Source organism: Oryzias latipes, chromosome 1, assembly GCF_002234675.1.
Source record: "Oryzias latipes chromosome 1, ASM223467v1".
Taxonomy (NCBI): Eukaryota; Metazoa; Chordata; class Actinopteri; order Beloniformes; family Adrianichthyidae; genus Oryzias; species Oryzias latipes.
This window is the reverse complement of record NC_019859.2, coordinates 29099254-29217949: the sequence shown is the minus strand read 5'-3', so window position 1 is coordinate 29217949 and position 118696 is coordinate 29099254. Positions and strand designations below refer to the sequence as shown.

At 44.6% G+C, this 118696-nt stretch overlaps 5 protein-coding genes and 3 long non-coding RNA genes across 11 annotated transcripts; 4 read left to right on the top strand and 4 right to left on the bottom strand.

Annotated features, from left to right (window-relative positions):
* The first annotated feature begins 9936 nt into the window (after nucleotides 1–9936).
* LOC110015511 lies at nucleotides 9937–12566 on the top strand. The gene is made up of 4 exons (XR_002290722.2): nucleotides 9937–10733; nucleotides 10833–10921; nucleotides 11112–11172; nucleotides 11265–12566. It is a non-coding gene; the product is annotated as an uncharacterized LOC110015511 (long non-coding RNA).
* Nucleotides 12567–15458: 2892 nt separating this feature from the next.
* Nucleotides 15459–32073, top strand: LOC101173369 (junction plakoglobin). The gene is made up of 17 exons (XM_023959977.1): nucleotides 15459–15558; nucleotides 15667–15771; nucleotides 21777–21826; nucleotides 22537–22698; nucleotides 22773–23026; nucleotides 23141–23379; nucleotides 23505–23706; nucleotides 23994–24138; nucleotides 24233–24336; nucleotides 24410–24748; nucleotides 24855–25007; nucleotides 25087–25206; nucleotides 25331–25481; nucleotides 27920–28041; nucleotides 28158–28197; nucleotides 29069–29231; nucleotides 31584–32073. Exons 3-16 carry the CDS (start codon nucleotides 21817–21819, stop codon nucleotides 29227–29229), a joined length of 2202 nt encoding a protein of 733 aa, XP_023815745.1. The 5' UTR covers nucleotides 15459–15558; nucleotides 15667–15771; nucleotides 21777–21816; the 3' UTR covers nucleotides 29230–29231; nucleotides 31584–32073.
* An 881-nt stretch (nucleotides 32074–32954) lies between these two features.
* Nucleotides 32955–42724, bottom strand: LOC101158830 (Kv channel-interacting protein 2). Its single transcript, XM_004066177.3, has 9 exons — nucleotides 42436–42724; nucleotides 35001–35099; nucleotides 34769–34893; nucleotides 34604–34673; nucleotides 34171–34241; nucleotides 33943–34050; nucleotides 33769–33873; nucleotides 33390–33452; nucleotides 32955–33313 (listed from the first exon to the last, which is right to left on the bottom strand). Exons 1-9 carry the CDS (start codon nucleotides 42506–42508, stop codon nucleotides 33266–33268), a joined length of 762 nt encoding a protein of 253 aa, XP_004066225.2. The 5' UTR covers nucleotides 42509–42724; the 3' UTR covers nucleotides 32955–33265.
* A 591-nt stretch (nucleotides 42725–43315) lies between these two features.
* armh3 (armadillo-like helical domain containing 3) lies at nucleotides 43316–70654 on the bottom strand. Its single transcript, XM_004066175.4, has 26 exons — nucleotides 70499–70654; nucleotides 68224–68336; nucleotides 68080–68136; nucleotides 67858–68004; nucleotides 67552–67659; nucleotides 67387–67479; nucleotides 66185–66259; nucleotides 66008–66094; nucleotides 58751–58807; nucleotides 58632–58675; nucleotides 58401–58461; nucleotides 58262–58308; nucleotides 56909–56984; nucleotides 55988–56081; nucleotides 53000–53101; nucleotides 52820–52878; nucleotides 52677–52742; nucleotides 51851–51920; nucleotides 50460–50520; nucleotides 50290–50378; nucleotides 49794–49876; nucleotides 48224–48350; nucleotides 48041–48116; nucleotides 46600–46678; nucleotides 45041–45157; nucleotides 43316–44387 (listed from the first exon to the last, which is right to left on the bottom strand). Exons 2-26 carry the CDS (start codon nucleotides 68323–68325, stop codon nucleotides 44295–44297), a joined length of 2070 nt encoding a protein of 689 aa, XP_004066223.1. The 5' UTR covers nucleotides 68326–68336; nucleotides 70499–70654; the 3' UTR covers nucleotides 43316–44294.
* A 6422-nt stretch (nucleotides 70655–77076) lies between these two features.
* tk2 (thymidine kinase 2, mitochondrial) lies at nucleotides 77077–82546 on the top strand. Its single transcript, XM_023959970.1, has 10 exons — nucleotides 77077–77356; nucleotides 79812–79849; nucleotides 79948–80022; nucleotides 80278–80331; nucleotides 80549–80638; nucleotides 80722–80795; nucleotides 80882–80970; nucleotides 81045–81124; nucleotides 81266–81334; nucleotides 81427–82546. Exons 1-10 carry the CDS (start codon nucleotides 77227–77229, stop codon nucleotides 81514–81516), a joined length of 789 nt encoding a protein of 262 aa, XP_023815738.1. The 5' UTR covers nucleotides 77077–77226; the 3' UTR covers nucleotides 81517–82546.
* Nucleotides 82547–84171: 1625 nt separating this feature from the next.
* On the bottom strand, nucleotides 84172–106843 carry LOC101158085 (LIM domain-binding protein 1). Of its 4 annotated transcripts, none has more exons than XM_023959943.1 (11): nucleotides 98829–98929; nucleotides 92752–92854; nucleotides 90656–90700; nucleotides 90490–90565; nucleotides 90298–90400; nucleotides 89731–89903; nucleotides 89520–89642; nucleotides 89363–89446; nucleotides 87535–87658; nucleotides 87313–87461; nucleotides 84172–85918 (listed from the first exon to the last, which is right to left on the bottom strand). In XM_023959943.1, the coding sequence occupies exons 1-11, from the start codon at nucleotides 98860–98862 to the stop codon at nucleotides 85688–85690; spliced, it is 1245 nt and encodes a 414-aa protein (XP_023815711.1). In that variant the 5' UTR covers nucleotides 98863–98929; the 3' UTR covers nucleotides 84172–85687. The 4 variants fall into 4 exon arrangements, with proteins under 4 accessions (XP_023815711.1, XP_023815713.1, XP_023815714.1 ...); XM_023959945.1 differs by lacking the exon at nucleotides 98829–98929 and adding an exon at nucleotides 106596–106843 and having other exon boundaries at nucleotides 85688–85918; XM_023959946.1 differs by lacking the exon at nucleotides 98829–98929 and adding an exon at nucleotides 94372–94703 and having other exon boundaries at nucleotides 85688–85918.
* On the top strand, nucleotides 94709–102069 carry LOC111948199. Its single transcript, XR_002874157.1, has 3 exons — nucleotides 94709–94781; nucleotides 99084–99187; nucleotides 99262–102069. It is a non-coding gene; the product is annotated as an uncharacterized LOC111948199 (long non-coding RNA).
* A 4803-nt stretch (nucleotides 106844–111646) lies between the features above and the next one.
* On the bottom strand, nucleotides 111647–115082 carry LOC110015497. Its single transcript, XR_002290705.2, has 2 exons — nucleotides 113087–115082; nucleotides 111647–112985 (listed from the first exon to the last, which is right to left on the bottom strand). It is a non-coding gene; the product is annotated as an uncharacterized LOC110015497 (long non-coding RNA).
* Between the last annotated feature and the right edge of the window lie 3614 nt (nucleotides 115083–118696).

The following is a 118696-nucleotide window of genomic DNA, read 5'->3' as shown; positions in this document are numbered from 1 at the left end:
CATCCAAAACCAGAATGTTTTACCGGTCGGTTTCTGTCCTGCCGGGAAGAGACGAAGCCACAGTGAGCCAGCAGGGTGGAGGTGGGGCTGCCCGAGCGGGAGGAGGGGCGTCCAGAGAAAAGGCGTGCCGCTTTATCACAGTGCTTACTGAAGACACAATGGGCTGAAGCCTGTGGCTCCACTCCCAAACCCACAGAGATTTCCCAAACAAAATATTCAAATGTGTCTCTGTAGCCAAGCCGGTCTTCCACACTGCAGACCATTGATTTACAGACAGTCATAAGTCATGTCTGACAGTCTGACTCAGACTTTGAAATGTGAACTTTTAAGCTTTGTAAGTAGTGCTGGGCGATATTTTTTTATAAAAATAAAATCTCAGATTTTATTTTTTTTAATTCGATTTCCGATTTTCCGAATTCCGATATTAATTAAATTAATAAACCCTGTCTTCTCCACGGTATATATGGGTACCATGTCTTTGGCTATATGCAAAGCGACCGCTTCGGTGATTGTTCTCCACCGTGCCCCTTTCCCAGGGATGGGTACCTAGCCCGGTATTGAACGAGCCCCGGGGCTACATTCTTCAAGACCGCAGTATCCGTAAGATCTGACCTCAACGGTTCTGCTATCGGTACTGGAGAAGTCGCCTTTTTTTGTGTCCCACAAGATATAAACTAGAGCTCTGACGGTGTCAGATTTGTGATCACCGGTCCGCGGTGATGAAGCAACAGGAGTAGCGGTCAAGCGCACCCCGGACTTAAACACTGTCAATATAACCTAACCTGTCAGAATCAAATGTAAAATGAATTATGCTGGAGTAACAAGCAAACATGCGTTTTTTTTCTGCAACTGTAATTGTCCCTTTAAAAAGTCATAATAAATAAATAATGAGTTATTTAACATTAAGGAGTAGTTGCATTTATTTTTCATTACATTTAGTTACATGTATAAGTTATATCTGGCCCTTTGAGGACATCCGCTATGCTGATGTGGCCCTCGGTGAAAATGAGTTTGACACCCCGGATTTACTGTAAAGTGGAAAGAGGAGGTAGAGCAAGCTGAACAGACTAAAGTGCGAAGAAGACTAAAGCGCGAAGAAGACTAAAGCGCAGCCGCATCCTCGGTCCTCACGGTTTCAAAATGGGCATTACTGTTCAATCCCCATCGAGTAGACTCGAATACACATAGAAAGGTCCCAAAAGAATCCATTGACCACGTCCACATTGAAGACCATATATGGCAAGTTGTGTGTTTTAAGCAACAACAGCTGCTATGATGCCAAAAACACTAAGACAGTGGTTACCAACCCCACGTAGTACAGTGCTTTTCCACTTTGATCAGGGCCCAAAGTGCTTTGCATTCATAGTGCCAGTCAAACAACGACGGCCGCTCCACTGCAAGGCGCTGAACCACCATGTGGGGTTCAATGTCTCACCCAAAAACACAGACAAGGCAGGAACCGAATCTGCAACTTTTCGATTAGAGGTCAACCGCTCGACCTCTGCACCCCAGCCACCAAAATGTATCATTTACATTATTTCCGTTTTTATGATCTGATTCTGAAGAAAGTTTTATTTTGTAAAACTACTAGATACTCTCCACAACATCCGTCTGTGACTCTCTTGAACATTCTCGTCAGTCACATGTCTTACTTTCATCAGCTTCCTTCTTTAAATGTCTGCCCCAACTGCTACATCAAAACCCTCAAACTTGCAAAGTTAACAAAAACAAACGTCTTTGTAAATTTTCATCCTGCAGAAAAGAGTCAGGGGGAAAACTAAAAAAGCAAAAAATCCACATTTAACAGTCAAAACCAGGAGTTCCAATAAAAATTTGGATTTATTGTAGGTCACAGCACCCTCCCTGTTTGTTGAATACAGAATAAATAAATAAAAAACTGAATTACTTTAGTGGTTCATAAAAAAGTCAATAAAGGCAGCTGCAATAAGTCTCGTTAAGATGAAAAACACCAATGAGGCCTTCAGTTCAAGGAACAAATAAAAAGCCTGATGACTAAAAAATGACCAGAACACTCAGAATAAACCAGTAAAACACTGCCTGATGTCATGAAACACTAAGACTGAAACCTGTGGAAAACAAGGCCGTCCTGGTTTTACTTGTAGAAGATTAAACTAAACATCAGGGTGTGAGTAAAGTTCACACCTGATTTATTTCAATTTAAGCCATGGTCTGGTTGAATACTCGATTCTGATTGGCTGCTTGGTGTATTAAAAAGTGATAATGGACAGGGATTATATACCACAAAAAATAAGTTTTGGTCACATAGCCCAAGCGTTCTGTGAAACAAACTTTTGCTTCATCATCTGGACACAAACAAGCGGTAAGAGGGGAACTTTCTCTCTGAACTGATGCTTTATTTAACCCATCAGCATATGTAGCGCTTTCTTTTGCTGCTGCATTCCAGGTTGGTGATGGCTCAGACGATACCATGACACCACGCGGATCCACATATTAAATAGTCCGCTTTTTCTGACAAAACAATTCAAACCAAGAAAATAACAAGAATAAAGTACTAAAATTTGATTGAATATTTATTTCTTTTGTAAGTAACCATGTCATAAGCGGGATAATGCCCTTTGAAGTGTCCGTTATCAGAAAAACCCACTTCGTGCAGGATGGTTCAGGCTTCTGTGTCATCCAATTATCTCTGAAAATTGGCACTTTGTCAGGCATTATCCCTTAGGCAAGTTCAAACTGAAAGTATCACAGATACTATTTATGATTCTGTGTACTCAACTCAACAGCTGGAGTACAAAAAATTGTTAACAATACTTAAAAATACATTTTTCACAAGAAGTTAGGGAGATTGTGAAAAAAATCAGAGGATGTCATTTACATGATATTTGTTTCACTTCACAGATTTTCAGGATAGGGAGGTTATTGTATTGGGGCGATAGACAGACCTCATTTTGTGTTTTCCACATAATGGTCACACTCTACAGTGTCTTACTAAATGGGAAGAAAACAAAACAAAAATTCTAAAAGAAAAACCTTTTCAATCTGGCATCGATTTGACTATTCTGTGGCCACAGAAAGTTGATTTTGCCAGTAAGTCATTCCAAGTTCATCATTTCAACACAGCCACCAGGTCACAGCATGTCTTCAGGTTAGTAGTAGGCATTCAGATGTTGCACATGGACTTGGTGAGTCTCAAAGTGTCATCAATAGACTCGCATCAAGACACAGAACTACTGGCAGACCCAGGAGTGGAGCCCTGTGAGTGACAGAACCCAAATGATGACCAGAACCTAAGGACCTATGCACTCAGAGAGATTTTTGCAAATTTGTGGTTGACGATGTGATTCATTGTCGATATTGGTTCATTTCGACTTGAATACAGCGAACTGTGTCCTGGTGATGGGATTTGCAATGAATGTATCACTCGGGATAGTTTGCTAATACTTTATCCTTGTTAGCTATGATGCTAGCGTCCTTTTAGCACTCAGACACCGGTTCCCTTCGGTCTGGATCATGAGAATGTGGAGGAGAAAAATCTTCAACTTCCACAGAAAGTTCTGTGGAGAAACTGGCATCACTTTGTACCACTCTCCATATTAAAGACGCAGCGTGGCTACATTACCTCAAGCCAACATCCCTGTCAATCACAGATCAATATACCCCCCCCCCCCCCCATTCTTCAAATCTGGGCTGAGAGTGGAGTCAGCCTCCAAATCAAATCAAACTTTATTTATAAAATAGCGCTTCTCATGCATTTTGTGCAGCTCGAAGCGCTTTAACATTATAAACAGAAAACAGTTGTAGATTTGAGATCGACTTTTTGGGTAAACCAGAGAGCAGGGCTTTACAATAATCTAAACGACTGAAAATAAAAGCACGCATCAGCACCTCTGTGCTGGCAAGAGAGAGGAAAGGGCGGACTGTGGCAATGTTTTTGAGATGATAAAATCCTGTCTTAACGACATTTTTGATGTGTGGAATAAAATTTAGCTCAGAGTCAAAAAGTACGCCCAGGTTTCTCACACATTCAGAAGGTTTAAAATTATGAAGATGTGGTAAAATCGTCTCTCTCTTGTCTTCAGAACCGATGATTAGAACTTCAGTTTTGTCCTGGTTGAGCTGTAAGAAGTTTTCTGCCATCCATGACTTTATATCTAAAATACAGTTTAAAGGAGTGTTAACAGGTTCAAGGTCATCAGCAGACACGGCGATGTAAAGCTGTGTATCATCAGCATAGCTGTAAAAGTCAACGCCATGTCTCCTGATGACCTCCCCAAGAGGCAACATATAAAAATTAAACAGTATTGGCCCTAAAATTGACCCTTGGGGAACCCCACAACTTATTTCATGGATTCCTGAAGAGCACATATCCATACTCACATAAAAGTGTTGATCTGTAAGGTAAGAGTAAAATCACTTAAGAACATTTCCAGAGAGGCCCACCAGACTCCCAAGTCTGTCTAATAAAATCTGGTGATGTATTGTATCAAAAGCGGCACTAAGATCCAGCAGCACCAGAACAGAAAGTTTCTGTGAGTCATATTTTAATCTAAGATCATCAACAATCTTTAAAAAAGCCGTCTCTGTACTATGGTTTGTCCTAAAACCAGACTGATATTTTTCTAAAATGTTTTGGGCATTTAAAAACTCATGCAGTTGAGTAGCGACACTTTTTTCTATTATAATTTTACTTAAAAATGGTAAGCTGGATACGGGTCTATAGTTATCCAGATTTTTTTGATCTAATTGACTCTTCTTCAGAAAGGGCCTCACCACTGCCGTCTTACAGGCAGAGGGGAAGACCCCCGTCTGAAGAGAGCAGTTAACTATGTTTAAAAGCTCTGACTCAAAGAATCCATAAAATGTTTTAAAAAGTGAAGTGGGAATGGGATCTAAAAGGCAGGTTGTGGTGTTTACTTGAGATAGAACTCGACCAAGCATCTCCGCATCAACCAGGACAAAACTCCCCAGTGTTTCTTCTGGTAAAAACAATGCTGGTGGTCTGTTAAGATCAGTGTATTGCACAGATGAAATGTTTGATCTTATAGCATTGATTTTACCCATAAAGTGGTCTGCGAAGTCCTCACATGCAGCATCAGACGATGGCATGGAGGACTTGTTGAAGTCTTTGTTCATTAAAATATCAACCGTTTTAAAAATACATTTGGAGGTTGTTTTTATTTTCTGAAATTATTTTTGAAAAATAAGAGGTTCTGGCCCGTTTAACTGTCCTGTTAAATGTAATTACCCCAAAAGTTAGAACAGAGTTGCAACACTGACTTTAATGAAAAAGGAGGATTTTGTTACTCCTAACTAGGGGGCTTTGCATCTCCTGGACTTTAAAACTTTTCCACCATGCTTGTGTGCTGTGCACCTTCAGTTCTGACATCAGTGTGAAAGCTGGAGAGAGTCTAAGGGGCCATTCGATCGGCTGAAAGCGAGCACGCCTGCTTTGCTGATGAGTTTGATTGACAGATTCATTAGCCAATGGTGACATTAGTTGACCTGCAGCATGAAGGGAGTCTCAATATTCAACACAGAGAAATCTCTCACAAATGTGAGGAGATTCACAAATGAAAGCGGGTTTGTGAATGCACATTCTGAATCTTACTTTATTTATTTATTTTTATTTATTTTTAAATCATCAATGCTTGTTTTTATATTTGTTGTGTTTTAATGTAAAGCACTTTGTGTTATATTTTTATATGAAAAGTGCTTTATAAATAAAGTTTGATTTGATTTGATTTGATTTGATTTGATTACAAGTGTACCTAAAAATGATGTTTCAGAAGCATCTTTTGTGCATTTCTGAAAAATGTATTGTGAATTTCTGAAAAATGTATTGTGTTTTTGTGAAACACAGCGTGCACATTTGTGAGACACACTTATTTTGCATGTGTGAAACATTTTGTGTGCATTTGTGAAACACAAGGTGTGTGTTTGTGAAACACAGAGTGTGCATTTGTGAAACACGACGTGTGCATTTCCAAAATTGATATTGCACCTTTGCGTAAAATTCCAGTTGTGAATCAGAGCGAGTGTATTTGTGAAACAGGTTGTGTGCATTTCTGATTATTGAGACTGAATCAACTCCATACAATCACGGTGTTAATTAAATACATGTACAAACGGGTAAACAAATTTCATTCACATTTTTGTTTCAAATAGTTGTTTTTCCTCAGGAAAATAATACAGACGGAACATTATTAGAACATTCTACCACACTCTATAATCATGTGATTTTGCGAAATTCAATGTGTTTCCACACATTGGGCTGGAATGATTTTTTTCTGTTTTTAACTTAAAGTAAAATGAACCTACCATGTCTCAATCCAAAGAATATCTTCCAACTTTTTAATTGCACAAGTCGATTTGATTGGATTAACAACTCGCCTCAGATAGATCGATCTGGTTGGATCATAGAAATGGATTCATTGACTAATTGATATGGGGTATGCTAGTAGCGTACCATTTGCAACAGACTCCACCACTTTGATTTGAATGACAGTTGACCATTGCAGGTGACTCCACTGACACCAATACATTATTGTGAATGTCTGCAGTGGGCACAAGACCATTTCACCTGGACAATGCAGCTATGGTCTTCCATCCTACCATGGTGTCGGGTCACTTTGCACAGAAATGACGGTTGTCTGCGTTGTTGGAGAAGGTGAAGCAAGCAATATTCCGAGGTCAACGTGGTTCCCAGGGTTTGCTTTGGTGGAGGAGGTGGACTAGTCTGGGCAGGCATCACCAGTTGGTGCAAAACTGATTAGGTTATTTTAGATGGCCCAGTCACGGCACGTTCCTACCTCAGAGACATCATAGAACCCATCCTCATCCCCCAATTCTACCAGCACACCCCCAACTTTCTGTTCATGGTTGATATTGCTCCACTAACAATGTTCCCTGAGCTGAACCCCATGCAGACAAACACCTTTGTGTTTGTATACATGTATTTGTGTGTGTGTTTGTATGTCTTTGTGTGTGTTTGTGTAGTTGTTTGTATGCATGTGTTTGTGCGTCTTCCTGTGTGCATATTTGTTTGTATGGTTATATTTGTGTATGTCTGCATGTATGCATGTGTTTGTGTATGTGTGTTTCTTCGTGTCTGTGCTTGTTATCTTGTATATGTTTATGTTTGTGTGTATAGATATTTATATGCTTGTTTGTAGGCGTGTGCGTGTGTGTGTGTGTTTCTGCGAGACCTTGAGCGTGTATGCTTGTCTGTGTGCGCGGGTGTCTTTTTGAGTGTGTAAGTGTTTTTTTATGTGTATTAGTATGTTTGTGTAGAAGTATGTTTACATGTATCGACATGGTTTCTGTTCCACCTGTCCTTATTTGACTTCCTGAACTCGTCTACATTAAACTTTTGGTCTAAATGATTTTCTTCTGTAAATGAGGGGGCAGCTCATTTAAACTCTGTTTTTGTTTATTCTTATCTGCCTTGAGTGTGACAGACTAGACAAACACAACTGCAACAGTGATGGAAAGGTTTTCTCCTTTTGGTTTCGTGTCTTTGAGATCACATCTCACTGCTTTGTGAGAAGCTGCAGCACCTTGAACTAAGTCAAAGGAAAACACCTTTTGTACCAACAAAACAAAAATGTTCACAAACCAGCAGTGAACTGCAGCTGAGGAACCCAGGTTTGTTTTTTCTGCATCCAGATCAGCTGTAAACTGCTGAGAAGCTGTGTCTGTCTGAACACCAGCATGCATGTGGACTATAGGTCCATATGTGATGGATGAAGGTTGTACATTTGAGATGTTAGAGTGTTTTCTTTATTCCACTTATCGGGCTTGTTGGTGGTGGCTCTGATCAGATGTTGGACGGGTTGTCCTAAAGTTCTCCTCTGAACTGTAGGCTTTCATCTAACCTTGTTTGTCCTGGGTTCTGCTTGAGCCATATTGGTAGAAAGGATCAGACAGGCAGAACAGAACTGTGAAAACATCCTCCATAAAGCGGTTTCTATGAACTATTATGAATGAACGAGGATGGGTTATTCTTAACTTGTTCCGTTTTTCCTGTTCTTGACTTCAGAGCCAGCGAACAGGTCTCCTTAAGGCATTTTTAATTTCTACCAGAACTTCTGAACGCTTCGTCCAGATGCTTCAGTTGTGGTGATTTTCCTGAACGAATCGCTTCGTTTAAGATAATTCCGCCTAAATCGGGGACCATGACAATCCACCATCAACACCTCGTCCCTCCTCCCTCGCGGCGGTGTGGAAAATTTCCCCGTCCACCTCCCGAACACCGAGGTTCCGGCGGGACGGCGGCGGCGCGCGGGTCCCGCAGCGGAAGCACCGGGAAGCGGCTCAGGACTTACATGTTCCCGACATTCGCCGCTCTTCAAGGTCGTCCTCCCCTCAGAAGTTTCGCTCAGCAAACTTGGAGCTCAGCTGTCACAACGGCTGCTCTGTCCGGAGCTGGAATTGGTCAACGTGAGAGCGGGGCATCATGGGAAGTGTAGTTACAGGCGACCACGTTTAGTCCCAGAAACAGTAAAGGGGGAAAAAAGTAAACAGCTAAAATAGAAACAAATAAATTATAAATAGCTCAAATATAATTTTTAAAACCGAAGGACTAATTCTGTCAGATAGATTGTCAGATATAATCGTTTGTAACAGAATTAGGTACACAAACAACTATAGGATACGTTAAAAAATGTTTACGTAGTTTAAAAAAAAACTTACTGGGAAAACAAATGAACTAGAGTTGCTTCTAGCAAGGGCCCTTAATAATTTGTGCAGATCGGTCTCTATATGTTAGAGACTTCATTGATAAATACTATGTGACTTTATCTGGAGAAATCGCACACATCATATCAGGAAATCTGTTCTAATGAATGACTACAGTAATGCTGGTCTGAACATTTTCTGATTTCAGTATTTACATATGAATATTAAAACTATTTGGATCAGAAACAAACTCATTTAGGAATTTTATCCCCAACTGGTGGGTGGCCTCGACCTTCAACTGCACCTAGAAGGCTGACAAAGTGCTCATCAACCTTTTGATAAACAGATGTTGATCCAAATTTTCTCCTCACATGTTTTACATCTGGAATAATAATTAAAAAAGTAAAACTGTCTTCATGCATCAGTGGTTTAATAACAATATCAGATTATTCAGCCAGTTTATCAACTAACAGCGTCAGCTCTGCACCTGTACTGAATTCATCCAACACAATAAGATCCCCATCTCTGTGAAGGGCTTTTCAGTCGTCTCTGATGATAGCCCTCTTCTTCTCACCAATGTGCATCCGACCACTAGCAGCAGCTTCAAGTAACGAACACAGCTGTAGACAAATCTGCTTTTCTACAGTAAAAAATCAAAACAAAGCCATTAAAAGATTGTTTCAACAGGAGCTCCAAACTGAATCTCCAGCAATAACCTTTTGAATTTTAATTCATGGAACAGATTTGTTGGAAAAAATGCGGCTTCCGCTAAACAGATTTATTTTAAATAACAAGGTCAAAGAAGTATTATTTAAAATCTTACATGATTCAACGAATCAGTTCATGCAAAAACTGAAAAACGATCTCAATAACGTTCATTCTGTAAACAAAATGAAGAAATATTATTACATGTGTTTTCGACCTGTAAGCACTCTAAACTAGGAATCCATTGTAAACTCGTCATGACTCTACTTTGTCTTCATTTCTTTTTGACTTGGAAGAACATTATATTTATGTAATCTATCTTCACAATTCTATTTGATAAATCTCTTGATTTCATTAACAAAATCTTATATTCTTAAAACTAAATGTAGTTATAAAACCAAAGAAATCTTTGAATTGATTGCTCAAATAAGACATTATTTAGAGACCGTTTCTTACCCACAGAAAAGCAATTAAAACCGATCCTCTGTATCAGCTTTACAGAATAACACAATGTTACTTTTTTTACTTTTGTAACCCCTCCTGGCAGTTTTTTTTTTTTTTTTGATGAACAGTTTAATGTTTCTTTACTGTATGTCATGTGATTGTCCTGAAAAAAGTTGTAAAAAAAATGAAAAATAAAGAAAATAATAGATTTGCTTCCTGGTTTAAAGTTGAGCTTTAAAAGGCAAAAGTTAGATTGATCACTGCCCTGTGAGGATCCTGGTGAACCTCTGCACACTCACCAGGGCCCGGCTGGATCGTGTCATCTGCTCTGCAAGCCTCTCCTCACAGCAGCTGCACATCTGCAGGGCCCAGAGACAAGCCGCCGGGATCGCAGCTGGCCCCTCCCACCACGCACAGCCACTCCCACTCTGGCAGGAGGCTCTGGTCCATTGGAACAAAGATCTGCTGCTTCAGAACTTTAATTGTTTCAGAAATGAAGAATACTGTAGATTAAAAAACCACAAGTTCTTTTGAACTTTAACCAAACGCGTCCAGAAAACGATCAAGTAAATGAAAAAGTGAAGGCTGCCGCGTTCCGTTAACATTTTCAAACACTCACATTGACTTTACAGCTGAAACAGATTCATAAGACATTAATCTTTAATGTTTCCAGCTTTAGTGCTGACAGAACAGAACACATCAGGAATGTTCAATCAGAGAATTCTTTGTCCAAATATGACATTTTTCTGTTGCTTTTGATGACTAACCAGTCCTGTGTAGCGTTCCCCAAACCAGACAAACCTCAGAAGAGGATATTTATAGCTGCTCTACTTTTCTCTGCAGGAGATCAACAAGTCACAGACTTTCTGCTCCAAAGAGTATCAACATTACAAGCAGCTGCTCGGGATCAACTAATAAAAGTAGATGTGCGGATCGTTTTTTAAGTATTTCAATGTTTCCGTCTGCCTTTGGAATGTGATAGAAGCCTCTATGTGGATGTGAATCAGCAGCTGCTGCTCTTGCAGGCCTCCAACCTTCAAGGTCTCCCACGTGTCGGCAGCTATTTTAACCAGGGAGCCAAGAAACAGGACGAAAGCAGCTTCAGGCGTGACGGGTCCGTCAGTCATAAAGCAGAATCTATGCTCAAACATTTCTATTGCTCCACCGTATTTAGAGGCTGAAACGAATGATTTGTGAATGTCTAATTTCTTTGTTTTGATCTTATTTTTTTGGATTCTAAATTGTGTTATTTAAGTGAAACTGCTTTTCTTTGTGTTTTGATTTGTTACCATACCACCTTAAAGAAGAGGATGGTGGCTTGACAAAGAAACATACGGGTTACTTGAAGGGAGCTTGGCTGAAATGGTCAGAGAACAGTCATTTCTTAAACCACTTTTACAAACAAAAATCTAATTTTTCCAAATAACTCACTAAACTTTATTTAACCTTTTTTCTAGCCTTTTCCTCTAGAGGGCGCACCAGGCCTGACCGAGTAAGGAAGTGATACCAACTACCCATTAATGATCACGGCAGGGGGGTACAGGCTTTACCCCAATGGCTTTCATCAGGATCCGTGTCAGCTTAACGCGTGAGCGGGGAATTAAGCTGAATGAAAACATCGACACCCCACCCGTTTCATTCTGAGGAAGAACACCGCCATAACCCTAACACACTCACACGTTCAGTGCAGCCGTTACAGTTTTAATCAGTGGACATTCAGCAGAAATCATACTTTGTCATCATCATTTACAACTGGGGTAGAACAGTGGAACAGTGGACAGCACTTTCTCCTCACAGTGATGGAGTTGGAATCCCGGTTGAGACCTTTCTGTGTGGAGTTTGCATGCTCTCCTGGTTCATGTGTGGCTTTTTCTTCGTCTTCCTTGCACAGTCCAACCAGATGCTTCATGTCTCTGTGTGGTCCTGCGACGACTGGATAACTGTAGAGTGACCCCCCCCCTCCTCCTCCTCCTCTATTCACCCATCAGCAGCTGTGTAGGCTCCAGTGACCCCATGACCCCCAACAATAGGCAGGTATCAAAAATAAATTACTTTAAAAACCACAAAAAAACATTTGAAAGCAGCTCATTTAGAAAATGAAAATATTCCAGTTTAAACTGAAGTAAAAGTTTCTTTTTTCATATTATTCAAACTTATGAAACATCTCAACTTTTCCAGGATTCATCTGTACTTTCTTTATTTTTGGCGATGATAAACTGATTCAGTGTTTTAATTCTAATGTTTATCAGATCATCGAAGAAGCGAAAATTCAAGCTCAGACACATAGAACCCAGAATTTAATCAAAACCCCAAAATAAAAAATGTCTGCAGACGAGGTAAAACGGTACAGAAAAAACATTTACACTACGGCTGTGTTAAATGTAACCACAAGGGGCGCAATCCAGTGATTATGTGTGCCAGTCCCAAGTCTGAGTAAACGCAGACAGTTGTGTCACGAAGGACGTCATGTGGGAAACATAATGAGGAACTCAAGTGGAATAATGAGGTTACAGGGGGCGGAGGTGAGGAAGGTGGAGGACTTTAAGCACTGGGGGTCACAAGTCCAGATCAACAGAGTGTGGGAAAGAAGTGGAGATGTACGCAACCGGTTGGAACGGGTGGAGGAAGGTTTCAGGTGTAATGTGTGACTAAAAAAATGTCAGCTAAATGAAGGGAAATGTGTAGAAGACTGTGAGGGAAGCAGCCATTAGAGAGTGAGAAAGAGACAAGAGGCAGATCAGGAGGTAGCAGAGATGAAGATGTTGGGGGGGGGGGGGGGGGGGGGGAGACCAGGAGCGATCAGATCAGGAACGAATTCAGGGGAACAGATCATGGTAGATATTTTGGGGATAAACGCAGGGAAGCAGATCGAGATGTGTGGACACGTTGAGAGGAGGAACAGTGATGATGTTGGCAAAAGGATGCAGAGGTTGGAGCTACCAGGGGGGAGGAAGTTCAAAGGAGGTTCATGGATGTAGAAAAGGGGGAGACATGAAGGTGATTGGTGTAAGCGGGGAGGTTGGAGCAGAGAGGGTTAAAAGGAAGCAGATGATTCCCTGTGGCGCTCGGTTAAGGAAGCAGAAAGATAAAGAGGAAGTAACTGTAATGTTTTGTTTTCACACAGAGCCGTTTGCTTCTCAAATAGCAATCAGAAGCCATCTTCTTCATCAGAAATGTGAGGACGATGGGTATCTTTTTTTGTTTGTTTGTTTGTTTTCATCGTCAAATAAAAATAGGGACACGGCTCATGACAGTTCTGAATTATTAACTACATTCTCATTAAAACAGAGATTCTGTTCCGGTTCTCTCGTTTTCCTGCCTCTGTGATGACACAGGTGGCGGCTGCAGCTGGACCTCTGTCTATTGTTCCACAGCATCTCTGAGATGATGCCCAGCACTGTGCTGTCCTTTTGTCAGGGGTGCTTAATAATTTACCACCGTCTCCATCAATCCAGGGAGCCTGCCGTCTGCTCCGGGCCACTTCCTCTCCCTGGGAACGCTGCGGCCATTTCCTGTGGGGCAGCAGAGCCTGTCACCATGAAGCCCCATGTCATGTTTCTGAACTGAAAGGCAGACTGAGCTATGCAGGGAGAGTCACTGCCTGGTTATGAAACAGGTGAGTGGATGCACTCCCCTCCACTCACCTTTTCCTCCATATTTCACCCGATTCAGACAAGATGCAGCCACATCTTTCAGACAAGAAACAGACATTAGAAGCTCGACATTTCCTCACTGCACACACTTAAAAATGTCCCCCTCCCCTTTTAATTCTTGGCCAATTTTCCAAACAAAGAGGCTGCTGTGCTGAAACAATGGCAGCATTTATGTCCCTGCAACCCCGCTGTCCACTGCGCAGACATATCCAAGGAAGCAAAAGTCACAGCCGGACTGCTCTGGCAGAAGATCTGCCCCGTCAGACACTGCTGTTCAGCACCAGGAACCACCGTTCCACTCAGTGAACAGTCTAATGGACATCAAACCCCCCCCCCTAAGCAACACATGAAGACTCCAGAGTGTCAATTAAGCCCGGAGCTATTTTTAAGGAGCGCGCACATTCACTGTGACAAACATGATGGCCTACATAACCAGCAGTGACCCAGCATGCCTTGTGCCTCTCCGCCACTGTCTCTTTCATTTGCAGAGCCGCAGATGAGGACTGTCACAAAAGAGGGAGAGGATGCAGCCTGAGGCGGGGAGCGCAGCCCGACCTATCCGCCTCCATCACCAGCTCACGCCGTCATGCAGGCCGCTCTGCACGCCGGCATCCTCTGCAAGTCTATTAAAACAATTCCTGTCAATCTGAGGCGTTGTTCTCCTTCTGAGGTGGACGGGGGTCAGTGTTCATCACAGCCCTCATCTGCCCCCACCCAACATGAGATGACCTCAGAGCGTTCAACAGGAATTCATGATATCTGGGAGAAATAATTACTTTTACTGTTCTGTTTTTTTTACTTGTTTTTCAATGAGAAACTATTACTGATTGATCAAATAGCAAAAAGAAAAGCTCTGGCAGAACTGACAGCCTTTTGTCCAGACACAACGTGACCTAACACACAGGGAGCTGATCCCTCCTCATTTATGGCGGTGAAGGTTCTTATTCATGCAGGTGATGTTGAGTTGAGTCATGGCGTGTGGACTTAAAATCGTCTTTCTTAAAACATTACCAAGTGGCTTCATCAGTCCTCATTCTTATTAATACTTAGAATATACAGGAAAAAATATACAAGATTCAGAGGCATTATTTCCTAAAACTGCATTTCCTGTAGAGATGTCTGTGTGAGAGCTGAGATCCAGGCTTGAAAGATCTTTTGATGATCAAAGTGGGTTTCCATTTTTTATTTTTTCAAAATCCTTTTTCAAAAGTTTAATCTTTAAAAGTTTGCAGAAGTTCCTCACTTTAGAAAATGTAAGGAGTTTCTATCTCCTTAGAGTCTCCACGAGGAGAATTCTGAGCTGGAACAGCGGAAAAGTTTCCCGGAAACAGCCTGACTTATGGACACAGGGTAGAACAGACGGATGCTGGAAAATGTCAAGTTTCTGTGAAGAAAGAAGTCTGATCATGTCATTTAAAGATCTTTCATCTTTAAATAATGATGATGTGACAGGAGCTGCAGCTCATCCAGAGAGATTATATCTGGGTGGAGAATATAAACTGTTGTGGAAAACTCGGATGATTCAGAGATGTTTGGATTTTGAGGGTGACTCAAACAAAGCTGTGACACTGAATAGGAGGCATAGTCGTCCAGACACGCCTGCCCCTGCCGGTGAGGCTAGCTGACCCCCGTGACCTTTGCAGAGAAGGTCCTGTCACAGCTTCACCGCGTCATTAACCGTGCAGATCTGTGTATCTGCACAGGTAAATATCCTTCACTGTTCTCTTGGTTTATAAGTTCTCTCTCGTTTTCACATATCGTGAGAACACACAGTCATCCGTGTCTTTCTCCCTCCTTTCCACGTGATGATGAAATGTCCCCGTACCCCCCACCCCCGCGGCTGTGTCTCACCTGGTTTCGCTGTAATCAAGGTGTGGTCGAGCGTCACGCAGGTGCGCTGAGAACAAACGCTCGGCCTTGTTGTTACCCAGCAGAGCCCCTCCCCCACCAGCTGTCTGAAAGAGTGCTTTAACCGTGTTTGGCTGTGGTTTGGGGTTTCACCCCCGATGTGGGGCTCTTCGGAATAGAGGATCTTTGTGCAAGTTTCGGCGCTCTGCAGCGGGAGGGAGTGAATGTTTACGGGCAGCAGGTCCGGACGGTGAGGTCGGCTCGCGGCTGGGGAACCGGGCCGGGTGGGGCCGCGCTGGGAGGTGGGCGGGGCCTGCGCGGAGGTGACGCTCCTTTGACTCATTTGTTTCACCGTCAGCGACGGCAGCAACGGCTGGGAGAGGAGCGACGAAACCGAAGGACTCGCACCGCAGAAAACACACACAGCCGGAATTTTCTGGAGAGCCTTCCGCCTTTAGCTCAGGTAGGAGTCACGACGCGATACATTTTCCGCGCTAATAATGCGGCCTCTGCCGTTTGGATCATCGATGTTTTTCTCTCGTTTTGGTGACAGAAAAAAAATAAGTGTTTTCGAAATGGTCTATTTGTGGCTGCATAGTGGCTCGCTTGTGTGCTGTGACCGCCCGGCGCCTTTCATTCTGCCCTCATTTCCGCGTGCCTCAAAACTCTGCCCGCTTCTGCTCCGGAGTTCAGCGCGTGCTCGAACTACCACAGGTTGTCTCTGTCCGCGTGAACGCGCGTCCTGGCTTTTAGTTTTAACATGGCAACTTGGACCTGGTACCGAACGTTGACACGGGCCGGTTCTGTCGTAAGACCCTGTTTCCATGGCGCCGTGCGCGCGCGCGTGCGGCAGGTAAAAAGGAAAGTGGGTCTGTGTTTCCCTGCGGCGCGAATATCAAAGAGGCCTCAGAAAGAAAATTCCGTGGTGTCATTGAAGCCTCACCACTGACAGAATGCTTCGATCCTTGATATTAAAGTCAGTTTATGGACTCCAGAGCCTTTTCCCGGATCAACTTTGGTCTGGTTTAATCCGTACCAGGGTTAAGTCAGACCTCTGGTAGTTCACTTTCTTTGGCAGGTGTGATAGAGCTCCAGCATAGATTAAAAAAAACAAAAACAAAAGGTTCCTGTTTACATGACAGGGAAACCTGTTCAAAAAGGTTTCTGTGGTTGTTGAGGCCCCTCCCACTCACGCACACACTGGAAACCGCTCCTGGGGAGGGCGGGTGGGTTGGAGGAATTACAGTTGATTCCACAGCTGTGGTGACATGACTAATCCAACCCCCAAATTCTCTGATACTGGCCTACATTAGCAGAAGCAGGACCCAGGAGGCCCCTCGGTTTACAGGTTTGCTTGCTTCCGAGGGATTACAGACCCCAGCCTCATCTTTTCCTCCCTGGATTAAACTCCGGCCCTCATCTTTCTCCTGGTCCTCGAGGCGCCGCGGCTCCAGGAGGAACTCTCCGTTCTCTTTGTTTTCTCTGCGCTCGTCTTTGTTTTCCTTTTTTCTCATGTGAAGGGAATGCAGAGAGATAAGAGTTCCCATCAGCCTCTCTGGGATCTGCGCCTCGCTGAGGCTATGCGACAGCCTCCGATCCAGCAGACAAGATCCGATTTATTCCACTTGAAGTTTGTTTTCATCACATCAAAGCAGCAGGAAGTCGACGCTGTCATTTCTGTTTAGAATGCAAAGAGTCGGACTGATGTACTACAAGAGCAGCAAACAAATCCCACCGTCAGGTCGCATTCCTGCTGTCAGGGCCTTTATGCTAGGGAAGTACAGTTACCCCAAGGTTGATCAGTGACCCCCGAGACTAAGACGAGGTCAGATGACACCCTCTCTTTAGAAACCATGTCAGACCTGTTTGAGCCCCCCCACCCCATTCCTGTTGGGGAAGAATGTCCTTCATTACCACATGTTACCACTGCATTCAGAGTCTGAGTCAAAAGAGAAACTTTTCACACTTGGATGATCGGCCAGAGTTGCGATCTGAGGAGTGGGGTGGGGGGTGGGGGGTTGAAACAGAAAGCAAATAAGCAGGAGGTGTTTTTTTTTTAAAGATTTCGATCCGTCTCCGCTGCTGTTTAGAGGAGCGCTGCTGTGGATAACAACACATTCTCATGACCCGGTTCTGGTTCTGGCAGCATCTCTGGACCGGTTCCTACACAGCCTGCAGACAGCAGCTCAACCTTCCTGTGGGGTGTCAGCAGCACCCCCCCCCCCCCCCCCCCCGTGCCCTCTCCTTAAAAAATTAATCTTGTGTCACAGCGCACACTGATGCATAGCAGCTCGCCACCCCCACCCCCCACGCCGTTTTCAGCCTCTTACACCAACTTAGGCTCATCGGCGTGCCGTCCCATCTAGCCGCGCTTCGTCCTCTTTGGGGTTCAGAGATCCCAACATTTACCCAACGGGCTCCTCGGTCTTCTGGAGAGTCCAAAAAGGAGCTCGTCAGCGTGAAGGCGGGCATGACCTCGGCTAGAATCAGGGAGTCTGTGACTCCTCCCCCCTCCGGCTGTGTCATATTTATGCCGGCGTGTTTGGTGAACTTTGTGCAGTACTCCTGGCAAATGAGCGGTTATTGCTGCTTGGCTGCACCCCGCTCCACGCCTCCTCCTCCTCCTCCTCCTCTTTTATCAGTTGTGTGTAATGCGATCCCTGGCTGCTCCCGGGCGCCTCCTCTGAGACGGCTCACGTTTCCTTTAATTCACAGCGAGGGCCCAGAGGGGGATCTCCACTGCGCTGCAGTTTGCAGCCGCTGGCCTACTTCCACTCGTGAAAGTCACGGCTGTGACTCAGCTGACAGGACAGGAGCTTCCGGCCTTTCTGCTGCTCGCTTTATTCACTGGAGTCTGGACCGGATCCAGATCCAGGACCTGGACCCGTCGGGTCCAGACAGGTGCAGCGTTGCACAAAAGCACTCTGGTAACGCGCTCTCGTTAGCTGCCTCTCCTTGTAGTGACGTCACTTTGGTCATCTGGCATTTCTCAAGCGATTCCTGGTGGACCCGGGCCTCCCGTGGGTTGGTGCCGTGGTCCGCGGGCCGCTCTCAGCTGTTGGGTGATCGGCGGCGGTGAGCAGCACTTCCCGTCATCCGTTAGCATAAACTCATCAGCTGTGCATCACTTCACATCCTCCCTTATTGATTTATAGCAAACTGCAATCCAGTTGTCCCCCCCGCCAGCGCACAGCCAGACAAGCTTCAGTCGGGGGGGGCTCACAGAGAGTGTCTCCCCACCAGAGCGGTTGTGCTGGGAGGGGGGGGGCTGACCTAAATGTCAAACGATTCCTCATCCAGATGGTACAAGAAGCTTTACAGATGTGGACAAGCATAATCTGCTTTATTTGCTTGTCAGCCTCCATATGAGAGCAGCGAGGCTGCTGGGAGTCGGAGGAGCCCCCCCTGCATGTGAAGAGGTCTCCTCCAGGACGCACATGAGCATGTGCGACAGCGTCCTGGCTGACCTGGGGGGCTTCCTGCTGAGGGAGCTCTCGCTTTGGTGACGCTCGGCTGGTCGTGATGTTTGGATGTTTTCTAACGCCTCCACACCGTGCTGCTGCTGGCACTTAATTACTGGAGGAGATTATTCCCATTTTCCATGATGACCATGAACACATCATCTGAAATAGAGGTGTGATACTGTGTCCATAAAGAAGAAAACCGTTGGATTACTGGATTTGTGTGTTATTGTCCCATTATGGATCTGCAGACATTCACCATGGTGGTTTGGAGCCATGATAAATTGCCCCCCCCCCCCCCCCCCCCCCCCCCCCCCCCAGCCTGAAAACAGCTGAGATTTTGCTTAATACCCTCCAACAAGCGTGTTAAAGTCTAACAAGGCGAGGAGCAAATCTGTTACTTTCAAGCTGCCAAACAGGAACGTCCTCCATAACGAACATCACTGGGGGCTCTGCGTGTTAGGAGTCTGTGGCCATACTTTGACCCCAGGGGCCCCTCCCTGACTGGACTCATTCCTGCTGTGACACCGAGAACAGCTCAGGCCCGCAGCTCCGTTTGTTCCGGCCAAACTTATTAATGATTGGAGAATTCTGAACTGGATCTCCTCCAGGACTCTTCTGCCGCTCCCTCCCTGAGAGCCCTTCACTGCTGGGGAGGCGCTCGCCGTCAGGCGTGCCTGTGGTGTGGGGTGGGGCGGGGCCGAGCCATTCCTCTTCTCCTCGCTGACCCCTCTGACCTTAGTTTGGACCATCGGTGCTGCGGTTAACGTGAGCTTGGAGCTCAGCGCCGCCTTCAGCAGCAGGTCGGGTTGAACTCCACCTTCAGGAGGAGCTGGAACGCTTCCACCGCTGCTTTTTGTTGCAGCTTGCTCTCTGGCAGCTTCTACTGACACGCATTCCTGCGTTTACTGCGCTGGCTGCTCTGTTGAAGACGCCTCCTGAAGTCATCCAGAGAAACTGTTGCCTAACAAGACTGTGTGAGGGAGGGAGGGAGGGGTGTGAACTGTTTTTCCAAACCGTGGCCTCAGCTTTACAGTTAATGTGTGTGGGAGGATGAGTGGTGGTGACAGAGCGAGAGGAGGAGGAGGAGGAAGAGGAGTCACTCATTAACTGGAAGAGAGCAAAGTCCCATCTGAACAACAAGCAGGACCTTCTGAAGCTCAAGAGGCTTCAGGTTCTCCAGAAATGGCTTCAAGTTTTGCCCCATTCTCTGGTTTTCCGTGATCTCATCAGTGACGGCAACAAGCTCATGTTTGTGGTTTCACCTTCTGATCGGTAGAAGCTGAGCACCGCCTGGTGATGAGTAGGGCGTGACGCAGCAGTTAACTGAGGCCGCCGCGCCCTAGAAACCAGATTTACGGTTGTCTGCTGTAGAACGTGTGTTTGCGCCGTGATTCACCTGGTTGCATTTTTCACAGACCTGACGGTGTACAGGTGTGAGGAAAACATGCAGCTGCAGGTACAGACAGTCCTGTGGGGCCCGCAGGAACGCTCTGCAAGCTTTCCACAGCTCACATTCATGAGATGAGGCAAAGGGGTGTGTTCAAACATTATGGGATGTCGAGGAAAGGTGAGAGATTTAAAAGGTACTGATCTGACAAAGGAACAGAAGTGGGCATGTACAGACGAAGGTAAAAAAGGACAAAGTCAGTCACTCCTTCCTACCAGACCCGGTGCTTTAAGCAGCCACCACAGCAGAAAAACAAAACGTAACGACGAATATTTGAGGTTTTTAAATTTTCTCTAAGGTTTAACGGCTGATATTTATAGCTGCAGAGCAACATCTGGATCCTAGTGTTAGCTGAATGCATTAAAGTCATTATTCATTATTGAGGGATCAGCTGATCCCTCAATAATGAAGTAAAAAAATCCAAACATCCATCATTGATTCATTTTCTCCCTTATTCTGGATCAAGCAGAGAATCTTTAGTACAGAAATATATAAATACAAAAAACTTCAGTCGTGGTGCAGAGGTAGAGTGGGCGACCCCCCCCCCCCCCCCCCCCCCCTATAAATCCTGGTGGTTATAGGTTGGCACCAGTGTGTAATTGTTTAACGCACACACACACGTGCAAATGCTCCTATGCACGTCTACACGCATGCCCACACACAATGCTCGTGCATGCGCACCCAAACATGCGTGTGTGTGTGTGTGTGTGTGTGTGCATGAAGGCGTGTATTTGATGATGTGCATGAAATTAACCGCAGACGTCTATTTCACCTTCACACATACAAAGTACTGTGTTACAACAGGTGTGTTTTTATTAATTGGATGTTCGGTTGGCAGATTAAAGTTCTTTTTTCTCACGGTGGAACAGGTTACATGCCGGTTGTGGAGGTTATCAGTGATATGTTGCAGAAGTGCTTTTAGGTTCATTCCGCCAGAACTTTGATAGACGTCTGCGTTTCTGCAGTTTCAGCAGAGATTCAGCTTCTGTCGTTCAGATTCCTCAGGGGGCAGATTTTGGTCAACATTGCAGATTCTGTTTTTTTTTTTTTTTTTTTGGGGGGGGGGGGGGGGGGGGCTTTCTGTGGGTTTGTGGGGTCTCCTTAAAGCTGAGAACGGTTTGTGCTTGATCTTTGCGTGCGCGTAAAAACAAATTTTCTGTGCGGCGGCGTGTTAAACCGGTCGGGTGATTTGACGGCAAACATGCACCGTCATGTCATGAGGAGGTTTCAGAGGAGGTGCTGCTTCAGCAAAAGTCCAGCGGAGTGCAGTGGGAGCAGGCGTCTGCTCAGGCCTTGCGTCATGACTGAGACCCCCCACCCCCCACTGGAATCCAAACTGACAGGCTGGCTCCTGATGGCTGTTTATCAGCACCGGGCAGCTCCCATGGGCCTAGCAGCTGTCTGACCCCCACCCCCTCTGCTGCCTCTGTTGGCAGAGGTGGAGTGGCTGCAGGGTTTTATGTGTGTGTGTGTGTGGGGGGGGGGGTTAATAAGTTCAGTAGTTCATGGAAAGCCGTATGTTTGACAGTGAAGCTGACATGTTCTCTTCTGCTCCAGGTTTGCTCCGGCGCCGTTCCTTTGACCGCAGACGTCAAAGATGGCGATGAGTAAGTCCCGTCTGATCGTTGCTCTGGATTTCCAGATGTCATTAATTCAGTTTTCAACCCGTTTTTGATGCTTGATGGCTTTAATAAAAACGTATAAAAGCATGAACTTGCTTGAAACGGTTCGCATTCAAGTGTCCCCCCCCCCCAAACATTTCTATCATGTGCAATTCTGTATGCAAATCCTGACGCACGCTGGAGAGGGAAGGAAGTCGAGGAGATGGAAGGAAGCAATTTGAATGTTGTTTTAGTGTCGGCGTCTTCAAACGCCATTAGGTTCTGCAGAGATCTCATTAAACATTCAGTGGTCCAAAGCAATGTTCCAGAAACATATTTGGTGTTACAGCCGCGGTCCATCTCACTTACTTCACATTCAGAGTCTTTGTTTGATTCAAGTCAGTCATTTTCCTAATTCCATGTGAGAAATGATTCTGTTTGGTAAGAAGGGACTTTTCACAGAACTATTGATCAGAGCGTACTGCCTAAAACAGTTGTGTTTCTGTAATCCCACATCTGTGGAGATGTGGGATTACAGGGAAAGGATCTGCTCTTCTGAAAGCGATGCTGAGCTTTCTGACTTCCTGCTTTTGTTACCATGTTGATGTCACTTCCTGAACGTGAAAAAGGAAGCTCCGGTTATCATGCAGAGCGGTCCCAGAAAGGCCTCCGTCTGTGGTTTTGTTGGAGCTAACTGCTGTCTGTCTGCCCGGCAGTGGGGGAAATGGAAAGCGGCGCGAGGAAGGTGACAGAGTGGCAGCAGACGATGTATCACATGGACTCAGGAATCCAGTCTGGAGCCACCACGGTCAGAGAAGACGACGGCGAGTTCATCAGGCATCACACCATGACCGCCACCGTCACCCATGGGGAGCCTGGTAAGGCAGCTTCACCCAGGACTCAAACTGGGGGTGTGCCGTCAGTCCCCCTCACCTCCGTCTCCTCCTTCCAGACCTGGACGCTCAGTACTCCATGACCAGAGCCCAGCGTGTGCGTGCGGCTATGTTCCCTGAGACCTTGGAGTCCGGCACCGCCATCCTGTCCACTCAGACGGACGCCTCCCAGATGACCAACGTCCAGCGGCTGGCCGAGCCGTCTCAGATGCTCAAGGCGGCCATCGTCCACCTGATCAACTACCAGGACGACGCCGAGCTCGCCACTCGAGCCGTACCCGAGCTCACAAAGCTGCTCAACGACGAAGACCAGGTGATGAGGAGAAAGATGCTCTGGCTGCTGCACGCAGCAGGAGCAGCCTGAGGGGCTCTGATTCTGCATCAGTTAGACCCTAAAATGTACCCCCCCCCCCTCCCCCCTCCTCAGTTCGTGGTCAGCAGGGCCGCACAGATCGTCAACCAGCTGAGCCGGAAGGAGGCGTCGCGGCAAGCGCTCATGCAGTCGCCACAGATGGTGGCGGCGGTGGTGCGAGCCATGCAGAACACAAGTGACATGGAGACGACCAGAGCCACCGCCAGCATCATGCACAACTTGTCCCACAAGAGGGAGGGGCTGCTCGCCATCTTCAAATCCAGCGGGATTCCTGCACTTGTGCGCATGCTCAGGTACAACGGCAGCTTCATCTTCTGTCAGGGGTCCAACGCTTCCTTTGATGCGCATCTGAAATAGTCACAATCTTCAGAAGCTGTGATCATCGAAGCTGGCATTAAACGAAGCGCTTTGTCTTCAGCTCACCCATGGAGTCCGTGCTCTTCTACGCCATCACCACACTCCACAACCTCCTGCTTCACCAGGACGGCGCCAAGATGGCCGTGCGTTTGGCCGACGGCCTGCAGAGGATGGTTCCTCTGCTGAAAAAGAGCAACCCCAAGTTCCTGGCCATCACCACAGACTGTCTGCAGCTGCTGTCATTTGGAAACCAGGAGAGCAAGGTGTGTGGAACCACGATCAGAACTCGCCTGTCCGACATCCACAGCAGGCCCGTCAACCAGACTCTGACATTTTTTTATGACTTAGTTGCAAGATAAATCCTGATCATCCTTAAAAGTCCTAAATCACAACATGTAGAGGCCGAAATGTGATGAAGGCTTTTAGAATCCCGTCTCTCAGGTTCAACCAGGTCCATCTGATTATTACAGTAATCTGACTACTTGAGTTCATGTAAATGTTTGATGTGATTGTTAAAGCCGCTCAAACATTCTTGCCGTGTGTTTCCCAGCTGATCATCCTCGCCAACGGCGGCCCCGAGGGTCTGGTTCACATCATGAGAAACTACACCTACGAGAAGCTGCTGTGGACCACGAGCCGCGTGCTCAAAGTGCTGTCCGTGTGCCCCAGCAACAAACCGGCCATCGTGGCAGCCGGTACGCCTTTCCTGCTGGCGTCTCCGCCTCTCGCGTTAAAGCGCTGCAGCAAGGCGGGCTCTGGTCTCTGACATGTTTGCTTCTGTCCCTGCAGGTGGGATGCAGGCTCTGGGGAAACACCTGAACAGCTCCAGCCAGCGTCTGATGCAGAACTGCCTGTGGACTCTTCGAAACCTGTCTGATGCTGCCACCAAGGAGGTTTGTCCTCACCGTGAAACGTCAGAAATGTGTTGTTCTGCTGCGGCCTGCTCAGAGATGTCTTCTCCTCCAGGATGGATTGGACAGCCTGCTGCAGATGCTGGTGCGTCTGCTCAGCTCCGACGACATCAACATGCTCACCTGTGCCACCGGCATCCTGTCCAACCTCACCTGCAACAACGGCCACAACAAGTCTCTGGTCACCCAGAACAACGGCATCGAGGCGCTGATCCACGCCATTCTGCGCGCCGCGCAAAGGGAGGATATCATCGAGCCTGCGGTCTGCGCTCTGCGGCATCTGACCTCCCGCCACCCGCAGGCCGAGCTGGCGCAAAACGCAGTGAGGAATCACTACGGCATTCCCGCCATCATCAAGCTGGTGGACCAGCCCTACTACTGGCCTGTCGTGAAGGTGGGGGGAGTGGAGACAGTGGGGAGGGGGAGGGGGGGTCATTAGCAGGGAAAAGGAGTGTGGGGCAGTGTTGCATGACAGCGTCCTGTGGCTTCCCCTCCTGTAGGCTGCGGTGGGTCTGATCCGGAACCTGGCCCTGTGCCAGGAAAACCAGGACGCCCTGAGAGCGGCGGGAGTCCTGCCCCGCCTGGTCAACCTGCTCATCAAAGCACACCAGGACACGCAGAAACACGACTCGTCCAACCAGCAGACGTTCCAGGTGCGTGTCTCGGGGTGCAGCTGCAGGGCTTTGTTGACATCAGAAAGTAGCAGAGTAACGCTTGTCCCTGTGACCTCAGGCTGGAGTGAGGATGGAGGAGATCGTGGAGGGATGCACCGGAGCGCTGCACATCCTGGCCAGAGATCCCACCAACAGAGCGGAAATCGCCCTCCTGAACATCATTCCTCTCTTTGTCCAGGTAACCAACCAGGAAGCTGAAAGTCTCGGTATTCCTGTCATTTGTAGCCAAACGGACTCATTCCACCTCAGCTGGTAACATCACACCATTGCACGATTTCTTTGACCGCCCTTCTTCTCCGCAGCTTCTCTACTCATCAGTGGACAACGTGAAGCGCGTGGCCGCCGGCGTTCTCTGCGAGCTGGCGATTGACAAACAGTCAGCTATTAAGATTGAAGCCGAGGGCGCCTCGCCTCCTCTGATGGAGCTGCTGCACTCCAACAACGAGGGCATCGGTAGGACTGCTGCGATAAGGCTGCACTAATGCAGCACTTAGTCATAGACGGAAGCCAGTTGGACGTGCAGCTGTGCGTCGTTTAAGTGCCGTTTTCACGCTCTCCCTCTGTGGTCCATTATGAGAGAGCACATGTTTCTGCTGATGTGTGAAGGCTGGATCCTGCTGCCTTCCCCCGAAACTCCATGTTTCTTTCATTTCCAGAGCTCGTTGTGCGTCTTTCATCTGCAAAGAAATCCTAAACGTCTTCTCGAATTTAGCAAAAGGGGAAAGTTAGTGTCTGAAATCTTTGTTTCCTCTGGGGTCAGGGAGAACAGCTGGTCTGCTTAAGAAGGTAAAAACCAAAGCACTTATTCAAACTCTCCCCAAATCTCTTCAACAAAAGCATTAATGAGCTTGAAATGACAGGAAAGAGACCGAAAAATATCCAAATGTATCTTTTTATTTGGTGGAACTTCGAAAAAATCTTTGAAACATACCAACGGTTGTTACTGTGCTTTGATATTTTCAAAATAAAAGCAGACCCCGAAGCTCTAAAGCAGGGGTCGGGAACCTTTTTGGCCAAGAGAGCCATAAACGCCACATATTTTTAAATGTAATTTTGAAAGAGCCATACAATAATGTAGTGTCTCTTTCCCACACTGAGGCACGGAGACTTAACCTCATTTAAGGTTCTTTGTTCTTGTTATTGCAGACCGCAACAAACGCCGTTCAATTAATTCAGCAACTCCTGAATCTCTCCCGCCGAGACGAGAGCGCTTCTCCCAACTTTATATTCCCCTGCTCCCGCTCCAGCCCTCCCATTTCCCTTATTCGGCCCATAGCTGAACCCCATTGGTCCAAACTACCTAACAACAGGCTGAGCGACAGAACTGAGGGCCAATCAGATCTCTGCTTGACGCGTTCAATGAACTCCAGAACTTTTAACGCGGCCCAACAGCCACCCAGTCCAACTCAGACCGCAACAATATGTTTAAAACTAAATATACAAGTGAATGTGTGCATTTGATTTAATTTCAACATTTTTAAAGTACAATAAGTCTGTGGATTCTTTTTAATAACATTGTTATGCTGTTGCTAATAAATGATGAGTATTTCTCGTATTAGTTTTGCTGATGGTCTAGTCTGGTTGATACGTGGTGAGTTTCTGCTTCATGCAGGTGTTGAGACTTTAAACGTGATCTTAGGTTGGTCTGAATGTTCTGTAGATGTGAGAAAGACTGCTCACATGCAGACGGGGAGCCAAACACACACTCACACGCCGCAGTGAGTGACGGGCAGCGGGTTTTACGTTTTTACAATCCCAGCGCGATTCACCTGCTGCCTGTCCCCACAACACCTCAGCCCCACCCTCTGTTTTCTCCCTCACACATCCCGTCTCCGCAACTGCACGCTCTTTCTCAGAGACGGGAGCGCGCAGTTTTAGGCACGGCAATTCACAGGTTTCCGGCTGGTACAAACTCTGTGAAATAATAGATAATAGTAAAGTGATAGTTCTGGCAGAGATTTTGTTCTCCAAGCATCAATACTACTGCGCGCCTCTGGCATCGCATCGCGCCCGAGAAGGAATGGTCTAATGAATAAAAAACTATAATTAAAGATTTGTCTGCGAGCCACACGTGACCATCAAAAGAGCCATATATGGCTCGCGAGCCATAGGTTCCCGACCCCTGCTCTAAAGGCTAACCTTGAGCTCATCCAGCCACTGATCACATCATTGTTTGTCTTCAGTCAAGGAAATATTCCTAAAGATGTACTTCGTCCAGAGTCTTGTTCCCAATGTTCCTGATGCTGATGTCAGCAGTGGCATCTTCCTCTGACATTGCAGAGAATCTCATCTATGTGAGATTCAGCATCCATGATTTGGATCAGGAGTAAACAGGATGAACTGGACTCAAATGCTTCCCTCCGTCTGTCAGAGGACGGTTTACGCTTGCCGATGTCAAAAAGGACAAAGATGTGATTTTGACACAGGCGCTCACATAAAACACGGAGACACTTTCTGTCTCGAGGAAGAAGTTGTCTTTCTGTTTTTTTGGTGCATCTGCCTTGTCCTGCTGGATGAAGGAGCCGTGCCTCCTGCATGAACTCTCTGCGCTGCAGGAACTGAGCGTACTTTCCGAGCAGCATAAAAGCACTAACAGCCGCAGACAGCTCGCGCACAGATGTGCTCACAGCTGATTCTCCAGAAGGAGGTGGAGGTCAGGATCTGGACTAATGATGTGAGAGACGACGGATGAGTCAGAACTATGCAGGATGAGCACGTCAGCTTCAGGAATGAGGCCCAAGGTCAGGCGGAGTCTTTCTGTTAGTCACGTGGACGTCTTACAGGAGACCCTGTCAGCCTGCGGTGGTCGGGGCTGCTCCAGATCTCTGCGGATGTTTGAGATGTTTGTCTTTTTTTCTTTCTCTGATTGTTCTCTGATCTTCTCCCTGCAGCCACGTATGCCGCTGCCGTGCTTTTCCGCATCTCCGAGGACAAAAGCCTGGAACACAAGAAGCGCGTGTCCATGGAGCTCACCCACTCCCTGTTCAAACACGACCCAGTCGCCTGGGAGATGGTGAGTGTGCGGCGCCCCCTGCTGTCAGGAAGCCATGATGTGAAAGAAGACGTGTCACTCAGAGGAGTGCGAAGATGAACGTTGAAGCACTAATGTTCCTCTGTGACTGTCCGCAGGCCCGCAACAACATCTCCATGGAGCCTCCATACCAAGATGGTGAGCAGCCAAATGTGCACACACAGCACATACCTTAGCAAGGGGGGGGGGGGGGGGGGTCAACAGCCCGCTGCCACACAGCTGGAGGGAGGGGGGGGCAAAAAAAGAAAAAAAAGCATGACCATTCATTTTTGAATCCCACATTTGTCCAAAAGCAATCAAGTTCAGTTTCAGTTCAATTATTACAAAGGGAAAAAAAAGCGTCTGCAGCAGAAGAATGGACACTTTACAACAAATACACACAAGAAGGAAGCATCTAGGATTGACCTCTGTTCTGATTGTGGTTTGTTTTTTAATGTAACAAAAATAAAGTTTAAAATAAAAAGTTTGATGAAGCAGCATGGAAGGCTGAAGGCCTAAGATGCTTAATGAATCTGTTTTTACACATGCATGTATAGGTAAACACGTATTTTACCGCTCATCGCCATGACAACGTCTTTTTTTGTTTTTTTTTGGGGGGGGGGGGCAGGGAACATTGTACACAGCTCTCTACCTCATCAAGTCGCTGAGTTAGAATCTTTTATTGTGAAGTACAGCTAAAGCTTGAAGCTCCGCCCACCATCACAGCTTACCCATCTTATAGGAGCCTGACTACAATCGCTGGAAAGGTGAAAGGATTGGCTGGAATTGTAAAGCACAACTGAGTGGAGTGATTATGTCCAAAACAAAGTACTGAAGTGAAGATCGGTACGCTTTTATATGGTATTGGTGGTTCCGTATACATCTGTACCAGGTCGGTACAGAGTTTGGTACCCATCCCTATCCAGGAACACCAACACTGGCGCTAAACAAAAGTCCGTTTTCCTGAAACGTTTGCAGCGACCTTCATCACGCTCTGCTCATCGGTGCTTTTACCCTGTTTGTGTTCCAGAGCTCGACGCCGGCTTCCAGGGGGGGTTTGCTGGATACCCGGCTGACCAGGACGGCATGGACGACATGGGCATGGGCATGGGCGTGGAAATCATGAATGGCATGATGCCCGACGAATACCAACCAGGCTACTACGAGGGACAATACCCAGATCAATATTAATGGTCAGAGCTGTTCCACTTGTTTTGGGGGGGTTATTAACAGTCACTGACTTTTGGAAACGTTCAGACGGGTTTGTTCTTGCAGAACATTGTGGTTCCAGATCTTCAGGTTCTTCGTTTGAGCTGTAATACTTTACAGATGATTCTGATTTGCTGATTATGGTAATCCCTTACTAAGCTACTCCCACCACTGCACAACCCCTGAGTTCCTCGTTGTCATGCCTACAGAACAGTAGCTTAGAGCATCCGTGACGGTCTGTTTGGTTTATACCGGGCAGGTCTGTCAAACGTTTTCCTCTTCTTATCAGTGGAAACCAAAACCAGCCGTGAGCCTCACAGATGGACGTCCACAGGAAGTGTGGTTGATGGATCGACTCTCTAAGAGGAACATGAAGGTTCAACAAAGATGGATATTTAGGTTTCACCTCGGTTATGTTTTTTCTACCAAGTGTTTTCTCAACTGGCAATGTCAGAATTTGAAGCCCCAGAGGAATCATTGTCCAGAGTTATTAAAACCCTCCACAAAAAAAAAAGTCCAGAGATCAAAGTCTTCCTGAACTCTGATCCGCTCGCTGTCTCTCGTCTGTAGGTTTGGGTTGGAGGGTCTCCTCACCCTGATCCTTAGCTTCTCCACAGAATCCTGATCATGTTGTGATGAGGTTCTTGGCTGAAAAAAACAACAACCCTAAAGCAGGATGTTCCCACCACCATGTTTGACTGTCGGGGTGGAGGACTTCCCCTTTATTTGTCCCGTAATAAAGGAGCATCCTGAGCGTCTCTCTTCTGGTGAATCTAAATCTTGAAGGTGGTTTTGGTAAAGCTCCGCCCACTTCAGAGGACCCGAACAGTTGTTTTATGGATTCTTTAGAACAGAAAAAGTTTCCTGGGTTTGAGGTCTGAGGCTCTAAAAAAAAAAAAAAAAGCCTCTGTGGCAGAAGGGGTCGCCATGGCGACGGGTGAATGCAGTCGCAGCTGTGAAAGCCTGTTGCTGCTGATGGAGCGCTTTCTCTTGACCTGAGCGCTCACAGCAGTCAGTAAATTAAAACGATCCGACCAACGGGGGGGGGGGGGTTCTAACGTTCTATAAAACTTTACATTCCCTGATTTGTTTCATCAGCAGCGACTCTGAGCAGAAGATCCGCTTCAGTCTTTCACATCTGCACAAAAAAGGGGGGGGGCTGGAGGGCCCCACCAACAAATCTCATTGTACTGCTTTGCCCCTCTTTGTGTTCCTATGGTAACAGCCCTGTGCTCACAGGCTCCTCGTCCACGTTTGTAACATACAAACATGCTCAGAAGGCCCAAAGTGCTTCTTCCCACACGGATGCTGAACACTGGCGCCAAGCTATGTCCACCAGGAGACAGGAGGGCTTCAGCGTCTTGTTTTCAAGGACACTTCCACACACGGGTGCACGGGGAAGTAACCAGACCTGCGATCTTCTAATCAGAGGTCGACCGCTCTACCTCTGCACCACAGCTGTTTATTGGCTTTGAGATTCATAAAAAGACGAATTTTTAATCCTGAACCTGAAGGACAGAGAAAGGTTAAGGACACTCGGAGGCTGTGTCCTTTTCTGCAGCTCTTTTCCAAAAGATGGTGGAAAAACCCTAGAGCCGACAAATTCATTTCAAGATGGGCTTAAAAAAACAAACAAATGAGCTGAAAAACATTTTAAAAGTGCTCAAAAAGTGTGATCGATTCACAGTCACTGCTGGTTTTTTGCCGTCGTTCTTCACCTCAAAGCTTTTCCTCTGAACATCAACCATCCTGAAAACTCAAAAAGTCTAAATGCAAGAAAGAAAAGCTTCACAGCATGCAGGAGGAAGAGGAGCAGAACATTCTTCACTCCGTGGTGGACGGTAATCCCACTGCCGTCCTCTAGGGGGAGCACTGCTCCGTTTCCTTCTGTTACGTAACGGGGCTCTCTGGCTGTTGAACCTGATGCGAGTTGACGAGCCGTTGCTGCACAGCTCTCTTTTTTTCAGCGGCAGCACTTTGTGATCCAAGATAAAGCGACCAACCACCCCCCACCCCCCCAGAACCCAAGAAACCAAAGCGTTTCTCCCAACAAAGGAGGACAGAGCAGCAGGTGGAGTCCTGGAGTCTGATGAGTGAGTCCAGCTCACAGCTGAGGACGTCTGGAAGGGCAAAATAACTCGAGCCAGATTATTTCAATAATCCAGCTTCAGGGGTGCAGAAATGTGACCAACAGATTAAATAAAAGGGTACTGAACAGAAAAAAAATGAGGCTGTGGAAAGAAAAAGTCGGACTCCACCCGCATCCTTGTTTCCATGGAGACGTGAGGCATCCAGGAAGAAGAAGCCAACTAACAAGTGTTTTTGTGTCGTTTCAGAGGATGGAGGAGGAGCTGAGACCAGGAGGAGAACAGGAAGGAGTGGAGTGTTCCCTGTGCCCCCCCACATGATGTAAAATATGCAATTATTACAGAATATGGGACTCATAATCTTAACAGGGCTGAACTTGTGTTTTATAGACTAATTTTACTGATTCTAGTTCAGGCGCTGAGGCTTCAGCTGTGTGTGTGTTTCTGCTTCTGGGTGGGTGTTCGACGCCAAAGAGATTTTATTTTGTTATGATAATCATGTAGCTTCCTTTTTTATGAGAAACAAAAAAATAACAGTTAAAAACTCTGCATGCTCCACGCCGCCGCCATTCGCGTGGCTCTGGGGGGCGTGGCCACTGCTTCAGAAGAAGGGCAGCCGATGGATGCGTGAACTCATGAGACGTTAGTCTGGAGCGAACTACTGACAGGGAACTTAGTCTTTGTACTTCAGAGTTTTTACTGAAAATCTGTTTATAAAATAAAGATTATATCAAACTGCTTTGGTGTCTCTTTGATTCTTGACTTTGCGTCATTTCAAATACATTTTTATTCCTTATAACCTACAAAGACTAAACTTGTTTTAGATCCTTCTTCACCTCAAGCTGCAGAAAACGTTGGAAAGGATCTCGAGCTTCTCTTCATTCCAGCTCTGGATCCTGCAATGTCTCCAATCCTCCATCACAGTCCTCGTGCCCAGGAAGACGCATTTCCACCTTAAGTGACTACCGACCAGTGGCGCTCACACCAGTAGTGGAAAAATGTATTTAAAATAACTTGGAGTCTTATCACATCACTCCTGACCCAAAGCTTTGACCTGTCAGTTCGCTTTGAGAGGAAACGGATCCACAGTGGACGCCGTAGCCACAGCCCTTCATGCTGCTCTATCCCACCTGGAGCAGGAGTGGAGCTACGTTTGGATGCCCTGGGTCTTCCCTGGGGCCTCCGCCCAGTGGGACATGATGCCCGGAACACCTCTCTGGGGGGGGCGTCCAGGAGGCATCCGGACCAGATGCCCGAGCCACCTCAACTGGCTCCTCTCGATGTGGAGGAGAAGCGGTTCTAAGTGGACTAGTATGAGTTTAATTAGGTTAATTTGCCGTAACTGATTCCAATTACTTTGTTTTTTCATTTCTAGTGTAGATTGTAATATGTTGTGTTGTTTATTTTTCTGGAAATGTGATTGGATGGCACTTTCTGGAATTGTTTGTATTCTATTCTATGTTGGAGTATTTCACACTCAACGGGAAGCGGATGAGCAGATATTTCAGTGTGGAAACATCTGCTGAACGTCTTGGTGGAAACTGTTCAGTTTGAGTTCACACTTCTGTCTAAGAAATTCTGGATCTTGTTGATCAAAAACAGCTCAGAGATCAGCCGGCATTCACTGAGCAGCACATTTAATTCTAGTAAAAGTGAACTTTGGGACGTGAGGAGAACTGTAGGAACCGGTGTGAGTGAGTCTTCAGCACCATCTCGTCTGTATCAGTCATGCAAACACAAAAGCAGATCCTAGAATCTTCATGCATCAGCAGATGGAAAACCTTCACGTTTCACGCCAGCAGCTCAGTCTTTGCAGAAACGGGGTTTTGGAGAAGCGGGGTCGACGTCTGGTGTCGTTGCCGTGGGAGTCCCTGCACCTCCGAGACGTTCCGGTCTGCTGCAGGTGGAAGGGCGTGGTCCTCCGACGGAGCTCAGATAACATCGTCAAACATGTGCATGGAGCGCATGATGTTCTCATCCTGGATGGGGAGCAAAGCAACCAAACCTGTTATCTCAGCAGCTGTGAGGAAGTTCCGATGATGTTCTTGACCGGACCTTTTGACACGTGTCCAAGAACTCCTCGATGGTCACCACGCCATCGCTGTTGCTGTCCATTTTCTGGAGGAAGAGAAGCCACACGGAACGACATAAGGTCTCAAAAAAGCAAAGAATTTCCTGTTGCTTTTTCTGTAAATTTAGTTTAAAAAAATTCTACTTCCTGTGTGGATTTTAACAATAAGGGCACTAAGAATAAACCGGGTGTGTTACTTCCTGGGTTAACCTGGTTTTCCTCAAGAGAAATCAGAATTCTAAACATAAACATCTATCATGATGGGTTTGATATGAAACATGTTTGCACTTTAACAACAACACAAACGGTCGTTCAGAGTAGATACCAGGGAACACGGGCTGCACAGGAGGAGATGCTGATCACCTGGAAGAAGCTGTCCACGTGCTCCTTGGGAGCGTTGACCTTCATGCTGGGGTACGTGCACCTCCCCATCATGTCGTAAATGGAGAACATTATGTCTGTCATCTCCTGGAAGACAGAAGCAAACGATGAGAGGAATCCAAAGTGGCAGTTCCAATCGATGGGGGGGGGGGTTACCTCTTTGGTGATGCAGCCGTCCTTGTTGAGGTCATACAGGTTAAAGGCCCAATGGAGTTTGTCAGTGATGGAGCCTCTCAGGAGGATGGACAGACTCACAGCAAAGTCCTGCAAAAGTAACAGAGCGAGCTTCATCACAGCAAGGCCTCTTGCTCCAGGTCGGAGTTCCTTTGAGCATTTCAGAAACATTCATCAGAAGAAGAGGAGCTGAACAAGTCTGAGTCCCACCTCAAAGCTGACCGATCCGTTGTTGTGTGTGTCGAAAGCTTCAAACAGGAAGTGAGCGTACATGCTGGAATCTGAAAACGATAGAAACGTAGTTATGAGCCGCTCTCATTTTCATCGTACATCACAAATATTTCTGCACAAACTCATATGTTTGGGCCTTTGGTGCTTTTCTTTGACCTTTTCTCATCCTCAAAGATGAAAACAACATTTACATTTAGAAACTTTATGCCTCACTTTGACTCCAAAGATACATCAGTCTATCATGAACACAACTTATTTCTTCTTTAAGGAGAATAAATCAACAAAAAGAAATCCTGAGCAAACTTGAGTTCATCAGAAGATGGGAGCTGCGCCCTCTGGTGGTGAGTTCAGGTATGCCAGCTTTAGAACAAGAACTTTCCTGCTTTTGGATCACAGAAAGAGAGAGACTGACCCCCCTGAGGGAAGAACTGGGAGTAGATTCGTTTAAAGGTGTCCTCATCCACAATGCCGCTCGGACATTCCTGCAGAAAGCGGCAACATGGAAAACTTAGTGTGGGGTTTTTCATGGTGCATAAGGTCATTCCATCAGCCGCTGAGCTGCAGGAGGGAGACTGACGTTTTTGAATCCTCTGTAGAGAACCTGCAGCTCCTTCTTGCTGAACCTGGTCTGCTGAACGAGGAGATCGAGGCCCTGTGGCCTGAAGCACACGGCGGACAGCTCCGCCTCGTCGCTGATGCTTCCTGCAACAGACAAAAACGTTCAAGCGTCAGGCGAACCTCTTTCCCAGAAAGGACAATACTGAAAACTGGACAGAAGAATTCCACTGTCTGTTTTTGCTCCAACTTGCTTTGGTTTACTGAAGTACTGGAGTCGGAGGGACAGCAGGGAAGCAGTTTGAGGAATCGCTGCTTAAAGCTCTTCTTCTGGGGTTTGGATGGAGGGTTACCTGGAAACAACAGCAGAGTTTAGGGTCAGATGGAGCTCTGATGAAGTTTGTTCTGTCTGTTTGCTTAAAGGCGAGCAGCTCAGAAATTCTATCTACATCTTTGCTTCATGTCTGCACACCCACCCCAAAAAACAACAGAGCTGTTCTTTCAAAACAAAAACATCAACTCCTGAGCAAATGTGGTCTACAGTCTTCATCTCAGACCATCAACCACCTGCTGCTCTGGCTGAACTTCAGAAGAACACACCTCCGGTGCGTCTTTGAAGAGTGACGATCCAGAACTCGGCGAGTTTGGGAGCACCGCCGTCCTGCGTAGACGACATACAGCAGTGGGACCTCCAGCAGATGTTGAGCAGGAAAACCAGAGCTTCACACAAAAAGCAGTCGGAACTGAAGATGCTGCCATTGGTTTTAGCGCTAAAGAACATGTTTTAAAACTTAAAAGACATTTTCAAAAGTCTGAGATCATTACTGGGACGTGATTTGATAAATGGTAAATTAGCTCATGAAGATGACGGCAGCCAGAACCCGACGTTCTCCGAAGAAGCTGCCAAGTTAACTGTCTGATTAAAAAGGACAAAACGATGTTAAACAGAAGCTCAAAGGCTACAGGAACCACAGAAATGCTGGATTCGCTGAATACAGTTTAGTAGTCTTTTAATTCAAAGAAAAACTCCCGCAGATCACAGAGAAAGAGAACTCCACCACCTCCACCAAGCTGAACAACCTCCACCTGTACACTCTGGAAAAGCTTCAACAAGGCAGAGGTGTGGAGCTGAAACAGGTGAATTCAGTGCTGCCGGAAATGGCCTTAATCTAAAAACAGAAAGGATTCTGTTGCCAAGCAGATTACGGATTTCTGGCGGGTCCAACTTCCTGCCTGAGGTCTTCACCTCCAAGATCTTTTCCTGTGAGGAACTCCCCATTTTCAGCTGTCAGGTCAGGAATCTCACCCCATATTTAACCATTCGAATAACTGTATTACATTTGTCTGGAAACAATAAGCATTTTCAAAAGGAAGAGCTGAGTCTGCTCATCTGTTGAACATCAGGATCCTTCAACATTGGCTGGAGTTCAAACAGGCAAAGAGCACACAGGCTTTGAAGCTTCTGTGTTTCTGGAAAGATGTTCTTGAAGCTGGTGGACGGACTGATCACAGGACTGATTCCCACTCATGACTGTCAGTCTGTGGCAGAGCAGCGTGTTGGAGGAGAACTCACACTCCAGCTGCCAGAAGGTTCCCTTGACAACAGACTCACCACATTATTCAAAGTAAGGGTCGCGCTGGGCTGCACCGCTTTCTTGGTCTGAGTCTTTTATTTTGAAAAAACAAATGAATTTTTTTTAAAAAACAGAATGATTTTCATGTGTGGGTCGATCCGTTACCAGTAGAGGGGGCCGCTGAGTCACAGCCAGATGACAGGGGGCCAAAAGAAACCCAAACGTTCATGGCCGTCAGAGATAACGAAGCTGCAGGAACATGAAATGAGGTTCTTCCAGAAGAAGAGGGAAACCTTCATGAGAACGATTCAGGACAAGAGGGAAACGTCTCATTCATAGAAGATCATCAGCCTGAAGACATGAAGAGAACTCCATCACGTCTTTTGGCTTCCTTCATGCTCTGCTCGCTGTGACGTCACTCTGCCTTACTGTGATGTGACTCCAGAGTGAAACATGGTTTTACAGCATCTCCCTCCTCATTTATTCATTGTTCCATGTTCATCCCACAGAACATCCAACGATCCCGCCCTCTTCTTCTTCAGCTCAGTGAAGGATGGTGGCTTCCACTGCGTCTGATCTGACCCATCACCTGTGTGCGGCGGTGGCTGCATGTGTGTGTCGGACACACACCGACCGCAGAGACAGGTCTCGGACAGACCTCACAAATGGCAGCCGTGCTGCCAGACGCTGACGAAGACAACGGGGCTGAAGAGCAGACCATCTTTCTCTGATCTTTAAGTCTTTCTGCCGTAACATTGTTTGATTCTTTTGTTTTATCTCTTTCAGCAGCAGCAGCTTTGAACCAACACGGCTCTTCAGTATTTCAGTCAATTACTATTCAGCTTTGAGTAGTTCCCAGTTTTTCTACAAATCCAAATGTGAAAAAGTTCAGACTCTTCTAGAGTCGTCACATTTATACTTTGAGAACCCGTCGTGATTTCTGGATCCCATAGTTTATACCAGATCCGTGAAGGAGGCAGAGGAGCCTCTACATGTGTGCATCATAACATCCAGAAAGCATTTGAAGACCTTCAAGGATCATCAAGGATCTTTAACCCTTGTGCTATCTTAGATGACCCCCCCCCCTTACATTGACGTGTTCTCCCTACCATGACAAAGGTGGATAAAGGTGGAAAGATTTCATGTAATCCATGGACATCAGTGAAGATCACAAATCATTGAAGAAAAAAGGTTCAGAGCACTGTCTAGTGGGTCTAGATGACCCAACTCCCAATGTTAAAGTGCCTAGGATAGCACAAGGGTTAAGGAGAATAAACCAACAAAAAGAAATCCTGAGCAAACTTGAGTTCATCAGAAGATGGGAGCTGCGCCCTCTGGTGGTGAGTTCAGGTATGCCAGCTTTGGAACAAGAACTTTCCTGCTTTTGGATCACAGAAAGAGAGAGACTGACCCCCCTGAGGGAAGAACTGGGAGTAGATTATTTTAAAGGTCTCCTCATCCACAATGCCGCTCGGACATTCCTGCAGAAAGCGGCAACATGGAGTGCCTAGGATAGCACAAGAGTTATACATTTCTGTGGCTCTAAATGAATCCTTATGGCTCTTTGTGGATTTTTTTCTTTATCTCCTCATGGATATTCATTGATTTTTTTGGATCATCGGGAACATTTTGGGTCTGATCATTTTAAAACATTTTGGATCTTTGTGAATTTACTTTACTTAACTTATTTACTTTATTTATGGCTATTGATGGATCTTTATTAATCTTTATGGACCTTTTTGAATCATTATGAGTCTTTTTAGATCTTTACCGATCAGTATGGCTCTTTGTGAATCTCGGTGGATGTATGGGGAAGTTTTTGTTGATTTTTATGTATCTTTTTGATTTTCTTTTTTTTTAATGATTATTTCTGGACATTAATGGATCTTTATAGATGTTTTTTTATTTGACCTTCATGAATCTGTAAGAATCTTTATAATTAATTATGGATCTTTGGGGAATTTTTTTGTTTCTAACAAAATTATTTTATGGATCTTTCTGGATTATGGCTTTTTAATAAACTTTGTTGATCATTGTTTTCTGGCTCACTATGAATATCTGTGAACATTTGTGGATCTTGTTGATATTTAGAGATCTTTTTGAATCTTTGGGAATCCTTTTGGTTGTTTAAAGACCCACTGCAGTCATCTTTTGGTCTATTTTCAAAGTGCTTCCAGTAGTCTTTTAATTATGATTGTGTCATTTTTTAGAGTAAATTATAAAATATATATATATCATACAAATACGGTGTCGTTTTCAAAGACAACATTTCTGCAGAGCGGCAGGACTTGATCAGAAATTCACCTCTCAGTTGTAGGCGGGACTGCTGGCAGGTATCAATTTCCCATAATCCCTTTGTTTACATGGTCTACGGCTGTCTTACAGCCCCTGACTTCCCCAACCTAACAGTAGCGGTGCAGCAAAAGCTGCGATCGATACTGGAGCTATCCAGCCTTACAGAATTAATCCAGACGAGGAAAACAAAGACAAACACGGATCTATTTGTCTGCAATTGGAGGCGTCATCATGGAACGAAACAAGGAGCTTATGGCCCCCCCATTGTAGTTTGTACGAAACAAGTACAAGTTTTCCCAACATAATTTTTTCATCTGCTTTTGACTCAAAATTATTTGAATAGAGAAATACTCAGAACTATAAATGTTATCTTAATCACCCATCATGAGAAAGATGCTACAATAACAAGTTAAAAACACCAAAAACATGATTCTCAGTGGAGTGGGTCAGAGGTCAGAGCTCTGTCTCCCCTTCTGGTCACCGGCGGGAGCCGTCCCCAGAGTTCTAGACGCACTACATCTCCCAGCAACCCCAGCGCACACTTCCTGGATGCTGCACACCCAAATCTTGCCTGGATCCTTACTACCCCATTTACTTCTCTGACGCTCTCAGGCTCGTTATTGACTCCTGCCTGCCTGACCCTGATTTAGCGTGGTGGACTTTCAGCTCAGATAAGAAACCTGCTGCACCTGGAACCAGCCGTCTGCCTGTTCCTGTGACACTTATATCTTTATGAATTTTATGTGGATGTTCATGAACCTTCATGAATCTCCACGGTGCATGTCGTGCGACAGACCTAAAGCTTTTTGATGATTTTGACTAATAGTTTTATGCAGAATAAAATGTGAAGCTTTTGTTTAACTGATCTAACCCCAGTTTCCAGAGCTCTCACTTCACAGAGTGAAACCACCACAGCCTGCAGCTGATGTACTGTGTGTGTGTGTGTGTGTGTGTGTGTGTGCGCGTGTGTGTGTGTGTGTGTGTGTGTGTGTGTGTGTGCGCGTGCGTGTGTATCTCTGATGGACTCTGAGGTTTTACCACAGTCCCATTTCAGAGCTGGGATTTCTCACTACTGAAGGCTCTCAGGGTGACTTTGATCATCCATTTAAAGAGCTTTCTGAGAGCGATCAATAACACCCCCTCATCGTTATTAACACATTTAAACTGTACTATCCTGAGAGGACACAGAGGGAAACCAGAGAAGGAAGGAGGAAAAAAGAGGAGAGTTTGAGCTCCAGGAAAAAAATCTATTTTTAAAAAATGAACCCTGTAGGAATAATTCTGACTCTTTCGGGATTGTTCGACTGCTTTCTCTGTTGCGTAACAAGCAAATGCAGGTGATGAGCTCCTCGTGTTCCTGCACATTTCCTCGATTCCTGGCTGAACCCCAGCGGATCTGGCTCTGCAGACCCTCAGACCCCCCAGGAGGAAGCTGCAGAGCATGAACAGACTGAAGACACACCTGAAGAGGTTTGACCAAAAGTAGATCAGACGTTCAGTGGTCGTCCGGCAAAAAAGCTGCTTCTTTCAGAGGTTGTGGAAGATTTTTGTTGCCAGGTTTGTGCAGATTATCAGCTGTTCCTGAGATTCTCTGAAGGTTTCTCTTGAACGCTGCAAAGTTCTGATGAGCAGTTCTGATGAGCAGAACTGTGTAAATAACTGTTCTACTTTAGTTTGTGAGCACAGCCAACACAGCCGATGAGACCTAAAGCTACAGATGCAGTGTCTTCATTTGCTCTGTTTGGATTTTGCTGCCATTAAAAGCAGAATTCAAAGTTCTTCAGCAGAAGTCTATACTTTAAATTCTCCAATGTTTGTGCAGCTTTTCTCTGTGGGACTGTTTTTTATGGCTTTTTTTTTATTACTTCTGTAAAGCTTCTGAATCATCTGGGTTCTATCAAACTTGGAGGATTTCCCTGACTTCTTTGAAAGAATTTAAGAAAACCCTCATTTAAAAATGAAGCTTTATGATAATCTGGACCAAATGTTGCTTTGCTGCTTCTTTTGAGACGTTTTGAGTTTTTAGAAAGAAAGAGGCGATCCTGACGGGAACGTTTCCCGACCATCCAACAAAATCCGAGGAGTGTTTGGGAAGAGCAAAGCCCCCCTCCCATGCTCAGCCTGCTTGAATTGGTGTTCAGTGAAGAGGTCATGACGGCTTAAGCAGGGTCATTCTGCAGATGTTGCTATGGAAACAGCCTCTATGTTTACTGTAATCCCTGAGAAGGACGTGACTCCGATTATGGAAAAGGCATGGACACAATCACATTTCAACCTCCTCCATCCTGTTTTTATCTTTTCAGTCAACATCTTTGTTTAATCAATTTTCAGGAAATCAGCCAAATCTTTTCTTCAACGCAGATGCAAAATGATTGAAGGATTGGATTGAAGCTTCAGCTTCTTTTTGACTCCAAACAGAACTCATCTGCAGACACAAAGCGAGCCCAATGACTGAATCTGTGAGTGCAGGCATTATGATCCGCCACTGGAGTAAATCTATGAAAAGCAGATTTACTGGAGGTCACTGCTCACCTCTAGCCAGCAGGTTATTGCAGAGTTCAACTAAGGCAGAGTATGTGGAAGGAAGAGGAACAGAAATCCAGGTAGAGCCTGCAGAAAAACCCTCACAACAATTATACCGTTGATTCAAACCTGACTGCATTGAAAGAATTTACTCAGGAGGAAAAAAAAAAGGTGACAGAAACTTGATTCAGTCATCCGAGGATAAAAAACACTCAGATGGAAGATCTGAGAAGCTTTGTGATTTCTTCCACGTCTTCTTCAGGCTTGTAGGTGGCGAAGATGAGGTTTCTGTGAGCTCTGGTGAGGTCTTGGAAAAGAGCAGAATCCCAACAGCTGCCTCCCCCAGCTTGGGACGCGCCGTTCGGTTTTACCCAGCTGCTGCATGGAGACCGTCGCCGAACGTCATCCTTCACAGAAACTCAGGGCTTGACTAGAAAACGTGACGTGAGAAACTGGTTATTTTTAGCATCAGCCATGAGCTATTTTAAGAAGAAAAAAACTATTTCTGGAAGCTTTTGGAAGAGCGGCAGAGCAAACCCACCCAGAGAAAATCAAACATCCTCTGATCTGCTCAGAAAACAACTGTATCTACAGCTAACCAAGAACAAAAAGATCATGAAGACCAAATCTGGTCTAATCTTTATCAAGTCTCGCACCAATGAAAAATAACACTTCAGAGTGGAAGTTACTGTATTCAGAATTTACCTTCCAACAGATTAAAATGAGGAGAACTGGGGCTGGAGGGTACAAAACAGGAATGAGCTCCTGATGGGAGGAAGTCGGAGGTTTAAAGCTGATCCAGAACATTTTGAAGCATTAGAGTTCAAAAATTTTTAACAGACTCCCCCCCCCCCCCCCCACACACACACACACACAACATTGTCCTACATTATTTCAACACAAAAGACCATGATGCTCCTGCCACCATGCTTTTCAACGCGTGCGGAGGTTGACGTCTCCCACAGACCTCTGTGTCCAAACTCAAATATGGAAACATGTTGGATCCCCCTCCAAACTGAAACCCCCACCCACCACCCACCCCCACCCACCCACTCCCACTCTATCTAACATCTCAAGTTTCTATAAACAAGCCGCTGATCTAAACTACGTGGGTCCTGACGCTTCTTCACACCCACGTCTCGGTTTTCTTTCAATGAAGTTGAAGTGAAAATTGATCAAGTTTCACGTCAACGTCGAACGCGCCTGCGCCACAGGAGACCCAGTGGACGGACGGTCCATCCATCTGCCCGGACCGAGCGCGCGCGCAGAAGCCGGTCAAAGCCCGTCAGACTCGTACCTGTGAGCGGGTCGTAGGACCGGTCTAGCTCCCTGGACTCCGACAGACTCTGGTCCTGGCTGCTGGACTTCATCGTAGCTCCTGGGCGCGCCGAACCGGCTCGCTCTGCGCGTCACGGAGAGGCGGCTTCTCTGCGCGTCATCCTCTGGTTGCGTCCCGCTTTAGAGAGGAGAGCGCGCGCATGTGACGCACGCGCATAGCGTGCGGTCTGTGGAGCCAAAGTCCAGGTAATCCTGATGCAGATGTGGATGAGGAGAAAAGCGGGAGTTTGGGAGGAGGTCAGAATGTTGCCCTGGCCCGGATACTGATAGAATGTGTAAGCCCGGCCCGGCTCGGCTCGCTATAGAGAGCAGTCAGACTTTTAGGGGGAAAAAAAGCTTTTTCAGGAGATCCAGGAGCTGCCACAGAACTCCAATTTCATCCTATCTCAGATCAAACACATAAATATATCTCAAAGTTGATCTCAAACTCAGATTTTAAATTAAAATAAATTAAAGTGGTCAGGGGACGCCTGCTCTCTTTGAACTCTTGGATGGGCCCATTTTGCGTCCTGGAGAGGTTCTACATGGTGCCCTCCATGTGTGGATGATGGACGTCTTTGTGGTTCTCCTGGGAGTCTTCCAGACTCGAACACGGCAGAGACTCTGGATCATTTCTGAGACGATGGAGGGACACTGATCTCCAAGGAGGTTCAGGACCTCCACTGTGGTTCTGCACACAGACCGGAGAAGGTCCGGTCATGACCGCAGTTCCAGCTACAGTTCTTGGGTTTGTTTCTGGTTCTGTTTATGTTTGGTTTAAAGATTTATCTGAAAGTTCAACTGTTTTAGACGTTTATAGTTCAGATGATTTACAAAACACGAGGATTTCCACAAAAACATTTTTTATTGTAAAAACAAAAAAACATTTTTGACTCTTCAAAGGAGAAAAACTGTTTAAAACCCCAAATAACCGTCCAATAATTTCCGTATTTTTTGTTTATTATTTTCAAGATGAAAGAATCAGGGAATGTTATTTAAAAAAAAAAGGCTGAAAATGCAAATAAAAAGACGGAAGAAAGGAAAACTATTTGTAATAAATGATTGAATTACTAAACTTAGAAGTGAATTCAGAAACTCACTTTTGAGTCTTTGTTCTGTTATCTTGTGCTCCTTTTTTATCTTATTTATTTTTCAGCTAAAATCCAGACCCTGAAAGATCTTCATTCAGATGAGAGGACGCTTCACCACCAGACTCGCTCTGCTGTGGCGTCCGAGCGTCTCTCTGTGATGAAGGATTACAGCTGGAAAACAAACTTTATTTAAAAAAGGATTATAAATACAGTCATAGGAGTCAGAGGAGACAAAAAGCCCAGAACTTCCAGAAGCTGCAGAAATCGGATCTAACAAGAATCATCAGTTTAAGATGCATCAGTGGAGGTTTTCCTAATCGCCACGGCGATGAAGAGGACTCATCTTCAGCACATTCAGAGAGTTTGTTAGGATTGTTCATGAAGACGTTAGTAACAGATCACTAGACTCTACCTCCATCACTCACAGCAGCACAAACACTTGACGTTATTAGAGGAGTTAAGGTCACGCGCTCCTGTGGGCGGAGTCATAGGGACGCCTCTGCTGTAACTGTCAGACCAACGAATACTGTTTTAAAGCTAAAGTGTCCTTGGGTCGGTTCCCCGTCGGGCCGCTGCACCACCTGATCGTCCAGAGGAGAGGCCACGTTCATCCTGTTTCCACAGTTCAGAGCTTTGTGGAGTTTATGGAAGAACTGCCAAATAACAGGCCAAAGAGTTTGTGTGCATGTCCACGTGCACGAGAAGGTGTCAGTGTGGGGCAGCATGGATGATGGGGAGTGGGGGGGCTTCAGGAGATGGTGGAGAACTCCTTCAGCAGGACGTCCTGACTCAGTGTGTTCAGAGACACGTTCTTCCTCACGTTCAGACTGATGGAACGAACCTGCAGAGAGACAAGAGTGAGCCTTACACGTGCACGCTTCTGATGTGCACACCCACCTCACGTGCACGCCTCTGACATGCACACCCACGTGCACGCCTCTGACATGCACACCCACGTGCACGCCTCTGACATGCACACCCACGTGCACACCTCTGACATGCACACCCACCTCACATGCACACCTCTGACATGCACACCCACCTCACGTGCACGCCTCTCTGAGACATGCCCCTCCCTCGTGCACGCCTCTGACACATGCACACTCATGACATGTGCACGCCCCTTACACATGCACACTCATGACATGCACACGCTTGTAGCAGAGGCAGACCACTAAGCCCTGAATCTCTCCACCATTTGATTAAATTCTGACTTAACATGATCTCATTTAACTTTAAGAAATGTATTAAATATTTATCTAAAACTTTTTCTGTTGCAAACACTTTACCGTAACACCCATTCACATTTATCACAGGGAAAATTTCAGACAGAAGGAATTCTGACATTAAAACCTCACAGAAAACCCAAAGACATTTTAATTCAAATTCAGCTTCATCGATAGGATTTTTCTCTCTCTCGAAGGATTCAAACCCCTGAACTCCTCCTCCTGAGCCGCTGACTCGGAAACCCCTCGTATGCGTTCTGCTTCTCACCAGCTCCTTGAAGAAGGCCGCCTCCTTGGGCTGCTCCGAGTATCTCTCAAACTGGTCCAGACCGTCCTGCAGCTTGAGGGTCAGCGTGTCGTAGTTTGAGCGGACCACCTCCAGAACCTGCAGGGATCGAACACGGGACCATGACGCAGAGCACAAGCAACATCTTCAGAGCCAACCGAACCATCAAAGACGAGGATGATGAAGATGACGATGACAGCTCAGGACTCCACAAAGACAGATTTTTGGGGGTTTTTTTGGTGGCAAAAGCCATTACTAGATTTATATTCCAATCCTTTTGTGTGTGTGATGCCATGAAATGTGCTTTACCAGTGGATTTATGTTAAATGTTTAAAATCTTAAGGTCAGGCATGAAGGGTCAAAGATGGGGAAGAAGAGAACGAAGAGCAGCTGCATCAGAGAGGAGGCGGAGCCTGCTGATGGAGCAGCTGAGGAAGACGCCTGCAGTCACACATGTTCCTGCTTTCTTCATCATAATACCGTCCGTTGACCTCACAAAAACTGTTTGTGTTCTTCTGCCTTCCTTTCTGACTCCATGTCCTCGATTTTTCAGCTGACCTCAACCAACTGCTAAGGTGAATCCTCTCCTTTAGTCCGAAGGCTTCACGTTTCCGCGCCTTTAACCTCAACTTGTATTTAATAAAACCATCTCCTTCTCAGGAGGATGTTGATGAGCCGCAGAACAACAGGAACACTCAGCTCTTAAAAGAAAAATCAGACTTATTTGGAGAATAGAGGAAGCTGCTTCAGATGCAGATGTCCAGGCTCAGGACTTTTCTTCTTTCAACAACAAAACATATAAAAGTCGTCCAGTTGATTCTTTTTAGCAGTCGGCTCATGCCTGAGATCTTCGCTGATTGTCCCACAGATGTTTGAGGCTCATCGTTGAAAAGCAGCTAAACCTCACAGAAATCATCTCCTCCACTACCCAGCATGCAGCACTGTCCTCTACAACATCAGAAGATCAGAAGCCGACCTCTCTGTTCCACTGAGAAACAAAACCAAACCCCACCCAGCTGAGCCTAAGGTCCAGGCGTCTCGTGTCATCAAGGGGCGCCACCACGCAGCACGGTCCTCATCCAAACGGACGGATGAGGAGCTCAGACGTTTTGAGCGCGTGGAGCAAATCTAGCCCGTCTTCTTCTGGATCCTCCTCTCATCATTTCTCCTTGCTGGGATGTCTTTAAGGCTGGAGCAATCTGTGGATGGGAGCTGCTTCTCTTCCATCTGCTTCACCTGAATTTTTGTTTTTACAGCAGGTCACATGACAGGAAATGCTTTTCCAGAGGCCATCAGGGGTTCTCTGATTTTGGGTTTCTCTGATCAATCACCATGGAGGACTGTCAAACAGCACAAGCTCTGCTTGGATGAGTCAGCATTTTTTTCTGAACACGCATGTTCTTCTCAAGCTCCGGAGTTTTCTTTGTTAGCTGAAAAATTCATGAGTTTTCCTTTGAAACGGCAGCCCTCATTACGGAGCGCGGCTTCAGTTAGAAAGCTGCTGTTGGCTTCTGGAGAGCGTGAGGCGGCGAGGAGTTTACCTGCTCCTCTGACAGCTGCGAGATGTGGTTGACTGCGGCGTACGACTCGATCTTGGGATTAAAATGGTTGACGATGGCCCTTAAAGAAGCAAAAAACAATGACATTAACAACATTTTAGTAAAATAATTCAAGAGGAGGTCAGCTCTGAGGAGAAACGCCTGCAAACACGAGAAAAAAACGGTTTGATTCTGTGGTTTGTGCAAAGCAGGAACCCTCTGAGGAGAGCGTCTGCCTCCGTGACACACGTGTTTGCAGGAGGAACAGCAGATATTCAGTGCTGCCATATAATGCATCTTGGGATGCAGCAAACGGGAACAATCGCCTTCCATCAGCAGAGAAGCAGCTGGAAGAAGAACATTTCCCATTTCCTCTGGTTCTCCTTCCTCACGTCCTCCTTCATTAACTCTTATTTTCTCTCATTTCCCATCTTTTCACTGCTCGCCTGTCTGTCAGCTCTTGTTCTAGTGGAATCTCTCTAAACTTGTGAATTTCTGATGAACTCCTTCCGCTCTGCAGAAACTGTGTCCTAGAAAATGACACGTTTTTTTTTTTTTTGCCTAAAAAGGGCAAAATCCTGATTAAAAGACCACTGGGAAGACTGTTAAGGTCGATGAAAAAATGATCGGAGTTTCAAAAGCGATTTGAACATCCTGATAAACGACCCCCACACGGTTCTGCTGCCATTCTTTCAGACTGTGTTCTGCATTCGGCCGGTTAATTTCTGTCCTGTTTCGTGTTTTATCTGTGAATCTGCTGGATTCTTGGAACACGTTCACCGAACACGGCCGTGGGATTCTTTTTTTACTTTCCTTTAAAGACTTAAGTCCTTGTTTGATCAGACTGATCCGGTTTCGTCCTCCTGTCATCATTCCTGACTTTTCTCTTACCGTTAAGGCGTCTGTTAATCCTGAACCAAGGAGCTAGAAAGAAGGTTAACAGACGATTTTGCTCATTCAAATCTCCAGGGAATCCCACTAGATCAGCGCTGCTCGTTCCTTTTCCTCCAGATCTACCACCCTGACTGTTTTCCAGATCTCCAAGTCCTGCTAGCTGCGGATTGGCTCAATCAGATGTCTCCACATTCACACCTGGTCCAGGTAATCAGCAGGAAGCAGTGCAGGGAGAGCTGGAAAACAGGCAGGCTGGTAGATCTCAAGGACCAGGACTGAGCAGCCCTGCACTACAATCTGCCGTGTTTTTTCATTATTAGATGATGGAAACATGCCAGTGATTTTCTGAAGAAAAAAATTCTGATAGAAGTTTGAAACATTTTAAATACTTTCTCATTCTCTCTATAAATCCTGTGCAGAGGTACCCCCCCTCCCTCTCTAAACAAAAGAAAGGTACAGAAGATGACCGGCCAGCTGTGCAGTCAGTGAAGAGGAGCTGCTAATGGGCAGCAACACGTGTGATGTTTGTGTAGAACGTGTGCGTCTTTACCGGATGTTCACGAGGGCGTGCGTGACTTTGCTGGCTCCTTCCTTCCACTGGCCAGCGTTGGTGGACACTCGCAAAACTGAGGACAGAAGACAGGCAGGATCAACCTTTGACCTTTGACTCTGTCTGCTCAGGAAAACTCCCAGCATGCCCAGGTGCACCTGTACTGGTGTGTTTCAAACGTACCCATGCAGTAGAGGTTGTCAAAGACTTGGTGCATTCGTACGATCTCATAATACAGCTCATCGTAGCTGTTGGAGGTGGGCAGGAAGGTGTCGCCGTAGGTTATGAACATGTTGAAGAGGTTCACGATCTGGTTGAAGACACGGACCAGGAGAAGTTCAGGGGAACCAAACACAACTTCATGTGATCCTTCAGAGAACCTAAAGTCTACGCTCAGCTCAGGAAAATGACTTCTAGTCCTTACACAAAAACAAAATAAAACACAAGTTCTTTGAAACAGAAGAGTCTCTTTCAGCGCTGCTGAATGTGAACGGGCGAATCGCCACCGTCACTGGCAGCCCTCAGAACAGACTGGACGCTTGATGAAGGAGAAATAGGTTTCTTCTCCAGTGCGGATGTAAAACGCAGACATGAGAATTAAGAATCAAAGTACCTGAAGGAGTTCAGTAGAACTGAACTCCTCCAGCGGCCCGGCGTGACGGAAACCAGTTGGACGTGAGCAGAAGCTCTTCCCGAGACACCGCAGACTGAAACGAGTCCAAATGAAGCCCAGCTGGAACGGTTTGATGAAAATTTAAAGGCTGTCAGGAAACATTCATCTGCCGCAGCCAACCAACACCCCACCCCCACCTTCACATATGTGGAACATCTGATGTATTCAGCTAAAGTCTTAAACGACACAAATAAAGAGAAACTACAAACAAAGAAACATGGCGGACACATAATCTCCCAAAAACATGAGCTCTGCTGAAGAAAACCCACCTTTCAATGGCTGAGAACAGCTTTGACTTCATATAGAAACAAAAATGAACCAAACAAAAAAAACCTGACCTGCCTCAAACGTAAACTCAGGAAGAACTTGTCAGACACGATAACAACAGAAAGCACAAAGCTTCAGCCCCCGTGAGGAGTTTTACAACCTTTTCAAGCTTCTTCGAACAATAACCCAAACAAACAAATAAACATTCACCATTTTACACCCGTCTTACAGCAGCTTCATTGGTTACCAGTATCTCAGCGAATCACTTACAAAATCCTCATTTTAACCTTCAAAGCCCTCCACAACCTCGTCCTTCTGTATCCTTTAGAGTTCCTGACTGTTGCTACTCCTGTCGCTCCCTCAGATCCTCTTCCTCCCTTCGACTGGCTGCTCCACCATCACGTCTCATTCAGCAATTCTCCCTCCCCCCTGATCTCTGAAATATGGACTCGCTTTCTCAGTTCTCCAAACATCTGAAAACGTACCTTTTTCATTGTGCATATGACATTTAAACTGTTGTTTTAGCTGTTGATTTATTTGTGTTCTTGTTGTTTTTTTATGCTGTTATTCATCTTATGTACTGTGAGGCAACCTTAAGTGTCAAGAAAGGGGCCATATAAATAACATTCATTAGAATTATTATTCAGCCCTTACATGCCCCATCTGTCTTTGGTTCACTTTCTCTAACAGACTGCAGCGTTCACACTAAAGTGAACCGCGCCAGAATCCATCTGCAGCGAACGGAAACCCTGGTCCTGAAGAGGACCAGAGGAGGATCAGGCTGCAGTTCAAACCGGCAGCAGAGTTTCTCACCAGTAAAGCCAGGTGGAAGATGTTGTGCTTGGACAGGAGCGACGTCTCGTTCGACATCAGGAACTTCAGCAGGTTGATGAGAGCTGCACAGAGACAAACATGACTGCAGTGAGGGGGGGACGTCCTAACAAAACCTTTAAGAGGAAATCCAACATCCACGCGTGAAAAGTAGAACCCGGTTCCATCCAGTCAAATCAAGATCTATGGATTCTTCAGGCGCCTGTTTTATGCGAGTGTGATGTGGAGAGAATTGATGGGATTGATGGAGACTGTCTGCAGGCTAAAGGCAGGACCTCCAGGATAACGAGAATCATTCTCCAATCTCTTCTGAAGGGGAAGCTTTCAGTTTGTTTTAAAAACACAAACCACCAGATTTTCCTTAAAGAAGAAACAACAGCAGGTCCGGTCTTAATGGAAGAAGTGAGCACAGAACTGAACCAGGCATCTGGACTTCTGCCTAAAGTTTTTGCTTTTATTCTAGCATAAAGACTGCTACCTGACCAAAGCTCCCTCCAGGTGTAGTGTAACCGGATTCTGCACTTCTTCTGGTAACAAAGCAGTTTGTGGATGATCTGCACACAGCGCCTAAGCAAAGAACAACAATAAATAATTAAGAAAGAATGACTTGAAAGTATGTTGAAAGAAGCTGGACAGTGGTGCGCTCACAAATACAAGTCAAAGGGGAAATCCTTCATCATATGAGTGACGACGAACTCCACCATCAGGTCTAGAAAAGAAGAAAGAACAAGGGTTACATGCAGGCTCCAGCGTGGAGCGGGAACATTTCTGAAGTCGGGTCTACAGCGGACAGACTGTTTGACAGAACGCTGCACAGCTTCAGTGCAGGTTTAAACACTTGGACTGGCTTACTGAAGCTCAGAGCAAAGCAGACGGAGGCCGATCAGATGTGGAGTGAAGGCAGTTCAGGTTGACCGACTTTTTAACGTTTAGAGCCCAAAAACTCATGCTGACTGTAAGACGTCTTTAATTTTCTTACTGTAAAAGTAAAATTGATTTATATGCAAAACTGATTATTTTTTAATGTTTTTATTTATTTTTTTCTAAATTTGAACAATTCGAACACAAAAACATTTGAACAATTTAAGCATCAAGTATCAAAAAGATGTCAACCCCCCCACCCCACCCCACCCTTCAACTTAAGACAGCCAGACAAGTAAAATAATAATAAAATATATATATATATATAAACATAAAAAATAAATAAAAGGTATAGAGGCAATCAATACATACAGGAATTTGAACTTTTTTTCCCCCCTCCGGGTTAAAATAAAATAATTTCACAGGTCTTTCAGTCCACTGACCAGTTTATGAACAAAGCATTAAAAAAGATTGCTTTCAATTAATGTTCTGTCATTGTAAAAGTAGTAAAACTGATCATTTTCAAACATGTTTAGTTACTGGAGCTTACTGATTGTTTTGTGGCATCACGTTCAGTCTGAAAAGTCATCAGTCCTGTAACATTTCCTTTAGATTGTATTTTTATATTTCCATGAGAACATTTAGAAAGGGAAGCATATCTGCCACAAGTCTGTCGTTTCTATGTGAAGAGGCAGGGTCTTCATCGCTTCACATCCGCTGTATTTGCGACATTTCACTGATGCTGAAATGTTTCCTCCACTTCAGTGTTTGCCATGTTTCAGTAATTGCTCTACTTTAACGTTTTCTTTACTTCAGCGTCTGCTATGCATCGTGTCTGCTCCACCTCAGTGATTGGTTTAAACTGACACCTTTCTGTCTGACGTGTACTCTTTCTCTAGAGTGATGTACATTTACCTGGACACAGAGGTGAAGCCCTATTAGGGCAGTGTTGCTGTCACAACGCTTATTCATCAAAATATTTCATATTTTGCAACTTCCTCTAATTTGTCTCTGCGAAATTGTTTAAAGCAGATGATAAATATGCAAGGATATTATTTTCAGGAGATTTTAATGCTCTTCAGTGTTTGCTTTGTTCCAATAATCGCTCTACTTTTCTGATATTTGTTCCGCTTCAGTGTTTTTGGGCCTGAGCTTCGGCCTATTGGCAGTTTTCATACCTAGAACGGCACAAACCAGCGGCCTGGACGGGATGTTTTTGCCCACCGCTTTTTTTCTGTGTCTCATGGGCTGCAAAAAAAAAAGAAAAAACACGTGTTAAGGTACATGACAGACAATGCCTGAATTAAAGTAAACCAAGTAGGCAAGAACCTCACATGGATCACATGGAGTTATGGAATAGTTATGATATCCTAACCGATGCAGTAAGCAGCTTTTCAGTTCTCCAAAACCGTGGAAGACGACAAAGATGTAAACCAAGAAAAGATCTGAGGAAATCAAAACGATCCCTTTGATGTTGCTGACAAAACCAGAGCGGAGCATGAAGAACTCTGCCTCACAGAGAAGCAGAAACACGGCTGCGGTTTGCTCTGAAGAATGACGTTTGAACGCTGGATCAGTGGAAGCAGGTCATGTGGTCTGAAGAGTCTGGTTCCAATGTCCATAAAGATGAACACATCAGGTAACAAGAGAGGAGGACGGAAGGAACCATCCATTCATCACGTCTAGAGAACCACCAAACAGCCCTGTGGGGCGGGGCTACCTCCTAAATAAATGAATGACATCCTATCCATGAAGGTTCTTTCCCTGATCATCAACATCTCAGAAAAAATGTACTCTACTCAATTCAATTTTATTTGTATAGCCAAAAATTGCAACAACAGTCGTCTCAATGGCCTTCGTACCAGTAATTGTACCAATTGTAACATGATGGCTACAAAACTCAACTTCCACGTTCTTGTAATGAAAGTCAGATGGAAGAAAAACCACAATATGGGCGACAGCTTAGGAAGCTCACTGACAGATCTGAGTACAACCGCTGCTCACCATTCTGTGGAGCTCCACCCTGAAGTTCATGTTGTCATCGTGGAGGAAGGCGTCTGCATACTGGTCCTAGAACCACAGGGGGAGAAAAAAAAGCTGCTCAGACTGAAGGAGGACGGATGCATTGAAAGTGCAGACGCTCACACCTCTGCGATGCAGGTGAGGATGATCAGGCACAGCCTGGCGCTGTTGAGGCGATGCTCATCTGCAAACACACGAGCTGTGAGCAAAACACCGAGCCACTGCCGACCAGAACCACTGGACAGCAGAACAACCGTCGTCATGACGGACGGGGGACAAACGGAGAGGAGGACGGTTCTCCTCACCTTTGGTGTCCTGCATCACGATGGAGGCGTACTTCAGGAAGGTGATGAGAAGGTTGCTCGTCTGCAGGTTTGGGTCTAAAGGCAGCTCTGGGTTGTTGATCACTGAGAGGTAAAACATGAAAATCATTTCTAAAACAAACAATGATCCAAGAGATCACCAGAGATCCAAGACAAGATCTTCACGTCTTACAGTTTCAAACACACTTTGGGCAAAAAGATAACATTAAATGATAACAAAAAGCAGGGTTTTTTGGGTATTTTTATTGGGGACATATCACTGAATTTGCTGCGTGGCTGTTTCCAGACAGCAGGTTTTTCTCCAAAATGTCAACTCCTTCCCACGGCTGCCATGTTGGAGTCTGTTTCAGGCCCGCTGGTGTGTTCAGGGTCATCACGGTCAAAGCAGAACTCTGTCTGTTAGATCCACCAGCAACATTTTCTAATCAGCCAATAAGATAAATCCCTTTCAGGCATTTATCCACTTGTGCAGGTTTCAGCTGATATTTTTGGAGCTCTCTAAATATCACCATGAATAAATCAACTCAACAGTTGATTTTAGAATAAAAAATAAACTGTTCTTATGCTTAAAACCTCCCAGAACAGAGAAAGAGAGCAGAGTTCTTAAGTTAGTTTTTCTCAGACACGGTTTGTGTTTGTCATGAACCGGGATGAGGGGCCTTCCTAGTCTCTCATTCCTGGAGGAACATATAAGGGGGCGGAGTCACCTGTAAGACTTTGACAGGTGACTCCGCCTCAGTCACAACAATCGTCTGTTTTAAAGACGTCACACACTACCGCCTGATGACGACTCTGACGAAGGCAGAAGTGATTCCGCCGAAACATGTACGGTATATTGACAAACACAAACAGTGTGAGAAAAAATACCTCAAGAACTCAGTTAACTTTGTAGAAACAATGAACTTTATTGAATTATTAAGAGAAAGAGAGCAGTTTGAGGGAATCAGAGCAAAAGCTTTGTTCTCATCAGCAAAAGTCCCTCCTTTACCCTTTTGCTGCTGCCGCCGTGTGCGACAGCCAGCATGGAAGATCTCTCTCATGGATAAATGATGAGAAGTGGATCCCTCCCAGGTCAGACCTCAGGTGACAGATCATTCTGTCAGGCTCCAAACAAAAACCTAAATCTGCGATCCTGGTTGCTCAACGCAGAGCACAGAGGCCTGAGACCTAAAGATCCAGCGCAGAGCAGCTCACATGCAGCACGTGCATCCGCATTTCAGCTGCAGCTTAATATTTTATAGACAAAAAGGCTCTGATGGAACCAGAGACGGAAACATGGAGCTTTTAACATCAACAGGGCTTCTGCATGCCAAACTACCTTCACCTTCCAGTAAATCTGCTGTGACAACCTTAACCCCCCCCCCCTGAGGAGGTACTCGCTTAAACCTGGAGCTTTTCTGTTGAACATTGAAGGGGTTTGTGAGGAACGTGAGCGGCTTGTTTCTTCCTTACCACCTGAAAGCTGCTGGGCTTTCTGTGGTTGTGAGAATCGTCTCATTTGGAGATTTGGCTTCGTGTCAGATTAAAGCGAAGCAAAGCAACAAAAAAACTGTGAACAAGAACATTTTCCAGATAATCCAGTCCAGTTAGAACCGGAAGCAGATTAACTGCTGTGAGGAAAGCGGAGCAGTCGTTCATGTTTATCAGGTCACACTCGTCTCACAATTCCTCCATCATTTCACGTGACGGCTTCCAACCTACAGTGTTCATCTGTTCTGTACGGTGGCCCTGAAGTGCAATTCACTTAACCCAAAAACCTTTTAACCCTTGTGCTATCTTAGATGACCCCACCCTTACATTGACGTGTTATTCCTACCATGACAAAGGTGGATAAAGGTGGAGAGGATTTCATGTAATCCATGGACACCAGTGAAGATCACAAATCATTGAAGAAAAAAGGCTCAGCGCACTGTCTAGTGGGTCTAGATGACCCAACTCCCAGTGTTAAAGTGCCTAGGATAGCACAAGGGTTAGAGAGGGGCACTAAAAAAAAAGTAACCAAATATTTAAAAAAAAAAAAAAAAACTGCAATAAATTTTAGAAAACAAAACAAAATTCCAAGTACTTTCCCAGAAAAACAAAAGAAATGTTAAAAAAAAAAAAACAAGATACCGGAAAAAGTAGGTACTTTCCAAAAAAAATATTTTTTTTAACGTTTTAATATTTGTTTAGCTTTTATAATTGTCGTTGTGTTCTTTATGTTTTTGCATAGAGTGATTTGTTAATAACAAAAAAAGATATTTTTTTGAAAAATGCCAGCGCCGGGTCTCGAACTATGCGAGCTTAGCACCAAGGATTCCCCATGTTTTTCCACCTGAATGGAGGCCAAAATCCTGGAAATCCTGGAATATCTTGAAAAGTTCAAGGATTTGAAGGACCAAAAGTCATAGCTGGAAAAAGATGAAAAAACCTGAACAATTTAATAGTTGAATAGTTAAAGTAGCTTAAAAATTGTAGAAGGAATTAAGCGCCAGAAAGTGGCAGAAGATCCCATAATCAAGAAATATATAAAGAGAAACAGAAAAACCATTAACAATAAAATATTTAATGTATTTTTACATTTTGATCAGAGCTTAAATATGCATCAGCTTTATTTATACTGATCTTTTTAAACAAATATCAAGTTACTGTCATCAACAAAAAAGGAAAAATGCTACTTTCCTACCAACAAACATATTATTGACCAGCACTGAATGTCTACAAATATATTCTAAAAAACATGAAGCTAGAAACCAAGAAACCACGGTTTGTGCCAGAAACACTTTCCTGTCCCTGGACTAGTGATTATCCGTCCATTTGACCCTTTCCAGAAAGACCAGAGTGATGTTGTAAACCGCTAAGATGGTGACGGATGAAAAACTGGCCCCAAAAAGCTTTCAACAGGCCGAGGTGACCGGTGTGTCGTAAACACTTCTGTGGTTTGTACCTGAGGTAAAAAAAAAAACAGTCCAGGCGTAGGCTGTGGCTTACCATCGAGGGAGGGCGGTGTCGTGCCAAGAGGTGTTGTGGGTGTGGTTGGAGTCGGGGTGGGCGGGGCAGGTACAATGTCAATTTCAGGGTGGCTCTGTTGAGAGAAACAAAAGCAAATGTTGACAGTTGACTACATAGTTCCATAACTGTTTTAGGAACATACAAGAACATGAAAACCCATGAAGGAATTCATTTTACAGTGACGTGTATTTGAACGACCTGGCTGTTCCTGTTATAAAGGGTGGGGAGGCACTGAAGAAGAGGAAAGGTTTAATCCAGATTTATATTTCCTATCCCTAAGGATTACGGTTCAATTCTCACTCTGCCCACCCATGTATGTTGAAGTGTCCTTGGGTGAGACACTGAACCCCATGTGGGTAGCGCCTTGTGAATGTCTGCTGTGACTGTGAAGGCCTTTGGGCTTTGCTTATATTACTGCCTCCCTGCATTTGTTCCTTAATCACAAGGAGAAGTGTGGAATCTTACTCCTTAGGATCTAAAGACAAGTTGTTGCTTTCTCTTCCATTTGCCCACACAGAGCTGGGAAAAAAAAGCCTTTGTCCACTCTGCTCCTTTTGCTTGGAATATGCTGCAGAATGACTGGAAATTAACTGAACTGGTATCTTTAAATGTTTTTAAGAACTAGCTCAAAGCATCAGAGACTGAAACAATGATGTACAACTGCTTTTTATGATGCATGTGGTTTTAATGATGTTTGCTTTTATGTGTTTTTCATATTGAAATGTTGCTGCCTCTTGGCCAGGACTCCCTTGGAAAAGAGGTTTTTAATCTCAATGGCACTTTCCTGGTTAAATAAAGGTTTAATAAAATAAATAAATAAAAGAGCTCCAGGTCTCCTTCTCTTTTCATAGAAAGAACATTCAAAGGATCAGCATTCAGACCAGACAGCGAAGCCCCCACCTGAGCCAAGACGGTGATGAAGTTTCTGTTCAGATGCACGGCTTCATAAAGCGCCAGCAGGATCGCCTCGTTGGTTCTGGAGAAAGAAATGCCACAGAAAAGATTCCTTTTCTGTTCAACAACGTCTACATTTTTTCCCCGAGACCTTTGGAAATGTTCTTCTGCGCTTCATTGCTTGTATTGACAGCATCTGCAGGAGCGTCCAGCCTGAAGTAAACTAAACTGTATGGATGCTCCTTAGGACAACTGTCACAAGCACTGAACTATAGTTTCTTTAGACAGTCAATGAAAAATGCACAGAATTAGTCACTTGTTCAATTACTGCAAATGTAAACTTCGGTGTATTTAAAGTGCATCTCCAAGGATTCATTGTAATGACTATGTTTAAAAAGAGTTAAGGAAGACAGCTATTGGCTAAAGGCGGCTAACAGCCATTCATAACAGCAGCTAATAACGAGCAGGTTTAGCAAATGGATGGATGCACCGCAAAATCATGCATCCATCCATTTGCTAAACCTACTCAGGATCACGGGGTTGCCACTTTCACATAAGTCATGCATCCAGGTTTTCTATATATGGTTCTCCAGTTCACTGCAGACCCAGCTCACATTCACATCTAAGAGACAATTTGGAGTCACAAATAATCTATGGTTGGTGGTTAGCGCTCTTGCCTCACAGCAAGAAGGCCCCCGGTTGAAGTCCCGGCTGTGGGACCTAAACCAGAACACCAGTGGGGGACCTTTATGTGCACCGTCCAAAAACACGCTTCATAGGTTAATTGGTTACTCTAAATTGTCCCTGCGAGTGTGTATGGGTGTGTGATTTGTGGCCCCTGCGACTGACTGGCGACCTGTCCAGGATGTCTCCTCCCCTCGCTCATGAGTGGCCGGGATAGGCTCCGGCAGCCCCGCGACCCCGAAAGGGACAAAAAGGGTTTCTAAAATGAATGAATAATCTATGGAGCATGTTTTTAGACCGTGGGAGAAAACGCCCGAAGAAAAAAGTTCATCAGTGAAATCATTTCAGCCTCAAAACCTTTTTTTCTACAAATAATATCTTTTTCATTTCTAGGATAAAGCTTCCTGCGTCTTGGGTTTCTCACTTTTAGACATCCTGATGACTCTAAACTGAGCTTTTCAGAGCTTTCTCTACAACCTTCTGCCAATCTGAGCTCATCAATCCAGGATTATGTGAGTGTTAAATTAATCAAATTTCCACAGCCTGAAGGGCTTCGTGACCCATAAGGAATATTTCTGTGCTTCATTCAGTCCCAAAGGGGAATTCTGTCATGTAGTGCAGTTTGTAGTTACAAAATAGAGGAAAGCCATTGAAGTGACATAACTTCACACTTACTGTACTGACAGCTTCTCATCTGCATCTGCTATAAACATGCTGCCGACCTGCAGACAGAAGAGTCACCAAACACAGGTGAGCCTTAAAAACATCAGCAGGTCTGTTGGGAAATTAAATATGAAAGGGGGCGGGCTCGTACCATACTGGTTAGGGCTGAGAAGAAGCCGCCCTGGTGCTCCTCCTCTTTGTCTTTGTACTGTCTGTAACCAGAAAAAACGTCAAAGGAAAAGAGTCCAGAAGCTCAGAAGTGCGTGACTCTGCGTGCACAAACACGTGACCGCCTTCACAAACAACTCCAGAAGAGCCGTCAGCCATAAATAACACAAACTGAAGTCAGCAGAAAATCCTCGAACAGAAGGAAAGATCTCACCTGTTATATTCGGTCAGAGCTTGATGGACGACCATTCCCATCCCCTGAGGAGAGGGAGGAGCTTCAATCAGAACTTTGATTTTTTTCATTACTGTTCTTAATGGAAAAACAGGACTTACATCTAATGTTGGCTCATCGTCCACGATGGACAGCTTTACAATGTACGGATTCACCGACTGGAAACAAAAACAAAACTTTATTAATCAAACGCAAACAACAGCCACTTTCCGTGACAGTAACTCAGAGTTTAACGTTTTCGTGATTCAACCAGAGCTCCTGCTAAAAAGGCTTTTTTCACCAGTATGAAACCAAATAGATGTTTTAATCACACAAACAGACATTTTGTTACGTGCAGACACAAATCATATAAATGTTTAAATGTGACAGTTGGGTGGAGTTAATTCAGTCTCAATAATCAGAAATGCACACAACCGGTTTTACAAATGCACACGCTCCGATTCACAAATGTCATTTTATGCAAACGTGAAAAATAAATTCGGAAATACACACCCTGTGTTTCACAAACACACAGATTGTGTTTCACACATGCACACTAAATGTTTTACAAATGCACAATAAGTGTTTCTCACAAATGTGCACACTGTATTTCACAAAAACATTTTAGAAATTCACAATAAATGTATCAGAAATGCACAGTAAGTGCTTCACAAACATGATTTTTAGGTACACATGTGATGTGAACTCACAGATCATTCGAACTGCAGACTGTGCATTCAAAATCCCGTTCTCGTTTGTGAATCTCCCTGTGTGTGTGAGAGATTTTTCTACGGTGAATATTGAGACTCATCTGACGGAGCGGGTCAACTAATGTCACCATTGGCTAGTGAATCTGTCAATCAAACTCATCGGCAAAGCAGGCGGGTTCGCTTTTAGCCAATCGAATGGCCCCTTACACTCTTCACTCTCAACTGACGAGGGAGGGAGCTGTTCAACACAGCAGTTGAAAGGACGCGGGCGGCAAACATGGCGGAGAGTTCTTCTGAACGGGATCAGTCTCAGCCCGTAAGTAATGCATTTATTTGATCATTCCCTCGTTGTACGTCCTGTAATGTTATTGAATACTAAGTTGAAGCGTTCTCCTTTGCCAAGTGACATGTGTGAATGCTTTATGAACACTGCAGCCGAGTCGTTTGCAGAGTACCCCCACCGCAAATTAGCTTAGCTTTGTTTTGCTTAACCTGTGCAAGTTGTGGCTGCCTGTGAGTGTGAGTGAAGTTCAAGCCGGTGTCGGTTCAAGCTAGCGTCTATAGCCAATGATCTGTAGGTTCTTAACATGATTCATAAGGAACTAAGGGGAAAAGCATGCCGGATTTACAGCAGCAAAGAAAGTTTAATAAAAAGTATTGATTTGGAGACGGCGATTTGTTTAAACACTGATGCTATGCTAACTAGCTAGTTTTTCCGTGTGCTGCCTTTATGTAAACGCGATCCGGGTTAAAGTTAGACACAGCATTTTCACAGCCCAGACTTTAAGACGGGGTGGATATGTGCAACAAAGTTAATTCATATGACATTCATGAAAACGCCATTTTTAAATATAACAGACATGAATCCACTGTTGAATGAAAGAAGCCTCATTAAGTTTCTAACGTTAGAACCCGTATTCATTGTGATGACCAGCCCTATGAGATTGTGTCAGAGTGACAGCCACTAAATTCCCCGTATCTTTACTTCCAATGACGTAATGACAAGAATCCCAAACATTATGTTTTTAGGCTGTTTTGTAGTCGATAAGTAGTCACAGAAAGGGTGGATGGGAGAAATCAGCTGTCAACAGTGATTTGAGTAGAAGTTACTGTAAGTATTACACACAGGCTTCCTGTGATCAGTGTCTTGTCTCTGATTTTTTTTAAAGGTGTTCTTTACTACAAGCTCAAGTAATCATAGCAAGAGTGTTTTAAAAAATTCCCCTTTCATATATTTGAAAATTATGTAATTTAATCTCAGACAGCTAAATGATCTAATCCATGTTTGTTGTGTTTTTATTTATTCTCTAGGAATTACTGAATGTGACAGCGTGACAATCTTTTGTTCCTCGTGCCATCAGGCAATACAACTCTCTGGCAGGGCATCTTACAAGTAATTTCTTTTAATTTTACCCACTGATTTTCCAATTATTTATCTTTTTTTATCAATCTTTTTATTTTGTGATATTTCTATTTGTAATGCATGTGTGTTTATGTGTTTTTTTAAGATGGCCATTTAAAAAAAAGTTCCTCAGGGATTATTAAATACCCTTCTATTCTATTCTATTTCATATTTTATCATCCTATTGTATTACTGTTTTACCTGTCAATTGGGAATTTAGCATTTTTGCCCCTGTAAATATCTGTCAGTTGAAAGTATTTGTACTTGTATTCCATAGATCTTGTACCTGAGAAGATAGCAGAGAACAACTGTGCAGACACCCACTTGGCCTTCTTCAGTGACGCTGTGAACGTTTATGGCTTTCCTCTGAGGTATTCATGTTATTCATAAAGAAATATTTTATTCACATATCAGGCAGTATAAGTACTTGGTTATTTGTACAAAAATAAAATTACTTTTTTTAGACTCCTCTCCATAAACAAAGGCAACTCTAAAACTCTTTCCCCTCATGAATAACATTTTACCCCCCCCTAACAGTCTCTCTCACCTCATTTTTTCCCCAGTGATACATGTAACCCACTCCTGCAATTTATCTAACCTAGAAATTCTACTTATTGGCATCATACATAAGAACATTACATTTTAAACTGATGTGTACCGTATTGGCGATGCATTTGTAATTATGTGTTTGAGACATGATTTTCATGTTATTGTCAGGGTGAGAGGAGATCACGGAGGAGAACATGTGGGCATAGCAGAGTTAATGCTCACAGTACGTACAACTGACACAAACGGCTTCATTGTGGGAAAAGTGTACACACAATCAACGGTGAGTTGAACCTAGTTTTAGAAGCTTTAATATATACACAGGGCTCCAGACTGCGTCCATTTGGTCGCATTTTGCGACCAAAATTTGAGAGTGTGCGACTGAATTTTACACCCAGTCGCACATGTGCTACCAGTAAATTTGCCTCCCCCACCCTCCGTATTTTTTATACATTAAACATGAAAGGAGCACGTCAATGATCGATGAAATGAGAGATGAAATCATCAATGAGACGCGAGCGCACACGCACGCAGGCAGACACACACACTCGCGCGAATACTCATGAGACTGGAGCACACGCGAGCACACACTCGCATTTCATTGAGTGATGCCTGAGGCGGCCAATGCGTGTGAGAAGAATAGGGAAAGTCACTGCAAGTGGCTAAAATATGTGGAGGGGGCGGGGCCTAGAGATAATCGAGCGCGCGTAAACATCCGTGGGAAGGAAACGGAGACAAATATCATCACAACCTGATATGTGCGTCTGAGCTATGAGCAAGCGAACTATTGATTCGTTCTTCCGACCTGCAGCTAGTGTACCAGTGACAGAGTGTACAGCAGGGGTCTCAAACTCGCATGAAATCGAAGCTGCAGCGAGACTGAAAGAGACCAGGAATTAGGAGTTGTCCTTAACATTCAATTTCGTTTTAATATGCCTCTCCCCCTAAGTATGAGCTGTGATATTACATCTTTTATAATTATTTTAATGTTTTGTAATGGATGTAGCCTTTTTTTAATCAGTTGGTATTTTAAATTATTTTAATTGATCAGTGAACTACAAAAAACCCATCAGGACGCATGTCCCATAATGCATTGTTTTGTAGTCTGTAGGGCAGCTTTTAGTCAGTTCAATACTAAATTTCCAGCTGCGTTCGCTCTGATTGGTGTCTTGCTCTCACCCCTTTCTCGTGATATTTTTGTTTTGATTGACAGGTGATGTTGGAGCAAAAAAATATACGTCACACACCAGGTGATCTGTGCAGCGTTGCGTCCATCTGGGTGATCTCAAACACGCTTATTGTGCATCTTGGCTGAACCTATTTGGTGTCACCAACATGAATTTCCATCCTCTAATATTTACATACATTTAAGTATTGTTTGAAACTGTGAAATTACGAAAGGTTACTACGGTAATCACTTGTTACTAAAAACTTTTTTTATTCTAAAAGTATGGTTTTTTTTTTACTATTTTTACTTAGTTGTACTGTCGTGACAGCGATGGTGCTGTCAGTTTACCTTCATGTTGCATCTTCAAAAGTGCAGAATAAAATATGACACTGAATTAGAAACAGCACATTGTAATTTCTGCATCTATTATTAAAGTATTTATTAGCAATACAGTGGAATTTAGTAGATTTGGTTAGAATGTTGATTTACGGTATGCGCCCCTAAATTTTCTGGTTGTGCCCCTAAAATTTAGGGGCCACTATGCTCCTAGTGAAAAAAGTTAGTCTGGAGCCCTGATACATAAAAGTGAATGATGTATTAAAAATAAATCTGACAATATATTTCTTTTTGCTTTTTTTCCAAATACAGGATTGAGCCCCTCTGGTGTGATGTCTTCATGACTGTTACTGGTTTATATTACAACATCCTGCACTCTCCTGAGGACCAAGACTTGCTCAATATCAGTCACATCACGTATTCTGCTGCCATTACATTTTTCTACCATGCATTCAGGCCAGTTTGGATGTCTTTAGTGACGCGTGGGACACCCATCCAATCAGGATGGAGCAAAGCATGACACCAAATCAGCTGTGGCTGTTGGGCTTGACCCAGAACCCTGTTTCTGATCCCCGGGTAAATGCTTTATTTAATCTCACTGTACTGGACAACTGATTTGTGTGCAGTTTGACTAAAGTGGAAAGTATCAAGAAGAGTATCATGAAATCATAATGACTACAGTGAATTTTCATCGAAAATGAATGAAAAGGATTATTGTTGTGTGGTGCAAACAATTTCCCTAAATTGTTTGTTTGTAGGAAGAATAGCACATCTGCAAGTTCAAAATGCATCACAATGTTTGGCATTATGAGCCATCATATGTACTAATCTCACTACTTTGTTAAGGATCACTTATTTGCAAATTATAAACAGTTATGGAGATATGAAGTCTGCCTGCAAGCAACAATATAAGTTATTATTAGTCGGTCACTGTTCCTACATAATCTAAAACACAAAAAAAACAGTGCTGTTCATAAACAGTATCTTTTTTTTTTTTTTTTTGTCAGGGTATGCTGGTTCCAGAGATTGAATGGGAGGAGAGTGGATCCATGGCTGAACCTCATCCTGGGATCAATGTCCCGGTATGGGACAGTCCTCTTTTGGGTCCACAAATGTTGGAACTGCAAGATGACAACCCATTGTGGAATTCAGACCGTTTGGGAGTGGACCTACATCTTTACTGTCCAGTGTGTTTAGAACTTAATTTAGGCGACATAATTACATACAGAAGAAGAGAGACTGAGGGGAGTAAGACAGAGTTCAAATCAATACTGCTGTATTGTTCAAGGGACTTCATTGTATGTAAGGATGTTATGAAAATTAGTTCCAGTTTAAATAAAATTCAAATCAGTAGAGATCCCACATTTGCTTAAATTTTGATGTTTTAATCTGTCCATGTTTTCACTGAATTTTACTCTGCAATAAAGGGTGAATGTTTGCACTTTGTTGTTCTATGACCATCTTTTGTTGTGTAGTATTTAACCAGCTATAAAACCCAGAGAGATGAGGATCTTTTTTGCAAGGGTGACCTGGCCAAGAGGTGTATATGTATATGGTTACAATATAAAATCAATGACATTTGAGTTATTAAAAAAATAAAATTAAGGTCCAGCAAAGTGACTTCGGGCTGAGCAGGGGAGGTGTATATTGGGTGTCTGTGATTGACAGTGAGATGAACTTGAGGTAATGTAGTCCCACTGCGTGGTACGGAGCAAAGTGATGACAGTTTCTCCACAAAACCTTCTGTGGAAGTTGAAGATTTTTCTCCTCCACCTTCATATGATCCAAACCGTGTCTGAGTGTTGAAATGACGCTAGCATGAAAGCTAAGAGAATAACGTACAAACAATCCCGAGTGAAACGTTCATTGTAAATCCCATGACCAGTACAGAGTTCGATGGATTCAATGTCAACTGCATTCAACCACTGTTGCCTTGCTTCCAGGTCCACTGAAAAGTTGCACAAGCCAGTAATTTTTGACAACCGAAGGCAAATAAACCGACAAGCCATGCTAAAGCTAACACGCTAACGACCGACTGGTACAGAATCAAACATGGGCGGGGCTTTTGCCACCCGCAGAAAGCGTAGAGAAAGTGTAAGGGGCCATTCGATTGGCCAAAAGCGAACCCGCCTGCTTTCCCGATGAGTTTGATTGACAGATTCACTAGCCAATGGTGAGATTAGTTGACCCGCTCCGTCAGATGAGTCTCAATATTCACCGTAGAAAAATCTCTCACACACACGGGGAGATTCACAAACGAGAACGGGATTTTGAATGCACAGTCTGCAATTCGAATGATCTGTGAGTTCACATCACATGTGTACCTAAAAATCATGTTTGTGAAGCACTAACTGTGCATTTCTGATACATTTATTGTGAATTTCTAAAATGTTTTTTGTGAAACACAGTGTGCACATTTGTGAGAAACATTTATTGTGCATTTGTAAAACATTTAGTGTGCATGTGTGAAACACAATCTGTGTGTTTGTGAAACACAGGGTGTGTATTTCCGAATTTATTTTTCAGGTTTGCATAAAATGACATTTGTGAATCGGAGCGTGTGCATTTGTAAAACCGGTTGTGTGCATTTCTGATTATTGAGACTGAATTAACTCCATACAGTTGGGTTTAGGTTCCTAAATAGTTGGACAGGAGTAGGACTGCACGATATGGGGAAAACTCGCGATTTGCGATATTAATGATCAATATTGTGATGACGATAAAAAAAAGGAAAACAACCAAAAAAAATTCCATTTCACTCCAACAGTTTTATATATACCGGTACACACCTTAAATTATACTCCAAATGACCCTAGACTACATAAGAGGCGAGCGTCTAACATAAAAGGGCTCCATCTGATTGGTCAACAACGTGAAGGGGTGCATCCGATTGGTCAAATGAATAAAGGGATTGATTTGATTCGTTAAATACTTCAGGCTGCCATAAGATTGTTTTAACACATTTAAGGTAACCATTTATCGCAATTTTCTCCACCTTTTGCGATATACGTATTCCACAGCGTAATATCCTCAACAACGTTTGGAAGTGTGCCATAGGAATCGTGCTCTGGTCCAACTGTTCAGAGACGTCACATGCAGAAGGAATCTAACACTGAGGCTAAACACGTGAGGCTTTCCCAGGAAAACAGTTGTGTGTTGATTACTTCATCAAAAATACAAGCACAGCCCCCCCTCCACACATGAATAAAACACACACCTCGTACTTTCTGTAGTTAACGAGCAGGGCCAGAAGAACGACAGCATCGTACCCATGCTGCCCCCTGCTGGACGAATCCGACAGGATCTGTGCAGGACAGGAAGGACTGATAAAACTGAGAGGACGGAGAAATACAGAAAATAAACCAGAATGATTTTCTTCAAACAAATCACGCACCTGCAGAATGGCTTCAAAGATGCTGTTGATCATCACATACTCCAGTATGGTGTTCTGGCTGATGTTGTCTGTTACCTGCAGACCAGTTAAACAAGATTACAGTCGGTACATTTAGAAGAGATTGTGGAGTTTCCTAACTTTTTTATTCCACTGTAAAGTCTCATTACTTTAGCTGGTAAATTAGTCAAGTTTCTGCTCCAACTTGACATACGACACAATACAGAAAACAGAGCATCTCATTAGGAAGGAGTAACTTTTTATACAATTTTCCTTAAATTGATTTATTTTTCACCTGTAAGACATTCAATTGTGCAGCAATGAGAGATTTCTTTTTCTTTTCTAGAAGCAAAATCTGATTATATTTCAGAGTTTGGTCATTCTGAGTGAAAAACAAACTCCTGCTAAGCTTTAGGTCATCTACTCCTGAGTTACGGTGCAAGAATCGGGACGATTATGGGCTCGCTCCAGGTTACCACTGGAGTCCTTAAGTGATACAAAACACAAACATTGTAAGAGCTTTCTTATTATTTCATTAAGTGTTCAAATATAACAAGAATTTATGCCAAGAACCTTAAATAATTCCTGAGCAAAAACACATGTTCAGGGTTCAAATGTGACAGGCTGGTTTTGGAAAACAGCAGCAATAATAAGAATACTATTTATTTTCCTCTTTGAAAAACAATTTTCTCAAATGAAAATGTCAAAAACACACTCATGGAAAACCTCATATAAAAATTAATAATAACTTTAATTACTGAACTTTTTTGTAAATAAGAAGACGTCCTTTTTTTTACTTGACTCTCCTTTTAGTGTAGAACCGGGACCCCCACCCCCTTAAATGAGGAGCAACATGTAGAAAAGGGAACCATTCGATCCCAGAGAAAAATCATCGTGTCCTACATTTTTGAGTTGAGCTGCACTGGAGCTTTTGCTTTCGTTTTCACTACAGTCTGGCCTGTTTGGTGGTTTTAAACTCCACCCGCATGCATTATGCAGTTGTAGGTTCTCCAACTGTATGGCCTGGTCATTTATGGCACGTATCAAACAAGGAAACCAGATCTAGCCTGAAGGGAGAACGAGAGCAGTTTAACCCTAAAGTCCCTTTGAACAGCTGAGGGAGTAAGGAGGGCCGCTGGGATTTCCCTGTTTCTTCAAACAATAAGCTTTTATTTTCCACAAACGGCCTGTTTGTGTTTTCTCACCGTCACCAAACACAACAGCAGTTTGAGACAGAGGCTCTTCAGGCTCTCTGAGCTGTCTCCACAAAGAAGACTGTCCAAGCGCTCCATCAGGTCCTGAAGCAAGAAAGAAATCGAGTCAGAGGATGGAAGGATTACATCTTTTCTTCCTTCTAAATCTCTACAGACCTTCATTCTTTGCTCGGCCTTGTCGAACCCCATCAGCATGTTGATGATGTCGAAGCCAGACGCCGACTTGTTCTTATGGTGGACTCCTCGGAAAAGTGCACAGAGAGTCTGAGGATGGAAAGCATAGCGGACGCTTAGTGAAAGGCTCGGATGCCAGTCGAACCAGGTTGTTTGAAAGGTTTTGTCAGAAGCTGATGGGCTGTCCCAGCACACCGAGCTCACATTTCCTGTCTGTGCTTTTCGTTCGCAGTGGGGGTCACAGCAAGCGAGGACAGAAGCAGCTTCGCTCACGCAGACATCACATACCTGCAGAGCGTTGACCACCTTGATCTGGTGTTCCTCTCCCAGAGCCTGAACGCAGTGGTGAAACAGAGAGTTGACGTTGTCTTGAATACACTGGGCGTCCTCTCCATCGATGCTCTCCAGTTTGGACTCCAGGTACTCCAGGTTCACCTGAGAAGAAGCAGAAGACATTGTTGAAACAAACACTCGGAAAAAGCAGCCGTTTGCTTCAATAGGAACTCAGACCTTCATGAGAAACAGCTCATCCCAGAAGCGAGGGTTGTTCTTGGCTGGATCCTCCTTCTACATCAAAGCACAGAAGACTTTCTTAGCGCCTGAACATGCAGTCCAACGACACATCCGCCGCTTGCTGCCTTTGCTGATACTTACAGCAAATATCTCGTCGTACATCAAGACCACCTTTTCTTTCAGAGGTTTTTTGGAGGACGATGTCCTCCTCAGCAGCCCTGCCTTCTTCTCAACCTGGGACATGTCTGCAGAGCCTGAAGGATCAAAGAAAATGTCCATTACACGTCACGTTCAGCCGGTTTTCTACTCCGTCTAAAAATCAGGACAATGTGGTGAACAAAAGGAAGGTTTTCTGTATCGCATTCATCATTGAAGTCTTCATCTGTGTTTGACCTGCTTTGATGTTCAGGACTAAGGAACTGTTCTCCTTTTTCGTCAAAATTTCAGCTGTATTCGGACCGGAAAGGTCAGTCGGTCCAGACCAAGTCCACTCAATTTGAGTCCTGAACATTGCTTTTGGTCTGTATTCGACTGCTTTTCAACTGGACTATTCTGTTTTGAACTAAAGCTTGTAAACAAAGACTAAAGATCTCTTCAGTCCTTTGCCAAGAATAATGAGGCAAAGCAAGGAGAGAAAGAATAATGGAAGTTCTATCCTTTGCAAACCCTGTCAGGATAGTTCACCAATTCCAACTTTATATTTCGCTGACCAATTTTGAACGTCTGTATCAATGTCAGGCATGCTGCACGAGGAGACAGTTAAGAAGTTACACTGATTAGTATTCAGGACATATAGATGGCCAAGAAAACAGTGTTAGAAGCAAAGTATCACGTTGAAAATTGTTTTAAGAAGCCACATTTCAGTGACTTGCTGAGTCTAGTTGCTCTACGTTTATGGTTGGCTCCTTCCTCCTGTTTACATCCCATAATATCCGGCAACAGTGGCCGTTTTGGTTCAGTTGTTCCGCTCCGAGCACAGAGTCTATTCAGACTGAGGGAACTGAGAGCTAACTGGAGCTCAGTCAAACAAACCCAGACCACTGTGAAAGATGGATCCGAGTGCGGTTCCGGACCAGGGTCCGCTTGGGTGCATTCAGACTAAAAACATGTTACGGTTTAGTGGGGGAAACAAACTCGGGCTCACTTTAAGTTAAGTTAACCAAATGAGTCCATGCTTCTCAGATGAATTGGCAAAAACTCACTTGTTTGGAAAGACTAATGACATTTCTGCCCCCTTCAAGTTCATCTTGCCTACAGAAAAGTGGGGATTGTGTGTCTGTGTTGCTGTATGTGTGTGTGGTTGTATGAGCATATGTGTGTGTCTTCATTTTGGATAGCATCATTTTCTTATCAATTTAGGAACTAATATCTTAAATAAATGTGACAAATCTATGTATTTTCATTTGAAATGTTTTTTTTAATTTGCTTGAAAAGAACCGATCAATCATCAAAAAGCTGTTCTACGTCTTCACAGACTCTCCTGGACTTCCATAGTGTTGAATAACCTTGTTGTTGATGTGGATTGATGAGGTTTGAGGTGTGATAGCTTCTTAAAAACATCCTAATAATAACACATTAATAATGTTCCTTCAGGTCAAATGATTCATGGACAGTCTTCATGCTGAAGCTCATATCATTCTTGAGAGGAACCTTGAAGCTTCTGGAGAAAACAGCAGAGAAGGAGGCAAAGCTCTGCACAGAATAGCATTTTGTCCTGCACTAGCAGGCAGGTTTGCGCAGACATGTAGCTTCGGTTCTGCTCTACCTCAAACCAAACATTTGCTGACAGGGTCTCTCTTTTTAACCCTTGTGCTATCTAGTGGGGTGGAAGTGGGGTCATCTGGACCCCACAAGATAGCACAAGGGTTAAAAGCCGAAAAGAGTGAGGGATGCATTCTGTGACATGACTTCCGGTGTCATACCTGCTGGGGCTCACCTGTCAGGAGTCTTACCTGAAAGACATTTACTGCCCAACGACGATACAAACTCAAACAAGAATCACATCAATGCTTAATGACGTAAAGCAAGGACGGAAGCCTCCAGGCAAAGTCACACACTGAAATATCTGCTACCAAATCAATTTATGGATAAACTACCACTTGGTTAGTATTGGTTTTGGTAACTGACAAAGACGAATACTAGGTAGAATTTTTTGCTAGGTAACGTAACGAAGACCAGCGTCACGACGAACGGTGGGTTAAGCTGTCTGACAGACACACGAGTTTAACAATTAACGAGCACAAAGTAACCTAAAGTAACTACAACAACATGTTAGCTTAGCGGCGCTAAGCTAATATTAATCTGAAACGGCGATAGCGATTATTTCATCTCGTTTACATGTCAGCCGTCTGACTGTCATTGTTGACACACAGACACTGTTTTATGTGAAAATTCGAAAAAAGTCGTGCATTCTTACCGTATTCAAACAATCCCAATTTAGGGCGTAAATGTTTGATTCATGAGTCCTTTAGAACAGAACCTGCTAGCCTGCTTCTGTTAGCATCCTGCCGGGCTTCCGGGTCTTAGCGCCCGACAAATAAACATCCGTCGGTCTGTGTCAGAGGCTCGTGCACGTGCAGACAGCTCACAGGAAACGCGCATTTTCAGCACACTTCAGTTAACTTATTGCTTTTTTGTTATTTAAAGTTTTATAGGGAAAAATAAAGGTTGTCTGCTGCTTTGACACAATGAACACTATTTAAAAGGGGGAGAAAATTTGCTAAATCATTACAAATATAAAGTAAAATGATTGAAAAACAGCAAATAAGATATGTAGGTCAATACATTAAAGTTATTAAAAATATCAATAGCTTCCTTCAACAGTCTGATCCTCTTTTGATGATCTATTGTAAAAGTGGTCTTTTAATCGTGATCATATTTTTAGCCAAAATCAGTAGTAGAGCTGGTCGATATGGACAAAAAAAAAAAAAAAATCTCAGATTTTTCACTCCAAATTCGATTTTCAATTTTAATTGTTTTTTCCCTCTCCATGCTTTTACTTTCTTTAACAAAAATTTAAAAAGATGGAATAAAATCAACAAAAACTATTTTTTAACATCACCTTTGTAAATTGTCTCCAACACAACTAAATACAACTAGTAAAAATTGCAGAACAATGCAGCAGATGTTTTGTGAGCTACCGCTAGCTTGAGCATCTCATAAAGAGAATTACTAGAACTCACTCTGCAGATCTTTTTTGGTAGCAACAGACTTGATACGGATTTGACGTGTTTGGTTTGAACTTCCAAGTTTGAAGTCACAAACCCAGAGACCAAAATCTAATTTTTGACTCAACAACCAAGTTGACTGGTAGATAAAAAAAATCTACCAACCAAATGATTCCATTATTTTACAAAACAAACTGTAGGTACTGTTTAAAAAAAATGATATGAAAAAAAACAGAGAGAAAGTCACAACATAATAAAAACATCAGATAAAAACAACCATTTTTATTTTAAGGACTTCCTGTATTGATTTCTAATCAATCTGTGCTCTCTGCTTTTGGCGTTTCCATGCCTTCTATGAAATGTCCGATTTTGAATCATAAACTAGCAGCTTCTGTTTTCTTGCTGAAAAACGCCCCAGTGAGACGAGGGGTTTCAGTCAGTCACCTGTAGTCTGAACCAACTGGAAAGTCAAATTCAAACCTGCTGAGAAAACAAGGACAGATTTACTAAAAAGGGAGCAGATTTACAGAAAGGGCAATTTTTTTCCTAATTCTGCCTCCAGTTGATTCATTTTTACATGAAATCATAACAAAAACAACCTAAAAACATGAATATTTGGATTCTTGCTATTGACGTCCTTTAGTTCTTCCTCATTTTCCTGTCTTGCCTCACCTGGCGTGACCGTAAGTTTACCACATTTCTGAACTTTCTTTATGTCCGCACGATTAATCAGCCAACGCGGGTTCTCCAAACTATAACAAAAGGTCGCATGTGGCGTTTTCCCTGATCTTCTTTGGATCGCCTAAACTTTAATCTGCCAACATGAAGGTTGCTCTCTGTTCTCTCCATAGTACAAAGGCAGTGTTGTTCCACAGGTGACCTTAATCATAGAGCTATCCATCTTAAAACGTTTCTGGAATCTTCTTTCATGAGCTATAAACACCTCTGCACGTGAACCTTGTGTCATGTTCAGGTTTTCACCTTTCAAAAGGTGCAACAAATTCTTCTGCACGTTTCTCCAGCACCATCAGACTGGTTGGTTATTGGACCAGGTAAACCTGTCCCGTCTGCAGAGGAGTCTTTGCTCACTATAGAGTTTGCTTAAACTTTTCCTGAATGACTCCTCCCCCTTTTGTTTTGTTGAATCTGCATCCATTAACCACATTCTACAGTCTCACCTTCAAAGCGTGAATCATACCTTCTCATCATTTTACCCATGACTGTCAAAGTTACATGTAGTTCCACGTCCTTCCTCTACTTGCTGAGGTTAGAGACGTTTTCCTGTCTCTCCTCCTCTGTCACCCCCCCCCCCCCCCCCCCCCCCCCCCCAAGCCTTTGCCCTGTCTCCTCTTCTGAGCCTGCACTTTGTCATTCTCAAGCTCCCTTCTGCATTTCATACTCTGAAAATGGATTCGATGAGCTGGTCTTTGAATTCGATTGACAAAATCTTCTCAACGCTAAGAAACAGGACAATGGACCCCCCCTGCCCAGACGGAACCTATGCAGCTGGATACACCAACGATCCATGGGGCAAGTGGAGGCTGGTGTGTCTGTCACACCTGTCAGTGGAAGACGTTGAAGATGTGTATCTGTTCGGATTTCTCATCATGGGAGTCCTCACGATTGGAATCGGAGGCTTTCTGATTTATCGAGCTGTCTGGGAGCAGAAAACGGCGAGAGGCGAGCGGCTGGAGCTCTATGGAGAGATACTTCGGGAAGTACGGACCCTCAGTGACAAAGTTTCACAGGCTGATCAAAAGCACTGTGCTTCGCTTGTCCAACTGAGCAGCGTGTCTGCAACCCTTGAACTTGTGCGGGAAGTGGATACCAATCTGGAGCGACTCTCTGCCCGAATGGAGGGGAGACGGGTCTGAAGTGTCCACCATCTGGACCAGTAGAGACAGTCAAGGACACAACCAGCAAGACAAAACAGCTGCATGACGTGACAGAAAGAATTTGATCTAATCTGACTCCCTTGAGCTGAAGGTGCTGCCCTTGGCTCTCTCAAAACATGTCTTTGCTCCCACAGAGTGAAAAGTAGCTGTTATGTGGAGGACGACACCTTGCTGCTCATCTCACTTCTGACTTCCACTGCTGTGTCAAAAGGATGTCTTTTTTTTGTGTCTACACATTGTTTGGGTTGTTTCTGAAAACAATTTTGTGTGTCAGTGAAAGCTGTGCATGCAACAATAAAAGAAATCGGAATTTAAATGAGTCTTTGATGGTAACACGACCTTTCCTTCTTTAAAGAAGACTGTTGCTCTCACTGCAGTGGCTGACTTTACAGAAAAATGTCCTGCAGGGCTTGATGAACAACGCACCTCTTCTCTGCTGTCGATCAGGAAAACTTCTACCGTACATTCGCCCTTTTCTGAGCCATACCTTTGTTTTGTATGGGCTACGATATCTGTCAAAAGGAAACCTATGCATACTGACAAGGTTGTGCAAAATGTGTGCACAACTTTGCAAAGAAATATGAATACAATCTAGCAGGAGAAATTCTTATTCAACACAAAGAAAAGTTGTATTCAAAACAGACTTGTCAAATGTATGGCCAAATGTGCTCAGATTTTTTGCAACGCTGATCACAAAGTATCAATTTGTGTACAATTTTATCTTAATGCACACTTTTCTTTTTGAGAAATAATTAACCCCAGATTTTAGTTCCAAATGCTAAATCTTGCATGAAAGATTGACTGATACTCTGTGGGGAGAGTGGGAAGAGACCATTTAAAGGTTCCAAAATACATGAAAATGTAAGTGATGCAGAAAAACTCATCCATGAATTTGTTGCGTCTGGACTGGATTACTGTAACTCTTTGTTAGCAGCGTGTCCTAAGAGTTCCTTCAGAAGTCTCCAGCTTGTTCAGAACGCAGCAGCTAGATTGCTAGCAGGAACTAGCAGAAGAGATCACATCACTCCTGTGTTAGCTTCACTTCACTGGCTCCCAGTTGATTCTAGAATCAAGTTCAAAATCCTCCTGCTAACCTATAAGGCCTTACATGGTATGACCCCATCCTATATCAAAGACCTCATAGTGCTCTACCATCCAAATAGAACACTTCCGCTGCAGCATTTCTCCATTAGCTCACCAAACCCTGAAATTAAAGTAAAAACGTTTTTTCTTAGGTCCGTTGTCTTCCAGAGGACTTTTTTATTCTTTTGTCACGATTGAGGTATCAAGGTTTTCTGCACCACAGGAACCTGCAGCGAGTGAGGTTGTTGCCACTGTAGGTACAATAAGTGTTCGGCTTGTTGCAGAGGAATGGATATTGTACCTACACCACCAAAGAGGAGTTGCTCAAGGGTTGCTGCCACAAACTTTTCCAGCGAAGCCCTCTGAGAGATTTCTGTCATTGATACATGGTGGCTCTTTTAGGAGCCAACCACAAAGCATTAGGAGCATGCTTTTTTCCTTTTTTAATAGTCATAACTTAATATAAGTTAATTACGAGTGTTTACAGAATCTGACACCAAATCTAAAGAAAGTTTTTTATGATTATGTTTGATTTGAAGTGAGTTGTTCAGGTATGTTTTGCTGAAACGTTCTATCATTAAATAACACCAGACTACAATCGAATCGCCCATTATTCAACCCTGTTGACCTGCTGACGTAATGAGCGGAGGTAGTTGGACGCAGCTGGACGTCAGTCAGGTGACGGTTCTGTCCAATGAGTTATATCACTAGAGGAGACACGCCCGCTTTAGAAGCCTGGCCGACGGTGGCGGAGCGCGACGCCATCTTGGTGAGGTCGACAATGCCCACATGACAATGATTTCTATAGCCTTTGGTGGCATCTAAGTAGCTTTTATATAATTTATATATATTTGTATTTCTATATACTTATACATTTAAATAAATATATAATATATGTATATAATTTTATACATATATATACACATCATTTGTTGCTGTTAAATAAGAGAAACAGTCAGCCGTATAAGCTCAAACTTTAATGAAAAATGCATTGTTGCAGGACTTCTTATAAATAAATAAATAAAAATTACAAAGAATCTTTGAAAATAATTTTTAAACATTTCAAAGTTTTAGACGTCTTTGACATGTAATTTAAATTGCTTAGAAAAGCCCAACAATACCTCAATTATTATAATAAATAATAACAATATATAAATAATAAGTCAACACTATTAAATGATTACAATATATAAACAATAAGTCAATAATAATAATAATGATGAATCAATAATAATAATAATAATAAATCAATAGTAAGTCAATGATAGTATTAAATGATAACAATAAGTCAATAATAATAATAAGAAATAATATATAAATAAGTCAATAACAATAATAATGATGAATCAATAATAATAACAATAAATCAATAATAAGTCAATAATAATAATAAATAACAATATATAAATAAGTCAATAATAATAATGATGAAGCAATAATAAATAATAACGATAAATCAATAATAAGTCAATAATAATACTAAATGATAACAATAAATCAATGATACGCCAATAATAATAAATGATAATAATAAGTCAACAATAAGTCCAAAAGTCAACGACAGATTTTCCCCTTTAAAAAGAAACAAAAAACAAAAGAAAAACAATTGATTTCCCCACTGATTCCTGTGAGTGATCAGTTTGTGTACCACAGATGGTATGGTGCCGGTGTGGGTACCGGATGTTCTCGGGTTGCCGGATGTTCTCGGGGTCCTTCGGGGTCCTTCGACCAATGATGACGTCACACTATTTGATTGGCTGTAAGTTGCCACAACCAATGAGTTAACGTCGCTAAGTTTTTTTAAAAACTTTATTATTGACAATTGCGGTATCATACATTAACAATGACATTAACGTTAACAACGAACAATAACGATGTAATCAATATTGCCTCGAAGATCAGTCACCATTGCCAAATATAAAATATTGACATAGAAAATAAAGAATAGAGGGGAAAAAAAGAAACAATGAACATAACACACAAATAAATAAAAACATAAGTAAAATAAAATAAAGGAACATAGAAAAAATCTAAGTAGTTAGGGGTACTCGTGAAGTTTGTATTTCTGAACAAAACTAAGCAATTTCAAGCCATTCTTCTTTTTCATATAATGAAGTGATTGAAAGCAAAAACAGAGCTCTTTATTATATGTTATAAAAGTGGTTTGGTCTTCAAAACTTGACCTCACCAAGATGGCGGTGCTCTCCTCCCATGAGGAACCACGTGATGTCTCCTCTACTGATATAACTCATTTGAAGGACCCTGAAGGACCCCGAGAACATCCGGCAACCCGAGAACATCCGGTACCTACACCGGGTTTCAAGCCAACAGTCTGGCCAGTCTTATCAAAATCTGTTTCCCCAAAATCTTTTGAACATAGCCAGACTGTATTACTAGTTGGTACCACAGTGATCCATCTAGGTTTGCTGTTTTTATTGCTAAGGACCACTTTTTCCTTAAGTCTGAATCCATTGGAAACCTGAAAGAAAAGTTCAGTCACGGAGTCAGAAATTTATAAATATATATTACTATAATAGTTCTAGTATACTGTTTATAGGTTTAACTAAGTAAAGTTTACATTTATGTCGACAGCAAATTATACGTACATCATGCAGCATGTTGATAATAATAATAGCCCTGCAGCATCATGCATGTCAACATGTGTTCTATTAATAAAGCCCCTCCAGCAGTAAAAGAAAAAATTATAGTTCTTACCTGTGAAATGTTCTGCCTTCCTCCTATGCGGACTCTGATTTTGGCAGTTGAAACTCGCACAATGAACTGGCATTTTGCAAAAAAAGAGTTCACATGCATGCACTGCAGCAGTAACTTGACCTCACCAAGATGGCGGTGCAATCCTCCCATGAGGAAACACGTGATGTCTCCTCTAGTGATATACCTCATTGGTTCTGTCTGAGGTGGCGCTCCTCGCCACGCAGCGGCGCTTTTGTGCAGCGTGGCAGTTGAGCAGAGCACGAGGAAGGGCTGCGGGAGCAGGAATGTCGGCGGGTTCTGTGAGCGCGAGCCTCATCCGCTGCCTGATACCCGCCGCGCGGAGGATCACCGCGAGGACACCGGTCGGGACTAAAAGCAGAGCGCGCGGGGGCACGCGGCAGATGGCTACAGCAGGTGAGAAGCGCGCGCTGTTTGGATGTACAAAGAAACTCTGCTGCCGGCAGGCGTTCCGGTGACAACGCTCCACTGATCTTTTGTGGCGGAAGTGTCACGTGACAATGTTTCAAGCCCAACTGCTGGATGCCGAATGTCACGTGACCACCCAGAGGTTGACAATTAGGACTTTACAATCCGAGTCTTCTGTTATGTGAAGACTATCTTATTACATCCGGTTAGGTTTAGTTCCATCAGAAACCTTAAGCCACAAGGCTGTTTTTTGCCTTCTTCATCTCTTGCTACATTAAAACAATCAAATCACATATTGGATGGAAACGTGGAGAATCACTATTCACACACAAAAACACACTCCTACGCACACAAAGGCTATGGTTGGATATAAAGGGTTATAATTCCAGAGTGTTGATGGCTCGATGGTCGACACACTTTGAAGACGGATTATGGACCTGAAAGCCCTAAAGAAAACTCACCTGATGGTAAACGTATAGCACCTTTCTACTTTCCTGGAAGGCCCAAAGCGCCTTACAGTCACACTCCCATTCACACAGTGATGGTGGTCCGCTGCCGAACACTGGTGCCAACCTTCCACCAGAGGCAAGCGGAAATTGAACCTGCATATTCCGATCAAAGGTCAAACGGTTAAAGTTATTATTGGATCTAAACTGTCATGACTGTGTTTTTTCTTGTTCATGTGGCTTCATCTGCCCATTCTGACGCATTGATTTAAAGAAGGAAAGTTGTGATTTTGGTGTTACATTGTACATGATCTTGTAGCATTTTTCTCATGATGGAGGACATTTTAAAAGAGAAAACTAATCTTGAAATTGCATTTCTGGGTATTTCTTCATTGTTGACGAAAAAAATGCAGCTTGAAGAAGTAAGTTGCAGTGACGTAAGTGCTACAGGCGGAGGGCAACAAGCTCCTACTCCATTCTGATGCCTTCATTTGTAGACGACTAGCTCCATATATGCCTTTGTTGTCTTCATCTGAGCTGGAATCTGGCTCTGTAATGCACCCTATGTCTAGGGGTGTGGGGCATAACATAAAGAAGAAGAAAATGACCCAAATTGCAAAAATGTAAGCCCTCAAAGATCACCAAATATAATAAAGCTGCCAAAACCAATGTCTGTACAAATAATAGGGTTTATTGTCCCAAATGTAAATATGACAAAAGGAAAGAAAAAGGAGCATCTAACTTCAGGGTGAACCCAGGCCAAAGTAATGAACAAAACCGAACTCAAATGTCAAATGCTCTATCTGACCTTCAAGGAAACAAAGTAAAAATAAATGACAAAGTCTCACCTGTCTCACTGAACCTCAACCAACAGGATAAAACAGTCACAAACAAAATGGCAGTTCACCCCTAATGCTCTACCACAACACAAATATCCAGGGGAGTATTCCAGAAAGCAGGTTATGCTAGCTCCCACGGTAAGTTTGAGGCTAAATAAGTTGATAACCTTAGCTTTCGGTTCCAAAAACAGAGGTATGTTTCAGGGTATGTCAAGTTGCCATAGCAACTCATGCTCTGAACATAACCTGGTCTGGAGCAGGTTTAGTTGAAGGTTAGTTTGTTTACAGAGAGGTGAAGCAGCATGGCGTGTCCATTTGAAGATTATTTAGTGGATGAAGAAGCTCAGATGATACTTTTTCCAACGTGAGAGGGTGATAAGACCACATATGGATGTTGGAAAAATAAACCTTTTTACTTTGATCTAACTTAATTATTTGCTATAGTTAAGATAAATCATTTTTTAGTTAAGTCAGTTTAAAAATAACACGTGTTATCAGACATTTATTTTACTTTCACTTAAATTAATTCAATTAAGTAGGTGTAACTTTGGTGCTGCTGTTAGATCGGCACCGCAAGGAATTGTGGGATACCTTTCTCTTTGCCTGTCTGGACGGAATTGGGTTTAAGTGTGGGTTTTTGTCCAAATGTGTTTACTTTAGTTGTGTTTTACTGTGTATTTCCCAGTTGTTTGTCATGTTATGTTTAACTCTTTTCTGCACCATGAGTGAGAGGGAGGGAGAGGAGGATGAGTTTTTATATGAATTCCTGTCGCTATGCAGAAACAATGTCTTAGAAAACGACAGTTTTTTATTTAGCTGAAAATGACAATCACAATTAAAAGAGCACTGAGAAAACTTTTAAAATAGATCAAAAGATGATTGGAGGGGGACTTTAGTGGACACTAAAGTCAAGTTGAATTCAGTGATTGAGGATCACCTTTGCAGCCTCTTCATCAGCCTCCTCTTTCTCTCGGACTGAGGAGGGGCTCAGTAATCAGCAGCTGACTCTGAGGTTTTCTTCTTAAGCTGAGATCACTTTCATTCTGACAAAACCTCCCTCCCTCCTCCACTCAAACTCCTGTTTTCCTGTTTGTCAGCTCTTCATTGGGCCAACAGGGGGCGCCGTGGATAACCTGATCTCTGTTATCTTTCTTCAAGGAAAGCTGGTGTCCGGCAGAGAGGGCCGCCCGACTGTGGTGAGGCCCCCCTTCTTCAGCCCTCCGTCCAGCACTGTTGTCCTCTGTGTTTGACAGAAGATGTTCTGCTGTGGTCTTTCTGCGTCTGTCTGTTCTAGGTCTGTGTTGAGGGGAACATCGCCAGCGGGAAGACCACATGTCTGGAGTACTTCAGCAGAATCAGTGACATCGAGGTATCAGTGGTGCAGCGGAGCATCCGGCTCATGTGACCCGAAGTGTCACCATTCTTTTATGGTCTTTTCTTTGTCTGATCAAGTAAACATATCACACTTTATGCAAAAAATGACAAAACTGATAACATGACAGTTTTAACTACATTTCTTAAATATGTAAACGCGTAAACTGACTCTATAGTCCGGTGGGATTACCTCACTGAGGCTCAGGAATCCCCCTAAACACTGTTGCTTACCCGTGCCGTTATTTTCCAGGTTCTGCCAGAACCCATTTCCAATTGGAGGAACGTCCGCGGACACAACCCCCTGGTAATTAACACGACTGCTACTGTCAGACTGTGGCACGAGTGTAGCCTGACACTCCATGGTGCTCATCATCTGAAGTTTGTTTGGCGTTTGTCTGACGCGCACCAGAGCAGTGTCTGTTCTCTTGGGTCTTCTCGTCTCGTTCATCTTTATCCGTCTGAAACCGACTGACCACTAGAGGTCGCTCCGACTTTAAACCAGCCCTGCTCTGTGTCTGCAGGCACTCATGTACCAGGACCCGGAGCGCTGGGCCATCACTCTGCAGACCTATGTCCAGCTCACCATGTTGAAGCAGCACCTGTCTGCCAGCGTGAGTCCGGCGTCAGAATCAGAACGAACCAGATTTATTCAGGGAGGGGGGTTGAAGAGCTGAGCAGCATCTTTGTGTTTCAGTTGGCTCCTGTCAGGATGATGGAAAGGTCCATCTTCAGTGCCAAACACATCTTTGTGGAGAACCTCTTCAGAAGGTACTGCAGCAGCTGAAAACATTGGTCTGGTTCTTTTCTGATTGGCTGCTGGTTTTCTTATCCCGCGTCATGAACCTTCCACGCAGTGGGAAGATGCCAGAGGTGGACCACGCTGTTCTGAGCGAGTGGTTCGACTGGATCACAGCAAACATCTCGCTGCCAGTGGATCTAATCGGTAAGCACTGTGTGGGGATGAAGCAGAACCCCTTGTGGCCGTTGCATTATGGGTAACGTGACCTCTGCCTACAGTTTACCTGCAGACGTCTCCTGAGACCTGCCATGAGCGGCTGAAGAGGCGCTGCAGAGAGGAGGAGAAGGTCATTCCTCTGGTTAGCAGCTTCTTTCTCTTTGGTGTGCAGAAGTGAAGCCTCAAAGAAACCAGAACGTCTGCAGCCAGAGTCCATTATTTACCTTTAACCGCTGACGCAGCACACCTTCATCGGAGCGCGCTCTCTGCTCCTCACCCTCAGGAGTACCTGCAGTCCATCCATCAGCTGTACGAAGACTGGCTCCTCAGGCAGACCCTGGCACCGCTGTTGGTGAGCTAGGTTCTCTGACGATGATGATGATGATGATGGTGACGGCGAAATGGTCCTGGTTGAAGGTTAAAAGGATCTCCGTGTTTCTGCAGGTGATCCCTGCAGACCACGACCTGCAGGGAATGCTGCGACAGTACGAGGAGCACAGGGAGCAGATCCTGACCCCGCGTCACCCTTCATGACCTGCAGGGAGATGTGTGGACAGATCCGCTCTCTGGAAGAGCTAGGATCTGTTCGACCTGTCATCACATGGACATCAACTTTCCTCTCCGACAGATTCCCAGCTGCTTTTTTCCCGCTGACATTCATTCCGTCCTCGTTTTTAGTGGAGTTTGTTCCAGGAGAGTTATCTGCATTGACCCTGATCTTTCTTGTTTGGCTTTGATGTTGAACATCACACAACGTAGAAACTTTTTTAACTCTTGAAGACATTTTTGTTTTTCTCCAGTTGGTTCCTCCAAACGGAGGATCTGTGATTTGTATGAAGCTTTTAGTTGGAAGTAAAGCGAACTATTTTTTACAAAGATCCTAAATAAAAGCGATGGTTTGTATGTTCTGCCAGTATGATCTGTGAGATACCACAGAACCACAATCTATGCTACTGATCTACAGCAGAACGAGGAAAAACATTGAGGTGCTGCAGTGACTCAGCCAAACTCCAGAACTTCAACCTAAAAGATGCTTTGGAGAGCTTCACCTACATCAGCTGAAGGGTGTCGTTCCTCTAGAACATCGAGGGAGACGCTGAGAGCATTAGACTGAAAACATAGCAGATCTTCCTCTGCTCGATCCCTCATCCTCCGTTTGTGTTCATGAATATGTTTGTTGCTTCTGTTATGACGGAGCCTGCAGGCTCAACCGTTGGGTTTTCTGAAGGAGCAGCGTTTCTGTTCCTTCCACTTTGTAGAAATCTGTGTTGTGATTTGTTTGCTGAGGGGAAAGTTTGGAAGCAGCAGAACTTCTAAGGTTTCACTGAGCATCATGGAAAAGCAGGGACTGTCAGCAGCTGAACCTGATCCTCACAATCAACAGGTTCAAGTGATCCAGGGGGTTCCCCAGTTTTTTCCCCAACCTTTGTGGGGAAAATGACAAATCCTACAGCTGCTTCCAAAATGCTTTCTTTATGGAAAAGCATATAAAAAAGAAAACTTTGAGTTTTACAACTGACAGTGACATCCTGGAACATTAGAATAAATAAGTAAACTAACTGGTCACAGGTTGGAGTGGTCTAGTCTTGGGGTCTGCAACATTTAACACGTAAGGAGCCATCCGGGTCGATTTATCACCAACTCGGCAGCAGCCACAAAGTCATACTTCATCCTTTAGAAAAACAAAGTTTCTGATTTGTAATCATAGCATAGTAGATCGTAATAATAAAAATGAACTGTTTGTTTTTAGGATAAATGGAAAATAGCCTTTTTTTCAAAATTTCTATTACACCCCATATGTTGTTTAGGGGAACATCGAGGGGCATAACATAAAAAATGTTTTTGGCCACTAAATTTAAATTAACAAATGCACCAAACAAATGTCTCCAGACAAATATGAACACATTTATTTACAAATAAACAACCACCAATAACTTAAAGTGAAGCAAAAAGGCTTCTGGGTGAAAAGCAAAATAACAAACAAACCCCCACCTAACTGAAACATGTAATCTTGCCTGTAAATGAAAGAAAAGGGAAATCAATGACAAAACACTAACATCCTGTGACTAACGAAAACAAGTGCTAAAGAAAATGGCTGTTCACCCCTACAGCTTCACTTAACATGACTACAAACCAACAGAGTAGGCACAAAACCACAAAATACTAGAAAACAACACTAAGTGCAACACAACAAAACAGGTGGAGAAAGCGCCAAGCTGCAATGGAGATGTGTTGCAGCAAGGCTCCCTTCTCATGGTCTGGAGGTCCAAAGGGGGCTTCTGAAGGCTGCCTCCATCAGCTTGAGTCCAAATGGAGGCCACAGCTTCATGCACCACACCTGCAAATAATCAGACAGACACACAAAGATCCACAAAAACAACAAAGTCCCACTCTGGTGTAAAAGAAAATACACAAAACACAGAACAACCAAAACCAAATACGGCCACAGCCGTAACAATAACCCAAACTAAAGCTAATTAGTTGACCCTTACCTTATTTTACAAACATAGGATTCTCTCAGCGACATTTTTGTTAAGTGGACATTTTAATTTAGGCCTTTGCCATTTTTTGTGTTTGGTGGATTCAAACCTCTCATTTGAAGATCTTTTTTGTTTTTGTCCTGTTGCTCAATCTCTGCCAAGTGGCCCCCAACACCCCTAACCCCCCTGTCAGAAAAGTGGCATTTCTATGGGCTGAATGATATTTATAATCAAATAAATTAAAATTATGTTATTTTTGTGTCAACAGATGCAAAGACAGAGTTAAAAATGACAAAAGACGAAAAATTGAACTGAAGGTTTTTCCTCATTACATCAGCTCCAGCCCCACATTTTTGGTTCTAGACTCCACCCCCTCCCTGCATTGTCTATCAACAGCAAATACTAGTGGTGTAGTGGTTGGCGCTCTCACCTCTCGAGGAAGATTCAAATCCCAGCTGGGCTCTTTCCACATTCTCGTCATCCATGAGTGGATTTTTTCCAATTTCCTCTCACAGTCCAAAAATAAACTTCATAGGTCTGATTCCAACTTGTCCCTTGACCCTGATCAGGGTGCCCCCCCCCCCCTTCCTCCACTGGCAGCCCAGAGACCCCAGAAGGGATTCAGAAGATGACTGTTTTAGTTTATTACATTTCATTTTTTATCATTTGATTGTATTTTACTCTGAAAAAAAATCAACAACACTCAAGCTGGAAGTGAAAATGTATTGTTTTATTGGTACCATACATTAATTATTAAGGGCAGAAACTAACCAAATCAAAAATATATATATATATATATATATTTATCAAACAATGATTTTTCTACAGGGTTTGGAGAAGGTACAAGCCACCGTTCAGACTTGATTGAAATCCAGCTGGAATCAACTGAAACAAACATCAAATAAATCTGGTGCTAGACCTCACCGGCGCACAGCGAAGGTCGGACCGAACCGCGTGTGACGCCGCTGTCGGCCGGCGGCGCAAAGTTCAGCCGGGAAAAAACTGACGGACCGCTTCTGCGGCCGGCAAAGATCCACGAAGAAGAGAGAAGCGCTCAGGCATAAAAAAAGGCTAAGAAAGTCAGCGGCTCAGGGGAGTCGCTGCCCCCCAGGAGGGAATGCTTCCGTTTGAAAACGACAAACTGACAGGAAGGACAGCAGATGGTGGTGGGGGGGGGGGGGTCGGATTCAGGAGGGGTTTCTCCTGCGTTTCTTTACATTAGATCGGGATGGCTTTAATCTAAGAATACATTTTATTACAGTCAGACAGAACTTTGCTACTACCTTAAATATACAAGCACAAATACACAAAAATCCTCCAAAAAGAAACAAAAAAAAGTCAAAATAAAAACATCCACACTAAATTATTTCTCTTTTATAAACATAAAAGATAAAAACAATATATTTTAGAGGGGGGAGAGAGGGAGGGGGTCCTGCGTTGCTCCTTGGTCTGTAGCTTTTCAGTATTTGTAGAAAATCAAAAACAATCGAAATGAAGGCGTTTGATACAAATTAAAAAACATTCTAGGGAAATATAGACTGTATAAAAACTCTTAATTGTGTGTGTGTCAGTTGTGTGTGTGTGTAAATGCTCTGGTAAAAGACTGCATTCGCGGTACTCACAGGGTCTGTGTGTGTGTGTGTGTGTGTGTGTGTGTGTGTGTACAACGCTGTCCCACATCACAGCCTTCCTTGGACTGAGCGGTTCTGATTCTGGCCCGTCTGCTTCAGCCGAGCCGCTCACACACTTTTCTCACATATATTTTACTCATGCGTACACACACACACACACACACACACACAAACACACCAGCGACTCCAGCGTCTGCAGACCGGACCAGGAGGTGTGTTTACGACAGGAGGTCCAGTGTTCACCAAGCCCCGCCCCTTCTTCCCCGCCTGTCCTGCATAGAAACCTTCGGCATGGGGGCGGGTTCTGTTGGATCAAACTCCTGCTGGACCGGCCCGTCTCACCGGGCGAATCAGCAACAGGGGCTCTGAAAGAAACGGTGCCAAAATATTGAGGTGGGGGCAGTCCAGAAAACCCTCCTCCGCCTTGGTCCTGGGGGCAGACCGAGCCCCCGCAGGGGGTCTGAGGGGAATCTGAATGCTACAGCAGCGCCCGGCTTGGAGTCAGACGGCGGCCTGTTTGGTTGCAGTCATGGCATTGGGGAGCGGGGCGGGGTCGTATGGGGTTTGTGTGTAGGGGGGGTTGGGCTCCGGGTTCTACTGTGATGCCTGTGAGGTGGGGTTGTCGCTCTTGCTCTCCTGGCTGGAGGGGGCCTTGTTGTTCCAGGGGGAGTTGGAGCCCAGCGCCGGGGAGTTGTTGAAGCTGTCCTCGTCGTCGATGCCATTGGCTGCGTCGAACTGCGTGTTCTCCAGCCGCGTGATCAGACGCTCGTCCTCGTCGCCGAACTCCCCGCCCATCAGCGTGGGCTCTCCCACCACCATCACATCCTGTGGAGACCACAGCAAAGCCAGCGTTCAGGCAAGCCCCACCCTCACAGAAGCAATCAAACCCGTCACAGAGGGTGGCGGCCACGCAGGCAACTCCACCCAACACCAACCGGCGTCCACGCGGCCACCTTTACCCCACATAAACCGACTAAAGAATCCTCCCTGTTGGATTTGCTTTTACTGTGTCTTAAATTTCATTGTGTCTGAGGTTTTATTTGATACATTAAAAAAAAGTGACTTTTGTAACCCTGTAGTGTTTTGTTTCTGTGTTTCCTCCAGTTTTTGTCCGACCAATCGCAGTGGATCCAGAACGAACCGTCCTCCATCGTGCCGCTTTACTAAAAACTGCTTCTAAAAAGTTTGGGATTCCTTTAAAATATTTCCTTTTTACAAAGAAAAACAAACGTTTTTGCCGAATAATAATTTAACGGACATTTACTTTAAAACGGTCTGAAGTTCTGCATGTAAATGAGAAAACCATTGGATGGTTCTGGTCCAACATCTTGTGTGCAGTTTTGGAAAAAAAGTGAGGGGGATCAAGGAAGAGGAGCTAATGTGGTGTAAACGGTAACGACAGAAGCTGTTTGGTGAGCAGCAGTCTCTTCGTGGAGCTTCTTCCGTGTTATGCTCTGGTGTGAGTGTGGGATGTTCTGCAGCGTGGAAGTGTCAGGAGTGGACCGGTGCAGGAGAACACTGGAGCTGCTCTTTACAGCAGGTGGGAACAACCGTTCATGGACTTTGAGGATGTTTTGTATCTGAATCCTTCGGTAAAACGCCTTCTGTCTCTGTGCAGCTACGCGCTCTTAGGTTTGTAACATTCTGAACTGCATGCCGGAGCAGAGAGGTCTTTGTTCTCACTGGATGACTGGTCTACAAAACTTCTTGACCTCAGCAGGTCAGGATCTGGTAGATGCTACGGTCACATACACGACTCCCACCGTGCGATGGGGAGGCATTGGCAGAATTTTCACAATTCGTTGCCGCTGCCCAACTTTTTGAAAAATCGTTAGCGTGGTTGTGAATGCAGATGGTGGCAGTCAGGTGTCTCCGGACGGCGGCCATCTATATTAAAGGTCAGAAATGGACGGGAACGATCTGCACGGAGATGTTTTTCCGGTTCATCAGCAGCACCTGAGACCAGGTCAGAGTCTCGCAAAAAAAACATTCATCACTTCTCTCTGTTGTGATCTGTTTAGTTTCCTCCTTCAGTTTGTAGTAGAAAACCAGTGTTTCCACTTTGGATGTTAAATGCATTCTGACATTATTACTCCAATAATGAAGGCTTTTTCAACAGTGGAGCTGTTCATCTTCAATGAGTGCAGCTTGTCCTGCTGGGGTGTAAATGGACCCTGTAGAGGCAGGTTACTGACACTAGGTGGCAGTGCTGTACTCACTGGAACTTGGCTGGACAGAGGGAAGCCGCTGCCTGGACTCTTCTTTTTGTTGTTGCTGTTGGTGTTAGCTCCGCCCCCTCCACTGATGGTGCTGCCGCCTGAAATCTTGCGCTTCCGCCGCTTGTTGGGAGCCTGTCGGGACGGCTCCGCTGCAGACACAAACAAACGGGTCACGCAAACGCAGGGTTGAGGGGGCGGGGTTTCAGTGCGGCCTCAGCCTACCGGGCGGCGCCACCATCCTCTGCCATTTCTGGAAGAGGCAGGTCTTGAGGCAGTCCCTGGGGCTGAGGCTGTAGGTCTTGTGTCGGGACATGAGCTCCTGCATGGGCTCCAGGATCACACAGAGCTGTGGGGACAAACACAATTGTCTCTTCACGTCCTGAAATTCTCCCGTCTTTTGGTCCGTCTCTGCTCGGACTTCGCTTTCAGGTCACCGGCCTCAGAAGACTGCTGGCGTTTACGCGCTCAGCAGGATTTTCAGAGCTTCATAAAGGCAGCAGTCCTCTCGGCATTGCAAGGAAAGACCAAATGTTTGGAAAAATTTAAGAGAATAAATGCTGACAGACATATCTGGGTAGAGCTGACCATGTCTTTGAGAGGAGAACACTTTCTAATGAATATAAAACATCTTTAAAACCCTTGTGTTATCATATGCATGTTAACATTGGGAGTTGGGTCATCTAGACCCACTAGACTGTGCGCTGAATCTTTTTTCTTCAATGAGTTGTGATCTTCACTGGTGTCCATGGATTACATGAAATCCTCTACACCTTTATCCACCTTTGTCACGGTAGGAATAGTACGTCAACAGTCATCTTGACCCCATAGGATAGCAAAAGGGTTAAAAGCTCAGAGGTGAAGAAGAGCAGCTACTGTGTTGGTGGAGTGCGAAAAATCTCATCAAAACACAATTGCACTTTGACCTTCTGTTCACTAAAACGTCTGAACCCCAGAAATGTTCTGCAGTCTGGATTCACCTTCAAAACTGATCTTAAATCCGTGAAGCTTTGCTTGTTTGTGTGTGTATCAAACGTGTTTTCATGAGTATTAGTTTGCTCCAGAGCTACTACGTTCATTCAAAAATCAGATGTCTGGTCTTCACGGCGGGAGTTGGTTTCAAAAGTCAAAGGTGATCAGTGGAAGACACCAGACCGGAACGGCGGATCCAAACGCCACATGGAGGAACCAGGACCAAGAAGCCCAAGGAGAACTTAAACACTGAGGGACAAACTGAAGAATGAACTGAGATTTGTTCCTGTCAGTTGTTTACTTCTGCTCTTCCAGCAGCATTTAAAAGCCTTTTAACAGCGTTTTAACAGAACGAAGCATTGACAATAAAAATGACAGATGTGACTTGATGGACTGTGATGACGGATCGCTGCAGCATTTCTCACTTTGGATCAAAGTGGAGACAGTTTGACTCCATCAGATGGACATAAATAAACCTGTCAGAGCGTCTGGGCTTCCTCCAGGCTTGTTACTGTGAATGAGGTCCTGGAACTTTGAATAAAATCCACCTGATCCTGATCAATCCAGAAGACGAGTTAAAGAAAAGCTTGTTCAGCTGACACTCTTCTTCAGAAACGTTTAAACATTTGTCTCTGATCTGCACTTCTACTGGAAACATCAAGTCATTTGGATTGATTGAAATGGTTTCGTCTGAAGCTGAGCCACGTTCTTATCTACCCCCACCTTCCTTTGGCTTGTAGGCTTAACTTTTATTTGGGTTTGGCGGTCTTGTTTGGTTCAAACCACAGTTCCGGTGAGCTTTCACACCTCCCAAACTAAAAAGATCTTAATATAACCAGGGCTCCTGATCAGACCTGAACTTCAAAAACACCTAAAGGAGGTCTGTGCCAACATGTATGAAGCAGGTGCTTCATAGGTGCAGGTGTTGTTTTGGGAAAATCAAGATCCGTCTCTGGGCCATTAAGCGACCCCCGCAGGAGTAGATGTCCTGCCTGCCTTGGTGTCAGGAACATGGGCAGCTCCAAAGCCTGCAGCAGTTGATCCCTCCCCAGAACCCAAAAACGCTTCCAGCTCAACTCACTCGGAGGTAGTTGAGGGTGGAGTTGGACAGGCCGCATCTCGTGATGTTTTTGGACAGCTGGTCCAGCATCTGTGGGTCTTGAGCCTGAACACAAGAAGATCGCAGTCAAACAACGGAACACCACAACACAACCCCCCCCCCCCCTGCTCCCACTCACATGCATGGCCAGGATGCTGCGGGGGATCAGTTCACGGTGTTGTCTGATGCTGAAGTGCCACGTCTTTATCCTCATCATCTCATCAAACATGAACTCCAGGTACAGACGGCCTTCCACACACACCTGCACAGTTGTGAAGGGGTTTACAATGGAAACGGAAAGAACTCCACCAGGAAGGGAAAAGGACTGAAGGCCCCGCCCCCCTTCTCACCTGTGTGAACATGGGCTTTCCATTCTGGGTGACCATGGTGCACTGGTCACAATCCAGAGACACAAAGTTGTTGTGAAAAGATTCCTTGGGATGCTTCAGCACGTAGTAAAGCTCGGTGGCCCCGCCCTCAAAGATGCTCCGGAAGTAGCGAGGGATTAACGTCCGACCAATTGCTGCAGAGAGAAGACAAGAGGCTCAGACCGCCGTCCCTGAAAGTAAAGCTGAACAGTAAGGGACTGATAAAAGCCGCCCTGATGGTTTCTCCCATCAGAGTTTCAGATCCTTTAGAGGCGAAGAAAGGCGCCGTTTCTAAGTGACGCCGTTTGTTAGAAAACACCAAAGAAACGGTGGGGCCGAACAGGTTAAAGACTAAGAAACGTTGTGAGTGAGGACACTTTCTGAACGCTTTCCAAACCCACTAAATAAACTCAGCAGAACGGGCAAAAACAAAGTGAAAGAGCAGGAAGGGCACAAACTCACAACGCAAACACACCAGGAGGCGGAGCCTCTCTCTCACGAACATAAACGGCCATAAATGGCCTCTGGTTTACATTCAGAGCTTCTTACTGTAGCGTTTGGGTCCATCTTCCAGACAGAAGGTGATGGTCAACATGGCGTCGTCTTCAAAGAACTCCGTGGTGAAAGCATCCCACCACAGGTTATCACATTCCTGCAGGTGGGGGGAGGGGGAGAAAAGGAGAGCGTCTGGCTCTGACCTCTGAACTGGTTTCTGACGGTTTGTTTTGAGTGTGAACAGACCTCCGTCCAGTTCTGTAGCCGCTTGTTCAGCTCAAATATTCTGTAGTCCGTCTGGTTGCCGTACGGCGTGTGCCTCCTGGACATTGGGGGGAGGTGTGTGAGTCGAGTCAAACGCCACAAATGCAGTTGAAAGGTAAACGCTGTCACATAGGGGGGGAGGCCTTACCCGATTCCTGGCTCCAGGTATGTGGGTGGGTACATTGGAGTGGGTCTGCAGAAACACCAGAGAGAGAAGGTCACATCATGCTCTGATCCAGAACCAGACGAGAAGGTGTAATTCTCAGACACAAGTCCAAGAAAGACTTGAAGGACTCAGAGAAGACATGAGAAGAACATGAACATGAACAGAACATGACGCAGCAGCGGGGGGGGGGGGGGGGGGGGCTACTGCTGTCCTCCTGCATAGTTTAGTAGGTGCTTGGTGGTGTTAGGTGTCTCTGGGACGGTCAGCTGGACTGGGCAGGAATGCTGATAATGCCCCCTCCTCCTCCTCCTCCTCGCTCAGAGACTGAACTGACCAGATAAACCCTGCTCTTCATCAAATCTCCAGGCAGAACTTGAACTCCCTCCCAACAGTTTGGTCACATCACATCATTTTTACTTATGCTTTTCGTGGACGGCTGCATGTAAAAGGAACTCGTGAAGAACGGCAGCGTTTGGCCACATTTAACAGATGCCACATTTCTGAACCAGAACCTTCATCACTTCACGCCTCGTTTTAATGTTGGGTTGGACGTCAGGAAAAGCTTTCACTAAGAAAAAACTTTAACTTTAATGTAGCCAGAAATATTCACACAATTTGGTAACAACGTTCGGCACCAGAACTCTTGGGGCCGACAATCTACTACAGACAAAACCAATTTTTTTGCAAAACAAGACAAGTATGCAAATAAAGAAGTAGAGGTGGGTGATTCCAGTTGGGGCGGCAGTGGCTCAGGTGGTTGAGCGGGTCGAATGATCCCTGCTCCCCCCAAAGACACTTGACCCTCCAATGTGGCTCCACTGGTGGGTGAATGGGTATGAATGTCCTGGTGATGGTCAGAGGCGCCTGTCAGGGCAGCTGTGGCTACATCAGTAGCTTTCCATCACCAAGTATGAATGAGGAGTGAATGAAGTGATGCTAAGTGCTTTATTATTATTATCATTCTTATTATTACTATAAACAAGGCAACAACCAAATTTACCATGGCAAGTGAATGCACCACAGTCCCAAAAAGAAGATTTCCCTTCCCTTTGCTTTTCTAATGCCAACTCCAGCAACTACAAAACAAATGAGTTTCAAGACTTTGAAATCCCAAATTATTCTCTTGACAATAAAAAGAAAAAAAGTTAGGTAGGGTTGATGGTGGAACCTCTGTCATTTAGGAGTTAAATTATTAAGAACATTATTAAGAATTAATGGCAAATCCATTCACATTTTAGTTCAACCCACTGTTGTTTTTGCACATGTCATCACGTGTGTGTTGTCCGCTGTGATGCACTTGGTTGTTTTTACATTAGTCATACAAACCTACCGTGCCCCAATCCACACGGTATTTTCAAATATTGATTATAATCAATTTATTTTATTTTGGTATAGGTTGATTCCTACTGCCGCTATAACACAAGGCAGCTGCAGCAGTTTGACAAACATTTACAATCAATCCTGAACTCTGCACATAAATGAAACCCACGCTGCATTCAGCAGATAATGAAACGTTGTCAGCTCTGACATTACTGTTCATTATTTATTCGCAAAAATGTTTGGTTTTGGTTTTCTTTGTTCTTTCCAAATTGAATTTTCTATAATGTAAATAAAAGGAAAAGTTACTGTCTTTTAACTGTGTTTAGTTCCAGCTGGGATGTCATAAGAATCATGTAAAGAATGGTTGACATTCTGTCCAGAACTTTACCAACAAAAGAGAGGCCCACTGACGAGGACACTGGAGACACGGCTCTGAACCTCAGAGAGTGGTCTCCAACCCTCTTCCTCACTGCCCTGCTTGTTTTGCAGCTCACCCTGCCTCAGTAGTAACTGCTCACCTGGACCAGGTGTGTGCAGTCGGTCAGAAACTGGACTCAGTTAATCAGCTATTACTGAAGCAGGTTTACATGCAGTTCAAGCGGGGAGTAGTTCACGAGGAACCGGGATGGAGACGCCCGGTCTACGGTGTCATAAAAGCATAAAGTACAGACACCCCCCTCCACTGCTGCTGCCGTCCCCAGAGCCAAACTCATGACCGATAGAACATGGGAACAGTAGAAAAAAAACAGCCAACCCACCCCACGTCTCTGTCCAGCATGGTGCCGGGGTGGAAGGGAGGAAAAGTGCTACCGTTGGGGGGCTCCTTTGGGGAGTACAGCTTGAACGACTTAGAGGAACAGCCTGCAAAGAAACAAACAAGGAAACATGGTTTTGTTTTATTCAAACTGTTTACAACAGTCAAATAAAAAGGGAAAATGTGAAAAACATACATGTGACTTAATAAATAGAGGGTGTAAAACTTATTTAACACAACTTGAGGCATTTTACTGCACTTTTTATCTTGTGTTTAGAAATTTTGTTTTAGGATGAAAATATGTGCAACACAAAGAAATCGTGACTGACTTAAACGCTAACGCAGTCACGTGATCTTTGATGTGTTTACTCAAAACATCACTCAAACATGGAGATGCACAGCTTTCAACACAGAACATCTGGACCCAGAGGACAACAAAGACCATCTCCAGAGTAGCTGTGGAGCCACGAAGACATGAAGCCTCACAGGAGGACCACAGGAGCCTCCCCAGCTGCTGCTGTGGCACTAACGCCATAAAGGAGAGCCAGGCGTGGCGGCCTGCGGGTCACGACCCCCGCCGTCGCCATGGTGAGGCCCCGCCCCCCCGTGTCACTGCATAGCAAACACACGGCCGCGTGCGGCTGGAACGCGGCTCGTGTCGCAGCCTCACCTACGTGAAGGTTCCTCTTCAGGACTCTTCTTTAAAGAAACGAACGCGAATCCGGAAGAAGGAGCTGGCGACGCACAGAGAACCAACAGGAAGAGGCCATTAAACCCCAAACCCTTTTTCAATCCCAGCATTCCTTTTAAAGCGGAGCGAGCAGCAACACTTTACCATCATGGGCGAGCAGAAGATTGATAGATAAATAAATAATCAATGGTTATGTGTCCATTAGTTGTTGAGAGCTCCATTAGCCCCCATCGTCTCGTGTTAGCGGTTAAGGCAGACGGTCATCAGCTGGACTCCACTTCCTCCACAGGGAATCACGCCGCTCCACGCAAACATGAAGCGGCTCCGCCTCACAGAAGACCCGCACAAACACGAGGCTTCTGTCCTGTCACTGGACTCAGATCCCCGAAAGTAGCTGTTTTTAGACCCAAACGGTCTGAGCGCTAAACGAGAACCAGAACATGATCAGGTCACGGTGCTCCACCCAAAACGTCCCGCTGAATCGACCATAAATCTCCTTTTTGTGTCCATATTTTCTTTAAATTGGCCGGTCAGAGTCCAGGACCGACGGGCTACAAAGGCAATTAGAGACGGTCGGCTAGCGCCTAGCCTTAAGCTAGGCTAACATATCGACAGGATTCCGGAGATAGGCCGTGATTATCTGCACAATACCGACAACAAACACACAATGCACTCTTGTGTACAGATAAACATGAAGGATAAATAACAACTACGTCATTAACCACCGAGATCCGGACCCTTAAAGGGCTCCGATGACATGCTAACAGCTAGCTGTTAGCTGCTAACGCGTTATCGCTAAGCTGCTTTTCAACCAATAAAACACCGAAAAGCGGAGATAACCCGCAGCTACCGGAGTCCATGGAGCGTTTTTAACGGCACTGTCGCGATAAAGACGTCTGCATAAGGAGGAGGGGGGGGAGGGGGTCTCGTTACCTGCAGAGAATCCGGTCAGAAAATCGGTGTTTACAGATCTGTGATGGAGGACCGGGACGCTCCGTGCGTAAAGACGGATAGGCCCGCTGGACGCAACGTCCCCGCACAACGGATCAATAAAACGCTCCTCAAAGTGCGGGGCTGCGGCGGAGTGCGGCCTGGATGCGGGGTTCGACGGCGGATGTTTGGTCCCGCATGAGGCCTTGTCGGTGAGCTGAAGCCCGCTGTGGGTTTACGTACGGACCCCGATGAGCCCTTTGTTCACGGGAGGACATGAACAATAGCTGTAGGCCCTCCTCCTCCTCCTCTCCGTCTGCAATGCTTTTCCTCCTCTCTCCTCTGCCCAGCTCCGCCAAGCGCCCTCCTCCTCCTCCCCCCGCTAATGCACAACTGCACATAAAGGTTGTCTGGTAAGCATTTTCCCTTCCTCCTCCCTCCATCTCATCCCTGCTTTGTAACTGACACAGATGAAGATTGTCCTAATGCAGCTGACTGGAAATGTGTGCACAGATCATCCTTCTTTACCAAGTTTGGACACATCTGTCCTGCAAACATCCCTCTTAGTTTGGGAGCTGCAGGCTCCTCCAGGGACCTGAAGCTGATTCCCATCCACTTTGAAAGAAAGCGTGTTTGCAGTGATCTGCCTGTTTGAACACTAAACCGTCTCCGAGGTGGACGCGTGAAGATCGGGTCTCCTCCGCCATGCATGCACATAAACACACACACAAACAGCACGCTAAGCCAAAAGGAGAATCCCTCAGGGCTCCAAAGCTTCTTAAATCGCCTCCATTTATAATCAGATATTCAGATCAGAGCCGCACAGATCTCATCCATATGGCCAAAGTTGGAATAGAAAAGAGCGAGCTGCCGCTCTTCCACCGTTCTGAGTGCACTTCAACCACAAAGCCAGAAGAAAGCAAAGATAATGCTGACGTTTGACCCAGAGGTAAAAGATTGAACTCTCAAGGTAACCTAGTTGTTGAAGGGACACTATTTTACTGTAAACAAATCAATGATGGAAGGTAAATGCACTCCAGAAATCCCCCAACGAAACATTTCCAAACAGAGCGACACGTCTCAAAGAGCAGCAGATCTCTGATTAATCTTTTAGCTGAACGTTTGCTGAAGTTATCCGCTCTGAAAGAGGATTCGAGGTCTCTCCTGTTTGATGTCATGGAGCATAAAACAGCTGAGAACAAGCCAAGGACTCGCCTGAAGGAGCTGAACATTTTTAGAGCAGATGAATAGAACATCTTTATTCATAAAGCACTTTTCCCCAGAAAGAATCACAAAGTGCTTTACAAAAGGAGCATAAAATCAAATCAAAACACAGAGAGGTAATAAAATACAATAATAATAATTAAACCAAGGACTAAGATCAACTACAAGCTATAACCGAATGAAAACGACTGAAACTGAGATTTGGAACACTCAACTGAGTCAATCTGACGCAACGACAATGGGCGGGAGTTCCAAAGACGAGGAGCAACGGCTTCAAATGAGACATATCTTGTCTTAAAGCAGGTTTTTGGAACGCTGAAAAGATTTTGGTTGGAAGACCTCAAGGATCGGGCCGAAGAGTATGGGGTTAAAAGGTCAGATGTGTACATCGGAGCTCGACCATGCAAGGCTATGAAAACTAAAAGTAGAATTTTAAAATCAATTTGAAATTTTAAAAGGTAACCAATGTAAAGCAGACACAGACAGAGTGATGCGTGTCCGTTTATTGGTTCCTGTTAAAATCCTTGCTGCAGAGTTTTGGACAAGCTGACGACGATGAAGGACTTTAAAGTGTCTAAAAAGAGACAGAGGACCTGATGGATGTTTTTCCAGCATCATCTGATCCTGAGCTAAAGGAAACCTGTCATCGTGGCTTAATTTCATGTCATTCTGTCCAGAGAGACAGAAATCACGGTTAAGTCAGTTGCAGTGGATGCTGAGCACCTGATGGATGCTAACCTGCAACTTTGGCCGCCTCGTGCGCAGAGAAGTGACTTTCTGCAGAGAATATCTCTCCAAACTTTAGCAATGTTCCAGTTTGGAGATGATCAGATTGATGATGCCAACCCTTTTCTTTGTTGCATAACTCCAAATCTGTTTGATCTGAACCCTAACCCTCAGACTAAATAAAAGACAGCGACCCCTCAAATTTCGCGCTTACTCTTAATTCATATGCTAATGCACATCTACGGCAACAACATCACAAATCCACTTTCAAAAGCAGGAATACTCCTGACAAGGAAAACTGCCATTTCGTCAAAAGTCACTGGTATAAAACCTCAACCTGTAGAGAAAAAAAAACAATCACCAAGAGACCTGAAGTAAGAGGTAGAATAACATGCAACAGCCTGCCATGTTGGTTTCACAGCAACAAGAGAAGAAAAAAAAGAAACTTTACCAATTCAAAGCCAACTTTAACCCGGACAAGCCCCCAACTGTCCCAGTAGAGACCATGCAGCAGTTTTCATGATTTTAAACCGTTTTAATTCATTAGATCAGAGGGTCCAGTGTTTCATACTGCCAGCCTCGCTTGATGAGTGTACGTTTGAAGAATTGAGAATAGCTGCCTGATGCTGTCCTGGCCATACTTGGACGCTTCACCTCTCCAGAAACATGTTCTCATGTTGTTGGTTTAGTGTGGGTCTCTCCAACCCTGTTCCTCGTGAGCTACTGCCCCGCTTGTTTTGTTGCAAACCCTGCTTAATAATTGCTGATTAGCTGGAGTGAGTGTGCATGGTTTCGGACAGATTGAACACACCTGATCCAGGTGACCAGTAATGACTGCGAATGACAAGGCGATGAGGAGAAAAACACAAGAAATCCCTGTACAGGTGAACTTTATAGCTGTCCAATCAACCTGCAAAGGTGTGTAGCATTACTGCCCAGCTCTCAGCTCCTCCCACACCTTTCATGGATGCGAAAGCAGAAACCAGCTGGACCCCCCCCCCCCCCCCGTCCCCCAACCAGCCCTGACCAAAGCAAGCCTTATTTAGCTTTGAATCAGGAGAATGTAGACCTCTAATGGACTGTAGTCATCTGCAGACACTGATGTTTGAGACCCAAAGGCTGGTGTCTGACAGGATAAAGCTGCTCTGTGATGTTTGTGTTTCTTCTCCTTCCTTTGCTCCTTCACAGCTCAGTGTTCTGTCAGGCCTTTAGCAGCATCTTTGTGTGTCTAGCACCAGGGGGAGGTGTAGTCAATAGTAGCTTAGAGTGTCTGTTGTGGGTGACTTATGTGGATTTGCCTATCTTACATTCACTGGCCCCCGTCACCATGGCAACACGAGCAGTCAACGCTGACACGAGCAGAGAGGGGCTAAAAAACATCCATGGAAATGGACACACAAGAGTTAATCCTGTGTGTATGTGTGTCTCCAAAGCTCACCCATTGAAATGGTACATGACGGGATTAATCCTCTGAGTGTGCACACTGATGTGTGTGTGTGTGTGTGTGCGAGTGTGAGTGTGAGTTGGTGAGAAGGGTGTTGGGAAAAGGCTTGAAGGGGCTCGAAAACCGCGTGTCTTTCACTCTCACGGCGTAAACCAGACCTTATCTTCAACCAGCCTCCAGAGCACGGAGACACACACACACACACAGGAAAATACACACACACACACACATCCAAGAACACACACACACACACACATGAATACATGCAAGAATATGTGTGTGTTCTTGCCTGTGTTCATGTGGGTGTGTTCTTGTGTCTGTTCATGTGTGAATGTTTGCATGTTCTTGCGTGTGTTCACACACAAATACACACCCGATCACACACAAGAACATCCACACATGACACATACAAGAACACACACACATACACACAAACATTTAAACACACACAAGAACACACATGGACATAAACATGCACACACACACATACCCAAGCACACCAAATACACTCACAAACATAAACACATAGGAGCACAACACCACACACGAACATACATGAACACACGCACACATGAACATATATACACACAAACATTTAAACACACACAAGAACACACACTAACACACATGGACATAAACATCCACACACAAGAACACACACACAAACTCACAGAGATTAACAGTTACACACTCATGATCACAAACATTTTTAAACACACATGAACATAAACTCACAAGGGGTCAAACACAAGTGAACACACATGAACACCCACGTGAACACAATTACAAACACGCACACACTGGTCGCTGTCCTTCCTCCTTGTTCAGCTGCAGGTTTGCAGCTGCAGCCTGTCTGTCAGGTGTTTGGAGGTTGCTGCTGCAGAACCTCAGAGGAGTTCTGCTCTCTGATCTCCCGCCTAAGCACGGCTTTGACCACAGCATTAAAACGACATTACAGCAGGTCGGAACCATAGAGAGAACTGAAAAGAAAGCCCATTTTCCTCTTGAGGACCCTCAGCCAGCAGAGACAGGCACAAAGAGGAGTAGGTCAGGCGGGAAGACTTACCCTCCCCAGATTCCAGCTGCTCTGACATCGCCATTCTGACACCTACAAATGCACTTTCACAGGGAGGCACTGAGGCGCCTAGTTTTTGTGCCTCTCCCTTTCTGTCATATCTCCCAAGTCCAGACTGTAGGGCTGGGGGGGGGGGGTGTGTGCTTACAGTACGTGTGCACGTTCCAGCAAGCGATGTGTGTGCTCGTGCTCTCATGCACATGTGCAAATGTGTGCAACGTGCCACTTCCACTTACTCGTCAACAGGAAGGTGAAGGGCACATGCATCTGCCAGGGCTCTGATAACAGCCGCCCCCCCACAGCCTCACGCCGTCAGGCGGCCCGACTCCACTGATCCCAGCAGCCATCAGGTTGTTTTTTCCGCTTTTTCCCAAAGGAAATGAAACAAGCCCCTCCCTGACAGACCTGTTCTCTTCCCAAACAGCATGCCGCTCCCCACTTTGGAGCACTTTGAACACGCCAGCGCCTTGGCCCGCACACGTCAGCCCCCACCCCCCGTCCTGACATGCGCTGGTTCATCATACATGTAGTTACTACATACATTTGGAAGAACCAAGGTGACGCTTCCTGCTGATGATTGGTCCACTCAGAGGCATCTGCACCTCCGTCTCACAACAAAGAAGCTGTTCCTTTAACTGAAGGAAAATGGACGGAAGTTGCACCAAAATAAAGAAAAATCCAGCATCGAGCTCAAAAACCTCCCAGTGAGATCAGAACAGTTCTTTTAGCTGAGCTGTTTAGAGCTCCAGGATCATTTTGTGATTCCAAATCAGACAAAACGGCAGCATTTCAACACATTTGTGAGCCATTAAAGACAGACGCTGGATTAAAGTTTCCATCCTAAAACTTTTCTTCTGCCTGTAGTTTACAAACTGAAACATCAAAGTTGGTTTTCAGTGAAATTTCCCTCTGTGTGCAAAAATCTGCAAAATTTTCCTCAGAGCAAATTATTATTTTTATGCCTCTGCTTTCTTGATTATATCTTTTTTTTTTCCTGCAGGATTTGGGGATTTTTCTGGTAGGAAGCTCTCTTATTTACTATTGAGAGCTTTACTTTTTAACTTCTCACACTCAGTGGAAGACATAAAGACCTGACATGTATCACTAAAATACTCTCTTTGGGGAAAAATGTTTGAAAAACAGAAAACATTCACTTTGCAACAAATCTGAACAATTCAAACTCCTTTCAGGTCAAGGTCTCCTCATGATCTCAGAGCTGTCACCAAGTGTTTTAAACGTTGAACCAGGAGCAGACTGGAAGCTCGGTGGTGTTGTGAGTCAGTGGTGGGTTTGAATTGCAGCAGGTTTCCCCTCATCCGTGCATTCACAGAACCGTCCTGAACGCTGGTGCGTCTGCGGCTCTGATATCTGCTCTCTGACTCTGGGGCGGCTTTAGTCTGCCGTTTGTGCCCGGAGGCTCCACAGGGAGGTGCTGTGGACGTCTGTGAAGTTCCCTCCTGATGAATACTGCATATTGTCTGCCTCTCCCAAGCTGTGAAAGGCTTTTTTCCAGTTTCCTGGCTGGGATCTTCAGATATTTCTCCACTGTTGAGGTGAAATCAGCAGATCTGCTGGCGTCTGTTTGAAGAAACATGTTAGGGTGAGAGCTGCTGCTCAAACCGAGGGAACACCCCTGCTGGACAAAGACAGGCCTGTGACCCCGGTCACTTCCCCTTTGACCTTCTGAGGAGGAGCGGATGTTCCTGTCACAGCTGTGAGTTGAACTTTAGTAGATCGTGTCCGAGCAGAAACGGCAGAGTTTTGGCAAACATCTGAAACAATAAAGACTCCAAAGCGGTTTTGTGTTTATGCTCTGTGATGGGGTCTTCTCCAGTAAGCACATCACAGGTGAATTCAAACCAGCTGCTTACTGAGACTCACACCACAACTGTCATCAGAAAACATCTGTACTGCAGAAACCCCAAACCTCATTTCCACTCAAACTAACTTTAACACAGAAGGAAGGAAAGCTTTTTTCTCAGACTGTGGAACAAGGAAAAAAACTCTCTAAATGTTAGACTCGTGGTAGTTTGATACTTTTTGGAGAGCAGCTGGAGAATTATTTTCTATTTCTTGTTCCAGACATGAGTGACTCAGAACTGACCAGGAGGAACCCAGGTTCTAAATAGCAGTTCCACTTCAAATGTTCTTTAAACTCAAACTTTCTTTCTGTCAGGGAACAGCAGACACTTTTAAAGGCGGAGATTCTTTCCTCTGCCTTTGTTCATTTAAATCAAAATGCATCACAGTAAAGTGAAAGCCTCAAGTCTGTCATGAAAATGTGTTTTTCATCAAAACCATCCTGACAGACAGGACCTCTCCATCCATTCAAGAACTCACCAAGAAAATGCTTGTATTTCAGGTAAAAAGGTCTCATTAGAAGCAGTGACTAAAGGGTCAAATCTGGGATCAAATGTGTTTCACTTTTAATCTGAGAACACTCTCTCAATAAAGTGGGATGTGTAAAATAACTGAACTGAACCATCATGAAATGTTACCTGTCCAGTTATCATGTCTTATTCCAGGTGTGATGAGTTCATTTGAGTGGACTCTCTGGGTAAATGTGTGGGTTGATGCTGTGCAGCTGACCTCTGTGACAGCGGCGCCCTCTGCTGGTCACAGGGAGTCAGTGCCTTTGTTTATGTCCCCTTTCCCCATGCGGGCTCTCCCTGCTCGACTGTCTCTGGCAGCTGAACCCAGGACTGACCACATCAACACAACAGGAAGTTGATAAATCACGTGACGAGTCACATGACACGCCAACTCTGCTTTATCTGAGAAACTGCTCAGTAAAGCCTGGATCCCTATGAAGATGCGGGTCGTGACCCTTCATCTCAGCTACCAACCAACAGGTCATCCTCTTCCTCCTCCATACGTCTGTGTGTCACATTGTTGTGTAAGTTACATCTAAACTGTAATATATCCCACAGTACTCTCTATGTGTTTTAGAAGTAATCCTCCTCTTGTGTCTCAGAAGGATAAATGTTCCTCTGCTCTTGCTTTTCCTTTGACTTATCTCTTTGTGATTCCTGTACATCACAAACTAAAATGAAGCAGCTCAAAAATACTCCAACTCGCCCAGAACTGCAGGACAGCGGTTGGCCCGGTGACATAAACACATGACATTTAAGGGTTTTGGTCTGTGGATCCCAACAGACGTTTCATCTGGCTTAAACTGGGTTGACTGCACAGATTTTCCTTCCACCCATTTTCTTGAGCCGTTATATCCCTTTCGGGGTCACAGGCGAGTACACACAGGCGAGTACACACCCTGAACAGGTCGCCAGCCTGTTGCAGGGCTCACGGTCAATCCCACACGCACCTACACAATCACACAGTTAAGAAAAACGTTTATCCCATGAAGCGTGTTGTTGGAGTGCCCAAAGCAAACCTGCGCACGCACGGGTAGAACATGCAAGCTCCACACAGAAAGGTCCCAGCCGAGATTCAAACCAGGGCCTCTTTGTTGTGAGGCGAGAGTGCTGACCTCTGTGGATCCCAAAAGAAGGTCTATCAAGGTGGTGCAGCCCTTCTTCCCATCATTTCCTCTCTTGGTCAGCTCAGGTGTGCCTCTCGGTTCTGTCCTGGGGTCTCCATCATTCATCAACTAAATCCTCCCTTTAAGCCTTATCTGACACCCAGCTTCACATCTCCTCCTATCCCCTTTTCCCACATCCTTTTCAACTACCCATTGAAATGAAATGCTGTTCCTCTTACAATGTTGTGAAATAAAAACAAAATGCTGCAGCTCTGCATTAAATCTCACACTTTTCATTGGCCCCCAGATGAACAGACTCAATGTTGTCCTTGACGGCGCTCGGTTTCACCTCCCATATAAATAGCATCCCTCGATCAGCATGCTTTAATCTTTTAAACATTAACGCGTGTCCCTCACACCCCACGCTGCTGCTATTTTAGTTCACAGTCATGTGGCTTCACTGCATGTCACTGCTGTATGTGGTTCCTCTCAAAACGCTCCAACAGGACACATCCAACTGTCCCAGGACCGTCGTTCTCCTGAACATTCCCAGACTGCTCTTCGCCAGTCCTGTTTATTTCAAAGCCATCTTCCAAAGCTAACGCCCCCTGACCTCTCTGACCTCATCCACACCGCCGTTCCTGCTCACAGCGTTTAAGCCACTCTGCCCCCTAAGACAGAATTCCCTCAGCCCAAAGCTTTAAAAGAGCAACTCCAGTCCAAACTCCAACATGGACCTGAAAACTCACTTGTTCTGCCGTTTCCCTTCATTTATTGGCTGTTTTTTCAGTCTAGTATTATTATTATTATTTAAAAAGTGATCGTCTTGAAAGGTTTGTTTCTGGCATTTTTCTTCTGTAAACTCCTCATGTCTCTGCTTTGATTCAATCACAGTCTGAACGGACGGAAATTGTAAAGAGTCAAATTCAAAATTCATTAGAACAGCCTTTAATTACTTTATGACAAGCAACAGTAATATGTTTCTGTCACTGTTTACTCTTGTAATGAACTACTAACAATACTGATGTGGGACCAGATGTTTTTATACACGTGCGTGTGTGCATGTTTGCAGGTATGTGTGTTGGCACATGCTTGTGTATTTGCACTTACATTCATGTGCTTAAACATTAGTGTGTATTGTTTTGTGTGGGTTTGCACATGTTTGCGTATGTCTGCACACGTAAATATGCATGAGTTTGTACGTGTGTGAGTAGACATGCATGTGTTTACACATGTTTTTGTGTGTGTTTGCTCATGTATGTTTGGACAGGCTTGTAGTTTTAAATGCATTTTTCCATGTGAGTGGGTGTTTGTACGCGTGTGCACCTATGTGTGTGTTTTTACCTGTGGGTGTGCACGTGTGTGTGTAGCAGCCGTCAGTTGTGTGAGCAGGATGATGATGATGATGCGTCTCTGTTCTCTGGAAGCCATTTTGTCAGTCTCTGATCTCAGACCCCCCCTCCCTCCCCTCGCGCCCCCCAGCCAATCACGTCAGCGCTCAGCCTCGCAGAAAACACAGTAACAGTCTGATCTCTTCCTCCCTGTCTCACCCACTCTGACGCCCTCCCTCTCTTACAGTGCTCACCCCCCCCTCCTCTTTTTCTTGGCTCTTCTGCTCACTGTCGACCCCCCCACCATCACCATTACAACCACCCCCCCTTCTCCCTCCATCCTTTAATTCTCCGTTAGCCCTCTTCCTTTCTCTGTCTTTTCCTCTCTTAATCCACATCTTTCCTTAGCCCCCCCCCCCCCCCCCCCTTGAACATCATAACACCCCCCCCCCCGGTTGAGAAGCTGGTCTCCAAACAGCTCAGCCTTTGTGCATTTTTGTCTGCTGCCTTTTCAGCCAGACTGCAGTCTTTACTCATTTTCCTCCAATCAGGGACTCCATGTGACTCTCTGCATGAGAGGGCACGGCCCCCCCCAACCCTCTCTCGCCCCCTCCCCACACACACACACTTTCTGCCAGCCAACATACGCTAGCAATCAGGAGAGTTGGAGCCACAGAGGGAGGGAGGTGTACGCGCTGCGGAGTTAAATGAAGTGCAGACCTGAAATCAGGGGTGGGGTGAGGGGGTGTCAGAGGCAAAGGGTAGAGGAGGGTGGTACCGTCAGACCTGGGGGGTCAGCGTAGCATCTGACTGACCTCCATGTTGAAAACAAGCAGCAACAAGCTCGTTTTGTGGAATTATTCATGTGTTTTTGGCCTCTACATGTGGGGGCACATGTCGTGTGTGAGCTGACCCCCCCCTCACAAACTCAGAACCACGACGCTTGAGCCCACACAAGAAGGGGGCGCCGCCTTTGGGTTTGAACACGGCTTTGGAATGTAAACAAGGAGAACACGAGAACCTACAGACAGATTCTATCATCCTTCCACAGAAACCTTGACGGGGGGCGGGGGGGGGAGGGGGGTCATCTGAAAGAGAAGGGACTTGATTGGTTCTTCTATGGAGCGTTCACCTGAGCGATGCACACTGAACTTCACCAGGAGGTTCCTGCCTGAACGCTTGTGAGCTCTTCAGCTGGAGGATTTCCTCCAGAAACCAGCGTTTCTCTGAAGCTCCAAAGTCTCCCTCATGCAAGTGAAACGTGGAGAGAAAAGGAGATAAGGAGCAAAACAAACGTGTCAGAGCGGAGCGCTCCAGGGTGCAGACATGTGGCGTTTTTTGGAAATTTCCATGAGCACGCTGATAAGTATGCAATCTGACCGCAGGACGGTTCAGGCCCGGTTCTGAACCCACACTACCGCCTCCTCCACAGCGGCTGGGGTGGCGGCACACAAAACAAAAACAGATGCAGGCGCAGACGGATGCGCAAAGCGCATGCGTTGCCTGCCTTTCAACTGCGCAGTCACACGCTTTTTCAAGAGAAAGTTGTCTGTTTTCTAGAAACAGCTGTTCAGTCGGAAGCTTCACCTGTCGGCGCTGCTGACTGGAGCTGCACAGCAAATGCACTGAGGTTTCTGGGGGGGTGAGGCGGCAGCAGGAGCCCACTGGGTCTGTGTGAGGGACGGGGGCGTCCACAGAGATACCCACAGGGTGAATCTTCAGCGTCATGATGACACGTCTAGCAGTGGATCACCGCTTCTTTGAACTGTCTGGCTTCATAAACTTAGTGACAGAGCCCCCACCCCACAGAATCTAATAAAATGTATTTATAACAAGAAAACGGGTTTAGATGTTTTTCCCAAATGCACCACAAAAAAATCTGTAAAACTTTATCGACTGAAATGACTATTTCAATCTCAGAAGAGCAAAATATCCAGATTTCTGTGACTTTTTTAAACATACCTTCCATCATTTAAGAACATTCTGATGTGGAAAACAAACGCAGATGCTTAAAACAAAGACTGAGTTTCTTTGTTTTGCTTTTTTTCAAGCTGGTAAGTCCTGCAGATGATTCTTATTCTATACTAACGGAGAACATTGAGACATGCTCCTAATGGAATTCTTCTCCTCAGAAGACCAACTTTTAAGAGACCAGGTAACTGATTTAGACTCCTGCCGCTTCACAGCAGCAATCCAAAATCCTACCAGATAGAGAATTCTCTGAATTTATATTTAGTGTTAATCATTCCCAAATCATGAAGTCATTCTGCCTTTATGATGTACGGTTGGCTGAGCACAGCAGGAGACAACGTTCTGAATAAGATGTGGAGTTTTTTCGCTGTGTTTGTTGCTTAGACTCCTCACAAGTCAAGTTTCTGTCTCCAGAAACTGGAGGAAACGAAAGGTGAGACTTAAAGCAGATATACGACGATTTAACAGAGACGAAGAACTCTAAAGCTGCCTCGTGTTCCTCTGAAGAGGATGAGGAGTACGAACACTGACATGGTGAAGACCCACGGCTGCGTTACTACATCAGAGCCAAACAAACGGCGTTCCCACGCTGGGGTCACAGATCTGTCCCGCTCATGACCGTCTCTGCGCTTTGCTCTCCTTTCGGGGGGCGCCAAGCTTTTCTAACTTGGATCAGTGCAGGGAGACTCAGATCTCAGTGGCACCAGAGCAGCGGGAAGAGGAGGGCGAGAGGCGGCATGGTGATGCCATAGCAACAGAGGTCTCTGTCCAGCAACTCACAGAGGATGCAGGTCAGGCTGAAGGCAAACAACACTTCCTTTTCCAGCATCTATGCTCGCCACAGAATATGACCTCCCATGAGCCTTTGCAAACAGGGGCCTTGAGGCACTATCCCCCCCACCCCTCTCTTCTCCAGTCACGCCACAGCAGCTGAAATATCAGCACCAGACAAAGTCGAAGCGTGGCAGCAGCACTCACCGGGACACGCGCAGCCGCCCACGGACATCTTCTCACATGTCTGGAGAGGATCCGACCAGAACGATGGCGGGGCTCCGTTCTCCCTGCCTCTCCTCTCTGCCTCTGAGGCTGCTCACATGAGCGTCTGTTACCCCCGCGCTCCACAGGCGGAGGAGAGAGAGCGCAGGCTCAAAACGTCAACACAAAGGATCTGCTTCTCTCAGCTGCAGAGGGGAAACGCAGTGAGTGAGGAGAAATCTGCTCTGCCCTCATCAGCCCTGCAGATTACTGCTCAGGTGGGAGGAGAGTGGAGGGAGGAGGGAGGAGGAAGAGGAGGAGGAGGAGGAGGAGGAGGCAGGACTGTCAAAGTGACCTGAGAGTCAGATCTGAGAACAACAGCTCTGATCCAGAGAAGCTGTTGGCTTCCAGCACAAACGCATGAACTGACCTCCACTTCACCAGAGTGCGCACGCGTGTGCGTGCACGTGTGTGCGTGCACGTGTGTACATCTATGTGTGCATAATCATGTGTGTGTGCACCAAGGAGTGAATGTGTGAAAGTGTTTGTGCGCGGCAGCGTCTGCTCGTTACATTCAAGGGATCTCTGTTACAGGGCAAAGAGGGCAGGAAGGGAAGGGGGGTGAGGATGTAGGACGGTCCCCCCCCCCCCCCACCACCAATCATAGCAGTGGGTCACACAGTGTTGCTTCCATCACCTCACCAGCCCTTCTGCTCTCTCTCCCTCCCCTGCCTGGCCTTGGCTCTCCCTCTGTATCACCCCCTCCCACCCCATCCCTGTCATTTTGTCGCTTGTGTTCGTCACGCATGTAACGATCAAGTTAAGGATGATGGATGCTGAACTGATGTTCAGAAACCAAAGTTCCTCCCCACAGGGGCTCTGCCGTCCAAAACAATCCAAACACGAGAAAAAATGAAATGAAAAAACTTACACTTAAAAAAAGCATTTATGCAAAATTCAGCCAAAGACACAAAACATATTGCAAAAGTTGGATCACAGTAAAAAGAAACTCTTAAAGAAGAGAAAAGGCAAGAAGTAAACAGTTTATCAGACAAAAAATATGAAACAGGGTCAAAAATAAAAACTCAAAAAAAGGATAAACTGTAAGAAGCTAGCGCACGTTGGGAAGGAATTTTATTTAAGGTGGAGGTTTTCATTTCACCTCCTGAGAGTTAAAAAAACCAAATGGATTCCCTTCAGTAAACCAGATCTTTGCCAGATGATAACTGCTCCCCGAGTCAACTTTTCTCTGTCCAGCCTCACATCGTCCATAATAAATCCACCCCACACAGTAGGGGGCAGTATGTCCCTTTTCATTGGTTTATCATCCAACATTATATGAGAGAAGCAGGGCTTGGTGGGTGCAGAAAACAAAGCGTATGTTTGATGAAGAACAAGATGAAACCCAAAGAAATGTCAAAACTGTTGATTCCAATGTATTCGGGAACAATGTCTAAAACCTTCTCCATAGTGCCATCTAGTGGTTACACGTTTGACCAACGGCTTTGTGGGAAGTCACAGCTGCTTGGTCTGGTCTGTTGTCTTTATAAACTTGATAGAAACTGCATAGTTTCAGTAAAAATGATTTTTCAAAATTGTTTTGCAAACCTGCGTCATTCGGTGCATCTCACTCTGAAAAACAGTTGAATCATCATGTCTGTAGATTCTCATCTGTTGATTTGAGAAAGCCTTTCATAGAACCAGTGAAATTAGGTCCAAATGATCACTTCTTACTCAGTTTAGAGACTTTTCCGTTTAAGTTCATCTCTTCAGATAGTCTTGGAATTGATATTAACAGCTCAAGTTAAATTTGAGTAGTTATTAATTATTAATTTCACAATTCTTAATTTACCAAATAAATTTTTGTTATAATTGCCTTTTATTCTTAAATTTAATTCATGATTTTGCCAATTTACCTAAAATGATTTCAGTGGAGTCAAAAGAAGAAAATAGTGGCCATTTAACTCAGATTAGTGTTTTGTTTCAGCAAACTTACTTGTTTCTGTTTTTTGTCGATCCAAAAGTCTTTTGTCAGGAATCGGAGCTCTGTCTCCCCCTTTGCTCACCAGCGGGAGCCATCCCCAGATCCCCCAGATCATTAACGCTGTACTTTTCCCAGCCGCCCCAGCGCTCACTTCCTGGATGCCGCTCATCAACTGAGTCTCATTGTCAATCACTGACATCAGTGATTGACTGTTTGTTCCACTCTGCCTGCATATCGAGCGTCATCTCCTGGTCTGTCTTCTCATGCTGGATGAACAGTCCTCTCTTTGCACTTGAGTCAGTTACGGAGTCCCACAGGGCTCAGTTCTAGGACCCATCCTGTTAATGATTTACAGCTGCCCCTAGGAAACATTATCAGGAAACACAGCATTAATTTTCACTGTTATGCGGATGAGACGCAGTTGTATTTATCCATTAAACCTGACCAGAATGACCATATAGAGAAACTGAATGCCTGCATCAGAGACATCAAGAATTAATTAATTAATTAATTACCTTCTCCTGAACTCAGAAAAAACTGAGGTTATTATACTAGGTCCTAAAAAACTGAGAGATGCTCTGTCTGATCAGATTCAATTAAATTCAATTCAATTTTATTTGTATAGCCCAAAATCACAACAACAGTCGTCTTGATGGGCTTCGAAGTGAAACATGAACTCAAAAGGATCATGAATACAGAGAGTTCAATAGGAAAATACTAAAATGAACTAACAAACTGACTAAGCTATATTGGCATCCCTGCCCTTAGACCCCCCTTCGCGGTAAGGAAAAACTCCTAAAAAACGGATTCCGGAAAAAAAACGAAGAAACCTCAGGGGTGCCAACATGAAGGAGGGATCCTCCCCCAGGACAGACGGGCGATTTAACAGAACTCTTAGAGAAGAATTAACTTATCTAACTCTACAACTACATATATAAAGTCCAGCAGAGGAGCTTCATCCAGACGGAGTCAGGGGGACAGTCGGGGACGCGAGTTGAGCCGGAGACAGGAACCACAGCCAGGTGTAGGAGCAGGAGCAGAGACGAGGTACTCGGTCAGGTACAGAGCAGAGAAGAGCCAGAGGCAGGATCCACACCCAGGTGTAGGAGCGGGAGCAAAGGCGAGGTACACGGTCAGGAACAGGAGCACGGACGAGCCAACTGGAATCTGGAAGCACTCCCACTCCCCAGGATGGGAGAGGGAAAGAGGGACACTACATGAATCCCACTGCACCAAACAGAGGCATGGAGAACTAATTGATGAATAATGATCAAAAATAGAGGAGAGGAAGGGTAGAAGTAGATGAGAAAAGAGGACAGAACCCCAGTGCACCATAGTTACCCAAGCTTCAACTTCTAGCAGCCTTTTAAAACAAAAAGTTATTGTTATTAAGTTTAATTTAAACACATTAACATTAACTTAAATAATCTCTGAATACTAGCTAGTCTGATAATAAGCCTGTCTAGAAACTGTGTCGGCCTCTCTTACATGAGCTGGGAGCATATTCCATAAAACAGGGGCTTGGTGGCTAAACGCTCTACCTCCAACTGTACTTTTACTAATTCTAGGAACCACAAGCAGTCCTGCATTTTGCGAGGAAGTGTTCTTATTGGATGGTAAGGGACTATGAGGTCCTTAATATAGGACGGAGCCATTCCATGTAAGGCCTTATAGGTTAACAGGAAGATCTTGAACTTGATTCTAGAATCAACTGGGAGCCAATGGAGCGAAACTAAAACAGGAGTGATGTGATCTCTTCTGCTAGTTCCTGCTAACAATCTAGCTGCTGCGTTCTGAACAAGCTGGAGACTTCTTAAGGAACTCTTAGGACACGCTGCTAACAAGGAGTTACAGTAATCCAGCCTCGACGTAACAAATGCATGGATGAGTCTCCCTGGATGGTGTAGGTATAGCCTCCATTTCCACAGTTAGATATCTAGAGGTTTTATTTGACCAGGGTTTATCATTTAAGGCTCACATATCACAGATGAGTAAAATTGCATTTTTTTAACCTGCACATTGTAACTAAGATCAGAAATGTACTTTCTAAAAGTGATGCTGAAAAACTCAGCCAAGTATTTGTTACGTCTAGACTGGATTACCGTTACTCTTTGTGAGCAGTGTGTCCTAAGAGTTCCTTAAGAAGTCTCCAGCTTGTTCAGAACGCAGCAGCTAGATTGTTAGCAGGAACTAGCAGAAGAGATCACATCACTCCTGTGTTAGCTTCACTTCACTGGCTCCCAGTTGATTCTAGAATCAAGTTCAAAATCCTCCCGCTAACCTGCATGGCCTTACTAATCGTGACCCCATCCTATATTAAAGACCTCTTACTGCCTTACCAACCAAACAGAACACTTCGCTCACACTTTGCTGACTCTGACTCGGTTTGCCTGCCACCTGCCCTGACTTTCACCTGAATTTTGACCATATTGTCTCTCCTCTGATGATCTGATGCCTGTTATCGATCCCTGCCTGCCTGACCCTGATATAGCTTTGTGGACTTATGCATTTGGATCCAGCAGTCTGCCTATTCTTGTGACAGAATACTTTGCCAAACAGGGATCCAGCAGCAGTAGTTCCTAGCCCAACAAACCCGATGGGTTTGTTACTTTATTCCTGGAGCACTGTCACCAGCTCCAACGTCTGAACTCTGCAATCGAAGCCATGATGTCATGGCTACAAATCAACCCACCTGTCAGTGATACATCCGTTGTGACTCCTCCGGTCGCTCAGGGCAGCACATTCCCCCTGCTCAGATTAATACTATGTTGTCTTAATATTGTTATCCTAAAAATAGAAATGTTCTATTATTATTAATATTAACATCTGCTATATGTGCCATAGTGCATGCAACTTACTCTTAACATGCTTCTGTTGTTGGCCGTGGACCTCGGCTCTGGCTCGTCTCGCGTCCCCAGCTGTCCCCCAGTTCCATCTGGATGAAGCCCATCTGCTACACTATCCAAACATGTAGTTGTAGAGTTAGACAAGCTAATTCTTCTCTAGCAGTCCTGGTACATCGCCTGGCCATCCTGGGAGAGGATCTCTCCGTCATGTGGTTTCTTCTGTATTTTTTTTTCATGGAATCTGTTTGGTTTTTTGTTAGAATTTTTTTCTCAGAGAGAAGAAAGGTCCTAGACCAGGAATGCCCGGGGACGCCCAGTTTAGTTTAGTTTAGCAATCAGCTATTGTATTTTATGGCTGATTTTATGTTTTATACAATTACCGGTGTGGAGCCCATTGAGACAGCTGTGTTTTGATATTGGGCTATAGAAATAAAATTCAACTGAATTGAATCCTGCTACTTATCTGACTTTGCCTGCTGCCTCCCCCTAACCTGCACCTGAACTGTGACTATTCTGAGCCTGCTCCCTAATGCCCATGTCTGACCTCTGCCTCTTCAACCCTGCTTTAGCTCTGTGGACCTTTAGCCGTGTTTGACACTTGTCATCCTCTCTGTGCTAATAAACCTGCTGCATGTGGAACCAGCCGTCTGGCCGTTTGTGACATATTTCATGTTATGGATGTTTGTTAGAATATTTTAGTGTCTGTTTCACAAAAGGCACGGAAAGATCCGTATCGGGAGCAAATCTGCACACTGTCAATGTAAAGACATCATACTGCTTCACAGGCTGTAAACTTACAATAACTCAATTGAGAAAACGTTGGAGTGACATGAGCAGAGCATCAGGAGGTTTATGTTTAGGGTGATTACACCATTCGCACAAATGGGAGGAAACTACACAATACAATGTAAAACACTGCCCTAAATAAATACACTTACATATTATTGTTTTTACAGTGGCTGTCTTTAAGAAATCCACCAACAAATTACTCAAAGTGCAGCTTAATAAACAGACCAAATGAAAAATCTCAGTTCCCTGTCTTCCTCTGGCACAGTGGCTGGGTCAACCCTGCTTGTCCTGTGTGAACACCATGGGCTAAACGTCTGATTAGCGAGTCCTTGATGGCGTGTCAAATACCCGGAGTGTGGACATATTAAATAAATCGTTTTTTTTCCTGAGGTTCCATGGCTTTAACTGACCATAGAACATTAGCCTCTGCCATCCCATAGAGAGGATTCTATTTTCTGCTCCTGTCTGTCTTTTCAGCACAATGTAGTTTGCAGTTTGGTTCATGTTGTGGTTTTTCCCAGAGATGTTTTGACCATTGGTTGCAAGAAACGGGAAAAAAGCAGGATAAAGAAAAGCAGGTAGTGCTATTCATCAGACTCTCCTCCATGAAGACGCTCCTGAAGCTTCTTATTACACCACCTTTACCCAGCAGACATTTCCAAACTTTTTCAAAATTCTTGCTTCTTCAGATTCATGTTGCAGCTGTTTTTTCTCCCCCAAACACACAGAGCTTACAGCACCTCCTCTCTTTGGTCCGTGGAAAGTTGGGTTCATCTGCAAGTGAACAACCAGGACCAAAGGTGGATCAGATGAGGACCAGTCCTGCCATAGTGGGTGCACTTTCTGTTTGGAGGACTAAGATTAAATGTTTTAACCTCCCATCGTTGTTGTTTTTCTGGGCCAGAAATGTTCAAAGTTTCTTCTCCTTTTGTTCTGTTCCTCCTGAAATGAAGAAAAACATGATTGACACAACATCATCTACACAATGTTCCAAGGCAGAAAGATACAAACAAATCTCTGATTCTTGTTCATAGAGCTGAAAGCTCAGGAACTGTGCTCCTTCACCGCTGACACAGACCTCAGGACGCCTCAGGGACGCCTGAGCGTGCACGTTCCAGATCACACACGTGCACAGGCCTACAGATGGACACAATGAACAAGGGTGAGGTTTCACTCAAAGGTAACATCATCAGGTTCTCTGGCATTGAAAAGAAGAACACGCTCCTGCATAGATCACCTCCCCCACAATATTTCTCCTTTTTTAAAGACACTTGCTCTTCCTCGTCCCCTCCCTTTCTTCCTCACCCTCTGTCTCATTAGGCAGTATCTCATTTTGAGGAAGAGAACCAATCAGGGAAGGGGAAAAGTAGAGGAAAGGAGGGAGATGGAGGGAGAAGAAAGGTTGCAGGAGGAAGAGGGCAGGGAAGGAGGTGGAAAGAGACAGAGAAATGAGAGGCCGATGGATGGAAGGAGGGAGGCAGAAAGAGAGAATAAATAGCTCTGGCGCACTCGTCCCCCATTACCCCGGGAGGGCACTGTCGCCATGGCAATGTGGCAGAAAAAGGACAGCAGAGGCATGATGAGCTTCAGGAGACACGCTCCTTTTTGTAAATGAAACTGATGGTTCAAATGTGCAGATTTTCACAAACAACTTCCAGCCGATGAAGCTCAGCAGGAGGTTTCACACCTATCAGCATCATCAATACACCATCGGCCAGGAACCGCTAACATTACACTCGCAAGAGTCTGAGAGGGGGAGAACCCTGAACAGGAACAACAGATCACAGAGAGGAGGAGAACACTGAAGTCCAGGAACAACAGACCACAGCGAGGAGGAGAACACTGGAGGAACAACAGAGCACAGAAGAGGAGCTCAGATTTTTAAAGTAGTTTGTGAACTATTGGGCTAAAACAGGACATTTTACAGCATGCAATTTGCAATGTCCCAGGTACCTCAAAGACCAAGGACCTCTGGTCAGCAGCAGTGTTAAGGTGCACTTTCACACCTGTGAAACCAGACACCCTAACAAAGGAAACCAGCTTTGGTCAGGATCCATTGACTGCATGTAGAAACTACAGAAAGAAATCCCTTCCCCCTGGCACTCCAAAGAGGAAGTATGCTGGCTGCAAGACGCCAAAATCCCATCGACTTATAAAGAAATAAACAACTATTACAAAGTCTTTTTATTTGTCAGAATAACCATTCTTGCTCTGATGCCTTTTTCTTAACACCTTCTGGTCCTAGTCCTAAATTTTTTTCACTATGTTTTTTCTTTATTGTAAGTTATTTAAGTTGTAAAATGACAAATCAGATGCCTCAATAAACGTATGTAGTGCCTGCTGGCACCGCCTCGAACGTTTGATTGACATGTTCTTTGAAAATAAACACAAGAGTTTAAAATAGACAGATAAAACAAGACAGAGTGCTTGAAAAGGAGTTGGGTGAATAGAAATCTTGTATGATCCCACCCCTTTTTTACAACACCTAATGATCTGCGCATTTCTATTTACAGTTTTGTTCATTGCCTTCAAATTACATTCTGCAATGCACCTGTGCAGAAGTTACATTTTTGTTTAAATTGATCATTTCTTGCCTTGTGCAGTTCCATCAGTGACATCTTCTATGTCTTTTCGAATGCATGTAGACTTAGTTTGTTTTAAACCTTCGTCCAATCCGTTCTAAAGTCCACACCACAAATTGATAAGCAAATTTTCTTTTTTGTAGCGCTAATGCACTGCTTTTTGAAGGTCAGCTGATTTCTTAAACTGTAACTCCCATCTTTGTCGTTGAACGTTTGTATGTACGTTTACTGGAAGTAAGTTATTTCTGGCTTTAACCCTTGTGCTATCTTAGATGACCCCACCCTTACATTGACGTGTTCTTCCTACCATGACAAAGGTGGATAAAGGTGGAAAGATTTCATGTAATCCTTGGACACCAGTGAAGATCACAAATCATTGAAGAAAAAAGGTTCAGCGCACTTCTAGACCTCTAGTGGGTGTAGATGAACCAACTCCCAATGTTTAAGTGCCTAGGATAGCACAAGGGTTACACATGATAAGTGCTGTTTTAAGTTTCACTAGTTCCCATAATTTTAATAAACCCGACTTTAAAAGCTGTGCAATCACATGTGTCCCATAATCCACTCCATGAACTATTCAAATAGCTTTTTTTGTAGGATATACAAACCCTGTAGGTTTGTTTTATACCGTATTTTCCCAAACTTCTACACTGTACTGTAAGTATGGTCGTATTATAGATGAATATATTAGTTGACGTGCTCTGTTAGTGAGTGTATGACGTTTTTCCCAACACTGCTATGCTTTTAGCAAGTTTAGCTATGACTTGCTTTATTTGTGGCTTCCAGCTTATTTTGTCGTCCATAATTACTGAAGGAACTCAATCTTAGTATATAACACACTTGTGTCATTGGCATATAAAAAGTATTTGAAACCCTGTGTGTCATTAATGTATAGGATGAACAGTGTTGGGCCTAATACTGACCCTTGTGGAACTCCACAGCTTAAATTTAGCAGGGATGATTTACAATCTTCCAGTTGTACAAACTGCTGCCTGTTATTAATGTAACTGTTTAACCAATTTAATGCTGGTCCTCGTATTCCATATCTTTCCAGTTTGTTTACTAAAATGTTATGATCAATAGTGTCAAAGCCTTTTTCAGATCGATGAACACTCCTACTGTGAACTCCTTATTATCTGTGACATTTATTATTTTTTTTCAGTTAGTTACGTAATTGCCATGAATGTTGATCTGTTTTTTCTGACACCATATTGGTCGTCGGACATTAGTTTATGTTTCTCAACGTAATTTTCCATCCTTGTGAGGAATACTTTTTGAAATGTTTTTGAGAATTGGCAGAGTAAAGAAACTGGTCTGTAATTTGTTAGTTGGTGTTTGTCCCCTGATTTGTGTACTGGAATTACTTGAGCTATTTTCATTTTTTGTGGAAATGTTCCTGTTTGAAAGGATAAATTGCAAATGTACCTAGGTTAGTGGGTCATTAGTACAGTTTATTTCGTCGGCTAACTTTGGTCCTATTTTTACAAAATAATTATTGAACTTCTTAGTCATCGTTTTTCAGTTCAATAGTCATCCATGGAATTTTATTATATTGTTTGCTATTACAGGATTTTGTAAGTGGGCAGGTTTTGTCATACATAGATGTAAACCCCTGCATACATTTTTCACACGCTAAGTTGACATCGTTGCTATCATACAGGGTTTTCCAGGTTTGTGCTTGTAGTTCTAATTTAAATGCATTTATTGATTCCTCTGTTAGTTTTCTTCTGTAAACCATTTGCCTTTTTTATTTTATTTCTCTACAAACACATTCATAGTTTGCAAATAACGGAAGGTGGTCACTGATGTTAGTCATCATCAATCCACATTTTATTCTGTTTTCTAGGCAGTTTATGAATACATTTGATTTGATTTAAAATGGTTTATTTCAAGCAATCAAATAAGAGTAGTACACAAAAAACATTACAATCATCAGTTATACATTCATACAATGATGTATCAAACTTAAGATAATTAAACAAAAAAACAAATATTGCTTGAGTGGAAGGAAGCGAACTTTGTCGATACAATGTTGCACTATAGTTGCCATAGAAACGTTGACTTAAACCACTTGGACCAATCACTGTCCTCTGGCACTGTCCTGTATCGGAGAAAAATGGAGACTGAAGTGGCTTCATTTTGGTTGAGGCGGATGTAAGGCATTTTCTATGGGTGGCGTCACACTCAGTCCGTAAAGTTCTCTCTTCTTCAATGTCTAGATCCAGCAGAGCAGGGAGGATGCTTGACGGTGCAGTGACTCCAGTTTTAATCTTTGCTCGTGTCCCATTGGAGACGGTTTAAACAACCTCTCAGTGACGCTGAAATTGTTATGAACCTGTTTTTATTGCTGCTGTGTTCAGTCCTGACGATGACGCAGAGTACTTCAGTAAAGAAAAGCATCACCAGCGATGAGCACAGAAGCCTGCAGAGGCAGAAAGTCTTGTTGTCTCGTCTCATCCAGCTGTTTAACTGGTTGGACAGCGTGCAGATGATGACTGGCCTTGTTTCTCTGCTCTTCGTTATTGATGTAGTTACCTGTTGTCATGCTGGGAGTGACTGTGCACCTGTAGGCCCGTGGTGCCCCACCTGTGCCCCCACCCCTGCATGCTCTCCTGCTCCTTTCATTTTCTGCATTGAGTCCTGGTTTCCCTCTGGCCTTCGCGTCTCATGAGCAGATGTTCTCTGGGCCTTGAGGCGGTGAAATTCTTCTCACAAGAAAACAACACAACTCGCTTCAAAGTCCAACAAATATTTCTGAAAAGACTGACACAGAGCCCTGCTTCCCCTCAGAGATCAGAGCGCCTTTGCCTTTTATGACACTCTGCCCCCCAGCATTACGCAGCACTTGAAGGGTCGCAGAAGTGCACGCACAAAACCCTGCACGACTGAGCAGCCAGGATGACTGGAGAGGGGGGGCGCAGAAGAAGAGTGAGTCCCTGAGATCTCATTTATAGAAAAACACCTACCCAGCTTGTTTTACCCCCACCCCTCTGTGCGGACTTTGAATGGGGTGCACAAATTTGACGTTTCTGTGATAGGAAGCGTGAATGTGGCGTGAGGCCGTGTTCTGCATGGGGCTGAGCGCTGGGGGCAGCACGGCGCTGACCCACTTACAACGATCCCGACCACTCTCCACCCCACCCCCCCTCACATGCCTCAGCACTGTCCTGCAAATCCGGCGATGCTTTGGCCCCTTTTCATCCTGAGAGAGTGGATGAGGAGGAGATGAGACACACACACGAGGTAGAAGACAAGGAGCACAAAACCCGCTGTTAATGAAATCATCCTGCTTGTAGATTGGTGAGACCCCCCCACCACCACCATGGATCAATTCAATTTAAATTTATACATATAGCCCAATATTGCAACAAAAGTTGTTTCAATGGGCTTCATGCCGGTAATTGTCTAAGAACATGAAATCATAAAGAACATGAAGTCATAGAATTCAATGGGTAATGGCTAAAATAAACTAAACAGACTGAGCTAAACTGGGGATCCCTGCCCTTAGACCCTCCTTCTCGGTAAGGAAAAACTCCTAATTCTTAAAAAAAAGAAGAAACCTAGAACAGTTTCTGAATTTAGAGGAAACGTCAGCGGATTGGCGTGGCTGATAACCCCAAAGACACACAAGACAAACGAGATAACACCAACAGAACTCTGGTCTGAGCAAGAATATCTGAAACCCTGACGCACAGCTCCACACAAAGCGTGAACACGAGGTTCAAAGGCGCTCCAACAACACCTCCGCATGGAGGAACAATGTGACTGCAGGTCACAAAACAGGCCCTTTCCTGCACCATTCTTGACTAAATTTATTTAACTTTGCCCACATTTGTGTAAAAAAGATATTTTAAGAAAATGAATTAAGCCCACATTTAGATTTTCTTAAAAGTTTCATAAGAA

Excerpts from the sequence above, each read along its gene's own strand:
- LOC101173369 (XM_023959977.1), top strand. Across the intron at positions 24,749-24,854 it reads ACTACTGGCCTGTCGTGAAG|GCTGCGGTGGGTCTGATCCG; the intron begins GTGGGGGGAGTG and ends CCCCTCCTGTAG. Across the intron at positions 28,198-29,068 it reads GGAGCCTCCATACCAAGATG|AGCTCGACGCCGGCTTCCAG; the intron begins GTGAGCAGCCAA and ends TTTGTGTTCCAG.
- armh3 (XM_004066175.4), bottom strand. The coding sequence starts at position 68,325 with ATGTCCCAGGTTGAGAAGAAGGCAGGGCTGCTGAGGAGGACATCGTCC. Across the intron at positions 67,660-67,857 it reads AGGTGGTCAACGCTCTGCAG|ACTCTCTGTGCACTTTTCCG; the intron begins GTATGTGATGTC and ends TTCCATCCTCAG. Across the intron at positions 67,480-67,551 it reads AGGCCGAGCAAAGAATGAAG|GACCTGATGGAGCGCTTGGA; the intron begins GTCTGTAGAGAT and ends TTCTTGCTTCAG.
- LOC101158085 (XM_023959943.1), bottom strand. The coding sequence starts at position 98,862 with ATGGCGATGTCAGAGCAGCTGGAATCTGGGGAGG. Across the intron at positions 90,701-92,751 it reads ATGCTGGACAGAGACGTGGG|ACCCACTCCAATGTACCCAC; the intron begins GTGGGTTGGCTG and ends GTGTTTCTGCAG. Across the intron at positions 90,401-90,489 it reads GGCTACAGAACTGGACGGAG|GAATGTGATAACCTGTGGTG; the intron begins GTCTGTTCACAC and ends CCCCACCTGCAG.
- LOC101158830 (XM_004066177.3), bottom strand. The coding sequence starts at position 42,508 with ATGAAGTCCAGCAGCCAGGACCAGAGTCTGTCGGAGTCCAGGGAGCTA. Across the intron at positions 34,051-34,170 it reads ACGGATCGGTCAGCTTTGAG|GACTTTGCTGTGAGTCTGTC; the intron begins GTGGGACTCAGA and ends TTACTTTTGCAG. Across the intron at positions 33,874-33,942 it reads ACGGCTGCATCACCAAAGAG|GAGATGACAGACATAATGTT; the intron begins GTAACCCCCCCC and ends TCTGTCTTCCAG.
- tk2 (XM_023959970.1), top strand. The coding sequence starts at position 77,227 with ATGTCGGCGGGTTCTGTGAGCGCGAGCCTCATCCGCTGCCTGATACCC. Across the intron at positions 80,023-80,277 it reads GCAGAATCAGTGACATCGAG|GTTCTGCCAGAACCCATTTC; the intron begins GTATCAGTGGTG and ends GTTATTTTCCAG. Across the intron at positions 80,332-80,548 it reads TCCGCGGACACAACCCCCTG|GCACTCATGTACCAGGACCC; the intron begins GTAATTAACACG and ends CTGTGTCTGCAG.